This window comes from Dama dama, chromosome 19 (assembly GCF_033118175.1).
Source record: "Dama dama isolate Ldn47 chromosome 19, ASM3311817v1, whole genome shotgun sequence".
Taxonomy (NCBI): domain Eukaryota; kingdom Metazoa; phylum Chordata; class Mammalia; order Artiodactyla; family Cervidae; genus Dama; species Dama dama.
In genome coordinates, this window is record NC_083699.1 from 55702044 (window position 1) to 55846222 (window position 144179).

The window sequence follows — 144179 nt, forward strand, 5'->3', positions numbered from 1 at the left end:
AATTTGTCATCCTTTACTTTGAAAAGTGTTGCTAACAAGAACCTGTCTCCATTCAGTCAGCTAAAGAGACTGATGCGTAACCTTCCCTTGCTTTCCCAAATAAAGATGTGCTTGGTTGTTTACAGTCCTGTCAATGTTTATTCAACTCTGCTTCTTAGATTCCATCTCCCCAAGCCTCTGCTTTAAAAGGCCTCCCTCTCCTAGATTCTTGTAAACAAGACTTGCCTGTCTGTCAGCAACCCACAGCTCTACCACTGTGTTTTAAGCTTGGCTTCAGTGGATCTTTGAAGACTGACTTCATCTTCCTGGCTTGTGTAGGTCCCACTCGACCTTATCATGTAGCTACTGCCCAAGATACACACTCTCATTCTTTACACATGCCCTGACTGGCAGGGCCTTGAGGCTGAGAGCATCAATTCTGAGCTGGTGCCACTGCCTTAGAGACCAAGTGTCAGCTTGGAGCAGTCCGAACATTGCTGCCAAGTGGAGAGTGAGCTCCTGATGTTTGGAAGGCAAAGTTGTACCTGGTAGTAGAGAGATGCCATTTTCTTTTGGCGAAAGTTCATTTATTGGTAACAACTTTTGATGGATTTTCTGCTGGGGAATTGGCTGGCTGCCTCCTCTCATGATAGGGTGAGATTCTGTTTATCCCTCTGGTAAATCTTTAATAATAATACCTTACTCTCCATCCAGCTTCCCAGAACCATGGCCTGAAAATATATTTATCTCCATAACATCTCATCTCCTCATCTTCAAATGAGTTTTCACCTTACTTTTTGCTCTATCAAGAGGGCTTGATTTACCTATAAGCTAATTTTTCTACCTCCAGCCTGACTATCAGAACACAAGTGCTATTTTTACCATTTCAGCGGTGAGTGGCACTGCCTCGCTAGCTAAGCAGGTGCTATGAGATTCTGTTGTCTCTATTTCAGTATTGCATCTGGTGTATTGTTAAGCAGATAGTGCAACTTTGGGAGGGTGCTATTTGATTATATATGACCAGTATACGGGGTAAAATGTTTAGGAGAAATCTAGAAGCCATGTGGCTGCTGTTCTCAAAGGGTGGGGTCTGGACCAGTTACAAAGATATCACCTGTAAACCTGTTGCAAATGCAAAATATCAACTTCTACCCAAGACCTAATAAAATCACACTCTTGAGGGAAACCCCAGTAGTTCTAATTACCTGGTTTAACAAACCTTCAAGGTGATTCTAGAGTTTGAGAACCATTGCCCTGTCAGATGAGACCCAACAAGACCATCATTAGCTCATGGTGGTGATGTTCAGTGAAGCCTGCCCTAGATTTTCATATACCTAATAGAAAATGTGAAAGAGGGTCAGGGTGGATCAGTCTTCTGTTTTTACTGCATAGTCCAGATGTTGGGAGCTTTCTAATTAATAGGAATAAGATAATTTCCTCCATCACAGAAATGTGAGATAAAAGTAACACTAGTTGCTGTAACAAATAGCTGCCTCATCTCCCCACAATATAGTAGAGATTGAATACAATAGGAGTATGGGTCATATAGTACAAGGGAGTTCTAGGTCAATAGGAAGCCTCTGATCCTTACAGCCACTCAGAATCCAGACTACTGATTAGTCTGGGTTATGGTTAAAAACCCTAACACACGACTTAGAAGTTTGCCCTAGGAATTAAATCTGTCCATTAAAAAAAGTAAGAATGGATAAGTAAGGGATTATTTTATAGTGGATGCTGGAAGTGCTGTGCATCCCTTCTGATCACATTGCATTGAGTAGAACTAAATCTCCTGGTTACACTTCAGTTCAACGGACACTGGGAAATGTTGTCTGCCTGTTTTCCAGGAAGAGGAGGAAACACATTTTGGTAAATAGCAGTCCCTGCCACAACTATGTTTTCCAATACCTCCTTTTATCTTCCCATTCAAAGGAGAACTTCAAGTTATAATATTACTTAAGTGTAAGAAAAACAGTTCTCATTCTGTTATCCTTATAATTTTGCAGGTGACTCATTGGCTATGACATTCTCTTGCAGAAACACAGTAATGCTCATCTAAGCAGAGCATGTGCCCCTGAGTTTGTGGTCAACTCTCTCTAAACTCTTGTAATTTGGACTCCTGATACCTCGTCTGTGATAGCAGAACATTGAATTGAATTGATACATAATCATAATTTGAAACTCACTTGTAGGTATCAGGGGCAAAATACTCAAATCTCAAAATTTTTAAACTAAAAAGTTGGAATATGAGTTAAGAGACTTTGGGAGCTTTATGTTTATCAATATGGTACCTGCTTTAACTGATCAGAAATTCTTTTATTTATTTATTTAATTTTTCTTTTTTCCATTTATTTTTATTAGTTGGAGGCTAATTACTTTACAATATTGTAGTGGTTTTTGCCATACATTGACATGAATTAGCCATGGATTTGCATATGTTCCCCATCCCAATCCCCCCTCCCACCTCCCTCCCCATCCTATCCCTCTTGGTCTTTCCAGTACACCAGCCCTGAGCACTTGTCTCATGCATCCAACCGGGGCTGGTGATCTGTTTCACCCTTGATAGTATGCTTGTTTCAATGCTATTCTCTCAGAACATCCCACCCTCACCTTCTCCCAGAGTCCAAAAGTCTGTTCTGTGCATCTGTGTCTCTTTTTCTGTTTTGCATATAGGGTTATCATTACCATCTTTTTAAATTCCATATATATGCATTAGTATACTGTATTGGTCTTTATCTTTCTGGCTTACTTCACTCTGTATAATGGGCTCCAGTTTCATCCATCTCACTAGAACTGATTCAAATGAATTCTTTTTAATGGCTGAGTAATATTCCATGGTGTATATGTACCATATCTTTCTTATCCATTCGTCTGCTGATGGGCATCTAGGTTGCTTCTGTGTCCTGGCTATTATAAACAGTGCTGAGATGAACATTGGGGTGCATGTGTCTCTTTCAGATCTAGTTTCCTTGGTGTGTATGCCCAGGAGTGGGATTGCTGGGTCATATGGCAGTTCTATTTCCAGTTTTTTAAGGAATCTCCACACTGTTCTCCATAGCGGCTGTACTAGTTTGCATTCCCACCAACAGTGTAAGAGGGTTCCCTTTTCTCCACACCCTCTCCAGCATTTATTGCTTGTAGACTTTTGGATAGCAGCCATCCTGGCTGGTGTGTAATGGTACCTTGTTGTGGTTTTGATTTGCATTTCTCTGATAATGAGTGATGTTGAGAATCTTTTCATGTGTTTGTTAGCCATCTCTATGTCTTCTTTGGAGAAATGTCTGTTTAGATCTTTGGCCCATTCTTTGATTGGGTCATTTTTTTTTTCTGGAATTGAGCTGCAGGTGTTGCTTGTATATTTTTGAGATTAATCCTTTGTCTGTTGCTTTGTTTGCTTTTATTTTCTCCCATTCTGAAGGCTGTCTTTTCACCCTGCTTATAGTTTCCTTTGTTGTACAAAAGCTTGTAAGTTTCATTAGGTCCCATTTGTTTATTTTTGCTTTTATTTCCAATATTCTGGGAGGTTGGTCATAGAGGATCCTGCTGTGATTTATGTCAGAGAGTGTTTTGCCTATGTTCTCTTCTAGGAGTTTTATGGTTTCTGGTCTTACATTTAGATCTTTAACCATTTTGAGTTTATTTTTGTTGCCCAGCCAAAAGACGAAGACTGGTTGAATGGATACAGAAATTATTTTCTATGTAAGGTGGAGTTGTTTTATTCAGTTGCTCAGCCATGTCCTACTCTTTGTGACCCCATGGATTGCAGCACACCAGGCTTCCCTGTCCCTGACCATCTCCTGGAGCTTGCCCAATTTCATGTCCATTAAATCAGTGATACCATCCAACCATCTCATTCTCTGCTGCCCTCTACTCCTTCTGCCTTCAATCTTTCTCCGCATCAGGGTCTTTTCTAATGAGTTGGCTCTTTGCATCAGGTGGCCAGGGTTTTGGAGCTTCAACTTCAGCATCCTTCCTTCCAATGAGTATTTATGGTTGATTTCCTTTAAGATTGACTGGTTTGACTCCTTACTGTCCAAGGGACTCTCAAGTGTCTTCTCCAGCACCACAGTTCGAAAAGCATCAATTTTTCAGTGCTGTGCCTTCTTTATGGTACAGTTCTCACAACTGCATGACTACTAAAAAGACCATAGCCTTGACTAAATAGACCTTTGTCAGCAAAATGATGTCTTTGCTTTTGAACACTCTGTCTAGTTTTGTCATAGCTTTGCTGCCAAGAAGCAATCATCTTCTAATTTCGTGGCTGCAGTCACCATCTGCAATTATTTTAGAGACCAAGAAGAGGAAATCCGTCACTGCTTCCACCTTTCCCCATTCTATTTGCATGAAGTGATGGGACCAGATGCCATGATCTTAGTTTTAAGCCAGCTTTTGCATTCTCTTTCTTTGCCCTCATCAAGAGGTTCTTTAGTTCCTCTTTGCTTTCTTCCATTAGAGTGGTATCATCCACTTATCTGAGGTTGTTGATATTTTTCCTGGAATCTTGATTTTAGATGGAGTTAGGCTAGATGCTTCTGATTGTCTCTTCCAGTGCTGAGATGTTAATGAGAGCAACTGCATTTTCTGTGCCTGAAATTATTTGTCAACAAACAATCAGTGAGTGGCAAGAAATTGCAATCAGTGCAATGTCAAAACTGAACCAAACCTCTGTCCTCAAGGAACTTATTGTCTATTGGTAAAGGAGATAAACATATTTTCAGATAATTATTAAAACATATAATGCTTAAATTGATCTATTCATTTAGAAACATTGATTTAGTAAAATTTATAAAAATCAGAATATTGAAGAAGTTGGTGTCCTTTAATGGGAATCTCGGAACTTTTTGTTCTTGTCCATATTTCAAATATCTTTTTCTTACTAAAAGTATTTCACTCACATATGTCACTAGTGTGTGTGAGAGAGTAGGCCAATGTTCTTTTTCTTAAAACACTAGCATATTAAATAATTCTTAAGTTCTACAATTCCATTATAAAAAAAAATCAACGCTAAGCTAACTTAAATGAAGCTCAGGCATTCCATTTGGGTTAATTTTAACTGGCTACATGAGAAAAGAAAATTTGGAAGGCACCCAAATAGGATTTATAGAGATTCATATTGTGTCAGATTTTTCTGCTTTATGTGGATGTTGATATGTTATCAAAAGAAATTTATAACTGCAATAGAAGACTGAATGAATATTGATTATTTTTTAGTTACCAAAACTAGTTGACATATAAAGCTTTGTAAATCCTTTCAGATGAGGGTGGGTATAAATTAAAAACTAATTAAAGCAGAGGCTTATAAAGACACCATCTCCAGTTCAATGGATTATACACTTTCATTGTGTATTGGGAAGATATTCCTTAGTATCCCCACCCAAAACTCCTGCCAAATGAACAAACACATCTGAAAAAAAAAAAAAAAATTATTTCAATTGCTAAAAGCCAGTTTATATGTAGTCTTTTTCAAAGGTAATTACAATTGTTTTAGCAAAGTTAAGACCTAAAAAATTAACTCCAAAGTGCCGGGTGGAGATGAGAAGACTGATCAGTCTATTATCTTTAACCTCCATACTTATTGTTAACAAGCTTTTTATCTTTTAAGGCAGTAAACATCTGGAATCTGAGCACTGACACCTATTAGTTACAGTGGTTTCCTTTTACCTTCCTAAGCAATCTGGTAGATAAACCTCCAGGAATCCCACAAAATTGGGCCCTTAATTGACCAAATGAATGGCTATCACCCTTTTTCAGTCTAAATTGAAAAGTGTGCTCCTGTGAAATTGACAGTGTGCAGTGGAAAATATATTCTAGCTGTTGATCCACTGGTACCCATCAGTGTGACCTTAGATTCTCTCCCCAGTTCACTCCCTGAAAAGCTACCACAGTGACTTTTCTAAAACTCACATCCATTTTACCTTCTCTTAAAGAATTCTGAACTAGATGGGAGGATAAAGTCAACACTCTCAGGTTTGATATGCAGTGGCCCTTTTCTTCTAACCTCTTTTCTCCTTAACCTGTACTCATTTCTTAAACTCTAGCTGTAATAAGGCTCCCATGCCAAAGAGACGTCCCCCTCATCTTTTCAGTCTTGAAATCCTTACTTATAGCCTCATCTGGTTTTGGTGGCAGTTTTATTTAGTCTTTAAGATGTAACGGTACAACTGGCCTTGACATAGCCTGCAAGGCTAACAAATAGCTTCATGCATTAATTCAGCAGACATTTGCTGAGCTGTTGCAGTCCAGGAGATGTTGTAAGCTTGGGGTATTTGGTACTGAAAGAGGCTCCTGCTTCCTTTGTGAGGCTTACCACAAAAGGTACAGACATAGATGGTAAACAGGTAAGCAAATGAGTAATGCAATTTCAGGTAGAAATAGATACAATGGAGAAGATCAAATAGGGTGATGAGTGTTGCCATAGGATTCTGAGTGTGGTTCTGTTAGACTCTGTATTGAGCTTTTCTGGAATTCAGTAGTCACTTGCTATTCATCTTACCCTCCACATCCTCCGTGGCCCAGTTCCAACACGGTGTCCAGCACATTGGCCAAGCTGAATGTATCTGGATGGACTGAATTTTTAATATCTCAGTTATTTAGGCTACAGTTTCTTCATCTTAAAAATGAAGGGATTAAATAAATGAGTACTTAAGGCCTGCCACCTTTGGGATTTAAGAAGTAGGTAATCTATACTGTCTGATGTTTTATTCCTTTACAAGAGTCAAACAAACCAGTTATTTTAACAATTATTGAAGAGTCACAACTAAAGATCACATCTTAAAAATACCTTTTGAGATGACATCTTGTTTGAAAAAAGTAGCAGCAGTTGGTATTTTCTGGAAATTTACTGAGTTACTTCCACAGATTTACTGCAGGAGCTTATAGTCTTTTGAAATTTACTTGTTAAGCGTTTTTGAATGCTCCATAACTCTCTTTCTTCAAATACTAAATGAACTAGAAATTACAATTCATATTCAATGGCAGTATTGGAACTTTAACATATTTAAATTAAAATGATTTATATTCACTTTAAATACCAAATTTAATTAAAATGAAATAACTGGGTAATGTTACTTTTATAAAAATGCATTAAATCATACTTTCATTAAAGTATTTTATACATTTTGAATATAAAGTGAAAACAGAAGGAAAGAGATAATAAAATGACAGCATAAATTAATTAACTGAAAACAGGAAAATAATACAGAAAATCTTTGGAGAAAATCAACATAATGGACAAATGTCTGGAAATTTTAATTAAAAATAGAAAACAAAATATTAACATGAATGATAAAGGGCTACAACTTTATGAATGAAGAGATGAAGAGATTTAAGAGGAGGAGAGGAGATGATGAAGAGGAGATTTAAAATAAAATTGCTTTGTAAAGCCTGTCTAGATGCATTTCTAATCCTAATAAATTGGATGAGTTATTAGGAAATTGTAATTATCAAATTTCACTGAGAGAGTGAATCGATAAATATTGAAAAATGAGAATTAAAATGCCAAAAATTCCCTCTTTAAAGATTCTTCCTCTATGTAGCTTATTTGGAAATGCTAAGGTAATTTCTCATTATTAATTTCTTAAAAGCTCAGAGAAATAAAATTCTTGATAAAATAAATACCTCTCCTTGTTATTATGAAGCTACATAATTATGATAACTGTAATGATTGTAAAACTACAAAATAGCAAAACAATGAAAAATTCTACAGTGCTACAAAAATTCTAAATAAAATAATAAATGTGTCAATATATAAGTAGAATATATAATTTGAAGAATTTATTCTAGGAATGCATAATTTAATATGGAAAAGCTTCTTAAATCTTACTGTTGGTTAAAAGGTAAAACTGTTTATCTCATCAGATCTCTAAATGTTGTTTGATGTCATTTAAAACATACTGTTGTTCAACTCTACATTTTCTTGCAAATTAAAATCAATAATGTCACTCTTGAAAATGAAAACCTAGAAACATTTTTATTAAATAAGAAATCAGATGAAGATGTTTGCTATGATAGATCTTGTTCAGTGTATTCCAGGAAATTTTAGCTAATAAGATAAGAGGGGGCTTCTTATAAGAATCTGCCTGCAGTGCAGGAGATGCAGGTTTGATCCCTGGGTCAGGAAGATCCCCCTGGAGAAGGGCATGGTAAACCACTCCAGTATTCTTGCCTGGAGAATCTCATGGATGGAGGAGCCTGGCAGACAACAGTTCATAGGGTCACAAAGAGTCAGATACTACTGAAGCAACTTAGCACACACACATGCAAGATATGGAGGCTAGGGCTGCTGGAAAGTAAGAGACAAAAAGATCTTTGCACCTTGGCTTATGTCCCTGGATATGTTCCAGTGTCTCCTGGTTTATAGTCTATGGGAACTTGAATAGAGTTTGTATCCTGCTGTTGCTTGAAAATTTTATAAATGTTAATTATGTTGAATTGGTTCATAGTGCTACTTAGGTCTAGTCTATCCTTCTACTTTTCTGTCTATTCATTCAATTAATTTGTTAGAGTTTGATATTGAAACTCCAACTAAAAATTTTAATTATCTACTTAAATAATTGTAATGTATTGTGAAACTATATGTAACTTTGTTCTGTTTTTTTCCAAGTCTCTTATAAATGTGTTATCATAATTACATAATTAAAAAAAAAATTTGTTTATGTAAAGAATACTATCTACTTGGCAAACCTTAGAGAGTGAACTACTACAAAAACATTTAAAATTAACAGTTGTTTTAGATATTTGGCTGCTGCTGCTGCTAAGTCACTTCAGTAGTGTCTGACTCTGTGTGACCCCACCAGGCTCCCGCATCCCTGGGATTCTCCAGGCAAGAACACTGGAGTGGGTTGCCATTTCCTTCTCCAAGATATTTGGCTACTTATATAAATTAAATACTTAAAAATCAATGTTTTTCCACATGGCAAAAAACCCCCATGTAATACGTATAAAGAAGAATAAAATATATTTTTGACAATGGCAGCAAATGGTAATGAAGATTTGCATTATTTACATGAATTACCAACTGTAGTGTAAGACCTACATATCTTTGTTTTTATAACTGAAGACACATCATTGTTTCATAAGTATTACAAATGTGTAAGTTCTTTCCAACTTATTTTTCAAATCTTACTCCATTTCTACCACATTTACAGATAATTTCTCAAACTTTCCACAGTTATTCTAAATTTTAATTATATAGATGTTTGAGGATAAAGGTGATAGCTAACACTCACATGACATTTAACCTGTCAAGGCACAGGTGGTCATCTGGGTTTAACATGTGTTAACTCATTTACTTCTCACACAAGCCCTATGAGATACTTTCTTTAATTCATATTTGCAATTGAGGCAACTGAACATTCTATTTCATCAAAATTGTTTAACTGGCTGTACAGATCTATGGGAAAAGGAAATATAATTCAAACTGACTTAAGTCATTTAAGACTTGTTAGGTCACCATTTGAAAAAAAAAGGAAATTAGTTCCCCATTTTATAGCAAATGAATTTCAAATTACATAAACATTAAAAGATAATGGGAAAAAATAGTGGCTTTTGTGACATGGAAAGACTTCCAAAGACATAAAAACAGGGGGAAAAAGTTTAAAGTAAAAAAAATAAATAAAAAAGAAAGTTATGATAAAATATTCAATCATTCAGAGTTTTATAAAGAAATAAAGTATTAAGATATTACACATGCATATATTCAAACCTTATAATGAAAAAAGAAAAAGATAAATAGACTTGGAAAATGTGAAATGCAGACAGACAATAGTGCTTTAACATTATTTTGCTATTAAAATAAATGGGGGAGGAGCTAAGATGGCGGAGGAATAGGACGGGGAGACCACTTTCTCCCCTACAAATTCATCGAAAGAACATTTTAACACCGAGCAAACTGTACAAAACAACTTCTGATCGCTAGCAGAGGACATCAGGTGCCCAGAAAAGCAGCCCATTATCTTTGAAAGGAGGTAGGACAAAATATAAAATAAAAAGAGAGACAAAAGAGCTAGGGACGGAGATCCGTCCCGGGAAGGGAGTTGTAATAGAGGAAGTTTCCAAACACCAGGAAACCCTCTCACTGGCGGGTCTGAGGGAAGTTTTCGAATCTCGGAGGGCAACCTAACTGGGAGGAAAAATAAATAAAACCCAGAGATTACATGCCTAAAAGCAACTCCCAGCAGAATAGTACCCCAGACGCTCGCATCCGCCACCAGCAAATGGGGGCTGAACGGAGAGGAGAGGGTGGCATTGCTTAGGGTAAGGACCGGGCCTGAGTGCCCTGAGGACAATTGGAGGGAGCTTTCGTGAGATAGCAACTTAAACTGTGGGATAGCGAGAGAGAGAAAATTAACAGGCTAAAAGTGTGCTAACGCTAACTGAACACACTGCCGGCCTGTTCAAAAGCGCGCTAATGCTAACCAAACACACTGCCGGCCCTTTCGCAGCTGAAGGCAGGAGGCAGTGGGGAGGGGAAAGGGGCAAACTCGGCCCCAGAGATGGCATCCCCTACCAAACTGCAAACAGGCTCCCAGTTTCTAACCAAAGACTTCCTGAGATTCTGGATGGTTGACATCTGCAGGAGGGTCACGGCTAGAGACCAGCTCCCCAGAACAGATACAAGGCGCACGGACAGGCGTGTGTGGAAACGGAGGCTGGGACTGCAGAGGGGATAAGGCGCACTGCACCTGGGGAGAGTGTGCTCTTCAAGCTTCTGGCTGCCTGAGCTGCTCGGGCCAGGGAAGGCACAAAACGCAGGCCCAACCGAGTCTGCGCTTTTGTGGAGTACCTGAAAATTGGGACCGCATGCAATGCAGGGCTCGCTCCCTATAGAGCAGCCTGGAGCCTGAGCAGTGTAGACAGGGAAAGCACACGTGCAGCGAGCGGGGTCAAACCCAGTGTGGCCGGAACACTGCGAGTGCTCCCCGCACACGCCAGTGATATTTGTCTGCAGCGCCCCTCCCTCCCCGCAGCATGACTGAACAAGCGAACCTAAACAAGAGACCACCTCCGGCCTCTTGTGTCAGGGCAGAAATTAGACACTGAAGAGGCCAGCAAACAGAAGCCAAATAAACAAAGGGAACCGCTTCAGAAGTGACCTGTGCAACAGATTAAAATCCCTGTAGTTAACACCGACTACACTGGAAGGGGCCTATAGATATTGAGAAGTGTAAGCTGGAACAAGGAGCTATCTGAAACTGAACTGAACCCAAACTGCCCAGAACAGCTCCAGAGAAATTCCTAGATATATTTTTACTATTTTTTTGTAATTAAAAAAAATTTTTTTTCTTTTCTTTTTTAAAATTTTTTTTCTCTTATTTTCTTTTAAAATTCCCTATTACTCCTCTATTACTCCTTAATTTTCAATTTCATATATTTTTACTATTTAATTTTTTTTCCTTTTTTTCTTTTTCTTTTAAAGTCCTCTATTACTCCATTACTCCTTAATTTTCATTTTCATTCTCATATATTTTTACTATTTTTTTTAATTAAAATTTGTTTTTCTTTTTTTTCCCTTTTATTTTCTTTTAAAGTACTCCTCTATTACTCCTTAATTTTCATTTTCATTTCACTAGAACCTTGCAAAAAAAAAAAAAAAAGACCCTATTTTTAAAGCAAACTTCATATATATTTCTTAAATTTTTGTGTTTTTCTTTTTAATATTGTGTTTTTAAGAGTCTAACCTCTACTCTAGATTTTTAATCTTTGTTTTTCAGTATTTGATATCAATTTTGGGCATTTAAGAATCCATTATTCAGTACCCATTTTTACTCAGGAGTGTGATGATTACTCTTTTCCTCTTTTGACTCGCCATTTTCTCCCCCAGATCACCTCTAATTCCTCCCTACCCCTTCTCTTCTTAATCCAGTTCTGTGAATCTCTGTGGGTGTTCTGGGCTATGGAGAACACTTAGGGAACAGAGTATTGCTCTGTTCTCTCTCCTCTTGAATCCCCCTTTTTCTCCTCCTGCTCATCTCTATCTCCTTCCTCCATCTCTTCTTGAATCTGTCTCTCTCCTCTTGAATTCCCCTTTTTCTCCTCCTGCTCATCTCTATCTCCTTCCTCCATCTCTTCTTCTTCATGTAACTCTGTGAACCTGTCTGGGTGTCCCTCACTGTGGAGAATCTTTTCACCATTAACCTAGAAGTTTTATTATCAGTGCTGTATAGTTGGAGAAGCCTTGAGGCTACTGGAAGAATAAGGCTGAAAGCCAGAGGCAATAGACTTAAGCCCAAAACCTGAGAACACCAGAGAACTCCTGAATACAGGGAACATCAAGTAATAAGAGATAATCCAAAAGCCTGCATACCTACACTGAAACCAACCACCACCCACGAGCTAAAAAGTTCCAGAACAAGACATACCACACAAATTCTCCAGCAATGCAGGAACATAGCCTTGAGCATCAACATACATGATGCCCAAAGTCACACCAAACACATAGACCCATCTCAAAACTCACTACTGGACACTCCATAGCATTCCAGAGAGAAGAAATCCAGTTCCATGCACCAGAACACCGACGCAAGCTTCTCTAACCAGGAAACCTTGACAAGCCAATCGTCCAACCCCACCCACTGGGAGAAACCTCCACAATAAAAAGGAACCACAGACCACCAGAACACAGAAAGGCTACTCCAAACACAGCAATCTAAACAAGATGAAAAGGCAGAGAAATACCCAGCAGGTAAAGGAACATGAAAAATGCCCACCAAGCCAAACAAAAGAGGAGGAGATAGGGAATCTACCTGAAAAAGAATTTAGAATAGTGATAATAAAAATGATCCAAAACCTTGAAAACAAAAATGGAGTTACAGATAAATAGCCTGGAGACAAGGACTGAGAAGATGCAAGAAATGTTTAACAAGGACCTAGAAGAAATAAAAAAGTCAATTAAAAATGAATAATGCAATAAATGAAATCAAAAACACTCTGGAGGGAACCAACAGTAGAATAACAGAGGCAGAAGATAGGATAAGTGTGGTAGAAGATAAAATGGTGGAAATAAATGAAGCAGAGAGGGAAAAAAGAAAAAAGAAGGAAAAGAAATGAAGACACTCTCAGGGACCTCTGGGACAATGTGAAACACCCCAACATTCGAATCATAGGAGTCCCAGAAGAAGAAGACAAAAAGAAAGGCCATGAGAAAATACTCGAGGAGATAATAGCTGAAAAGTTCCCTAAAATGGGGAAGGAAATAGTTACACAGGTCCGAGAAACCCAGAGAGTTCCAAACAGTATAGCCCAAGGCAAAACACCCCAAGACACATATTAATCAAATTAACAAAGATCAAACACAAAGAACAAATATTAAAAGCAGCAAGGGAGAAACAACAAATAATACACAAAGGGATTCCCATAAGGATAACAGCTGCTCTATCAATAGAAACTCTTCAGGCCAGAAGGGAATGACAAGACATACTTAAAGTAATGAAAGAGAATAACCTACAACCCAGATTACTGTACCCAGCAAGGATCTCATTCAGATATGAAGGAGAATTCAAAAGCTTTACAGACAAGCAAAAGCTGAGAGAATTCAGCACCACCAAATCAGCTCTTCAACAAATGCTAAAGGATCTTCTCTAGACAGGAAACACAGAATGGTTGTATAAACGCTAACCCAAAACAACAAAGTAAATGGCAATGGGACCATACCTATCAATAATTACCTTAAATGTAAAGGGGTTGAATGCTCCAACCAAAAGACAAAGACTGGCTGAATGGATACAAAAACAAGACCCCTATATATGCTGTTTACAAAAGACCCACCTCAAAACAAGGGACACATACAGACTGAAAGTGAAGGGCTGGAAAAAAATATTTCACGCAAGTGGAGACCAAAAGAAAGCAGGAGTTGCAGTACTCATATCAGATAAAATAGACTTTGAAATAAAGGCTGTGAAAAGAGACAAAGAAGGACACTACATAATAATCAAAGGATCAATCCAAGAAGAAGATATAACAATTATAAATATATATGCACCCAACAGAGGAGCACCGCAATATGTGAGGCAAATGCTAACGAGTATGAAAGGGGAAATTAACAATAACACAATAATAGTGGGAGACTTTTAATACCCCACTCACACCTATGGATAGATCAACTAAACAGAAAATTAACAAGGAAACACAAACCTTAAATGACACAATGGACCAGCTAGACCTAATTGATATCTATAGGACATTTCACCCCAAAACAATCAATTTCACCTTTTTCTCAAGTGCACACGGACCTTCTCCAGAATAGATCATATCCTGGGCCATAAATCTAGCCTTGGTAAATTAAAAAAAATTGAAATCACTCCAGTAATCTTTTCTGACCACAGTGCAGTAAGGCTAGATCTCAATTGCAGGAAAAAAAAGTATTAAAAATTCAAACATATGGAGGCTAAGTAACACGCTTCTGAATAACCAACAAATCATAGAAGAAATCATAAAGAAAATATGCATAAAACAAATGAAAATGAAAACACAACAACCCAAAGCCTATGGGACACTGTAAAAGCAGTGCTAAGGTGAAGGTTCATAGCATTACAGGCTTACCTCAAGAAACAAGAAAAAAGTCAAATAAATAACCTAGCTCTACACCTAAAGCAACTAGAGAAGGAAGAAATGAAGAACCCCCAGGGTTAGTAGAAGGAAAGAAATCTTAAAAATTAGGGCAGAAATAAATGCAAAAGAAACAAAAGAGACCATAGCAAAAAATCAACAAAGCTAAAAGCTGGTGTTTTGAAAAGATAAACAAAATTGACAAACCATTGGCAAGACTCATTAAGAAACAAAGGGAGAAGAACCAAATCAATGAAATTAGAAATGAAAATGGAGAGATCACAACAGACAACACTGAAATACAAAGGATCATAAGAGACTACTGCCAGCAGCTCTATGCCAATAAAATGGACAACTTAGAAGAAATGGACAAATTCCTAGAAAAGTATAACTTTCCAAAACTCAACCAGGAAGAAATAGAAGATCTCAACGGAGCCATCACAAGCACAGAAATCGAAACTGTAATGAGAAATCTTCCAGCAAACAAAAGCCCAGGACCAGATGGCTTCACAGCTGAATTCTACCAAAAATTTAGAGAAGAGCTAACACCTATTTTACTCAAACTCTTCCAGAAAACTGCAGAAGAAGGTAAACTTCCAAACTTTTTTTATGAGGCCACGATAACCCCAATTCCAAAACCAGACAAAGATGCCACAAAAAAAGAAAACTACAGGCCGATATCACTGATGAACATAGATGCAAAAATCCTTAACAAAATTCTAGCAAACAGAATCCAACAACAGATTAAAAAGATCATACATCATGACCAAGTGGGCTTTATCCCAGGAATGCAAGGATTCTTTAATATCTGCAAATCAATCAATGTAATACACCACATTAACAAATTGAAAGATAAAAACCATATGATTATCTCAATAGATGCAGAAAAAGCCTTTGAAAATTCAACATTCATTTATGATAAAAACTCTCTAGAAAGCAGGAATAGAAGGAACATACCTCAACATAATAAAAGCTACATATGACAAACCCACAGCAAGCATTACCCTCAATGGGAAAAATTGAAAGCATTTCCCCTGAAATCAGGAACAAGACAAGGGTGCCCACTCTCACCACTACTATTTAACATAGTTTTGGAAGTTTTGGCCACAGCAATCAGAGCAGAAAAAGAAATAAAAGGAATCCAGATAGGAAAAAAAGAAGTGAAACTCTCGCTGTTTGCAGATGACATGATCCTCTACATAGAAAACTCTAAAGACTCTTCCAGAAAATTACTAGAGCTAATCAATGAATATAGTAAAGTTGCAGGATATAAAATTAACACACAGAAATCCCTTGCATTCCTATACACTAACAATGAGAAAACAGAGAAATTAAGGAAACAATACCATTCACCATTGGAACAAAAAGAATTAAATACTTAGGAGTATATCTACCTAAAGAAACAAAAGACCTATACATAGAAAACTATAAAACACTGATGAAGGAAATCACAGAGGACACAAATAGATGGAGAAATATACCATGTTCAGGGGTTGGAAGAATCAATATTGTGAAAATGAGTATAGTACTCAAAGCAATCTATAGATTCAATGCAATCCTTCTCAAGTTGGTATTTTTCACAGAACTAGAACAAATAATTTCACAATTTGTATGGAAATACAAAAAACCTGGAATAGCCAAAGCAATCTTGAGAAAGAAGAATGGAACTGGAGGAATCAACCTGCCTGACTTCAGGCTCTACTACAAAGGCACAGTCATCAAGACAGTATGGTACTGGCACAAAGACAGAAATATAGATCAATGGAACAGAATAGAAAGCCCAGAGATAAATCCATGAACCTACGGACACCTTATCTTCGACAAAGGAGGCAAGAATATACAATGGAAAAAAGACAACCTCTTTAACAAGTGGTGCTGGGAAAACTGGTCAACCACTTGTAAAAGAATGATGCTAGAGCACTTTCTAACACCATACACAAAAATAAACTCAAAATGGTTAAAGATCATAAATGTAAGACCAGAAACCATAAAACTCCTAGAAGAGAACATAGGCAAAACACTCTCTGACATAAATCACAGCAGGATCCTCTATGACCAACCTCCCAGAATATTGGAAATAAAAGCAAAAATAAACAAATGGGACCTAATGAAACTTACAAGCTTTTGTACAACAAAGGAAACTATAAGCAGGGTGAAAAGACAGCCTTCAGAATGGGAGAAAATAATAGCAAACAAAGCAACAGACAAAGGATTAATCTCAAAAATATACAAGCAACACCTGCAGCTCAATTCCAGAAAAAAAAATGACCCAATCAAAGAATGGGCCAAAGATCTAAACAGACATTTCTCCAAAGAAGACATAGAGATGGCTAACAAACACATGAAAAGATTCTCAACATCACTCATTATCAGAGAAATGCAAATCAAAACCACAACAAGGTACCATTACACACCAGCCAGGATGACTGCTATCCAAAAGTCTACAAGCAATAAATGCTGGAGAGGGTGTGGAGAAAAGGGAACCCTCTTACACTGTTGGTGGGAATGCAAACTCGTACAGCCACTATGGAGAACAGTGTGGAGATTCCTTAAAAAACTGGAACTAGAACAGCTATATGACCCAGCAATCCCACTCCTGGGCATACACACCAAGGAAACTAGATCTGAAAGAGACACGTGCACCCCAATGTTCATCTCAGCACTGTTTATAATAGCCAGGACGCAGAAGCAACCTAGATGCCCGTCAGCAGACGAATGGATAAGAAAGTTGTGGTACATATACACCATGGAATATTACTCAGCCATTAAAAAGAATTCATTTGAATCAGTTCTAATGAGATAGATGAAACTGGAGCCCATTACACAGAGTGAAGTAAGCCAGCAAGATCAAGACCAATACCGCATACTAATGCATATATATGGAATTTAAAAAGATGGTAATGATAACCCTATATGCAAAACAGAAAAAGAGACACAGATGCACAGAACAGACTTTTAGGCTCTGTGGGAGAAGGTGAGGGTGAGATGTTCTGAGAGACCAGCATTGAAACAAGTATACTATCAAGGGTGAAACAGATCACCAGCCCAGGTTGGATGCATGAGACAAGTGCTTAGGGCTGGTACACTGGGAAGACCCTGAGGGATGGGATGGAGAGGGAGGCGGGAGGGGAGATCAGGAAGGGGAACACATGTAAATCCATGGCTGAATCATTTCAATGTATGGCAAAACCCACTAAAATATTATCAAGTAATTAGCCCCCAACTAATAAAAATAAATGGAAAAAAAATAAAATAAATGAATTTACCACACAGATAAGAATTAAAGAGCGCTAGGAGCATAGTTGTTCAAGCATGGATTTTGTAGCCGTCTGCCACTAGTTTATTCACTGAGTAAATTTAGGTAAATTCTTCAAATTTTCTGTTTCATTGTCTTTGTAACATGGACAATATATAATGGAAGCCATCTGTCCACTCCACTTCCTAGTGCTGCCCCATCCCAATCCAGGCACAGCCTCTAATTATGCATGATTCTAATCCTTTCTTTAATTTGAGGTGTAGGCAAAGGATTGTACTAATAATTCAGAGACCCGACTGTAAATCCTGCCCTCTGTTTACTGAGTACTTGAGAAGATTGTCTCAACCACTGAATTAGATTAGATTGCATCTGATCAGATTAGATTGGATCCGTGATTTTCAAACACATTTCTGAAAATCTGAGGAGTTTATTGGTGGTGACTTGATGACTTTTGTAAAAGAGGTGGGCTGGGGGCAAGAAGGAAGCCTGAAAAAGGAGTTCTAGACTTCAACATTTGTTTTGTCTGCCAGTGATGAATGCCCACAAGACTTAGTGTTATCAAGAGGAAGCAAGACATGACTGGAGGAGAGTGCATTTCAAGGTCCATCTCCTTTGATAAACTGTTCTTCAGGTGTGATTGTTCACCAGATTACTTACATGCTAAGCTCTTCTCCTCTATTTTATAAGAAGACCCTACTAACACCTTAACCTGCAGCACCTTCCTCCAGGTGGCTTTGTGGATGAATGGCTGTAAATTATTAGGTAAAGAAGAAGAGAAGATAAATGTATGTTTGTCCTTCCTTCATTTTTATTTCACACCATGCTTTCTGCCTTTGTTAGACAAAAAACACACAAGCAAAAAGTCTACCAGAATGCAGTTTCTAAGGGAGTTAATATTTGTTCCTTTCCTCCTCCCCTAAGAACCATGTTACCCTGCTTCATCATTGCTTTGCATATTTCCCCTCTTATTGCTAATCTCTGCTTCCTCTTACCACACATAAACACCATGGAGCAACTGCCTCTATGTTTCCCTCTGTTCATTGTTCAAATGATGAGCTGAAGTTCAGGAATAAGAGCTTTTAGAATTTCTGTGCTGGGAATTTGTTAATACTGGTGTCAGTTCTCTGAGAAATGATACTGATAACTATGGTCTGGATTCAGCCTGTGTTCTACTTACTATCAAGTTAGAGTAGCATCATTATGAGGTAAATTGTAAACTGTTGCTAAACTGTGTATATATGTAAATAAATGATCTGTAGTACCAGGCTAGATCCCTAAGAAGTGTACATAATTTCTATATTGGGCTTTCTAATATAATGCTAAGTGTCCTTTGACTAAAGCTGAATTCAGGATTGTTTTCAATATGTGCCCATCATACAGTTTCTCTTTTGCTAGATTTCCTTCAGACCCAAGTGGCTCTAGCCTGTCAGTCAGTCCAGATGCTTGTGCAGGCTGAGCTGAGGCCCATGATCTCCTGCATATCTTAATAGAGTGTTTGCTCCTGGAACAGAATGATTGGCATATAGCAATTCCTGAATGACTGCAACTAGGACCTCTGAACACTTTTACCATCTGTTGAACAGGGATAGTATTTCAGGACAGCAGAATGTATTTAATAACATCTTCAAGGTTCTTTCCTGATTTCCCAGGATGATCACTGAAAATATTGAATAAAATTGGTCCCTAGATAGGGCTCCATCAATTCCACAACAACAAACCATATTATCCTTAGAAATGGACATCCTGTAGAAGAAGTCTGTGTGATTTATTTAAGAATTGATGAAAGGTTTTAATATGAAGATGACGGTCATCAGATATTTTTATTACTTGTTTCTGCCATTAAGTAACCAAAGTATAGTTTGTTGTCTGAGGGTTAGCTGATGACTTTTTTTTTACAGTGTCTTGTTAAAAATATATTAGCCACAACTGGATCTGTGTCAGTGGTAGTAAAGAGCTTGGGGATTTAATTTTCTCTGCTTTCCTTTTGAAAACATTAAATATTGAAAGAGAAACATGTTGGAATACTAATATTAGTAGGTGCTACATCTTCTTGAGGGAGCATCCCAGCAAGACAAAGTAATTTCACCCATCTTTTTGATTCTGATCTCAACAGTGACTTGTTTGAGACACCAAACAAGATTTGTTACTTTAAAGCCATCTTTCATCATTATCCAGACCCCATAAGGGTAATCCTTGTGGGAAGAGTCTTTAAGCATTATTAATGTCTCTTCTAAGTATCCGATCAATCTGAAGACTGGAAAAATGTGTCCATCTACAGAAAATTTGTGGATATGTGTATGTGCATGCATGCATGCTCAGTCGCTCAGTTGTGTCCGACTCCTTGCTACTCTGTTGACTGTGCCCCATCAAGCTCCTCTGTTCATGGGATTTTCCAGGCAAGAATACTGGAGTGGCTTGCCATTTCCTTCTCCAGAGGACCTTCCACATCTGGGGGTTGAACCCATGTCTGCAAGTCTCCCTCATTAGCAGGCAGATTCTTTACCGTTGAGCTACCTGGGAAGCCCACATGATCAGAGAGATGGTACTTTGGTGGATTTCTGTATACATTTATAATGGGTTTTAACATACTCATTTCTAGAAATGAGTTATATAGGTGTTTTCACAACATTCAGAAAATCTTAAGCAGCTGCTTTTCAATTCTATTTAGCCTTAAGGACATGCTTGCATTGCAGGCAACTCAGACATAATTGCAGAGAAGGCACTGGCAACCCACTCCAGTACTCTTGCCTGGAAAATCCCGTGGACGGGGGAGCCTGGTATGGTACAGTTCATGGGGTTGCTAAGAGTCGGACATAACTGAGTGACTTCACTTTCACTTTTCACTTTCATGCATTGGAGAAGGAAATGGCAACCCACTCCAGTGTTCTTGCCTGGAGAATCCCAGAGACGGGGGAGCCTGTTGGGCTGCCGTCTGTCGGGTCGCACAGAGTCGGACACAACTGAAGCGACTTAGCAGCAGCAACAGAAGACATAATTGCCTGAAGTCCCTGTCATCATCAAATGAAGAGCAAGGTGGGGAAATGTGAGTTAACAGAGCCTCTCCAAGAATGTTGTCAGGTGTATTGAAAGAGTTTAGATGTGGGAATCCACTTGCAATATTTAGAATGACTTGATGTTTCTATGAGTGCATATTCATGATTATATGACTGACTAAATCTAACATGAAAATACGTGACTGCAGAGACTGACATCCATTTTGCTACTGTTAGCAAAATAAGTTTCTAATATGAAGCCTCAAATGGAGTGGCCGAGTGAAGCTACATTTTCTAGACCATTTTATTTGGACCTCTTTTCTGGTGATGATCCTCCCCCAGTAATGTGACTATTAGGACACTTTCTATAATAGTGCACATTCACAGTGTGAGAGACCAAGAGCCCTATATGTTCATGGTATAGAAGGTACGAAGCATCTGGACTCATACTCATGTTGTTAGCAACGTTTTGCTTGTGACAAAGTAAAAGCTACTTCAGGAGGCAAAGCGGATAGAGGCCTCAGTTTCTACTGGATTCTTCCCAAAGAAATGCTCTGGGTCAGTGGTTTTAGAAGACCAGTGTGGGTTGGTGTGGGTTGAAGGTCTTGTTAACATGAAGCCTAAATGTTCTTCTCTCTTGGCCTTTATTCATTACCAACCTATGGACCACATAGTCTGCATCTTAATCCTAAAGTCTACATTCTCAATTCCATGTCACCAGATAGAATATCTGCAATCCAAATACAGATTTCAACCTAAGACACAGTCTAGGAATATTGCAGACTAGGACATAAAAATGGTTTCAAGGTTCTGTATCGAGAATAGATGCTTTTGAGCCTGGAGGTTTTCTAAGCAGCAGTGGACTGCCCCTGTCATGTTGTTCGCAGGTCCACATACTCATCTTTACATTCACCTGAAGAGGCATTGCAGAACTTTTAAAGTGTAGTATAGTTTTTTTCTCCAGAATCTACAGGTGCTATTTTATTCATGTGACTGGCTCCCACACTAAGGAACTTTGGAGTTTATACTTCACATTTCACAAATGTTAAACACAATGCAACACAATTTCTGAAAATGAAGAGATATATTTTATGGATGTCCTACTGAAACAGAATTTTATTTAGTTTCTATTTTTGAATATTTTCAGAAACACATTCCTGACCCAGATTCCAGTCAAGTTGAAGATTTTTCCAAGATATATACCATATACAATTCAAAATTATTGTTTTAAAGTCCACCAAGCTTCATCCATCTCATTAGGACTGGTTCAAATGAATTCTTTTTAATGGCTGAGTAATATTCCATGGTGTATATGTACCACAGCTTCCTTATCCATTCATCTGCTGATGGGCATCTAGGTTGCTTCCATGTCCTGGCTATTATAAACAGTGCTGCGATGAACATTGGGGTGCACGTGTCTCTTTCAGATCTGGTTTCCTCAGTGTGTATGCCCAGAAGTGGGATTGCTGGGTCATATGGCAGTTCTATGTCCAGTTTTTTAAGAAATCTCCACACTGTTTTCCATAGCGGCTGTACTAGTTTGCATTCCCACCAACAGTGTAAGAGGGTTCCCTTTTCTCCACACCCTCTCCAGCATTTATTGCTTGTAGACTTTTGGATAGCAGCCATCCTGGCTGGCGTGTAATGGTACCTCATTGTGGTTTTGATTTGCATTTCTCTAATAATGAGTGATGTTGAGCATCTTTTCATGTGTTTGTTAGCCATCTGTATGTCTTCTTTGGAGAACTGTCTGTTTAGTTCTTTGGCCCATTTTTTGATTGGGTCATTTATTTTTCTGGAATTGAGCTGCAGGAGTTGCTTGTATATTTTTGAGATTAATCCTTTGTCTGTTTCTTCATTTGCTATTATTTTCTCCCAATCTGAGGGCTGTCTTTTCACCTTACTTATAGTTTCCTTTGTAGTGCAAAAGCTTTTAAGTTTCATTAGGTCCCATTTGTTTAGTTTTGCTTTTATTTCCAATATTCTGGGAGGTGGGTCATAGAGGATCTTGCTTTGATTTATGTCGGAGAGTGTTTTGCCTATGTTCTCCTCTAGGAGTTTTATAGTTTCTGGTCTTACATTTAGATCTTTAATCCATTTTGAGTTTATTTTTGTGTATGGTGTTAGAAAGTGTTCTAGTTTCATTCTTTTACAAGTGGTTGACCAGTTTTCCCAGCACCACTTGTCCCTATATGCAGAACAGAAAAAGAGACACAGAAATACAGAACAGACTTTTGAACTTTGTGGGAGAATGTGAGGGTGGGATATTTCAAAAGAACAGCATGTATACTATCTATGGTGAAACAGATCACCAGCCCAGGTGGGATGCACGAGACAAGTGCTCCGGCCTGGTGCACTGGGAAGACCCAGAGGAATCGGGTGGAGAGGGAGGTGGGAGGGGGGATCGGGATTGGGAATACATGTAAATCCATGGTTGATTCATATCAATGTATGACAAAACCCACTGGAAAAAAAAAAATAATAATAATAAAAAAAAATTAAAAAAAAAAAAAATAAAGTCCACCAAGACGCTTCTTTAATCTAGAAAGTGGCATAGCAATTCCTTGTCTCATAGGATTAATTTTTGAAGTAAAGATTTACAGCCTTTCCAAAGAAATAGGTCAAAGTTCTAATTCTTGTTTTCCTGACACATTAGGTGGAAAGGAATGGGATAAATTGACTCATGAAAGGAAGATAATGGTGGAAAAGGGGATATATACAATAGGTTCCTCCTAACTCAGTTAACCTGTGTCAAGAATATCATGGCTAGTCAGAGCTTTTCCTAAAGACCCTATTCAACCTGGAATCAGATAAGGTTATGTTTCCTTCTGATTCTGTTACAAATAAAATAGAAGTAGTAAAAAAGGGGAAAATGCTATTGGCTAAGAGCCTGTGAGTGGTCTCTCCTTCATTATTCTGAATTACTCCATGGTTAGAAAAGAGATTCACAGAAGGTCTTCAGTTGACTACATTTTCCTCATGTCTGTACCTCAAGTGAGTGAGAGATTACAAAAGGGGAAGATGATTGGCCTCAAGAACTAGATGGTTTCCTTTCCTGTAAACACTTCTCGTAAAGAAGCCCTGTGGTGTTTGGCGTCACCTCCTGTATATTTGTAGATCATGAGACAAATCTTTCTCAGTGAATTTTCTCCACTGCATTGTGAGAATAGGAATTAGCCTCGTGTTCTCTCTCTTAACACCAAAGTGTCCCCACAATGGTAGCTATGAAAACAACACTGCTTAATATTTTCTTTGATTGAGTGATCCAGGGGGAGCCTGGATGCATATTGCTTGACTTTGTTATTTTCACCCCCTTAGGCAGAGAGACATTTGCTTCAGCATTTAGGCAAAACCATGTGGAATGTGGAGTACAGAGTGGAAATCCCAGTTTATCAATTCAGATGGCATTCACTTAGAGAAAATATTAGAATACTTTAATCTATCTCAGGGCATTTAGGCAAGGTACATACACCCTATTGATGCTTTATATTTCTTCCTTCTCAGGAGAAATTTGAGGTCCGTTAAATAGATCCTGAACAGAGATCTGAACCACCTTTAAAGGCACATGTACTTTGTGAGGTGGAGGAATTATACATGGAAGAATGAGGGACATGGGGAACTGCTTATTCGTTTGTATGTTTCCTGATTCTTCAACTTGGTTTAATTTATTTCTTCTCTTGTACATATTGATTGCATGTAGTTGTACATTCTCTGCTTACAGTGTATTCCCTAGACAACTCTTAGACATCTTCTGGGTCTTTCTTTTTGGTTAGAGAAGCTTTCCCAAATCCTAAACCATTCAGATTATGCCCTTCATTGCTATTCTTTCAATTCATGGTCACCTTTTCCTTTGAACACTTAGAACTGTTAGTGATTTTACATTTATCTTTGTGCTCATTGATGTGATACTTTTTCTTTAAACCAGACTGTCTGCATGTGAAGACAAGGACTACACCCTCCACCACCATTATCTCTAGGGTGTACCATAGGTTCACCTACTTTTTTATAATATTCAGTATTATTTATAACACATAATTAATGCTGTTTATAAAAATATGTAATATATTTCTAACAACTAAATGTAATATACCTTTATTATCCTGAATTGAATTTAGTATATAATATAACCTACCCCCACACACAATTTTTTAAAAAGTCAATAATTCACTGTAATAGAAAGAACATGTAATTAACTGCAGTAAAACACCATGTATTTCAATAGGTAAATGCTCAAGCATGATTTCATGAGATGTGATAAAGTATATACATTAAATATATATACATATGCCTGGCACCACTTGGCCATGGCACATTCAATAGGACACACCATGTTGTTTTGTTGACTCAAATGCCATGGCATAGCCTCTGATGTTGGGATTTTCCAAAATAATGACCACATGTTGGTAAATTCCCAATCGAATTATATAAATATTTATTTGATAACATATTTACACTTAGAATTCAGTATTTGTTAAAATTGTGTAAATCATTCTTTGTACAATATATACAGGGCTTTCCTGGTAGCTCAGCTGGTAAAGAATCCATGTGTAATGCAGGAGACCCCAGTTCAATTCAAAGATCCCCTGGAGAAGGGATAGGCTACCCACTCCAGTATTCTTCAGGTTCTCTGATGGCTCAGATGGTAAAGAATATACCTGCAATGTGGGAGACCCGGGTTTGATCCCTGGGTTGGGAAGATCCCCTGGAGGACGGCATGGCAACCCACTCCAGTATTCTGGAGAATCCCCATGGATAGGAGCCTGATGGACTACAGTCCAAGGGGTCACAAAGAGTTGGACACAACTGAGCACAATATATACAATATGGAGGTAGGTTCTCATCTCAGTTATAAACCAGTTTCTTAGCCACGTAAATGTGTAGTAGGATATTTATTTGAAAGTCATGCAGGATTAGGACAAAGGAAGGTCCGAGGGCCGGAGTGAGAACCTCAGGTAAAACAAACAATGCTCCTGCCTAAGCCCAATTTACCTAGGACAGGTCCAGGGGGAACAAAAACCATATAAAAAGAGGAGCCAAAGCCCTCTTCTCTCTCTCTCTCTCCCACACGATAGGGTGCTTTTCTCTTCCCATCTTTGGATCGAAGTGCCCTCACACCTCGAAGATGGATTTTCCTGCTATCATCCAAATAAATAGAGCTGTAACACTGAAAAAAAAAAAAAAAAAAAAAGGACAGTCCTTTGAGACCATCCTAAATGTTGCTGTATGTCTAGTGTTTCTGGGTATTTATCCAGTAAATACTAGGAGTCCCTCTAGTTTCTTTGACAACCAAAAAATACCCTGGCTAAATTCTAAAGTTTCCCATGATACCTACAAAGCAGTGGTACTGTTTAAAAAACTCTGGTAATGCCTATTATAGATGCTCCAGATGTGTTGAAGAAATGGATTTTATGTATATATATGTGTGTGTGTGTGTGGGTGTATATATATAGAGAGAGGATATATATATATATATATTTCTGACTCTATACCTAGAATTGTGCCTTGATTATGGAAAACACATATTTATTTAAATGAACAAAAAGATGAATAATCTTTTCACATGTAGAGGATAATTGCTCTTTGCTGTTCCCTCCCATAGAACTACACTTTCTGCCTACTTCAGTACACTCTTTTTTTCCCCCAGTTATTTTTATTAGTTGGAGGCTAATTACTTTACAATATTGTAGTGGTTTTTGGCATACATTGACATGAATCAGCCATGGATTTACATGTGTTCCCCATCCTGAACCCCCCTCTCATCTCCCTCCCCATCCCATCCCTCTGGCTGTGGTACATATACACAATGGAATATTACTCAGCCATTAAAAAGAATTCATTTGGATCAGTTCTAATGAGGTGGATGAAACTGGAGCCCATTATACAGAGTGAAGTAAGCCAGAAAGAAAAATACCAATACAGTATACTAATGCATATATATGGAATTTAGAAAGATGGTAATGATAACGCTATACACAAGACAGAAAAAGAGACACAGATGTATAGAACAGACTTTTGGACTCTATGGGAGAAGGTGACGGTGGGATGATCTGAGAGAACAGCATCAAAACATGTATATTATCAGGTGTGCTTCAGTACATTCTATAGGACCTTTTAATTTTTATTTCCATTGGCTTCCATCAGGGGCACTAGTGAAGAGAAATGTTACCAAATTTTTGTTTGACCCACCATTGTTGTCTCTCATATGCTGATGATCACTACTTTCATTAAGAAGCTAGAGGATACATTTAATGAAGAAGTCAGTCTGTGAGGTCTTAGACCTTCCTCATATGTTTTGATCCTGTCTTTGAACACTTTTTCACATTTGACCATTACTCTCTTCAAATAATGATTTTCATGTCTGTGAATCCTGACCCACAGAAGAAAAACTTTACCAGGAAAAGATTGTGAATGATAGTAATAAGACAGGGGCCATAAGAAAAGATTTTTTTGATTATTTTTCTGTATCTTTACTGATGGCATGTTATAATTTATTATGATGACAGTATGTCAGTGTTTGAAAGTAAAATTTAGAATGGAATTCAAGTGTTTTTTGCTTGTGCCAAAGCACTAGCTAGCAGTGAGTAATCCTGTACTTCGTAATGACTTTAGGAACTGTGTTTTCTCAAACCAGAGAGTTAACCTATTTTTTGCAAATTATCTTTCTCTTGTGAGGTTAAATTAGTGCTTGTAAACAGTGCTGAGGATGAGCTATTTCAATAGATGTTTCAGAAATGCAGAGTTTTATTGTTACAGTTTGTGCTTATGTAGATACATCTTTACTTTCAGCGCTGGGCCCTGATTGTTCAGGGATGGCTAAACCTCAGACTGAAAGTTTAGATAATGAGACAAGGTATTTTCACAGTTCTTGCATCTCAATCTCAAAATATTCAGCCACAATGCAAATACAAATAGTGTAGCAGATATATGCACACTGTCACCTGATTTGCAGGAGGAGCCGTTAGGCAGATGGCAGAGCCAGAATTGCTTGTTCTATTCTCTCTCTGGCTACCTGGTGAGCAGAGTCCCAGTTCTGTAACGTCTTACACATACAAAATGAAGATGACAAGTGAATCCACTTAAATCGGAGTGATTTTATAATTTAGGATGGTTTATATCTGTGAAAATAGTGAAACCTTTCTTCTCTAATCCTTTTATGGCACCTGCTCCCTTTATCACTCATCATTTATCATGGCACTTAGTCATATCTCTTTTGTGTTGTTACCTGCTTTATGGGCATATATCTTGTCTTTCTAATTAAATTACAAACTCCCATGAGATAATGATTATCTTTTCTTAAAAAACAAAAAGGAAATTCTTCTTGCCATTCAGCTAGTTTTTTGGCCCGTAGTAGAGAATCCACTGGTAATTATTATGTAACATAAAATAATAAAATAAAAATCTTATGTTGAACAGCAGCACAGCTGCTTCCCTACACTAGGGTTTATTTAACAATTCACATTTGAGTAAAATCTTCATATATTTTGTCTTCTTTTACCATACCTTACTCTCAGAGGAAACACAGATTTCAAGGAATAATTAAAATCACAGCACATCACTTCAGATAATGCTAAGGTTTCCGTTTTGGTGTTCTTTATTCATTTTAGAGGTTGATGTATTTCAGGAGAAACATGTTGTTTTGGGAAATTGTTTTTTTACTACCCTCCTCTTTTTTGAACACTGGACTTTAGGACACCAAAGTTATATGTTTTCTTCTTTATCAAAGTGTAACTACTTGCAGTGAGAAGAATCTCAAAATATGTAATATAGTGCGATGTTCTGTATCCCTAAATTGTTGTATGTGCATATATGTGTATGAATGTATATGTAAATACCTGTGTATGTATGCTAACATTTTCCTCTAAATAATAGTAAGTTCAATAGAGTGTACAAATCTAGGGCTGGAAAAGAAAATCTCAACATCAGTCTCTCTCCTTTAATCCAAGTGGATGTAAGCCATCTATCTTAGCTTAATTACCTATCTGACTGCATGGACAGACTGAGTGGACAGCAGAATATGTTTCACATTACTCTGCTTTTATAGGTATCACTATCGGTTATAGTTATATGGCTACCACACTCTATACTAGACATCAGCAACTTCTGAAGTGTATCTCATACAACATTCTTTGTGTGGGAGGTTAATAGGTATTACTTGGAGAACAGCTTTCATGGTCAAAGACATTTGGAAAAATACTGGACTTTGGACTCAGATAAATGTTAGTTTCCTCAGAGGTGAGGCTTCTTAGAGCTTATAATATAATAATGTATTGATATTATTTAAATTTCCAATGGAGCTATGCATTCTATAGTATTTCCCAATCTTTTAAACACTGGAAAATTTCCCATAGCATCCTGAAGGACTGAGGTTTCTTAGAACAAACTTTAAGAAATATTTTAATAGGCTAATTGAAACTGCGAAAGTGAGTCGCTGTTGTGTCTGACTCTTTTTGACCCAATGGAACACAGCCTGCCAGGTTCCTCTGTCCATGGGATTTCCCATGCAAGAATACTGGAGTGGGTAGCTATTCCCTTCTTTGGGTCTACTGCCTTGCATGTGGATTCTTTAACATCTGAGTCATCAGGGAAGCCCTTGTTTATCTTTCTAATTATATTTTGCTAAATCTAATCAAGTATGTTCTACAAACATTTTATTTTTACTTTTTTTGTTGTATAAGTTTTTATTGATACATATTTCACATATTTCACAATTCACCCATGTAACATGTGCAATTCAGTGGGTTATGGTCAAACATGGTTCTTAATTGCAAGGCAAACAGAAAATACATACTTTTATTTTAGATGAACCAGCAGAACTGCCAACCTTGAATAACTATAGAATTTGCCCTTTTGCTATGAACATGATCATTCACTTTCACCTTCTTTAAAAAAGTCCATGTTATTATCCTTTAAAAAAATCTTAGTTAAGTCATTCTTATGGAGTTCTAAAAAACAGTTAACCATTTCTTCTTTTCCCCCTTATTAATATTTCCTGCATTGGTAAGTGTGATAGAGTGAACTCAACGTAATGCTCTAGGCCAGGATCTTGCAGAATCACATAGTCCTTCATGATGAGCATTATTTTTTAGCTACTTGGGATGCACCACTGTAAGGTTTAAGGGCTGAGTTGAATCATTGTTGTCCCTACACTACATCCTGAAATATGTATCTCAGATTAAAAAGTCCTATATCAGCTTATTTTCTTGTTATTTTCCTTTTTCCATAAACCAGTGAAGAATGAGAAATTGTATTATCTCCTGAGAGGCAGATCAAGGCTGCTTTTTATACAAAAATTGTCAGTTTTGAATGAAAGAAGAGAATCAACGTGTGTTCATTACCTTCTATGTGATCATCATATGAAATCTAGAGAACAAACATGTATGACTTTTATGAATATGTTTAAATTATCTGTGAGGAAACCAAGCTTCCCTCCCTACCCCAGGAGGTAGAAAATGGCAGAAATGAAATGTTAATTCAGGTATGTCAGATCCCAAAGTTCAGTCTTTTTTCTTTTAACCATATTGCTTTCAAACCAAAGGCTACCATCTTCTTAAAAGATAATCCACCACCTTCATTCACCTCTTTTCTTAAAATGAAGGCTTATCAGAATTCAACTTTAAAATTTTTATTTACCATATCTACATCTTTAATGTAATATATGCATGGTTAGCCTTGTCTACATCTTCAAGTACCAAAACAATTCAGTAACTAAAACAAAGAGAAACTGTATACATTTTAAATATATTTTAAATCAAATATTAAGAGGCCTGTGCTGAAGAACATTCAGGCTAGTACCTCTGTAGTTCTCACAGCCTTTCCCTCATGTTACTTGTCTTTGGGTTTATAGAAATGGCTATGGTATTTTCATGCAATACATTTATGTTCAAAGAGGATGCAGGCAATGGTGGAGAAAGGGTAGAGTGAGGGATGTCAGTGCAAATGAAATCTATCTTTTCTATCAGCAAAAGTAAAAACCTTTTTGGAGTCCACAGTAGATACCTGTTCCCTTCTCTGTGCCTGGAAGTGTGTCAGATGGCCACACCAGAAAGCTAGAAAGTGAGACTTCACCCCTGCAAGCACTTAGCTGCCCTGAGCATAATCAAGGTGTTGATAGAAGGAAGAGAGAATAGATATTGGGCAGGTTGCTAATAGTGTCTGCTGCAGTCTGCCACATACTGCCTTATCAGTTTCAATCCACATTTTTGCTTCACTTTTATTAAGCTTATTGATTGGTTGTGATGAATCAGCCTTCACTATTTCAAGGTTTGTGGAGATGGTTTTATTTCTAAATATAATAGGAAGGTGGGACTGCTTTTTTTCTTTAATACTAGTTTTAAATATAATTCTAAATACAGATAGCATTTAAATTGTATTATGTTTTATTTTCTAAGAATGTGAAATATCCTGGGTATATGCTCAGGATGTGTCAACACTTTCTTACAAAGAAAACTGTGGGAAATAGCATTTTTTAAATTAGTAGAGCACTTTGTTCTGGGTGAAATCTGAGGAGATCTTAGAGGCTGGAGATAGAGCTTGAGAGGTTTAGAAGACAATCTGAAAATATCTTAAAATTTAATGTACACATACTCTTTGATTCAACAGTTGTACTTCTCCAAGTTTATTCTTAAATATCTAGTTACATGAAATTGCAAATAATACAAAGAACCTTTTATAATAGTGAAAAACTGAAAACCCCCGAAGTAATTGTCCATTAACATTTTACATATTTTTGTACTGTTTCCATTTTTACAGTGAATGTGACTTATGTTAACAATAAAACAAAACAACAAAATGAAGATAAAAGCATTGTAAAATAGTTTAGGAGTTTAGTTTGTTTATTTTAACTTAAAACTATCCCGTTTTTGTTGTAGCTAGGAGTAGAGGGGTGCAATTGATGGCCAATATTTTACTAAGCCCATCCAGGTCTCAAATGATATATTCCTTTTGGAGAATATACATAGTTTGACAAACAGTATTATTTTAGGAGAGGAAAAGTGTCTTTTCAGTAAGCTTGTGGCAAGCACTAAAGCTACTGGCAGAAGAAAACTCATGGCCTTAAGAGTCAGATGGACCTGGATTTTAACTCCAGACCCATGATTACTAGAGGCATGACCTTGGGGAACACCCTTAACCTCCCTGATATTCACGTTCCTTTCAATTTTGAGCATGAAGAGAAAGAGCTATAATGAGAACACAGACTAGGGATATCATGACAGAATAGCACAGACTCTGTAGCTTACACAGAAAATTATTTTCCTGCAGCTCTGGAAATCCAAGGTCAAGATGTTGGCAGGGCTGGTTTCCTCTGAGGCAACTCTCTTTGGCTTGCCAGTGAGCACCTTCACTCTATGTCCTCACGGGGCCTTTTCTATGTGTACTGGCACCCCTGCTGTTTCTTCTTAAAAGAACACTAGTTATTGGATTGGGGCCCCACCGCATGACCTGATTTAGCCTTTAAAGGCTCTATCTCCAAATATAGTCACACTGGCGGCTAGGGCTTCCAACATATAAATTTTGGAGAGACACACAATTTAGTCCATAACAATGGGGACGTTGGAGGATGTATTTGTTACATGAAAGAAACTGAGTTCACCCTTTTCCCCCCTTCTAGTTTCCGTCTTCAAAAATTAAAAAGAGGGATTTTATCACTATCTTAGAATAATGCTAGAATAGCTTTAAACTGATTAATTTTATAGGTGCACTGGTCATTTTCTGTGTATGTATGTGTGTCTATGTGTGAGTGTATATGTATATCCTCACAACTTGGGCAAGAGAGACAAGGCAGACATTATTTTCCTTACTCTACAGCTTCAGAAGCAGAATGTAAGCAAGCTTAGGTGACTCCTGGTGGCTCAGTGGTAAAGAATCTGCCTGCCAGTGCAGGAGACACAGGAGACACAGGTTCAGTCCCTAGGTTGGGAAGATCCCCTTGAGAAGGAAATGGCAACCCATTCCAGCATTCTTGCCTGGGAAAGCCCATGGACAGAGGGACCTGGAAGGCTACGGTCCATGGGGTCACAAAGAGTTGAACATGATTTAGTGATAAATAACAACTAAGAATACACTCGTAGTGCATAAAAGAGTATAGAGGAAAGCTCAAATCTTGGGATCCTGATTCCAGAGCTTTCTCTCTGGACCAGTAGATTTAAAACTAAAAACTTATTTTTTTTTAACTGATTTTCATGTTTGCCCACAAACTGATATCTTCACATATGAAATAGACAAAAATGGAAATGCTTTTATTGGAAATTGAGTCTGGAGGGTACAGAGTCCTATATGTTCAGTTTCCTTATTGTTACTCAAGTTCTTTGTCCCCTAGGAGTTTTATGGAAGGGACACATTTCTGATACAAGCATACCTTGTTTTATTGTGCTCTGCTTTGTTGTTCTTCATCGTTACTTCATATTTTTTACAAATTGAAGGTTTGTGGTAACCTTAGATCCAGCAAGTTTATTGGCTCCATATTTTCAGCCGCAGTTGCTTACTTCATGTCTCTGTTATATTTTGGTAATTCTCACAATATTGCAAACATTTTTCATTATTAATATATTTGTTATGGTGATCTTTGATCAGTGATATTTGATGTTACTATTCTAATTGTTTTGGGGTGCCACAAACTGTACTCATATAAAGTGATAAATTACATTGATAAATGTTGTGTGTGTTCTAACTGCTCCACCGACCAGTGGTTTCTCCATTTCTTTCCTCAGTCCTCCCTATTCTCTGAGATGTGAGAATATTGAAATTAGGCCAATTAATAATCCTACAATGACCTCTGAGTGTTCAACTGAAAGGAAGAGTTGCACATCTCTGACTTTAAATCAAAAGATAGAAAAGATTAAGCTTAGTAAGAAAGGCATGTCAAAAGCCAAGATAAGCCAAAAGCAGGGCCTCTTGTAGCAAATAATGAGCCAGGTTCTTTATGCAAAAGAAAATTTCTTGAAGGAAATTAAAAGTGCTACTCCAGTGAACATGCAAATGGTAAGAAAGGAAAAAAAAAATAGCCTTATTACTGATGTGGGGAAGATTTTAGTGGTATGGATAGGAGATTAAGCCAGCCATAGTATTCCTGTAAGAAAAAACCTAATCCACAGCAAGGCCCTAACTCTCTTCAGTTGAAGGCTGAGAAAGGTGAGGAAGCTACAGAAGGGAAGTTTGAATCTAGCAGAGCTTGGTTCACAAGGCTGAAGAAAAGATGTCATTTGCATATTGTAAAAGTGCCAGGTGAAGCAGTAGGACAAGCTCTTACAAGTTACCCTGAAGATCTAGCTAAGATAATTAAGATGCTGAGAGTATTTTCAATGTAGTTAAGATTTACATTGAATTTACAGATTTTCAATGTCGGTAATTTTCATCTCAATTTTCAGAAGAAGATGCCATCTAAGACTTCCATAGCTAAAGAGGAGAAGTCAGTGCCTGTCTTCATAGGGCATGCTGACTCTTTTGTTAGGGATTTAATAAAGCTAGTGACTTTAAGTTGAAGCCAGTGCTCACTTACCATTCAAAAATCCTAGGACCCTTAAGAATTATGCTGAATCTACTCTGCCGGTGTTCCATAAATGGAACAACAAAGCCTGGATGACAGCACATCTGTGTACACCGTTGTTTGCTGAGTATTTTCAGCCTACTGTTGAGACCTGCTGCTCAGGTAAAAGATTCCTTTCAAAATATTACTGCTCATTAACAACTAGCCTGGTCATCCAACAGCTAGCTTTGATGGAGATGTACAACAAGATTCACGTTATTTTCATGCTTGCTAATAAAACATCCATTTTATATCCCATGGATCAAGACATAATTTTGACTTTCAGATCTTATTTAAGAAATATATGTCCTAGGGCTCTAGCTGCTGTACTGATTCTTGTGATAGATCTTTGCAAAGTAAATTGAAAACTTTCTGGAAAGGAATCACCATTCTAAAAACCGTTGAGAACATTTGTAATTTATGGAAAGTCAAAATAACAGCATTAACAAGAATTTGGAAGAAGTTGATTCCAGTACTCATGGGTCATTTTGAAGGGTTCAAGACTTCAGTGAGGGAAATAACTGCAGATGTGGGGGAAATAGCAAGAGAACTAGAGCTGGAAGGAGGAGCCTAAGGATGTGACTTAATTGCTGCCATCTCAGGTTACAGCTTTAATGGATAAGCAAAGGAAGTGGTTTCTTGATGTAATCTATTCCTGGTAAAGATGCTGTGAAGATTGTTGAAGTGACAATGAAGAATTTTAAATATTATGTAAACTTAGTTGATAAAGCAGCAGCAGATTTTGAGAGGATTGACTCCAATTTTGAAAGAAGTTCTAAAATGCTATCAAAAGGCATTTCATGCTACAGAGAAATACCCATGAATGGAAGAGTCAATCGATGTGGCAGGCTTCTTTGTTATGTTATTTTAAGAAATTGCCACAGCCATGCCAACCTGCAGTAAGGACCACTTTAATCAGTCAATATCCATCAACATAGAGGCAAGATTCTCCACCAGCAAAAATGCTATGATTTGCTGAAGCCTTAGATAATTGTTAGCTTTTTTTTTTAGCAATAAAGAATTTTTAAATAAAAGTGTGTACATCACTTTTTAGACATAATGCTATTGCATACTTCACAGACTATAGCATAAACCTAGCTTTTACATGCACTGGGAAACCAAAAACTCATGTGACTTGCTTTATTGGGCTGTTTGCTTGATTGCTGTGGTTTGGAACCCTAAATCTACCATATTTCTGAGGTATGCTGTAGTTTTATAGCCCCAAATTTTAAGTTGCTTTAGTACCTAGAAGAAACATATATGTATATCCATACATAGTGATTATACAAAGCTTATTTTATCAAGGGGAAAGAAAAAACATAGTGTAGAAATAAATAAGAGCTCATCTGGATGGAAAAGTAAAAAACAGTTTGGTTTCTTGGGGATTGGCCCTGGAACCTGTCTTATTTAACATTTTCATAAATGATTTGGAAAAGGGAACGCATGGTGAATTATCCAAGTTTGCAGATGACACTAAGCTCTTCCAGGTAGTGAAATGCCAAGCAGATGGAGATAAACTGCAGGGAGAACTTGCCAGCCTGCATGAGTGGGCAGAAAAGTGGTAGATGATATTCAATGTGGGCAATGAAAGGTAATTCACTTAGGAAAAAATAATAAAGGCCATACTTATAGAAAAATAAATTGAGTTATCTGTTCATCTTATAAAAGATAGACTTTTTTTAATAGACCATTCTTTGAGATAGCATTTGTATATTCACAAAGAAGTGGATTGAAAATGGACACAAAGGGCCATTAATCTTGAATTAAATGATATTTTATAATGTTAGATATTTAGTCTATTTGTCAAACAATGCTAATTGAGTACCCAGTACATGTCAGGCTCTCTTTTGGGCATTCAAATCTGTTTGGTCATTGCATCTAGAAAGGAAAACAGATAAAAATCTATAAAATATTGAGAGAAGGCCAATGAGGATAGACTACAAATTAGGTAGCAAATATTAAAACTAAAAAGAAACCCAAATATGTTGATCAAAATTTTTGAATGTTCCGATGTTCTTATCTCATTTGATATCACAATTGCAAGATGATGCAACAATTCTTTTTCTTTCTAGTAGGTTTACAGGTGAGGACTCAGAGTAAGATAATTTGAATGCCTTTCTTGAGTTCTTAAAATAGAAGGTGAAGATTGAATTATGGGCCTTCTGATTTCAAGTTCCATTACATTTTTCCATAGCACCACAGAGCTGCTTTAATCTTTAAGAAGTGAACTGAAGGAATTTGTTATATCCAAAGGCAAAAGGATTGGAAATATAAATAGATTCTGAATGGATGGTAGATTGTTATGTAAATCATGGATGAAGCTAATGTTAATAAAGATGCAGATAACACTGCATTATCTCTTTTGATGTCTAACCAGTATATGAGTATGTAGCTTTGTGGAATCATGAATATCTTCTGGACTGTCACCAACCACATGTAGGTCAAATAGCATTTTAGGACTCCATTATAATGGCTGAAGCAAGGAGACCAACATACAGATCAGAGTACCCAATACAGATATGGAACATCTGCCTCTTTCCTAGGCCAGCATTCTGTGTGTATGTTGCATAGTTGAAATATTGAAGCTATGCATTTTGAATGTTAGTTAGTGAAGGATCTGCAGATCAGAGAAGACTGAAAATAGAAAACCTTGGCAAATAAGATACAATGGGTAGTTATGAAGAAATTGGAGTTCAAAGAGGAACTTGAAGGGGTGACCCAAGTAATAACCCAATGAGACAAAAGCTGATGAGACTAAAAGGAGTAAAAAGAAGGAGAAAGAGTGGAATCGAGAAAGCAAATGAATAAAAATTAAAACATAACTGAGTCAATTATAGTCATATTTTTTTTCCTGCTGTGCTATTTTGGGCACTCATATCCTTAAGCTTGTTAAACTATTATCCTAGAATAATTTAATTATTACTATAATAAAATAAATTTGTACTCAGGAGTTCTTTTTTTTTTTTTTTTTGGAGAGTAAACAGATAATTAGAAGAAACGTGCATGTGTTCTTCCTACTGTCCAGCCTCTCCCACCATTTGAGCTTGCTTCTGTTATGTTGGAGTTTCCCTGGTGGCTCAGTCTGCCTACCAGTGCAGGAGACGTGGGTTTGATCCTTGAGTCGGGAAGATCCCCTGGAGAAGGGAATGGCTACCCACTCTAGTATTCTTGCCTGGAGAATCCCATGGACAGAGGAGACTGGCAGGCTACAGTCCCTGGGGTCACAAAGACTGGACAGGACTGAGCAACTAACACTTTCATTTTTTTGATCTTCCATTCCCATTCCTGCCTGTGGCCTATGCTCTGGCACATTCTTGCACATGGAATACACTCCTGCATTAAGTCTAGTTCCTCAGAGCCTACCCACCCCTCAAACTGACCATTTGTTCATTTATCTATTTCATATTGATACATATTTAGTAAAAATGTGATATATTAATGGAATTATGCTTATGTTTTCTGCATCTATAGTATATATAGTTAACACAGTTCTACAGTGAATTGTTTGTGCATTGGTTTGCCACAGTAAGGGTTGGTTGAATGTATTGTAAATTACTGGAGGGAAGGGACCATGCTTTTGAACTTTCTCTCCTGACTTGTCTATAGCACTGAAATGTAGTGAAACATTTTGCTTAGTTTGATTGCTTTAAGTTGAAGTTGTCCTTTGAAAGAGAAAATCTATTTTGAAGTAGAGAATAGCTATGCATTTTGTTTCTCTGAAGAATCATCTTTTACTTTCAAATGAGATTTCCCAAGTTCAAAGGACAATCAAAAAATTAGTCTTCAAACTGCTTGATGATGGTGTTGCCAGTTCTACAAGGTTTGTACCTAATATACTACCACTCAAACCATTTTTCCACTTAAAATTATCTTTCCATTTTAGCTGTTTGCCTAACTTTGTTATGGAAAGCTTCCTTTTTAAGTATTCAGTTTGCCATCCAGTTCATCTCTCATGTTCAGAACTACTTTTGGTCGTTTATGAATAAGCTTGGACCTTTTCCTAGAAAAATCCGATTGTGGCAAGTGGGTGTCATGAAAGCTTGTGTTGGTCATTTAAAAATGTGTAGCCAAGAAACTCATAACTGTCTTTACTCTTTTACCCAGAATCATGGTACAATTACAGACAATAAAACAAAACAACAGTGAGAATAACACCAGCAAGCTATGGAGCATTTAGGAAGGCTTGTGAAAAACAAGAAATAGGAAAAGTACAATAGGTAAGATCTGAGATATGGCTGTCAAGAACAAAGCAAGATCAAACCTTATTAGGCCAGACTATGTAGCAGTAGCCATTGGCTAAAGTGTCAGTACTCTATAGCAAAAACCTTGAAGTGTGGCAGAAGAATTTAAACCACGTTCTCAGGAGCCTGTGTTAAATAGGATCACACCCCAGCTGTATAACGCCGAGATGACCATGCTTCTCCTGTAAATGGCTCTGCCTCCTCCACAGTGCCTGATGTGTAGAGTCACTAAACAGAATATTGATTAAACTAGATTAACATTTACTTATGAAAGTATAATTCACATACATTATTATGTTAGTTTCACATGTACAACACAGTGACTCAACTCTTAGACACATTGCGAAAGATCACTATAAGTCTAGTTACCTTGTGTCACCATAGAATATTAACATATTGACTGTATTACACAGGCTGTACATTCCTTCCCTATGACTTATTTATTTTCTAAACGGAAGTTTGTATCTTTTGATCCACTTTCCCATTTGCCTCCCCTGCACCCGTCCCCCTCCCCTTTGACAACCATGAATCTGTTCTCTGTATCTGAGTCTGGGATTTGCTTTTTTGTTTTGTTTTTTAGATTCCACGTTTAAGTGAAATAATGTGGTATTTGTCTGACTTATTTCATTTGGCATAATACTCTAGGTATCCATGACGTCACAAATGGCAAGGTTTCATTCTTTTTTATGGCTGAGTAATACTCTGTTGTACATATATACATCTTTTTCATAAGCAATGCTGCATTGAACATAGGGTTGCATATACCTCTTTGAATCAGTGTTTTCATTTTCTTTGGAAAAATATTTGGAAGGGGAATTGCTTGATCATATGGTAGTTCTGTTTTTTATTTTTAAAGAAACTTCCATATGGTTTTTCATAGTGGCTGCACCAATTTACATTCCCACCAACAGTGCCTGAGGGTTCCCTTTTCTCTACATTCTTGCAAACATTTGTTATTGGTTTTTGTTTTGACAATAGCCACTCTGACAGGTGTGAGGTAATACCTCATTGTAGTTTTGATTTCCAGTTCCCTAATGAGGAGGGCTATTGAGCATCCTTTCATGCCTATTGTCTATATGTATGTCATCTTTAGGACAAAATGTCTATTCAGATCCACTGCTCATTTTTTTGTTAGAGTTTTATGAGTTCTTGTATATTTTGCATTCAGTTCAGCCATGCCCAATTCTTTGTGACCCCATGGACTGCAATATGCCAGGCTTCCCTGTCCATTACAAACTGCTAGAGCCTGCTCAAACTCATGTCCATCGAGTCTGTGATGCCATCCAACCTTCTTATCCTCTGTCATCCCCTTCTCTTCCTGCCTTCAATCTTTCCCAGAATCAGGGTCTTTTCCAATCAGTCAGTTCTTTGCATTAGGTGACCAAGGTATTGGAGTTTCAGTTTCAGCATCAGTCCTTCCAATCGATATTCAGGACTGATTTTCTTTAGGATGGATTGGTTCGATCTCTTTGCAGTCCAAGGGACTCTCAAGAGTCTTCTCCAACACCACAGTTCAAAAGCATCAATTCTTCAGTGCTCAACTTTCTTGATGGTCCAACTGTCACATCCATACATGACTACTGGAAAAACCAAAACTTTGACTAGATGGACCTTTGTTGGCAAAGTAATGTCTCTGCTTTTTAATGTGCTGTCTAGGTTTGTCATAGCTTTTGAAGAAAAGGAGCAAGTGTCTTTTAATTTCATAGCTGCAGTCACCATCTGCAGTGATTTTGGAGCCCTGTCTGTCTGTCACTGTTTCCATTGTTCTCCCACCTATTTGCCATGAAGTGATGTGACTGAATGCCAAGATCTTAGTTTTCGGGAATGTTGAGTATTATGCCAACTTTTTACTCTCCTCTTTCACTTTCATCTGGAGGCTTCTTTATTTCTTCTTTGTTTTCTGCCATAACCCCGTTTGAATATGTGATTTGCGGATAGCTTCTGCCATTCAGTAGGTTGCCTTTTCATTTTTTTCATAGCTTCCTTCAGTTTTCAGAAGCCTTTTCATTCAATGTAGCCCTATTTGTTTATTTTTGTTTTCGTTGGACTTGTTTTTGAAGTCAGATTCACAAAAACATCTCTAAAGCCAATATCAGGGAATTTATCACCTGTATTTTCTTCTAGGAGTTTTATGATTTCAGATCTTATATCTAAGTGTTTGATCCATTGTGCGTTAACTTTTGCTTTGGTCTATTTGTATATAAATAAAGTGTATGTATATGTTTTTGTTTATTTGATGTATTTGTATTTACAAATTGTAAGTACAGTTTATATATTGCATTTATGATTTTGCGTGTAGCTACCTAGCAAATTGTGTGATGCCATTACATATGCTAATACCCCCAACTCCGTATTTTGTAAACTCTCCTATCCCCATTATATATTCTTATCTCCTTTGTCATAAATTAACCGACCACATATGTGTAAACAATATTAACCTTCACTGATTAGTTTAACCACATAACTGGCTATTATCTTAGAAAACAGAGGGAGGTCTGGGCAAAAAAATGCCAGGAAGAGAAAGTTACCTTTGTTAACCTGGTTAGCCAGGATAGCTGCAAAACAGTGGTGAGGGTGTTGGGTCAGGACAATAGGGCAGTGAATAAAGAGTGGCCATGGAAAGGAGTTGGAGGTGGTCCTGGAAACAATTTTGGACTATTTAGTAATTTTGCATAGGGCCGTACTGAGTCACTATTTCTTTGGTAGACTAGTTCATTAATTTTGTTTCAAAAATGTTACAACTTTCTGCTTTCACTTTGCCCTCACATTTCACTTTTAAAAGTCTACTTATTCCCCCTAGTTTGTCCCATTACACTATGTTCAATAACTCTACCAGGGGACTCCTTATTTATAAACGTCCGGTTGTTCTGACGGTTTTCTTAACAGCCTTTCATCAATAGCTATTCTAGCAGTGTCTTCATTCCTTCTTGTCTGTCCACTGCTCTGTGGTTTACTGCAGAAAAATGAACTTAGTGTTTTAGCCATTGTTCAGTAGTCATTGATTTTTAAGCCTGCCCATTTATTTAGAGTTTATTTTCTCTTACTATTTTCTGATTCAAAATTTTACATATAGTTAGTTTTCTTATTTTTAATCCCTTTGGCTAGTACTAAAGCTTCTATTTTTTGTGGTCATTATCTGCTTTCAGCTGTGAGAAACTGATTCATATTCTTCTACAATGAACTATTGTTTCTCATTAAATGCTAAGTAATAATACATAATGATGGTTGCAAAAAAATAGAAAATAGTTTCCTGCCCTTGTAGTGATCACAGTCTAAAAGAGGAAAGAGAAGACAGATTCACATACTAAAATATGCTCATCATCAATTAGTATTTTCTGGATAGCAGTCATTAAGTATTCATGGATCTGGCAAGGAGAGGTTGGCAGTTATCTTAAAGGAGTGGTTTTAGGGGGTAGAGACAGGGAGGTTTACTTGGAAGTACTTTCATAGAACAAGTGAGCCTTGATGAAAGCTGTGGTGGGAGCAGATTAAGACGGGATTAGACTGATAATCTTTGCATATCTGAAAGGATCTAAACACCTGAATCTTAAAGTTATCATCTAAGTACTAAGTACTCTTACTAAGAAAGTGAGAGAAAAGGAATTGGGAGATGTGAGCTTGGATTCAGGACAAATCTTTCTTTGGTTATGCAAAGAAATCTTCTGGAAATGTTTAAATTATAAATTAATATGTAACTTATTAGATTTAGATCACCTTTTTGTTGTTGTTGTTCACTGCATCTGTTCTTGAGAACTGAAAATAACAGGGGGCTGGATATTTTTCTTCTCTAGAACTTTCATCATGTTGACATGGTCTCATATTGCGGTATAGGAAAACCTTACTAAAATGGAGATGGCAGACCCTGGGTGGTCTTTAATGTCGATACCATACATTACTACATGAAGTCTAAATATTTCTACCTAAGTTTTCAGACATTTCTGTAAAACGGCTCCGCCATGTCTATCAACTATTTTTTTTAAAGTTTCCTTTCAAAAAATTCTAATTTCAGCTACCAACATCTGTACATATGTTCATTCCCACAATTCTTCTTTTCCTTTCCATCTTTTGGAGCCCTCTGCATCCTGTAGGCCTGAGTTCAAACCTTTATTCTTCAATAGGCCTTTACTCAATATTCTGTTCCTTTAAAATCACTTGTAAGAGTTACTGTCATATAGTTTTATATTTAGTTATCATGTGATTATTTTGGTTTTGAATCATCAATTAAAATATGAACTATTTAAAGGCAAGTACCATGGTTCTTACAAATGTCATAGTGACAAATAGAGGGCTAAAATGTAATAGATTTCTAATAAAAGTTTGTGGGTTGAACAATTGAATAATAACAGTTCCTATATTTTGTGGAGGTAAAAGGAATCAGAGAAGAGGCACACATCTATCATTGCCTTATGGATTCTGTAGATACAGATTTTACTTACTAGCTGAATATTAAACCAAAGCCATAGTATTGCCATGGAATCTGGACAATCAACTGGATCTTAGTGAACATAAAATGCTACTCACTTCTAAAGTCCTTTCCCTACAGTGAGCTTCTGTTCACCCTCCTGAAAGCTTATAGCATAGCTTTTTATTGATTTCTGTCTGCAACAAACCAATACTGTCTCCTTGATATTAAATAATAGGAATGACAGCAACAGATAATAAAGTGATCCATTCATTTTACTGTCAGAATACTCTGAAGGGTGGTCAGTCATTTATCTGATGGCTTACTGGTAGGATGACCATATAGCTTGTCATTCAAGCCAAGACGCTTCTGAGAGCAAAAGGGAACTTTATCAATAATCACACTGGGACCATACGTATAAACCAATCCTGTCAAAAGCAAACTAAGACATATGATCATCCTATGTATTAGAATCCTAGAATTTGCTTGTGGAATAATAAAGAAGGTAATTAGGATGGAGTAGCGCCCATTCTGGCTGCCTAGTTCCTCTTCCCTCCCATTTTATAATCCATTTCTTAGGGTGCCTGTGGTTGTCAGCAGGAATTCCAGATCCTAGGAATTCTGCACAGTGGAATGGCATCACAGACATGTATTCCATTTTCCCCCACTTATTAAAAATAATATTTTCCATTTATGATGTAGAATACCACTTTCCTCTTTTACTTTATAAACTATACATATTTTTATTAAAATTTTGAAAGAGGGAAATTTTGCTCTTCTTAACTCAAAAACTTTGATTTTGTATGTGCCTGATGTTGATGCCTGTGATATGTTACTCTCAGGGGTTACTTAGGCCAGTAGTCCAGTGGCAGTTTTTACAGAACTGTAAGTATCCCCCAGATTATTATAATTATGGTTATTGCCATAAATGTGTTTATACTGGAAGCATTTTTCTGAATTAAACAGATTTAACATACTGAGTTTTTGAAGAAGTAATATTTAGAAGCTTGTATTGAACCAAGAGGTGACTTGTCATATGGAGGATGTGATTTTTGTGAACAGTTAGGTTTAACACCTGATAATAACCAAAGTTTAGGTCTATCCCTTTAATATTATTAGAATTACAGCAAACCCAAGGGTTTTCTGTATTAATACTTGTGTCACTATCCCTGCCTATAATTAGAATAATAGAAAAGCTGAAGGAGCTATGAATTTACAAACAAAAAGCATTTTTGAATTATCTGCTGATTTTAGAATTAGCAAATTTTCTCAATTGAGGTAAAATTATATTTTGTGAGTATTTTACAATAAGTATTTAAGGGGCTATGTGAGAAGTCCTCTAACTTTGTGTCTTGTCTTTATTAGGTATGAAAGGGCATCATGGAGTCATGACTTAAATGAGAAACAGTGTCTTGGGAGTGAGGCAGAGTATTCTGAAGTCAAGTTCCGTGTCAAGTGAATGTGGCCTTTTAGAAACTACGTTGTACCTTTATTCCCAGTGGTCTGTCACGTAGTAGGCACTATTGTACTTAGTGCACAGGGGGAACTCAACTGGACTTCTTTCCTGTTTTTCCTTTTTCCCTTTGTTCTCATAAGAAGGGATCTAAGTTCCCCAGCCTGTGTACTGCATCACTTCCCATCCCACTTCTCTGAGGGGCCTTGCTAGTCCCCTCTTATCTCTACCCTTTCTCCCCTACACCACTCCACCACCCCAGCTCTTTGATATTCTTTAAAATAAAGCATAATAATGAATTAAATAGTTTGCATGAATGTCCATATCATTTTCAAAACCTCATCATTGTCATCACCTAGTTTGCTTAATTAAGTAATTTGTTGACATAAACAGGATCTTTGGCCCAGAGAAGCTGTAACAGATGGCATCTAAAACCAAAAATAATTGTTAACCTGTCCCATGGAATGTGTGAAGCAGCATGTTTAGAAATAAGCATGGCTGTAAGATGACTGTTTATAAATGTCTAAGAAAGACATTCTTCAGACACATATAGAGTAAGGAGATGGAAGGAATGAAGAGTGAGGAAAAAAAACAATCAGACCTTCCCTCATTGTATGAGTGAAGAGCTGTGCCATCTCAAGGTATAAAATGTATTTAGTTCAAAATAATATGGTACTATAGTATAATATTGTGAACACAGAATATGTATTTCAATATGGTGATATTAAATATGATAATGTGTATATGTATAACATTGTTTTATGACATGTAATCTTGTGCAATAAAAATCTTATTAAATAAGTATGCACAAATATAGGTATTGTAAGTACAGCCTTTACAGAACCAAATGTGAATTGAGTTTTGGTTACCTCAGATAGTGCTTTGGGGAAGGAAATGGCAATCCATTCCAGTATTCTTGCCTGGAAAATCCCACAGCCAGAGGAGCCTGATGGGCTATAGTCCATAGGGTCGCAAAGAGTCAGACATAACTGAAACAACTTAGCAAGATAGTGCTTATTTCTCTTAGGGTGGTTTTCTAGATGTTTCACTATTTATTTTGTTTCTTATTTGGGTATATAAAATTATTTCTTTGATCCTCTTCTAACAGAGTGTGTAAAAGATAACCAAATTTTCCTAATCTTGAGCTAATATTTGTATAAACAGGAATAAAGCTAAGAAAAATATCCACTCTAGATCAAACTCTGTGTGGCAAAAAACAACTGTGTTATTACGATTTATTTTACTTTTGACTTCGTCATTTTGTACCAGTGTTAAACTGTTACAGTGCCTTAAGTGTTAAATATACACAGTTTGTGAGGTCTCCCCCATTTCCCAAACCCATTCTCCAGGAAAGAGGCTGCTAAGCATTTCTTTAGAGATAGCATACTGATATTGATGTGTGGTTCTGGTACCTTCCAAGCATAAAACATCATGGCCATTCATGGAGGCACCCAGATCATCATTATTTGACATACTTTTTCTGGGCTGCCTCACCTCAGAGATCCTAGTCTTATGGTGCAAAGTCAAATGTTTATTTTTAAAAACACGCTCCGTTTACTTAAATGAAGACAATTTAAACATTAAATACATACTGATATATTGATCCACTGCATGCTTTCAGACACACTCTCAGATCAAGCCTTCACAATATAGAATAAGAATTAATGTTACTACAGATTTTTATTGACTGCCTTCCATAGAGTAGAGACTTCTCCTGCTATTCACTCCTCATACAACACAGCAAAACAGGCATGATTTTTCCCTGTGTTCTTTCTGTTGAAGAAATTTGGTTCGGGTTAGTTATGTGACTTGCTCAACATTACCCAATCCATAAATGGTAGCGTCAGGATCTAATTTTCAGTCTCTTACTTCACAGCCTTCTCTCTCAAGTATTTCAATTAACATTGCATCATTTAGTTGAATTTTGTTTTAAGTGTGGTTTGTGAGACTTTGAATTTTGTTTTGCCAGAACATGCCTCCTATTACTGGTGGTGAAGTGAGAGTTCACCTGAGTAACCTGAGTATGAGACTTGCTCTTGGGATATGATACCCAGATTATCAAGGCCAGAGTACACAGCAGTGAAATCTGGACACAAATGTAGGTTACTATGAGCTTCCCAGGTGGTGCTGGTGGTAAAGAACCACCTGCAAATGCAGGAGATGCAAAAGACGCAGGTTCGATCCCTGGGTGGGGAAGATCCCCTGGAGGAGGGCATGGCAACCCACTGTACTGTTCTTGCCTGGAGAAGCCCATCGATGGAAGAGCCTGGCAGGTTACAGTCCATGGGATTGCCAAGAGTCAGACACAACTGCAGAGATTTAGCACGCACACATGTAGGTTACTACAAACAGCCTACAGTCAAAGTCTGTGTCTCCTGCTCTTTGATACTTCCGTTCAACACCGTGAACTCAAGGTTCTCATAGCCCCTAGATTTGACTTTCTTGACCCTCTTCTTGACTTTTGAGCTTCAGGAATTACCTGATTTTGATGTTGTTCAAGGGGGTTAGCAGATAGCGAAGGTACTTGTATTTCTGTTACAAATGTGAAAAATGAAGTCAACATACTTTCTCTTGCCATTTTTCCTGTGTTCAGGCAGAGGGCATAATCCTAGTATGGCTTGCTGATATTACTTGATTTGTTAAGCATCTATAATACTTAAGCCTTTCCTGAAAAATCTCAGTTGATCTTCCCAATTCATCTACAGTGATATCCTCATATTTGTAAATGATTATTGATTATTTATACATGATTAATTATCTGTATGTGATTATTGATTATGTGCATTACAATGTACATGTGCACTGATTATTTTTATAATGAATATTATTTGCTAGGCATTTTTCTAAGTGCCTTGGATAAAGCAGTGAACAGAGACAGAGTCTCAAGGTTAATCAATTACAGTGATTATAAGTGCAATGAAGGAAACAGGATAAGAGGGTAGAATTCCTTAACCTGATGTGAAAAATGCTTTCAAATTTCAAAGTATATAAAGTGATGCTGAATATAGATCAGGTGACCATTAATAGTCTACTTATTTGACAAAACCACTTCTGCCTGAAAATGAGACATTCCTTAGGTCCCAGGAAGCTCAATTTGAACATAACTATGCAATTCTATAGACTGTTCTAGGGTCATGCAATCTTTCTGCTCAAAGACAGAGAATCTTTTTCAGTCAGCCTTCTGGCCCAAGTTAGAGTCAAGATTCCAGAATGTTCAGGGTGAAGAGTCTGTCTAGTTTAAGCGAAATGCAAGGGAAGGTTTCTCTTTTTCTCCAGAACTTTGGGAATATTTTTTAATTTGGGAGATCCAGAATAGCAACACCTTCTCAAAATTAAGGAAAAACGTATCTGATTTCTGTATTTTGGTAGACTCTCTCAAGGTGAATCTAGGAATAAGAGTAGATTTGGATATCTGCTTGAGCATTGAAGAGTATTTAAAAGAGGCAGAACTTTGAAAATATAGGTCATGCCCAGTAGCCTGGGAAACCACTAAAATAAAATGGTGGTCTTTCTACTTAGCTTTAGGATTATTTCTTTACCTTATCTAGATGATTCACACTGAGTCAAAGTTATGCTCCCCGCCCCCCCACTAACTATGCCTTCTTTGCCTTGTCAGTGAGATAGAGAGATCCCTGAATGAGCATTTTTAGAATTGCATATATCAACTCTGATTAAGAAGATGTTTTGATTTGTATTAGTATTACTGTTTATTATTTGTCAAGTTCCTTAACACTGTCTTCATTTGTAGATTTTCTTGGAAGAAGATTCACAGTTCACATTAGCCTATCTTTTCCCAGGCAACAGTTATTTTTTTAGTTTACATTTAACTTTTTTTACATGCTAGGTTTTCAGAATATTGTAATTAAAGTTTGTATGGGATTATTGGGGTCAGATATAGTTTGTATTCTTTCTCTAAGGAAGCCAGTAAAAGTGCATTGAAATCTGAACATCTTTGCTGACTGCATATATAGTTTCTTTCTGCTGGTGCTTTGTTGGATATTGTGCTGAAGTATGGGCTTCCCAGGTGGTGCTAGTGGTAAGAATCCACCTGCCAATGCAGGAGACGTAAGAGTTGCAGATTTGATCCCTGGATTGGGAAGACCCCCTGAAGGAGGAAATGGCAACCTACTCCAGTACACTTGCTAGGAGAATCCCATGGACAGAGGAGCCTGGCAGGCTACAGTCCATAGGGTCATGAAGGGTCAGACACAGCTGAGTATCTGAGCACCTGTCACTTTGACCTATGCTGAAGTACATGCCTAAAGAAGAAAATAAAATATAAGCTAGAGTTTTCTAGCATTCCACTTTTATACAAGCAGAATGAGGCTGTATTCAGAAAGGGAGCCCTCCTGGCCATGCAGTTGGACACTGTTAAGGTCCCATTCATGTTTCCTTTCTTCCCAGTTGACCAGCCATGGTATTAGATCCCTGCTCTCTGGTCTAATCAGCATGGCAGCAGAAAAGTGTGCCCTTGTGATGGTGCCCTTGTGTCATAAATTCTTTAAATTTTCCATTCTTACTGGTAACTTTTTAAAACCAGATTCCTCTGAAAACTTTGGTAAATTCCCAAATTGCCTTATATGATCCCAAGTCCCAGTGTAAAGGATCTTTTAATCTTACAATATTTCATGCACTGCTTACCCACCCTTAGAAATGGAGATAGGAAATGGCAAGAAGGGAAGAAGCGAGAGATGTTGAGGGAATCATAAAGAGAAGACAGGAAGTGAAAGCATCACACATTATCTCCCTCCATGAGGCTCTCATACTTTCTCCTGATTTCTCGAGACCCTCATTCCCTGATTTTCTGCCAACGTATGTCTCGAGAGCAGAGAATGCTGGAGAAACAAACTACTTGACTCCCGAATCAAGCCTTCTGGGTGGGAGCCACATAGTACAGGGTAATTATAGAAAAACTGTAGAAAAAAGGATCATTTCCATTCTTCAATTGCTTTTTCTGTCTGAGAACATCAGTTAGTCTTATATCATCTCCAACATTGATTTAAAAGAGAAGCCTGATTACCTAGAAGACTTACAGACCTTGAACCAACCTCCTGTGTGGTCAGAAAAAGAATATGCCTCTGGGGATGATGAACAGGATATAAAGAAAGTTCCTTTCCTCCCAATTGTCCCCGCTACTCTCTTCAACATGGTATTTGTGTTCTCATTTACTGATTGACTGATTCATAGTAAACAGATGCTTGCTGTGTGCTATCATACTAGATTCTATGGTTGACTGGTGAAAAAAACAGACCTCTTTACTTATACCCCTTGTCCTCAGCTCCACAATTCTTGGAGCCTATAGTCTGATCAGAGAGGAGAGAAAATACACAGGACAAAAAGTAAGTTACATAGTACATTAGAAGTTAACAGTATTGAAGAAAGTTAGGGAGGAAATGCTGGGGTGGGAGTGAGAGGGGAAGGCAACACTTTCAAAGGGGAGGTGACATTTAGGTAGAATCTGGAAGGAGGTGTGGGAGCACCATGTACATGTGTGAGGGAAAATTGGGCCAGGGAAAAGAAACACTGTAAAATGCTGAGGCCAGAGCATGCCTGGAGTACTCAAGGAGAAGGAGGCCAGGATGGAGGGCACAGAGAAAGCAGGTAGGTGAAGAGGAGAGAGAAACGTAGATGAATTGTGTAGATTCTTACATAACATTATCAGGACCTAATTTCTTTCTCATGAGATATAGAGCCACTGAAAGGCTTTAATCAGAAAAGTGGCTTGTTCCTAGAGGGGTGATTTTGGCTGCAGTGATCAGAGTACCCTGGGGGTGAGAATGAGCATAACAAAGAGAGAGGCAGTAACCCCTTGTGGTGGAGGCAGTTGGGAAGCTATTCCAGTAATACAGGTGATACATGATGGTTACTTGGACCAAAGCAGTAGCTGTGAAAGTGATGATAAATGGCTAGATTCTGGATACATGCTGAAGGTAGAGCTGGCAGTATTTCATGATAGGTTGGGTGTAAGGTATAAAGTCAAGAAAGAAGTCGATTGGCTGCAAAGATGTGGGCATAATATAGTTAGATAAAATAGTGAAAATAAGTCCAAAGATTTTGGTCTGAGCAACTCAAAGAATGGAGTTGCTATCAACTAACTTAGGGCAAACCTACAGTTAAAAGTGTTATTGGATAGAGGAGAGGAAGGAGGGAGAAAGATCAGAAAATGCTGCCCTAGTGACATATTTTGAGTAAACTTATCAGGCTCATATTTTCTCACTTGCATTTCATAAGTAAAGTGAGGAAATTAAAAAAAAATCATATGAGGAAGGATGGTGGTAGTTGTGGTGTAGTTGTTGTGTCGGACTCTTGCAACTCATAAACTTGTAGCATGCCAGGCTCCTCTGTCAAAGGGATTTCCTAGGCAGGAATACGGGAGTAGGATGCCATTCCCTTCTCCTAGGAGAAGTGGTTCAGTTCAGTTCAGTTCAGTCCAGTTGCTCAGTCATGTCTGACTCTTTGCGACCCCATGAATCGTAGCACGCCAGGCCTCCCTGTCCATCACCAACTCCCGGAGTTTACTCAAACTCATGCCTATCGAGTCAGTGATGCCATCCAGCCATCTCATCCTCTGTCGTCCCATTCTCCTCCTGCCCCCAACCCCTCCCAGCATCAGGGTCTTTTCCAATGAGTCAACTCTTCACATGAGGTGGACAAAGTATTGGAGTTTCCGCTTCAGCATCAGTTCTTCCAATGAACACCTAGGACTGATCTCCTTTAGAATGGACTGGTTGGATCTCCTTGCAGTCCAAGGGACTCTCAAGAGTCTTCTAAAACAACATAGTTCAAAAGCATCAATTTTTCGGCACTCAGCTTTCCTCACAGTCCAACTCTCACATCCATACATGACCACTGGTGAAACCATAGCCTTGACCAGACAGATTTTTGTTGGCAAAGTAATGTCTCTGTTTTTTTTTTTTTTTTTTTCCAATTTATATTTATTAGTTGGAGGCTAATTACTTCACAACATTGCAGTGGGTTTTGTCATACATTGACATGAATCAGCCATGGAGTTACATGTATTCCCCATCCCGATCCCTGCTCCCACCTCCCTCTTCACCTGATTCCTCTGGGTCTTCCCAGTGCACCAGGCCCGAACACTTGTCTCATTCATCCCACCTGGGCTGGTGATCTGTTTCACTATAGATAATATACATGCTGTTCTCTCGAAACATCCCACCCTCGCCTTCTCCCACAGAGTCCAAAAGTCTGTTCTGTACATCTGTGTCTCTTTTTCTGTTTTGCATATAGGGTTATCACTACCATCTTTCTAAATTCCATATATATGTGTTAGTATGCTGTAATGTTCTTTATCTTTCTGGCTTACTTCACTCTGTATAATGGGCTCCAATTTCATCCATCTCATTAGAACTGATTCAAATGAATTCTTTTTAATGGCTGAGTAATATTCCATTGTATATATGTACCACAGCTTCCTTATACATTCGTCTGCTGAAGGGCATCTAGGTTGCTTCTGTGTCCTGGCTATTATAAACAGTGCTGAGATGTACATTGGGGTGCACATGTCTCTTTCAGATCTAGTATCCTCAGTGTGTATGCCCAGAAGTGGTATTGCTGGGTCATATAGCTGTTCTAGTTCCAGTTTTTTAAGGAATCTCCACACTGTTTTCCATAGCGGCTGTACTAGTTTGCATTCCCACCAACAGTGTAAGAGGGTTCCCTTTTCTCCACACCCTCTCCAGCATTTATTGCTTGTAGACTTTTGGATAGCAGCCATCCTGACTGGCATGTAATGGTACCTCATTGCGGTTTTGATTTGCATTTCTCTGATAATGAGTGATGTTGAGCATCTTTTCATGTGTTTGTTAGCCATCTGTATGTCTTCTTTGGAGAAACGTCTGTTCAGATCTTTGGCCCATTTTTTGATTGGGTCATCTATTTTTCTGGAATTGAGCTTCAGGAGTTGCTTGTATATTTTTGAGATTAATCCTTTGTCTGTTGCTTCGTTTGCTGTTATTTTCTCCCATTCTGAAGGCTGTCTTTTCACCTTGCTTATAGTTTCCTTTGTTGTGCAAAAGCTTTTAAGTTTCATTATTTCCCATTTGTTTATTTTTCCTTTTATTTCCAATATTCTGGGAGGTGGGTCATAGAGGATCCTGCTGTGATTCATATCAGAGAGTGTTTTGCCTATGTTCTCCTCTAGGAGTTTTATAGTTTCTGGTCTTACATTTAGATCTTTAATCCATTTTGAGTTTATTTTTGTGTATGGTGTTAGAAAGTGTTCTAGTTTCATTCTTTTACAAGTGGTTGACCAGTTTTCCCAGCACCACTTGTTAAAGAGGTTATCTTTTCTCCATTGTATATCCTTGCCTCCTTTGTCAAAGATAAGGTGTCCATAGGTTCGTGGATTTATCTCTGGGCTTTCTATTCTGTTCCATTGATCTATATTTCTGTCTTTGTGCCAGTACCATACTGTCTTAATGACTGTGGCTTTGTAGTAGATTCTGAAGTCAGGCAGGTTGATTCTTCCAGTTCCATTCTTCTTTCTCAAGATTGCTTTGGCTATTCCAGGTTTTTTGTATTTCCATACAAATTGTGAAATTATTTGTTCTAGTTCTGTGAAAAATACTGTTGGTAGCTTGATAGGGTTTGCATTGAATCTATAGATTGCTTTGGGTAGTATAGCCATTTTGACAATATTGATTCTTCCAATCCATGAGCACGGTATGTTTCTCCATCTGTTTGTGTCCTCTTTGATTTCTTTCATCAGTGTTTTATAGTTTTCTATGTATAGGTCTTTTGTTTCTTTAGGTAGATATACTCCTAAGTATTTCATTCTTTTTGTTCCAATGGTGAATGGTATTGTTTCCTTAATTTCTCTTTCTGTTTTCTCATTGTTAGTGTATAGGAATGCAAGGGATTTCTGTGTGTTAATTTTATATCCTGCAACTTTACTATATTCGTTGATTAGCTCTAGTAATTTTCTGGTAGAGTCTTTAGGGTTTTCTATGTAGAGGATCATGTCATCTGCAAACAGTGAGAGTTTCACTTCTTTTCCTATCTGGATTCCTTTTACTTCTTTTTCTGCTCTGATGACTGTGGCCAAAACATCCAAAACTATGTTGGATAGTAGTGGTGAGAGTGGGCACCCTTGTCTTGTTCCTGATTTCAGGGGAAATGCTTTCAATTTTTCACCATTGAGGGTGATGCTTGCTGTGGGTTTGTCATATATAGCTTTTATTATGTTGAGGTATGTTCCTTCTATTCCTGCTTTCTGGAGAGTTTTAATCATAAATGGGTGTTGAATTTTGTCAAAGGCTTTCTCTGCATCTGTTGAGATAATCATATGGTTTTTTATCTTTCAATTTGTTAATGTGTATTACATTGATTGATTTGTGGATATTAAAGAATCCTTGCATTCCTGGGATAAAGCCCACTTGGTCATGGTGTATGATCTTTTTAATATGTTGTTGGATTCTGTTTGCTAAAATTTTGTTAAGGATTTTTGCATCTATGTTTATCAGTGATATTGACCTGTAGTTTTCTTTTTTTGTGGCATCTTTGTCTGGTTTTGGAATTAGGGTGATGGTGGCCTCATAGAATGAGTTTGGAAGTTTACCTTCTTCTGCAGTATTCTGGAAGAGTTTGAGTAAAATAGGTGTTAGCTCTTCTCTAAATTTTTGGTAGAATTCGGCTGTGAAGCCATCTGGTCCTGGGCTTTTGTTTGCTCGAAGATTTCTGATTACAATTTCGATTTCCGTGCTTGCGATGGCTCTGTTAAGATCTTCTATTTCTTCCTGGTTGAGTTTTGGAAAGTTATACTTTTCTAGGAATTTGTCCTTTTCTTCTAAGTTGTCCATTTTATTGGCATAGAGCTGCTGGTAGTAGTCTCTTATGATCCTTTGTATTTCAGTGTTGTCTGTTGTGATCTCTCCATTTTCATTTCTAGTTTTGTTGATTTGGTCCTTCTCTGTTTGTTTCTTAATGAGTATTGCTAATGGTTTGTCAATTTCATTTATTTTTTCAAAAAACAAGCTTTTAGCTTTATTGATTTTTGCTATGGTCCCTTTAGTTTCTTTAGCATTTATTTCTCCCCTAATTTTTAAGATTTCTTTCCTTCTGCTAACCCTGGGGTTTTTCATTTCTTCCTTCTCTAATTAATTTAGGTGTAGGACTAGGTTATTTATTTGACTTTTTTCTTGATTCTTGAGGTAAGCCTGTAATGCTATGAACCTTCCCCTTAGCACTGCTTTTACAGTGTCCCATAGGTTTTGAGTTCTTGTGTTTTCATTTTCATTCATTTCTATGCATATTTTGATTTCTTTTTTGATTTCTTCTATGATTTGTTGGTTATTCAGAAGCGTGTTATTTAGCCTCCATATGTTTGAAGTTTTAACAATTTTTTCCCTGTAATTGAGATCTAATCTTACTGCACTGTGGTCAGAAAAGATGACTGGAATGATTTCAATTTTTTTGAATTTTCCAAGACCAGATTTATGGCCCAAGATGTGATCTATTCTAGGGAAGGTTCCATGTGCACTTGAGAAAAAGGTGAAGTTGATTGTTTTGGGGTGAAATGTCCTATAGGTATCAATTAGGTCTAGCTGGTCCATTGTGTCATTTAAGGTTTGTGTTTCCTTGTTAATTTTCTGTTTAGTTGATCTATCCATAGTTGTGAGTGGGGTATTAAAGTCTCCCACTATTATTGTGTTACTATTAATTTCCTCTTTCATACTTGTTAGTATTTGCTGTACATATTGTGGTGCTCCTATGTTGGGTGCATATATATTTATAATTGTTATATCTTCTTCTTGGATTGATCCTTTGATCATTATGTAGTGTCCTTCTTTGTCTCTTTTCATAGCCTTTATTTCAAAGTCTATTTTATCTGATATGAGTATTGCGACTCCTGCTTTCTTTTGGTCTCCGTTTGCATGAAATATTTTTTTCCAGCCCTTCACTTTCAGTCTGTATGTGTCTCTTGTTTTGAGGTAGGTCTTTTGTAGACAGCATATATAGGGGTCTTGTTTTTGTATCCATTCAGCCAGTCTTTGTCTTTTGGTTGTGGCATTCAACCCATTTACATTTAAGGTAATTATTGATAGGTGTGGTCCTGTTGCCATTTACTTTATTGTTTTGGGTTCACGTTTATACAGCCTTTCTGCATTTCCTGTCTAGAGAAGATCCTTTAACATTTGTTGAAGAGCTGGTTTGGTGGTGCTGAATTCTCTCAGCTTTTGCTTGTCTGTAAAGCTTTTGAATTCTCCTTCATATCTGAATGAGATCCTTGCTGGGTACAGTAATCTGGGTTGTAAGTTATTCTCTCATTACTTTAAGTATGTCCTGCCATTCCCTTCTGGCCTGGAGGGTTTCTATTGATAGATCAGCTGTTATCCTTATGGGAATCTCTTTGTGTGTTATTTGTTGTTTCTCCCTTGCTGCTTTTAATATTTGTTCTTTGTGTTTGATCTTTGTTAATTCAATTAATATGTGTCTTGGGTTTATCCTGTTTGGGACTCTCTGGGTTTCTTGAACTTGGATGGCTATTTCCTTCCCCATTTTAGGGAACTTTTCAGCTATTATCTCCTCGAGTATTTTCTCATGGCCTTTCTTTTTGTCTTCTTCTTCTGGGACTCCTATGATTCGAATGTTGGGACGTTTCACATTGTCCCAGAGGTCCCTGAGGTTGTCCTCATTTCTTTTCCTTCTTTTTTCTTTTTCCCCTCTCTGCTTCATTTATTTCCAACATTTTATCTTCTACCTCACTTATCCTATCTTCTGTCTCCATTATTCTACTCTTGGTTCCCTCCAGAGTTTTTTTGATCTCATTTATTGCATTATTCATTTTTAATTGACTCTTTTTTATTTCTTCTAGGTCTTTATTAAACATTTCTTGCATCTTCTCAATCTTTGTCTCCAGGCTTTTTATCTGTAACTCCATTTTGTTTTCAAGATTTTGGATCATTTTTATTATCATTATTCTAAATTCTTTTTTAGGTAGATTCCCTATCTTCTCCTCTTTTGTTTGGCTTGGTGGGCATTTTTCATGTTCCTTTACCTGTAGGGTATTTCTCTGCCTTTTCATCTTGTTTAGATTTCTGTGTCTGGAGTGGGCTTTCTGTATTCTCGAGGTCTGTGGTTCGTTTTTATTGTGGAGGTTTTACCCAGTGGGTGGGGTTAGATGATTGGCTTGTCAACGTTTCCTGGTTAGGGAATCTTGCATCAGTGTTCTGGTGCATGGAACTGGATTTCTTCTCTCTGGAGTGCAATGGAGTGCCCAGTATTGAGTTTTTAGATGGGTCTATGTGTTAGGTGTGACCTCAGGCAGCCTATATGTTGACGTTCAGGGCTATGTTCCTGTGTTGCTGGAGAATTTGCGTGGTATGTCTTGCTCTAAAACTTATTGGCTCTTGGGTGGTGGTTGGTTTCAGTGTAGGTATGGAGGCTTTTGGATGGTCTCTTATTACTTAATGTTCCATGTAGTCAGGAGTTTTCTGGTGTCTCAGGTTTTGGGCTTAAGTCTCCTGCCTCTGGATTTCAGTTTTATTCTTCCAGTAGTCTCAAGACTTCTCCAACTATACAGCACTGATAATAAAACTTCTAGGTTAATGGTGAAAACATTCTCCCCCGTGAGGGACACCCAGAGAGGTTCACAGAATTACATGAAGAAAAGGAGAGGGAGGAGGGAGATAGAGATGAGCAGGAGGAGGAAAAGGGGGACTCAAGAGGAGAGAGACAGATCTACGCAGTTCTCCGTTCCCAAAGTGTTCTCCATAGCCCAGACACCCACAAAGATTCACAGAATTGGATTGGGAAGAGAAGGGGAAAGGAGGAAATAGAGGTGTTCTGAGGTAGAAAACAGAGAGTCAAGATTGGGAGAGAATAATCAACACACTCCTGAATAAAAATGGGAACTGAATATTGGATTCTTAAATGTCCACAATTTATATCATATACTGAAAAACAAAGATTAAAAATCTAGAGTAGAGGTTAGACTCTTAAAAATATAATATTAAAAACAAAAACCAAAACACACAAAAAATTTTAGAAATATATATGAAGTTCGGTTTAAAAATAGGGCTTCTCTCTCTCTTTTTTTTTTGCAAGTTTATAGTGTAATGAAAATGTAAATTAAGGAGTAGTAGAGGAGTAGTAGAGGACTTTAAAAGGAAATAAGAGAAAAAGAAAAATAGAAAAAAGAAGAGAAAAAAAACAAGAAAAACATTTTTTCCTAATTAAAAAAATCGTAAAAATCTATGAAAATGAAAGTTAAGGAGTAATGGGGGAATAGTAGGGAATTTTACAAGAAAATAAAAGAGAAAAAAGAAAAAAGAAAAAAATTTTTTTGTTTTTTTCAAATTAAAAAAAAAAGTAAAAATATATCTAGGAATTTCTCTGGAGCTGTTGCGGTCAGTGTGGGTTTGGCTCAGTTTCAGATAGCTCCTCGTTCCAGCTTACACTTCTCGATATCTACAGGCTCCTTTCGGTGTAGTCGGTGTTTTCTACAGGGATTTTAATCTGTTGCACTGGTCCCTTCTGAAGTGGTTCCCTTTGTTTATTTGGCTTCTGTTTGCCGGGCTCTTCAGTGCCTAATTTTGCCCTGACCCAGGCGGGCGGAGGTGGTCTGTTGTTCAGGTCGCTAGTTCCATCGTGCTGCGGGGAGGGACTGGCGCTGCTTTCCCCATCTACGCTGCTCAGGCTCCCGGCTGCTCTATATGGAGCATGCCCTGCGCTGCGCGCGGTTCCAGCCCTCGGGTGTTCCACAAAAGCGCGGACTTGGCTGCGCCTGTGTTTTGTGCTTTCCCAGTCTGAGCGGCTCAGGCAGCCAGGAGTTTGACGGGCGCACTCTCCCTGGGTGCAGCGCGCCTTCTCCCCTCCGCGGTCCCAGTCTCAGTTTCCGCCTGCGCCAGTCTGGTGCGTGCACCTTCTGCCCTCCGCGTCCCCAGCCCCAGTCCCCGCCCGCGCCGGTCAGGTGCCTGCCCCCTGTGTCTCATCGCGACCCTCCCGGCGGATGTTGACCATCCAGAATCTCAGGAGGTCTTTGATTAGAAACTGGAGGACTGCTTGCAGTGTGGTAGGGGATGCGGTCCTTGGGGCCAAGCCTGCCCCTTTCCCCTCCCCCATGCCTCCTGCCTCCGATGGGGCTGGGCTGGTCCGCAGCCTGCGAGCTCTTCACTGGACTTGCTGAGACCCTTTGTTCTGCGAACGGCCGGCAGTGTGTTTGGGCCGGTTAATTTTCTCTCTCTCTCTTGCTATCCCACAGTTTAAGTTGGTAACTCACAAAAGCTCCCTCTGATTGTCCTCAGGGCACTCAGGCCCAGTCCTTACCCTAAGCAATGCCACCCGCTCCTCTCCATTCCGCCCCCACTTGCTGGTGGCAGATGCGGGCATCTGGGGTACTTTTCTGCTGGGAGTTGCTTTTAGGCATGTAATCTGTGGGTTTTATTTATTCTTCCCCTCCCAGTCAGGTTGCCCTCCGAGATTCAAAAACTTCCCCCAAACCCGCCAGTGCGAGGGTTTCCTGGTGTTTGGAAACTTCCTCTATTAAGACGCCCTTCCTGGGATGGATCTCCGTCCTTAGCTCTTTTGTCTCTCTTTTTATCTTTTATATTTTGTCCTACCTCCTTTCAAAGACAATGGGCTGCTTTTCTGGGCGCCTGATGACGTCAGCTAGTGATCAGAAGTTGTTTTGTGAAGTTTGCTCTGCGTTCAATTGTTCTTTCGATGAATTTGTAGGGGAGAAAGTGGTCTCCCTGTCCTATTCCTCTGCCATCTTGGCTCCTCATCCAATGTCTCTGCTTTTTAATATGCTATCTAGGTTGGTCATTGCTTTCCTTCCAAGGAGTAAGCATCTTTTAATTTCATGGCTGCAGTCACCATCTGCAGTGATTTTTGGAGCCCCAAAAAATAAAGTCTGACACTGTTTCCACTGTTTCTCCATCTATTTCCCATGAAGTGATGGGACCAGATGCCATGATCTTAGTTTTCTGAATGTTGAGCTTTAAGCCAACTTTGTCACTCTCTTCTTTCACTTTCATCAAGAGGCTTTTTAGTTCCTCTTCACTTTCTGCATAAGGGTGGTGTCATCTGTATATCTGAGATTATTGATATTTCTCCTGGCAATCTTGATTCCAGCTTGTGCTTCTTCCAGCCCAGTGTTTATCATGATGTACTCTGCATGTAAGTTAAATAAGCAGGGTGACATGGTAGGGGAGGGTAATTTAGGAGCATAGCTCTAGAGCCTGTAAGTATATTTGTCAGTGTAATAGGAGGTTTGACATAGTGGATAGCCCATGGGTCCTGTGGGCATGAAAAGCTGGGCATCCTGCTGACCTTGGACAACTCACTCTTTCTTTCTGGATTTCACTTCAGTTGCTCTGACTACAGAATGAAGGCTCTCAATGTCTGTGAGGCATTCCTCTGGCATTTTCATGCCAGGAGACCCTATAGAGGAGAGTGCAGTAGAAGCTGAGAAATAAACTATTTCTTTGCCTTCATTCATGTACTACCACTCTAGGACTTCACTAGGGAAAATGAGGTAGGGCCATTGTCTAGCTTACTAAATCAAGGCAGACAATCAGACTGGGTAATCTGATTTTTTAAAAATTTCCTTTGGCATCTGTATTATCAAGTTTGGCCATGTGTCTTGATTAAATTAAAATGATGGTTTATAGATCTCTTTTTGTGTGTCTAGTACACACACTAGCATTGCTTTTCAGAGAATATCCATGCTTGAAAATGCACCACTCTGCACAGACTGGGAGCCTCTGTACATTTTGAAAAATATATTTAATGATGTGATATAATTGCTTTCTGATGCCCAGTGGGATGTGATGAAATATTTTTGTGCTGAAAGTCAGAGGGTTCATCCCAAATATGGCAGCACTACTGTCCAGTGGTCCAACATATAGAATGCTATGCTATCAGCTGTACTGTTATAATAGAGGAGATAGGTTCACAGTAGGTCAGATGAAACTTCTGGCCTCCAGCCACAGTGTGCTTTGGGTCTGTGACTGTGCCGCATATTTGTGCCTGCTGTGAATTTGTTGGCAAGTCCCAAATGTATCTTTAGGGTTGGGGTCTTTCCTTTAAAGCTACTTGAGTCCTATGAGCTTGTGGGGGCAGATATGAAGTCGTTGTGAATTCTGCAGTGCTATTAAACTCCACATTTCTCTCTTGCTCTGGTGCTGACATTCTAAGCACACAGCAGTTATGCAAGGATCGATTTTTACCATGAATGGGGTGGGGGTTTGAGCAAGCACCTTGGTCAACAACCAGCTCTAGAGGAGATGTGAAACCCATTATTGATCCAGGGCTGAGAAATCAGTGACTGTTGTATTATATAATTATTGATGGAGCCAGAAAATGCCACAGGCAAAGCACAGCTTACTATTTGTTATGCTGAATTGTCTTTCGTCTGTGTCAGGCCACCGTGTTCTGCTCTCGTGTTCCCACACCATGTTTATTTATACCGCATGCAGTTAGCTTTCATATTTCTCTTGTGATTCCATCTTGAGGAAAAAAAATGAATACTGATTTTTGTTCAGGGGCTGGAAAAAAATTCCATTTTTCCAGATACTTTAAGGAGCCGACGCTAAGTGCCAAAGTCTGGGCAGAGGGAAGATGGGCCTCCAAGAAAGATGATCTGATGAGTGAAGGGAAGTGGGTACCACTGGTCCACATTGCTTTTTCTCACCACATTCACCAAGTGAGAAGGATGCAGATGGTTTGTGTGCCCTAGTGGTGGGGAATATTGACGATGCAGCTACTGTCTGTAAGGTCACGTAGTAGGTTGGGAAGGGTTAGAGGGGTATGAGTACAGTAATGTTACATGATTGTAACTTAGAATACAAGTAACTAGCTCCTGTGTAGTACTCCATGATGCTTTGTTCAGTTCTAGCCACTGCTAGCCCCCCTAACTTTCTCATTTTCCTTCTTTTGGGTGCTCTTTTCTTTGTGCTTATCAGCAAACTCACAGCACCTAGATAAAAGACCAGCTTCTTTTATGATGAATGTGTGTCTTAGATTCCACAGCCATATATCAAGTTCCTGAACACAGAACAAATCCTTCCATAGACAGGAGGCCCTATGAAGAAATCTCTACCACGGTCTAGCTGTTTCAATTGATATATCTCTAGGCTACAGAGATGGGGAGGCCATGGACAGTGAAAAGCTACCAGCACTTGTAGTTGTTACAGTTCACATTCATCAACTGGCTTCTGTTCACAAGTGGTTAGGAAAATTATTAAATTGCATTTAAGGTCTTTAATGTTTTATTTAACTGTTAGCTGCCACTGAAATTAGGGAGTCTTAGTATGTCAAAAGTATCTTTTAAAGAATTAAAGCAGAGATAACTTTGAGATGAAAGTTAATTATTGAATAATCAAACAGCCTATGCTTAAAAAGAAAGGAAGTCTACATTAAATATAGGAGGAATATGTTATTTCCTTTTGGATAATGATGCTGGAGTTACAATAGAAACATACCTTTATGGGTATGAATACTAAAAATCTTCACTCATGAAATGCTTATGGAGAAATTCAATTATTTATTTGTAATAGTTTATTTGAAATTTATTAAAAATGAAACTTTGTAAATGGAGATCCCTCAATGCTAAGTTCAATGTTTTAATGTTCAGGTTTTAAAGTGAATTTTTGGGAGGATGAAAACAAATTACAGCTGCTGCTCATTTTGCTTATGTATGGGAAGCACATCACCACTGCTTAGTTCCTGAAAAAAAAAAAAGTCTTCTTCATTAAAATGTGAACTCGGCATACATCTATGAATACTTCTGGGTTTTATGGGAAACTCTTTCATTTCATAAACCATAGAAATATCTTCAGCTTTTATTATGGACATTTAACTATTTGCATGAATGCTGTCTTATTTATACCCAAGTGTTAATCTTTAATTCCTTGATTTTGTTTTCTGTTGTACTGTCCTGAATGAGCTATCATGGTATGGTTGCTTTTAAAACTTTCAAGATTAATTTTTCCTAGAGATAAATTTTTTTCCCTTTTATTCTGATAGCAGAATTGAGTACATAATAAAATGTTAACAAATCACTAAGGCTGCTATTTAAATGAAACAAAAATACATACCTATTTTTCTCCTTAAAGATTGCCTGTAAGAAGGTAGGCAGAGATAAAGGAAGAGGCAAATCAAGTTGACTAATAACAAATTCAAGAGATTGACTAAAGAAAGCTTCTCTTAGTATGTTGGACACAAGTGTTTAGAACCGAGGATTAAGGCAAAATATTCCATTGTATATACTCACCTTCAACACTCAAACTCATACCCTTAGGCACAAGTTACTTCATTTATAAGCCATTTCTCCCCTCTGATTATAATCTCAGCCAACAAGATATTGAATATATGAAAGCTGACTTTAGTCAAACATTTTTTTGATTAGTTTTTTTTCCTTTTCTGAGCATTCCTTCAACTCATTGTTGTAAGAGTGTGTATAAATGTGTGTTAATTTGAGTATCATGCAGGGTTTAGCTACACCAAAAGATGAATTTACTAAAAATGATTAAACCTTTCATAGTTGACTCATTATTAAAAAGCAGCCTAACTCTATTACAAGAAAGACATTTTGGCCCTTTTGCATTTGTCAAATGCAAAAGGAAAAAATAATCAACATCTTGCAAAAACAATTGGTCAAAGTTATTAATGAGGCAATTCTTTCTACATAAGGCATCATAGAAAAACTAATGAGAGAAAATGTGACAATAAATTGCAGGCTACTTTAGATTGTGTGACATTCTGATTAATGAAGAGTCAACTTTAGTGGGCGAGATCGACTTCCTGTGCATTACAAATACAAATGTCATATTTTATGCATTGTATACCACCATTCTCTTGTATCTTGAACCAAGGACAGAGTTTTATGGATTCTGAGGCCTTCATAATTTGGGGATCTATTCAGAAATTGCCTTTGAAAAATTTACAAAAACTGAACTTTTTGCTAGACCTTTTCCAGGATCTTAGAAGGGAGCTGATCTAGTTAAGAGCCCTAAAATGCAAGTCTCATTGGCTTAGTTATGAATCTCATTCCATCTTCATTCCTTTACTTAAATAATCAAAAATTAATTTTTAATAGATAGACTGCTGCTAAGTCATGTCTGACTCTCTGTTACCCCATGGACTGGCCTGCCAGGCTTCTCTTTTGCCATTTCCTACTTCAGAGAATCTTCCTGACCCAGGCATCAAACCTGTGTCTCCTTAATCTTCTGCATTGGCAGCTGGATTCTTTACCACTGATGTATGATATCATATATATTACCACTGATACCTAATATATGATATTAATATCATCTATTGTTAATCTGCCAATTAATTAATTGAATTATATATTCATTATATTAAGAGTTCTAGCTGATGTCTCAAGTAGGCATGTTTTAATAGCTTAACACAATTAAAATTTATTCCAATAATGACATGGACTCTATACTCAGAGATAGTAGTCTAATAGTTGAGATATTATGTTTAAAAACATCTCTAATGCAGGGTAGACAAATTAGTATTTTCAGGAGAGAGTTAGTATGTTTGAAGGAGAATGATTGAAAAATGCAATTTTTAATATTTAAGGAAATAAATTTGTGTATTTTGCATCCTTGGAAGTTTCTTAATGCATTTAAGGCTTTATACTCTAGGGATTAAGGATGTACAATCCCAACTTAAAGCTTTCTTCTAATGTGAACAGGCAGAATAGACACCCAACAATGGGTGATCTTTCCCCCGCCCTTTTTTTTTATTTACTGCTGCTCTATGTACTTTAAACACAGAAGGAGAGAGTGAGGCTGGTGAGAGGGAAAGGAGACAAACCTCTTCATCTTTTCCTTCACAGGTTTTCTGTAATTACCAACATCTCCCCTGCATTCTTCCTGTGGGATTATAGAGGCATTTATGATGAGCCACAGCAAATTATACTATGTTATAAAGGAATATCCTAGAATGAAGTATTCAAATATGCTTTGTAGAGGAAACATGCAAATTTTTAAGCTAGGATTTTTTTTTATCCCATTTGTTTAGCCAAAGAAAGCATACCGTTTGACAAATAAAAGAACACATGTAAAATCACACTTTGTTAAAGGTCCAGACTTAGCATGTCTGGCTCTGTCTGTGGTCTTAAATGTGCTTTTGGGATATAAATCTCAGAGTGGACCTGATTGCTATAGGTGCTGTATCACAAACATGAGATCTGATCAATGTGGAAGCCCTGGCAACAGCTCATCAATGGAGATGACATCTCTGCAATTTGGGGCATTCTTTCTAGCTATGGCCAGACTCCACCAAAGGGTTGGGAGATAGTGATATATGCCCTGTGGTTTATTCTGGGCAAGGGGGAAGTTGATGACTATCAGGAACTAAGTAGGGTCTATAGACTCAGCTGAATGGACTGGGGAAAGCTCTAAACTGAGTAGGAAGCTGAGTCAGTTATCTAGCCTTAGTCACTGGGCCAAAGCATATGGCAGGCATGGGGTATTGGGGTCAGTGCCTGGGAATATAGATAGCTTTTTGGATGTCTTTTTGGATAGCATTTTGTAGGCAGACAATTACTGAATGATGAGGCTGAGGTCCTCCATAACCCTCTACCCCAGTTAGTGTTACAGGCCAGGAACTAGAGTAGACACTGAGAGACAGAAGAAACCATCAATGGGAAGTGATGTTGATTTGAAGGAACAGTATAGGTTTTGGATTCAGAATGGCTTGGACTCGAGTGCCTATTGAATGATTTAATGGCTGTGTGACAATTGCCAGATTTCTTAACTTGCCCAGCCATTAGTTTCCTTCTCTGTAAAATGGAATTACTGATTCCAGTCTTGATAAAGAAAGTTGAGGATACAAAAAACCTCGAATAGCCAAAGTAATCTTGAGAAAGAAGAATGGAACTGGAGGAATCAACCTGCCTGACTTCAGGCTATACTACAAAGCTACAGTCATCAAGACAGTATGGAACTGGCACAAAGACAGAAATATAGATCAATGGAACAGAATAGAAAGCCCAGAGATAAATCCATGAACCTACGGACACCTTATCTGCGACAAAGGAAGCAAGGATATACAATGGAAAAAGACAAGCTCTTTAACAAGTGGTGCTGGGAAAACTGGTCAACCACTTGTAAAAGAATGAAACTAGAACACTTTCTAACACCATACACAAACATAAACTCAAAATGGATTAAAGATCTAAATGTAAGACCAGAAACTATAAAACTCCTAGAGGAGAACATAGGCAAAACACTCTCCGACATGAATCACAGCAGGATCCTCTATGACCCACCTCCCAGAATATTGGAAATAAAAGCAAAAATAAACAAATGGGACCTAATGAAACTTAAAAGCTTTTGTGCAACAAAGGAAACAATAAGCAAGGTGAAAAGACAGCCCTCAGAATGGGAGAAAATAATAGCAAACGAAGCAACAGACAAAGGATTAATCTCAAAAATATACAAGCCACTCCCGAAGCTCAATTCCAGAAAAATAAATGACTCAATCAAAAAATGGGCCAAAGAACTAAACAGACATTTCTCCAAAGAAGACATACAGATGGCTAACAAACACATGAAAAGATGCTCAACATCACTCATTATCAGAGAAATGCAAATCAAAACTACAGTGAGGTACCACCACATGCCAGTCAGAATGGCTGCTGTCCAAAAGTCTATAAGCAATAAATGCTGGAGAGGGTGTGGAGAAAAGGGAACCCTCTTACACTGTTGGTGGGAATGCAAACTAGTACAGCCACTATGGAGAACAGTGCAGAGATTCCTTAAAAAACTGGAACTAGAACAGCTATATGACCCAGCAATACCACTTCTGGGCATACACACTGAGGAAACCAGATCTGAAAGAGACATGTGCACCCCAGTGTTCATTGCAGCACTGTTTATAATAGTCAGGACATGGAAGCAACCTAGATGCCCATCAACAGACAAATGGATAAGGAAGCTGTGGTACATATACACCATGGAATATTACTCAGCCATTAAAAAGAATTCATTTGAATCAGTTCTAATGAGATGGATGAAACTGGAGCCCATTATACAGAGTGAAGTAAGCCAGAAAGACAAAGACCAACACAGTATACTAACGCATATATATGGAATTTAAAAAGATGGTAACGATAACCCTAAATGCGAAACAGAAAAAGAGACACAGATGTACAGAACAGGCTTTTGGACTCTGTGGGAGAAGGCGAGGGTGGGATGTTTTGAGAGAACAGCATTGAAACATGTATATTATCAAGGGTGAAACAGATCACCAGCCCAGGTTGGATGCATGAGACAAGGGCTCGAGGCTTGTGCACTGGGAAGACCCAGAGGGATCGGGTAGAGAGGGAGGTGGGAGGGGGGATCGGGATGGGGAATACATGTAAATCCATGGCTGATTCATGTCAATGTATGAGAAAAACCACTACAATATTGTAAAGTAATTAGCCTCCAACTAATAAAAATAAATGGAAAAAAAAAAATATATATATAAAAGAAAATAGCCATTTCTGGGGAGAAGCCACTATGCTCAAAAGTAAGCTAATATGTCCAAGAACACACAGCTTTGTAACAACCTAGGACAGCATGACAAATTTATGTGATTAATAATAATAATTGGAATAAATAAATAATAAATATAGTAGAACAACAAAAAAAGAAAATCGAGGATTAAGTGAGCTAATATATTTGCATCTGGTTACTCGTGATAACTCAAAAGACAATGGATTTTTAATACAGCTGCATATGGTTCTAAGATATTTGAATAGTCCTATAAGAGAGGCATTTTGGGCTCCATTTAGTTGATTAGAATGAAGGTTCAGAGGCTTTAGGTAACTAATTTCATATCATAAGTAAATGACAGAACCAGGATTCTAAATCCAGTGATTGACCCCAAATGCCACTTTTATTCCACTTCTTCATGTTAGCTCCATAAGTACCAGCAATGCACATGTTCTAAGACTGTGTGCAGTTCCTACTAGTTTGTTTAAAAATTCTACAATTGATGATTTAGTGGAGATCTGACTCTTGTATATCCTTGCCAGCTGCTTCAGTTTTCCAGGGGAAGTATTTTCTAGGGTCTTAGTAGGGCAGGGAGCAGAAAGATTGTTGAGGAAGCATGTTCTAATATAACTCTGAATGAAGAGCCAGGCAAGCCCTTGGATGACAGAAATGTAGTATTTGGATAAATCTGCAATGGAGGCCTCTAGGTGTGGCTATGAGAAACCTCCATGTTAATTATGAGGTTTTGTGAGAAGGTAGATTGGATAGTGAGGAGTATATATGAGTTTCCTTCCTTCTCATCACTTGAGTTTTAAGGCATTTAGGTAATTTCAGAATCTGAGGCAATTCTTTGCCTACGAATTTGGGTACTGATTTTCAGTTTCAATATAAATTGTGCTCTTCAAGAGGGAGGTTCAAAAGGGAGGGGATATATGTATACCTGTAGCTGATTGGTGTTGAGGTTTGACAGAAAACAGCAAAGTTCTGTAAAACAATTATCCTTTAATAAAAAAAATTAAAAAAGATGAAAGTTACATGAGTGCCACTTTTGTCTTAGATGCGTGTTTTTTTTTTTTTTTCTTTTACTATATAGAGACATTCAACAACTGTTCCTTTTCCTCCTTATTTAGTATCTATCTCTTAACTTAACATCCTTTCTTAGCTGAGGAAGGACTTCTTCCTGACCCTGAAACTGGGGAACTGGTCAATTCTGAACTGAATTTTAACTGCCTGCATCAACCCTACCAACAGTGAAGTCTTCAGACAATGCCACTATGAGCTGTCACTTAGGTATTGAAGTTATAGTTAAGGACCAGTGTATCTAATGGCCAGACTGTAAGAAAACAATGAAGTATCATTGCATGAGATGTGTTACTCAGCATGGACTTAGGCAGAAGATGAATGAAAAACCACCCTATAAAATTGGCATAATACATTAAAATATGGATTTGGTTTAGCAGTGATGCCAAGGTATGCTTTTTTGTCAAAACAGTGTCAATGGCATAGAGCAGAGATAAGCAAATTTATGTAAAGGGCCAGATTAGTCAAGTATCTTGGGCTTGTGGACCATACTGTCTCTGTTGCAATTACCCAGCTCTGCTTTTGTAGCAAGAAAGTTGCCATAGGCAATAGCAATATGTAAATGAAGGAGCATGGCTGTTCTAATCAAACTTTATTTACAAAAACAGGTGGTGGTCTATATTTGGCCCATCATCCTTAGTTTGCTCATCCCTGGTTTAAAGTCACAGGTAAAACCGGAAACAATTCCAGTCAACCTTCTCATTCTAGAGATAAGGGAACTAAAGTCCAGGGAGAAGGTGAATTGTCTCATATAACCTAGCTGTTTCCTGCCAAATGGAGAAGTAAAACCCAGTTTCATGATTCCAGGCCAGTAGCATTTGCACTGCACCACATCGTGTCTTGCTTTTTGATTCATCTTTCCGCGGGCTTAACTTCTCAGCCTCTAATCATGACACACAGTCATTTGGGTTCCTGATGTTGGCACAAAAAGTTCTAAACCTATTTATTTTTAAAAATAGGGGGAAACATCTTATTTTTGAAATGTATTTTTTTTTCTTGTTGAAACTGCACAGACAAATAAATCCTCTATACTTGAATGGTAGAATTTTTATTTTAAAACATGTCATCTTGCAGAGAAGTTTATATCATAATTGATTGAAAGCCCCTTTCCTCAAATGCTTTCCATCTATGGCCAAATATCCTAAGTGTGATGTTTATCTTCAGTTTAAAACAATGACCTATGTACTTTTCAGAATGAAGTCAAGAATGACTTAGATTTATTGAGACTTTTGTAGTCTTTGATCCTACCACCTGGACCTAATTATATTTGATTCATTTGGAGGAATAATAGTCTTGATGAAACAAAGGATCTGGACAGAGGCAGTGTGATTGGCTTCTTCAGAGAAATTCTATAATGTGTGTACATTGAGTTCCTTTGGCATTTTCACTCAACTTACCAATAAAAGAGATTTGGGGTAACTTTCAGATCTGTTCATTGATGGGAAATGCACCCATTCACAATTGTTCTTTATAGTTAGCTTAGTGGTGTGTGTGTTCCTATTAATCTCACAAACACAATGAAGTGCTTCTCAGGTTATGGGTGCACAACACAAGGTAGAGTGCATTTTTGGCCATTGTCCAGTTTATTTGGTCAATGTAGACAGTCAATCTAGGTAATTGAAGACCTAAATTGGATTTCCTGGCCATAATTATCCCTGTTAGTCCATACACATCCATCAGATTTATCAGATAATTGCCATGGTGCTTCATTTTGTGCTGTCCTGACTCAGGTTGACTTAAAAAGAAAGAGGACTGGCCTGCAAATGAGGAGCCATAGGTTGAGTTTTGATTTTTGTCCATTTGTGAGACCTTTGGGCAAAGTGTTTAACCTCTCTGGACCTTTTTACCTTTCTGGATCTGGACTTGTAAGGACCTATAAGTGTCATATCTGAGACTCCTTTCAACTTTAATGAGCTAGGACTGGTAGGTCTACATGTTGTAACTACTTGTGTTTTATTTTTACTAAAAAATGATATTTAATATTTAAGTGTACATTTAAAAGTGATTATTATATTTTTATATTATGTGTTTCCTACTATTTGTATTTAAATTTAGTTAGGGAATCACAGAGCCCATCCATCACTTCCAGAATGAATGATCTGATTCTGTGTTCTTAGCCGAACCTCCAATGCTTTGGCCACCTGATGCAAAAAGCCAACTCATTGGAAAAGACCCTGATGCTGGGAAAGATTAAGGGCAAGAGGAGAAACGGGCAACTGGGGGTGAGATGGTTGGATGGCATCACTGACTGAATGGACATGAGTTTGAGCAAACTCGGAATACAGTGAAGGACAGGGAATCCTAGTGTGCTGCAGTCCATGGGGTCATAGAGAGTCAGACATGACTTAGCAACTGAGAAGCAACAAGTGACTAAAAAACTAAATGTTCCTTGTTTTAGTTATTAATATAGTCAGATGAGGTTGACCATTTGATGCCTGACCCTTTGCTTATAATTTGTCTATATTGTTTTGACTGGGGGCTGAGAAGGGTCAGCCCTGATGACCTGGCCTCCTCCATTGGTGTCTAGGATCTGCAGAGTAAGAAAAGACAGATCATGCCATTAAGATTTCTCACTTTTGAAGCTCATAACCTGGTATAAAGCAAACCAATGTGGCTTTCCCTCCAGGCAAATTTGTGAGCTGACGTCTTGTATTTGCTTCTTGGATAGGGAGAAGAAAGGTGATGATCTGATCAAAATGAAGTACTTCAAGATAAACACTGTATTCTTCAAGTCAAGGGTTTAAAGTAGCCAAGCACTGCATACCATATAGTGTGGTGGCGGTGGTTTAGTCGCTAAGTCGTGTCTGACTGTTTGTGACCTCATGGACTGTAGCCCACCAGGCTCCTCTGTCCATGGGAAAGAATACTGGAGTATGGCTGCCATTTCCTTCTCTAGACCATATGGTGTGGTGAATCATAGTTTCATCTATGAATTAAAGTATGTATTCATTAATTTTCCAGGCTTCACTGATGGCTCAGTGGTAAAGAATCTGCCTGCCAATACAGGAAATGCAGGTTTGATCCCTGGGTTGGGAAGATCCCATGGATATGGAAATGGCAACCCATTCCAGTACTCTTGCCTGAGAAATCCCATGGACAGAGGAGCCTGGCAAACTACAATCCGTGAGGTTGCAAAGAGTCGAACACGACTTAGCGATGGAATATACACACACGTCTTATAAATGACCTAACAGAATCATGAGAACGGAGCTTGTGATGGGAGGTAAAGGAAATGGTGCAGTTTCCTCCCTCACTAGTTGGTCCTTGACATTCCTGGCTTTTGTTTCCCTTGGCTGTTGACCTGACCCACTCTGACTACATTGTTACTGTTTGCCTAATTCTCTTTCTTCTTTCCCCCCAATCTGACTACCTTGTCTCTGTTTCATCTCTTTACCAGTTATCAGCCTCTGAATGAGTCCTTTCATCCTTCGTTTTCCACCTTCACTTTCTCTTCTTCTCCAGCACTATGAAATTCAGAATGCAGTTATCTACAACTTAGAAATCATTCATTCCAGGAGTAGGTAGGACTTTTTTTGTCCCAGTGGTTATGGGATTGCATGTGTGCATGCAAAGTGACTTCTGTCGTGTCCGACTCTTTGCAACCCTATGGATTGTGGCCCACCAGGCTCCTCTGTCCATGGGGATTGTCCAGGCAAAAATACTGGAGTGGGTTTCCATGCCTTTCTCCAGGGATTCTTCCCCACCTAGGGATTGAGTCCACATCTCTTATGTCTCCTGAATTGGCAGGTGGGTTTTTTACCACTAATGTCACCTGGGAAACCTGGTTATGGGCTTGGCCTGGATGACTCAGTGGGTAAAGGGTCTGCCTGCAATGCTGGAGACTCAGGAGAAGTGGGTTTGATTCCTGGGTCAGGAAGATTCCCGTGGAGAAGGAAATGTCAACCCACTCCAGTATTCTTGCCTGAAAAATCCCATGGATAGAGAAGGCTGGTCGCGCGCACGCACACCCACACACATACACACACACACACACACACACACACACACACACACACGGGAAATTAGAAGAGAAAGAGGGGGAGGGAAGACAGAAGCATCAGGAGGTCTCTACATTAGTTTTCAGCTTCTCAGAAGAATTTAAACCCCCAAGAGAAATGAGAGTATTTTTCTGCCCCTGCAGTTCTTCACCTCAACTACACAGAAGACTTCTAAAAACAGAGATTTCCATATTCTGCTCTCAAGACATACTCCCAAATAGTTAATCTGATATTGCACAATTTTGACATTATATTTTATTCTTTGATATAAAACCTGATATATACATAAAAATTAATATGCTGGCTGTGGCTTAGGTACATAAAAACATTAAAGCACCTGTCTTATATTCTTGCTATTTAAAACATTTTGGTATTATTGTAGTCATAATTAAACCACTGACTCTAAATCAGATGATATTCTAATTATTAATATCAATAAGTTTCAAAACACTGTAGTAGAGAAAGTAACTATGATATTTTAATCAACAGGTGTGATCAAGGACTAGAATATTAGAGGTAGCTTAATTTTCTAGTGGATTGTAAGTTAAATTAATTCCTATATGGAAATAGCCTGGAGTAAATATGCTTCTGATTAGAATTAAGGGAAATAATTTTCTCTGCAATGCTCCTCATTAAAGGTACATTGCTGGACTCCACCCATAATGTTCTGGATTAAATAAGTATGAGATAGTTCAAGAATTTTCTATCTAGTTCCCAAATAATACTTTTGTTTTGAGGAGCACACTTAGAGAACCACTGTTCTCAGCTATATTTTAATATAACAATATATTTATTGAGTTGTTTACCATTCTTAATAGTACTTTATTTATAAGATGATATTCCTTTTCTACTCATCGCTATTAAGGTAATATGCACTCTCAGACAGCTGAGATTTAATTTGGGTAATAAGTGACCTGGCCTATCAATGATAAGGTCTATTATTTCCCAAGTTTGACCAGTCCTGATCAAATCTGACCATGGTGATGAATGAAGTTTCCAGAAGGCAGCCTACACACAGATCATCTGTCTTCTGTGGCCCACATTGCTCAACTTTCTGCCTCTTAAACTTGATTTGTATCTTTTTCACTACTCCTGTTGCCTGGGTACCAGTTAACCAGGAATCTTAGGTGCTTAGATAGTGCCTTTATTCTCAGGTTGAAAGACCATGGAACACAAATAAGCTAGTTAGGAATAACTTTTGTGGACTGCATTAGGTTGGACATATATACAACACCTAAAATTGCTTAGAGAAATATGACACTAACCCTGCTTTCCAAAAACAGTAGAAAGCATAAGCAATTCAATGAATATACTACATAGTCACTCTTCCTTGGACAGGTTTTTGCAAATTCATTTACATTAAGAATAAATATTTATTTTCATGTTGTTCTGGCAATATAATGAAGTCACTGCTGATGCAATGCAGTAAGAATAGATGCTTTAGTTACTCAGGGTCATGGGTATTCTGGATCCTTTGGAACAGGTGAAAATTTTAAAAGATTTCTTTCACCTTAGGGGATGCTTGGAGTGAAAGTTCAGACTTCTGGGGTGACCTGGAGATGCTTCCTGGATTCATAGACATCTGTGCATGTCATTACATAGCCACCTGTCATGCTGGAAAACTTCTGAAAAGTCCACACTGTCTGGATAATTTTCTGGTAAAACTCAACCTAGATACTGAGGCTAAGACTATAATTTTGTAAATGATTTCTCCTTACCTGATGCTATTCCATTCTTAACAAATCTTTTAGGACTGGATAATGAGCTATGAGAGTTACTGGCAATAACTTTGCCCATAGGAAGAAAGAATAGCGTATTATAAACAGGCTTATTTAAAACAGAAATTAAATTGATCAGTCTAATCAAATGAGAAATTCAGAAAGTTGTTACTCAGACTTGTATTTTTTTTATATACTAGAATAGACAAGAGCTTTCCTATTTTTCAGCTTCTGAACCATTGTCTCTTACCTTAGAATAAATTAATCCAAAGGAAAAACAACTTACTATACCTACCAAAGGTAGCATTGTGATTCAGAACTGTATCATCACTTTTGTAGTCTCTTATGAATCCATTTACTTAAGTGACTTCCATCAGTTCACTGGTGTAATTTTTTTTAAAACCTCATCAGCAAGCATATGTTTTTTGAATGGTTCATATCTTGGCCTTAAAATGTGTTATACTTTTCAGTTCTGGAAGAGAAATTGCTTTACATTTTTATCAAACCAAATCCTTGGTTGCAGTTAAGGATTGACCTAGTTATTGAAAATGATGGCAAGAGAATGAGCTGGTGATGCAAACCATTACTGTCTTCTAACATCTCTCTGGCAGTAAATTGCAGTGTAAATTTCAAGCTATGTCTTCCATCTTCCAATTTTGGTTGCTTTATAGTTTGTCACATAGATGCTTTATTGTTGTCTGCAGGGGGCTTACACAGCCAAATGGGACAGAGAAAAATCATGAATACACAAGTCAAAAATCAAAAGAATGGTGTTAAAGAGCCACTATGTTATAAATAATACATGTGTATTTAAACCAGCAACTGTATACATGTGAATATTTGCTGTATGGATTTATGACTTTTTTGATAGACTTTTTTATATTTGTTTTTGGTATAAGTTTATCAATTTCCTTCCTCTTGAAAGCTTATTGGGTACATTTTGTTTATTTTCTGGGACTCTTACACCTTTTCATTATTTTGGGGGTCCATTTTCCAGATTGTTGCCCTTCCTGCAGTCTTCCAGGACTTTACCCAAGTCCTTCAGCTTGCAGATAAATAAACATGTTATCCATAGCTCAAATCCACAACAGACAACTATTTAGTAGTTATTAATATGTACTAAACCACTTTGCACAAAATTGATGGTGGGTATTAATATTTATTATTTACACATGCAAAAAGATATACATATTTATTTCTCTTTAATCCTATCACTGTTTTATAAATATTGTACTTAATCCATCAATAATACAACATGCTTCCATTAATCCCAAGAAATAATTAGAAAACATTTATGATAATGATAATATTACTTTGTACAAATATTACACAAACCCCTTAAACCCTTAGGGAAAATCACAGCTGCTAAGAATGTCAGATACCCTGACTGCTCTGAAATAGATAGTAGGCTGCTGATTTGATATTTAATGGAAAATTAAGCTAATTAAATAGTATTAAAAATAGACATTAACACCTTGACCTTATATCTTAGCCAAGTTAGATCATCTTTAACATTGAATCCTACCTTATAAATTGTACATGTTGTACTTATTCCTGTAATACATTCTAGTTTCATATCCTTTTATAAAGTGTTCCATGACATTTAGCTGTTGACAATAGTTTTCAGTGATGGGTCAAGGTTTTCAATGAGCCTTTGCCACTTGCCTTTATTGTTGGTCCATGAATGTTGTCATACTAGGCTACTTGTTCTGATGTGTAATAGAAAAGTCATGACCCTGCTTCATGTCATACTTTTCTTCGAATGTTTCCAAGAAGCCATTCAGTGACTGTGCAACTCCATGGTTAACATAATGCTGGAATTTAAAGGTATTTGATTTATTCTCTATATTGTAACTTACATAATATGGTACTTCTTGTATAGCTACAAGCAGTGGTATGTTTAGAACTACCAACAGAATCCCAGATTTTGTATTTTGAGTGTCCTTTTTATGCTATAGCATTGACACTGACAAATTGGGGAAGTTACTTTTTTGATTGTCAGTTTTAACATTGGAAATACAATACTACCCCATAGAGTAGTTGGAAAGTTTAACTTCGGTAACCTATATGGAAGCATTTAGTGTTCTCATGGGAACATGCCAGTCCCTCTGTAGGTATGTCTTATTCTGTCCTTTTCATCTAGACTTCCTTCCTTTTATCTGGTGGAAATCTTTCTCTCTCTTTGCTTATATCTCTTATCAGTCACCATGGTTCTGCTTATGTTTTTGTTTTTCATCTCTCTCTACCTTCTGAGGCAAGGGACTGGGGCTTGTTACCTTGTTCTATACTATGGCTAGCACAGTACTTTCCAGAAAAGCATACATGATAAACTATTGTTTCAATTAAATTGAATTCTTGAATCAAGCCAAATTAGTATTTCAGAATTCAGTTTCTGGAGAAGACATTCTCTTCTCTCACATAGTACTCAGTTACTCATTGTAATCTTACCATGTGTGTGTTGAGAGCGACAGACAGACAGACAGACAGAGACAGACGCAAGGGAGGTTGAGGGAGAAGCAGCATAAAGTAAAGGCCTACCACTTGACGTGGTGGTAGGAATTAGGGATTAAGGATTTCTTTCTACCTGAGAAAGAACATTTTTTTTTTCCTTCTGAGACAATCAAGAGCTATCATTGTGAGAAAGGGGGAAGCAAAATCTAGCAACCGAGATGAACCCACAGACAGAGGTACAGCAGGTCCGGGTGGAAGAATAGAGAAGCATGTGCGGGTATCGAGCGTCTCAGGGAGGCACTTGTGGTTTGGGACTTGGGGAAGACGTCCATGACGAGGGCACAAGGCAGGCTGCACTAAGCTGGGTGCTGCCAGGGAGCCGTGGGGCACTGAGCCTGCAGCCACTGCGCCCTGTTCTTCTGGCTTCACTTTATTACTTTACAACCAAGTAGCTTCAGACCAAGTAGCTTCATGTTTGCAGAGGGTTTAACAATCATGTTTTATTAATGAATCCTTACGGCTTTGCTCTGGGCTACATCTGTGTTATTAGCCTTATTTCATAGACCAGGAGGCTGAGGCACGGAAGCATTCAGCATCCAAATACAGGCAGAAAGTGAAAGGCCGTAGGCAGACAAAGCAACAGGAGTCTCTGTACTTTGCCACCTTAAAAAAAATGAAGCTGACTTACGCTGTTCTGCTTCTCAAAATACCTTTCACTTTTTTTTTTTTTTTTTTGTCAACTTGACTTCCTCTTCAGAGCCAGCATGATAAGAATAAGGTAATCCCATTTTTATTAAAGTGAAAGGAAAAAAGAAGAAGAAACATGCTACAAAACTGTCATGAAAATCCCATTAATCATCCAGGTAATCAAATTGTGGGGCACGGAGATCAGTGTTAGCAACTGATGTCCGAAACTAGCCACTTAGGCCTGTCAGGGGTGACAGCTCCTCCATCTTTCCTGTTGCCCAGGGAACACGCGGGCAGTTCTGTCCAAAGGAGAGGATGTGGAGAGGGAGGGAGGAGTCAGCGACAGCCCTGCATGGGTGCTCTGGAGGAGAGGAGTTTAAACTGTAGGGAAGAGTGGCAAGATTATAAGAAGTTAAAAGGAAGTCTATCTGAAATTCCCAGCTTATGTTTTGAATAGCCTCAGACATGCCTATTCGAATTTCAGTCACTAAACTTAGCCCACCGGAAATGCCCTTTATATCTTCACTACTTGATCTATCATTCACACTTCTGAAAGGCCAGCTCAGTATTATAAAACCTTGCAGCTACCTCACTGTCCCGTGAATGAATGGCCACTGCGCTGTTACACTGTTTCCATCCACATGCATGGGTGTGTGTGAGCTGAGAGCTTTGTTAAATTGGTATTGCCTCACTCTTGATGTTTGTAAATACTTCTATTTTGTCTTCCTTCTTTCAGGTAAAAGGTGTCATGCATATATTGATGTTCTCATTCACATCTGGCCTCAGTAGGAGGGCTTGTATCATTTCAAGGCTAGCTATGAAAATTAGAAAAGAAATCCTAATGCCTTTTCATCTCAAAGCTTTGATTTATGGGTGTGAGAAAAAAGAAGCCTCCACACCCCATCCGTTTTTGAGTTTGTGAGGAAGGCTTTTAGACTTAGGGCTAGTGATCAGCATGTAGATGAAAAAGGAGAGTGAGTTTGAACCTATAAAGGGGATATTCTGCAGTATTCAACCCATTCATTTCTTTCACAAAAGACAGAATTTTGGATGAATAAAAATTACAGATCAAAGTCAGAGTGTGAAGAAAGTGTGCTCTCATGACGTGTTTCTGGAGTCTGTGTCTCTCTCTCTCTGGCGTACACACAGCAGACATCCTGGCCTCTGCCAGAGCCTCTCAGGAGTTGTGTTTGTCACACCTTTAGAAGAAAGAACTGCCAGGATGACCAAGGGTACTCAGTCTGCTTCATCAGCCTGCTGATTCTGGGGCCTTTGGCATCCATGCAAATCAGTGCAGGGTAATGGGAGCCTCACAGGAGAATTCAAATAGAAACCAGGAGCTGAGCTGCTGCTTCCTGACCGGTCACCTCAGCTGCCTCCCGTGTCCCGTCAGGGGCTGGCCGGCGTTCCAGACTCAGACTCCTGCAGTATTTTAAATAAGACCTTATTTTGTCTTCTCTGAGTCAGGGGTTCTGATTGCCAGATATCTGAGCTAATTAAATAAAAGGAGCAGAGACAGATCTTGCTTCCCCATACCCTCCCCCCGCCCCCACTTTAGTGAGTTATTGGCAGGATTGCCACTGTTTTAGGTCAGAGTTTATGGAATCAAGTCAGCAAGCACTCTGACTGACTGGCAGTTCCAATCACCAGCGTGGCAGTCAGAAAGCACAGAGTGAACTCAAAGGAGCTTCCCATACTCAGGTGACATTGCCTCTCACAGCCTCCATGTGGTGGCCGCTGGCTTCTGGTTTCACAAAGTCTTATGAAGGGCTTCTTTACATTTTAAAGATGGATGGAGATGGTGACCTGTTCATTGCTCTGTCCTCTGCCTAACGTAGGGCTTGTCACAGAGTAAATACTTAAAAAATGTTTTTTGTTTTTTTAATCAGAGGATAATTGCTTTACAATTTTATGTTTCTGCTATACAACAACATGAATGAACCATAGTTATATATATTTATATATATGGGTGTGTATATATACACATATCCCCTCTTTCTTGAGTCTCCCCCCATCCCACCCCTGTCGGTTGTTGCAAAGCACCTGGCTGGGCTCCCTGTGTTACACAGCAGCTTCACACTAGCTATCTGTTTTACACATGATAGTGTATGTTGTCAGTGTTACTTTCTCAATTATCCTGCCCTCTCCTTCCCCCACTGTGTCACAAGTCCATTCTCTACATCTGCATCTCTTTCCTTCCCTGCAGATGAGTTCATCAGTAGTATTTTTCTAGATTCCATATGTATGTGTTAATATATGATGTCTGTTTTTCTCTTTCTGACTTACTTCACTCTGTATGGAAGGCTCTAGGTTCATCCACCTCACAAGAACAAAGATACTTGAATTGAGCTGATTTATTTTAATACTGGATCCCCAGAAAAAGTAAATTGCATCAGGCACACCTGACTTAACACAAGGAAAATAAAGGTGGGGATGGACACCTGAAATTTACTTTCCATCTTGATCTCACTGCTGCCTATAACATATGATGTTGCTGGACTGGTTCCCCTTTGGTACTTGCTTTTGCTATGTTCGGCAATTGGTAATATTCCAGGCCATCTGTCTGCCTAGGCCAGTTATGTGTAGTGCATCAGAGATTTTCTTCTGCATAGAGGTCATAGTCACAGAAGGAGTAAGGTCAGCTATTGGAGGACGAGCTCGGAGTGTGGAATACTTCTCAGAATATAGGTATTGAGAATGGGAAACTGGACAAAGGGATAGAAAGTAAATGAAATAGAGATGAAGACACATAACTACATATATGCCATGCCACGCTAAGTCATTTCTGTTGTGTCTGACTCTTTGCGACCCCATGGCCTATAGCCTGCCAGGCTTCTCTGTCAGTGGGATTCTCCAGACAAGAATACTGGAATGGGTTGCCATTCCCTTCTCCAGGGGATCTTCCCAACCCAGGGATTGAACCTGGTCTCCTGCATTGCAGGCATATTTTTGCCGTCTGAATCACCAGGGTAGCCATATATATATATGTGTGTGTGTGTGTGTGTAAATATGTGTGTGTATGTATATATACATGTATATGTACATATATATTTTTTGTTCACTCTCTATATGTATATACACACACACATATGTAGATCCACAGTATTTCTGTTCACAGAAATGGGCAGATAACAGATGGGTTCTTTTCAGGTTCTATGTTTATTTAAATATTTGGCATTTTATTTTAATGAAAAGTTTCTTTGCATCTATACTTCTGATTTTTAGCCAGAATTATATAGCCTAATATGATTATAGGCTGCTTTCATAAGGAAACTATTTTTTTTATGGTTTTAAGAATATTTCCATTAACCTGTCACCATTTTGTTGTATCCCTAATTTCTTTATTTGGAGGTCCCTTTTGTCGCTAAAAGGCTTCCCTGATAGCTCAGTTAGTAAGGAATCTGCCTGCAATGCAGGAGACCTCAGTTCGATTCCTGGATCAGGAAAATCCCCTGGAGAAGGGAGAGGCTACCCACTCCAGTATTCTGGCCTGGAGAATTCCATGGACTATATAGTCCATGGGGTCACAAAGAGTCAGAAACAACTGAGCGACTTTCACTTTGTCAGTAAACAAAGCTTTCGATTTTATTTATTAACACTAAGGTGTGAGTGACCTGAAATGATATTCCTCTTAGGCATCATTTCATCTCATAAGATGAAACACAACAGTGATTAAACCAAAGATCCAGGTTGCTAGTGGCGGATTTCAAAGAGGCAACTATTGATCAATGGGGAGTTAGTTTTATGGCCTGGGTCCTTTCATGACATTAACTCTTACTGCTTAAACTTAGTTGACTAATGTATGAATAAAGTTCAGCCCATATGACATAAAACATAACAAGCACAGAATTGTCCTAAAATTAAAAGGATGTGATTTTAAGAAACTATGAAAAATCAGCTCAGTATGTTTTCAGGTCAAATGAATGTTTTTCCTAACTTGGGTACTTCCCCTATGCTTCAGCCTTCTCACATCAGTGATTACTGTCTACTTTCTGGGTAGAGTGACAGCATAAATTAAAATTGCTGAACTCTACTAACTCAAATAAGTCATACCAGACCTGGTATAACTATACTGAAACTGTGTTATGCCATCTACTTTTTCTCTAGTGCCAGCAAAGTGGTATATTCTGCATTAATAGGTTTTCCAAGTAATTGAAGTTTAATTTTTAAATAACTATTTTTTAACAATCCTTAATGTAAAATTTTATAAATTACTCTGTGTATCCCCTCCTTTCCTAGAGCACAATGATTCCTATTCATCATGGTAATGATTAATGACCCAGATCATTGGTATAAATAGGAGGCTGTACTCAGATACTGTACTAAAGCCTTCAGGTTTTACTAGGTTATTGAAGCCTAGTTGTCTCTGTTCTGAATGCTTCCTAAGTCATTGCATTCTTTTGGTAGTTTTCTGCCTCTTTCCTTAGTGTTCCTAGTACTGCTTACTATTTTTATTTTAGATAAAAGATATACATTTTGATACATGGGATTTATAATCCTTTTTGTATTGCGGTACAACAGTAGATTTTTTTTTTTTTTAATTAGGGTATAGTTGGGGACAGGAGGAGAAGGGGACGACAGAGGATGAGATGGCTGGATGGCATCATCGACTCCATGGGCATGAGTTTGAGTAAACTCCGGGAGTTTGTGATGGACAAGGAGGCCTGGCATGCTGCAATTCATGGGGTCACAAAGAGTCGGACACGACTGAGCGACTGAACTGAACTGAACTGATAGTTGCTTTACAATGTTATACAACAATCAGCTGTATCTATACATGTATCCCCTCTCTCTAGCACCTCCCTCCCACCTACCCCCACCCCACCTCACTAGTCATTAAAGAGCTCCAAAATGAACTTGCTGTGCTCTATGGCAGATTCCCACTAGCTACTTTACACATCAATCCCAGCCACACAGTTGATCTCACCCTCTTCCCACCTCCCATGCCCACACATCCATTCTCAATGTCTGTGTCTCTGTTCCTTTTTTGCCAATAGGTTCATCTGTACATTTTTCTAGATTCCACATATATGCGTTAATATATAATATTTGCTTTATTCTTTCTGACTTCACTCTGTATAGCAGACTCTAAATCTATCTACTTTTCTACAAATGAACCCAATTTGTACCTTTTTATAGCTGATTTATAACCTATTTTGGACATTCATAGACCTGTTTTCTGGCTGAATTTTCTGTTCTTCACATACTATTGATTTGTTGTTTTTCCGTCACTAACTTGTGTCCAACTCTCTGTGACCACATGGACTGCAGCACGCCAGGCTTCCCTGTCCATCACCAACTCCTGGAGCTTGCTCAAACTCATGTCCATTGAGTCGGTGATGCCATCTGACCATCTCATCTTCTGTCGTCCCCTTCTCCTCTTGCCCTTAATCTTTCCCAGCATCAGGGTCTTTTCAAATGAGTCAGCTCTTCACATCACATGGCCAAAGTATTAGAGCTTCATTATCAGTCTTTCCAATGAGTATTCAGGGTTAATTTCCTTTAGGATTGACTGGTTTGATCTCCTTGCAGTCCAAGGGACTCTCAAGAGTCTTCTGCGGCACCACAATTCAAAAGCATCAATTCTTTGGCATTCGGCCTTCTTTATGGTCCAACTGTCACATCTGTACATGACTACTGGAAAAACCATAGGTTTGACAGTATGGACCTTTGTAGGCAAAGCGATGTATCTACTTTTTGATATGTGGTCTAGGTTTGTCATAACTTTCCTTTCAAGGAGCAAGTGTCTTTTAATTTCATGGCTGCAGTCATCATCTGCAATGATTTTAGAAGCCAGGAAAATAAAGTATCTCATTGTTTCCATTGTTTCTCTATCTATTTGCCATGAAATAATGGGATCAGATGACATGATCTTAGTTTCTTGAATGCTGAGTTTTAAGCCAGCTTTTCCACTCTCCTCTTTCACCTTCTTGGAGAAACTGTTTAGTTCCTCTTCACTTTCTGTCATAAGGGTGGTGTCATCTGCATATCTGAGGTTATTGATATTTCTCCTGGCAATCTTGATTGCAGCTTGAGCTTTATCCAGTCTGGCATTTCACATGATGTACTCTGCATAGAAATTAAATAAGTAAGGTGACAATATACAACCTTGCCATACTCCTTTCCCAGTTTGGAACCAGTCTGTTATTCCATGTCCAGTTCTAACTGTTGCTTTTTGTCCTGCATACAGTTTTGAGCAGGCCATGCCTAAATTTTGTTTCTCCTGAAGTGGACTCAAAGCAAGATGTGAGTGTCGGTAGTTTATTTGGGAAATAATCTCCAGAGAAATGAGTAATGGAATGTAGAAGCAGGATCAAGAATGCAGGAAAGCCATCAAGGGTGTTTTATATATTCCTAGGGATCAGCTTCACTGGGAAATATTGGGACACTGTGAAAAATGAATATCCGAGCTTTCTGACCTATATATAACATGTATAACTACTAAGGACCTACTGTAAAGCACAGGGGACTCTCTTCAATACTCTGTAATGACCTATATGGGAAAAGACTATAAAAAGGATTAGATACATGTATATGTATAGCATTCACTTTGCTGTTCAGCAGAAACTAATACATTTTAAATCAACTACACTCCAATAAATTCTTTTTTTTAAAAAAAAAAGGCAAGGAAGCTGAGGATTTGTCCTCCTACTTCCATCTGTCATTAGTTGAGAGCTGTTCCTGGGGACATTAATTTCCCAGTACTTCTATCCTGCCCTGTAAATGCCAAGAGAAAGCCCTCCAGTGGAGAGTCACATGGGCTTGCCATAGGACATAGTGAACATTTTCTGAAATGAAATTTCCCAAGTAAATTTGGGCATTTCACCAATAGCATCTCCTATCAGCAGGTTACCATGAAGGAACCTTTGACTATAGGAGGGGCCACTCTATTTAATATCTTTTTTTTAAATTCTAGCACACTCTGTTACTAGACACTATTTTAAATTGTTGGACCCTTCTCTGATTCTGACATAGGCTAGAGCTAGCTATATGTAGCACTTTATTAATCGTGTTGCAGTTTATTTTCTTCTCCTATCTTAATGCTTTCTTTTCTGATTTTATTGGTAGATATATTGGACTAATAGCATGGTGAATCCAATTTTTTTATTTAAAGTGCTCAACCTAGGTTAGCCAGTTCAACATGGTGCCCTATTTGTGGATGTTCTTCTTTACCCTCTGACAGGTGGATTGTGCATGCCCTGTAATATTCTCATGGCAAGGACTGGGATGTCATTTTTTTGCAGAGTTTCTGCTTGAGAAGCAATGTGTGGCTTTTTGGGGGGGCTGTACTGGGTTCCATTATGATTGCACGTGGTAACTTTCCACTAAGTCTGTTCGCCCTCTACCCTCCAAGTACATATTACGTGTCTTATGCAGACAAATTCTCTTTTCTCATACACAGGCAGCAGATGTGATTAGAGGGAAATCTAATTTATCTGGAGTACTCCAGAAATGGAAGGAAATTACTTCACAGCAATATTTGCAAATGCATTCATCACAGCCACCCAGACATTCCAACACTAAAAGATGATGGCTTTGTGATCTCTCTGTGGTCTGTTTGGAACTGCTTTCTAATGGCCTATATAAATTTACACCTTTTTATGCTTCTACATGGTGTTTAAAATTTAAGACAAATATGTTGGACAAGGGGAGGTTAGGGTGGTGTGGACAGATTTTTATTCTTTGAGTCTCTAATTGTCTTTCTAAGTGTAGCAGAGACCCCTGGATTATCTGTTAGGTTTGTATAAACAGACTGTTGGTAAGATATTTTAGAAATGCCTTATTGTTTCTTCTCTTGCTTGGATATGATTTTAGATCTCACATCCTTCTGATTTATTTATTTGCACATTGATTCAGAATTTAAGACATAATTGATTGCCTACTGTATTAGGCATGAGGTATCTGTGTTCTCTAGGTATTCAGTCACCACACACTCATTTTATTTTCTACATGCGTGCCCTCATATAGTTAAGCAGGAAAATACAAAGGGGGAAATGACAAGATGACAGAAAGTCTTAGGAAGTTTTGTAGGTCCTTTTATTGGTGGGTAGAGGAGAAAGTAGGAGGTTAATTCTGTATTTTAAATGCAGCATAGGATCATGGAACCAGAACTAGAACAATATTGTTTGAAAGGAGCAGCTGCCCTAGGTGCAGGTGCTCTGGGTCAGCAGCATGAAAATGACACTGAGCTGTTGGTTTTAGGCACAGATGTACCTTTCCCTCTGAGACATCAGGCAAACCCCTCTGAATCTCAGTTTCCTCTTCTGCAAAAGGAAGTATTTAGATTAGTTTTACCCAAGTCTGTACTAACATGAGGCCACCTGGTTCTTAGATGCAAGCATATTTATATTTTTCTTTCCTTCAATTCATGGTCTCTTTTTTTCTTCCCCATCTCATTTCCTCTTCAGCTATGATGAACCACACAGTTTATTAACATGTTATAAATGTATCTAATTAATAGGATGTATATATAAACATAACATACCAAAAGAAGAAACATGTCTCTGTTGCAGGAATAATATACACAGCAAAACAACAAAAGCCAAATCAGAGTTCAAAGAAGAACATATAACCATTATAAATATTAAGGAGCAGGAATAATAGTCACTGATAGAGATCTATTTATATACATCAGAATATATCCTGACAGTATGTATTTTATTTTTCTTTTTGCCTTTCATACAGAAGTTTCCCAGAATGTTGTGGAAATTGGAAATAAATGAATGCCCATAAAAATAATATCTCCAGGCAATTGCAATATCTGATATACAGGCTGTGAATTTTAACCACAGTTGGCTTCTTCTGGAAATGCTTCTAACAAAACCCAGAGGCAGTTAAATTTGATATATGCAATGGTTTGGGAACCAAGTGGGTAGATAGATGCTCTCTACTTATATTTAATTAATACATAATAGATTTAGTTGTAGTCAATTTTATTTTGGTTAAGATGGAACGAATCCAATTTTGCCATGTTTTAGCAGTTTGGAAAGTGAGCTTCAGGGAAGGAGTCAGAGAAGCAAAAGAAGAGAATACTAAATGGACATGGAAGAATTTTTGTGAGGTTAGGTTTCCTAGTATGAGATAGTATCAATCTTTCCTAGCTCTTCAAACTTACTTATTTTTTTTAAAGCATGTTTAAGTGCCCCAAAGTATGGATGTCTGTTTGTTGAAAACAAATACTGGGATGTGACTCTAAGAAACAACCAGGTAAACAGATAAAAAAGAGTCCATAAAAATAATATTTTTTACAGAAGGATTATCTTATACTGTGCTTTCACAGTACAGGATGTTGAATCCTGCCAAACTAATAGAACATGCAGACACGAGGAAACCTGTTAAATATTTATTTACTAAAAACATAATTTTTCAAAGGGCAGTCAGGGAAGACAAAGCTCTACGTTAAATATGAGCTCCCTGTCCAAAAGAGAATATACTTCGGCTCCGTTTAGCAGGGCTCCCCCGGGCTGCAGATGAGGAGCCGGCACCTCACTCACATGCAGTTATTAACACTCCCAATAAATCCTCAGGATCCCAGTCCAGTTGATATATGTCATGGCAGAAACAGCTTAGTACACGGAGCGACAAGAAATGCTGTTCTTGTCAGTGGCAGAGATACTGCCGTCCACATTCAATCAGGGGCGGATGGAGACACTGAGAGTGCCGAGTTCATAATGCCGGGACTTCACGTCTGCCACCATTTCAACTCGGTCTTAGACACGTGTTCCCCACCAAGGCTTTGACCGAGGACACGGCATCCGAGATCAGGGTTGCCAAGTGGTCCCATGCCAGACTGGGCATCTGGAAACTGTTTTGCTTTTTTATGTAAACTTTCAGCACACTTCCATGACCTTGAACAAGCCAGGTCAACTTTCTTTTCTGCAGTTTTATCATTTGGAAGACAAAGAACAGTATTTACTCTGTTCTAGGGGAGTGCTAGGAAAATTATACCACCACATTCCTCCCCAGTCACTGGAGACTGTAAGTTCATTTGTTAAAGGAAAGATCATCACCTTCAATATTGCTGTTCTTGCACCAGGCTTATTTTTAACCTAAACATAGAATCACTGAGCTTTTGAGAGAGGACTTTGGCCAAGACTCTACAGGACCTGTTCTCCACTGGCTGTGAGTGATACCTTGGTGAGAAGAAAGAAAATTGTAAGGGTTAGTGATCGTGGAAAGGGGGTGAGGTGATCATCTGCAGCCACCAGTAGTAGTGACTGTCTTCTACTTCATCTCCAGCAACAAGGAGTGGTGCATTCAATTAATTAGGAGGCAGTTCATTTTCTTTCTCTCATCTCTTTCTGTGTCTAGCCAAGGTGAAAGCCACAACTCAGCTGGTAAGAACTCTCTCCAGAATAGAGCACAGTGGCTGAAGAGGATGAGGGGAAACTGTGGGAAGGCAGAGCACAGTGCAGTTCAGTTAGCTTTCCCTGGCCAGAGAGATGGAAAATGCGACTGGAAGATTATCAACCACGTGCTGAGTGCTGAGCAGAACATATGATTTGCAATCAGAATCAGCCCTATCAGACAACATGCTGTTCTCAAATGTCCAAGGCAGGGTTTTAGTTATTTTATTGGAGCTAAATCTGGAAATGTCAGGGAAAAAGACAGCCTCCCTCTATGAGAACTGTGGGACTTCCCACTTGAGACTGTAGAAAACAGTGTGAGAATGACCTTTCCACACTAGCCTGGCCCTGGCCCTTCTGGTCTTTCTGGGGCTATGAACAGGCACAGACTTTTGCAGATAGAAAAATTAAAAAAAAAAAATAAGGAAGTGGAGATTAGGATGAGTGTTTTCAAAAGCCAGTGACAGTGTATATGTCACCTCTGATGAGAGACCTGATGCACAGGGATGAGGCAGAAAAAGGGGAAGACATGAGAGGCCCTAGACTTGAAGGTATGGGCAGGGGAGCTGCAGTGTGGATGTTGATGTGGGATATGTTTAGGCAGCTTATGTAAGCAGATGCCGAGCTCACCCGAGACTGCACTCCAGTCGTTTTTACAGCTCCGTTAGGGAGGATGCCTTTTTCTATTCCTTATAACTATCCTTTTTATTTTTATTTCAATTTTTTGCCAGTCAGGTATGAAAGCCCAAGGTGCTTTGGAACTAACTTAAGTGCTTTTGATTTATTGTCTGAAGCCAAGTTTTCAGGATCCAGAGGCGTTTGCTCTCTCCCAGCCATTTACTGTTTGGAATAGTAAGCTTGCTGTTTGGTGGAAGGTTTTTTGTTTTGTTTTTTTCCTAGTTCCAGATGAACGGCTTTGACCTCTTCTCTGCATTGCCGGAGAATTGGAATATATAACCCAAAATGAAATGGGAAAAAAAAAAAGCACAGGGTCTTTGGAATAAAAGCTGATGAGAGGGAAAGTATAGCCTGACCTTTTGCAGAGGGAAATCTGTACAAGGACGGGACATGACAACAAGCTTGGAGGTGACCTGAAAGCACCTGGTACAAAGGGATGAGATAGTCTGTGGACAAGGACAGGATAGTGAAGCAGGCCAGTTTCAAGTCATTCGAGAGCCCATTCATTCGAGCTGACACTGTTATTTTTTTTTTTATTTTATTTATATTTATTTATATTTTATATTTATTTTTATTTATATTTATATTTATATTTATATTTATTTATATTATATTTATATTTATTTATATTTTATTTTTTGAAGATATTATTTTAGACCCTTGAAATGTGATTTTGCTGTTTTAAAACTACTGAGGTATATTGCTGCATGCATTGTAGGAGGTTAGTTGACTGATGATGTGGCTCCCTTATAGAATACCACCTTTGTGAGGACCCTTGTGGATAAGTTCTCTTAGTCCTCAGGAATGTGGAAAAAGTGGTTTGTTTTTATTTTATGGGCACTGTGAACCTTAAACCAGCCACATAATCCCATTGGCTTGGGCTTCTTAAGAGCTCAGAGCCAGATGAACTGTGCAGTTCAAACAAAGTTACAGAAATACATGCCTACCACCCTTAGTTTTCTTTCACTACTCTTTTTTTTTTTTATATGTGACATATTTATGTGTATTTATCTATGTATGGTCTTGAAACCTGATTGAAAATTTTATAATGATGTGAAGTGAAAGTTGCTCAACAGTGTCCAACTCTTTGCAACCCCATGGACTCTATAGTCCATGGACTTCTCCAGGCCAGAATACTAGAGTGGGTAGCCATTCCCTTCTCCAGGGGATCTTCCCAACCCAGGGATCGAACCCAGGTGTCCCACATTGCAAGTGGATTCTTTACCAACTGAGCCACCAGAGAAGACCAAGAATACTGGAGAGGGTAGCCTATCCCTTCTCCAGTGGATCTTTCTGACCCAGGAATAAACTGGTGTCTCCTGCATTGCAGGCGGATTCTTTACCAGCTGAGCTACCAGGGTGAAGCCTGATTGAAAATTTTAGAGTGAGGCATATATAAATAAAGTTATATTATGAAGTATCAGAGATGTTTATCTAGAATAAGAAGGATACTTGTGAAAAGTTAGATCCAAGCACTGATCTGCATATGTATTGATAGTATCACTTTCCACATAGTAAATGTTTGGGACACTCTGTTACATTAACAGATGACCTTTCTTGAGCTCACTCTGTGCAAGGTGCATCACATGAAGCACTTTACATGGCTAAGTACTTTATTTGTATAAGTCCATTGTTGCTCTCTTACAGCTCTACATGTTAGATATTTAGAGGTAAAACTGATTTGGGGAATTGGTGTTTCATCCAAGGTAAAAAAAGAGAAAAATGTATTAAGTGGTGGAACCAAGTTTCTGGTCAAGACAAGTGTGACTCAAGAGCATATTCTCTTAACTTTGGGGATAGTAGGTCTGAATTCAAATCACTGTTCCATCATTTACTACTGATATGACCCTAAGCAAGTACCTAAATTATTCTTACCTTCTGTTCTTCCAGTCCCTAAAATGGAATAAACATAGTACTTAAAATGCTTAGAATAGTGTTTGTCATTTAGTGCTCAGGAAATCAATAAAAGATTAGCTATTATCATATTTAAAGAATTTGTCTATAGTATACATAATTAAAATTCTTCTCCCACTGGTAGAGACATTTCTTCAATATTCAATTAATCACATCTTACAACTCCCTGCACATGTGCCCCAGTGGTGACTGTTCCCAGGAGAGCCTGTGTTGGAATGCATATGTCGACATTTCAGATGTCAGATACTGCAAGGTCAGTGTGTCCCAGGAGGAGGCCAGCTGCCAAGAGACCTTGCAGGGTAGCATTTCAGGGTGAATTCATCACAGCTGGAGCCCAGACCTCAGCAATGCAGGTCCTCACATTTGGTCTGGTTAATGCCCAGAGCTGATTATTTAGAGGGGATGACTTGTACCCACTCACAGAAGACTGAAGCATATTAATGGAAAGCCACTGTATTAATTTACAATGAAAAATATTATGGTTAAGTGGACCAGACATTTGCATCAGTCTGACCAGTGAATTCCTGCCCTGTAGGCAAGCTACATGGGGAGCCACATTAACAGAAGGTTACTTGGTGAGCAGGATGCCTGTTTCAAGTGTTTAGTCTCATCAGGCTCGAATGGTAGCACGCATCCATCTCCATCTACCTGCCAGAAAGAACAGACATTCCAAGCAGCTTGACAATGTCAGATGTCCCTTCCCTGAACGGGACCACAGAATGTGCCTCTGAGACATTCATGTGTCTGTGGTTCCATAGCTGACTTACCTCTGTTTCCGATTGTCCTTTTCTTTCTTTAGATGTGTTCATTGTCATGGGAAGGTTTCTATGATTCAGAAATCATTTTGACTCTTAATGGTAACCTTTGCTTATGTAACACTTTAATTTTTAGAGGGTGTCTTCATTGCTGGTTATTCCAAATTTTCACATCAGGTACCTTGTACACAGTGCATATTCTGGCCAGTGTCACCACAGCCACTTCTGCATCAAGCAATCTGTGCTTTTCTCGTCATCCAGGTAAATTTCTACTGCCTGCCTGAACCTCTTATCCTTTAGTGAAACCCACTCATAGCCTGTGCATTAGCTGTTGTAAGTGCCAGTGTTACTAAAATGAAGCCCCCAAAGTTTACTAGCCTCCTTAAATATATTTAAAACAAAAATGGATTGTAATTGATATGTAGTCTAAGAACTTGATATTTTAATAACAATGTAGAAACCTTTATGCAAGTATTCAAATTAATTCTGGTAACTCATGAATCATTCCAATGTTAATAAGATCCTACCACCATTTTTGACCCTCCTCCTGCTTTCTGCTACTTCTAGAATAGAACCAGATATCCTAGAATGACCCGGAGGAACCTCCAAGACCTTGGCCCTGGCCAACTTTCTGAATTGTCCTCCTCCTCATCTCCCTCTCACATAGTTCTCCAGTTTCCTTGATAGTTTTAGAATAAGCCAAGGATACAGTCCCATCAGGCTTTCCAGGTGGTTCAGTGGTAAAGAGTCCACCTGCCAGTGCAGGAGACATGGGTTTGATCCCTGGGTCAGGAAGATCCCCTGGAGAAGGAAATGGCAATCCACTCCAGTATTCCTGCCTGGGAAGTCTCATGGACAGAGGAGCCTGGTGGGCTACAGTCCATGGGATCACAAAAGAGCCAGACATGATTTAGTGACTAAACAGCAACACAGCCACACCAGATCATTTGCCCTTGCTTCTCCTCTGCCTGGAGTGATGTGTTCTACTACATATTTGCATCTGGTTTCTTCTTTTTATTCACTTCTCAAGATGAACTCCTCAGAGGAGTCTTCTAACTATCTTATCTAGGATAACATCCTCTTATATTTCACCCCCTTATCCTGCTTCACCATTTTTCTTTGCAGTCATCACTTCCTCATATATTATTTGCTTTATTTGTCTTTCTGAAAAAGGTATATTGTGTGAGGGAGAGACTTCATCTTGTTTACTGTCGTACAGTTAAAACCTAAATTAATAGCTGCCCTTTGATAAGTGTTTAGATAATATTTTGTCAATAAACTAGTTAACTAGCTTATATTTTGGTGATCATTAGATTTATTTATTCGCCATATTGTGCAAACCATCCAAGCTTGCCTGGAATGAGATATAGGTACTGATTTATCATGGTCTTATCAAACAAAGCCAGAATACTGATCAGACTTGACCAGAAGCTCACCCAAGGGTGGGCATCCAAATCTTTCTCACTATCCAGAATCTTCCATGAGGTCTTATTTAATTCCACTTATTCCAGTTTTTTGCTAATTGTCTATCTTTATACTTCCTTTCTTACATTATCCTTCAGTTACATTATACCATCCTTCAGTTGTTTGTCAATTGTCTGCATTTGTTCCTCGAGTAGTAAGGTGGTGAGGAGGTACTGCAAATAGTCAACAAGCAGTTATTATCTTTCTGTCTTTCCATTCTCCAGTAGGTAAAGCCCTCCTCTCCCCTTTAGTTTGTCCTGCTACCATCTCTCGAGAAAACATTACATTTGCCATCATCTAGCTTTGGGAGGATTTGCAATATCCCAATAATTATCATCATGTAGATGGGTGGGGCCATAAGGTCAGAGTGTCTTTTTAAACTGATTCTTATTTTTGTACTATTTTCTACTTCACCCCCCCCCCCCATTTTTCTCTCAGGAATATTAAGGTGAAAATAGTTAACTACATGGCCAGAAACTTCCATTTTTCATTATCCTTTTCCACCCAGGGCAAGTTAGGGATTTTGAACTGTTAACATATATAAGATATATTTGTTAGTATGTTAGGAGAATCTAGTTCAATGAGGTTCTTATTGGGAGAATTAATTCTGAGTCCCTCTAGGGAATTTGTTGGCCTGTTAAAACTCGAACAGATCAGTTCACAGATTCTTAACTCAAGACAGAGTAATCTTCAGGTCTGTCTGTACTGAGTGGCATGACATTTTGCTAGACAGCAGGCACTAAAAGACACACACATACTTTAGATTCACGCATCCCTGGAATGCACAAGGAATGCCACTGGGATGTTTTTGAGCAAGTTCACAGATGCTGCCTAGGGTAGTACACAGCATTATATGCAAAAAGGAGATGTTCAAAAGCCTTAAAGTGCCATGAACTGGGAATAAAATGTGAACTCTGTTTTCAAAGAATCATGTTTATAGAGGTACTGGGACCAAAGAGGCAGAAAAGGACTTCTGTGTTTATTCTGTAATTCTGTAGTTCTATATACTTAAAAATGTGCCTATTGGACTTTGTGTATGTGTGTTTGTGTGTGTATATTTGTATGTGTTTGTACTTCTTAGTATTTATCACTGAAAAGCCAGAAAAGAGCCTGTAGCTTTGTTAATATATAATGGGTCAGCAAGCTACTTGACTGCTCTTTGTTTTGTAACTGTAGCTCCTATCTGTTCAGTCTTTACTGTTACTGTCTGGCCTCTTTACTTGGGTTGCAGGCTGTACTTACAGGAAAAGACACATTCTCTCTGGGATTGATTTAAACCAGCCCATTCTGTATGTTGCTGCTACAGCTCCCAACATTTCATGGAGGCATGACATTATTGAAGTGGTGTTTTAATATGTCACTGTTCTGCTTCTTTCCCCTGACCCTGTCTATACTCAATCTGCCATACAGTTGCCATCCATCCTCTGGGCTTGTCCGGATGAATGGAGTTGTGCTGTAGCAGGAATCACTTCTGTGCTGGTAGACTTTCTATGACTTCATTGCTGATGATTTTGTCTTACCTTTCTTTGTGATATCTGGGATGATCTAAGTTGACCTTTCAGATGGTAGAGGTGACTACATATATGGTATGATTTGAGATATGATGGAAAAGCTTTTTGATCCCTAAATAATTTATACCCAAATATCAGTGTGCCTGAGATTCTGACTTTAGAGGCATTCGTTTTCATGTCAGACCTCAGAAAGAGCTGAACATTAATTTGCTAATACATTAGAGTGAATGATACTGCTGGCATCCATGGAAAGGTCTGCACCTCAGTTCTGGGATCTAAGGAGGACATTTAATTATCTGGAGCCATTTTCTTCTTGTAGATGTTATGTAGCACAAATTTCCTCATTGTGCTACAATTAATAATCAAATAATCCCTTGAAGATGGCAGCAACACTTTCATAAGAGTCACCATTTTTTTTTTTTTCCATTTAAGCAAGTGAGTTCATATGAAGGACAGAATAATAGCTGTCAGGAGACAATAACATGTGAATTTTGCACGTATTGAAGAGGTTATGACTGCTGTTCCAAGTTCTGTCTGTTGATGTTTTCAGATAGGTACAGAGGGATAGGAGGGTTTAAGGGTTTGTATGTGTCCTCAATGGGGCTTCTCTGGTGACTCAGTGGTAAAGAATCTGACTGCCAATGCAAGAGTCATGGGTTCAATCCTGGGCAGGGAATATTCCCTAGAGTAGGAAATGCTTATCCACTCCAGTATTCTTTCCTGGGAAATCCCATGGACAGAGGAGCCTGGTGGGCTGCAGTCCGTGGCATTGCAAAGAGTTGGGTGCGACTTAACAACAATGCGTCCTTAATTATGTTGAATCCTGTGGAAATTACAGAAGTTAGAACATGGTCCTGTTGTCATCATCATCAAAAGGTAAAGTGTTGACAGTGTCTTGGCCAGAGTTCACTATATGTCCCCATGTAATCAAAATAAAAACAAACCTTTGTTGAACAGTCACTATCTGCCAACTGGTTTGTTTCATATATGATTTCATGATATTCCCAATAGCCTTACAAGATCAATACTGTTATTATCCAATTGTTACTCTGTTAAGTGAAATTAAGTAATTTGCCAAAAGTTTTGCACTTAATGATTGACAGATCAGAGACTTGAATTCAAGTCTAATTCCAAAACATGTTTCCAAAGATCACACGGAATTGCATCGTTTGGCCTATTTGGACTGAGTTGTTGCTGTTCAGTCGCTAAGTCATGTCTGACTCTTTGCAGTGCCACGGACTGCAGCACGCCGGGCTCCTGTCCCCGCCGTCGCCTAGAGTTTGCTGACTCACGTCCGTTGAGTCTGTGACACTTTCCAACTGTCTCATCCTCTGCTGCCCCCTTTTCCCTGTACCTCAGTCTCCCCAGCATCAGGGTCTTTTCTGATGAGCTGGCTCTTTGCATCAGGTGGCCAAAGTGTGGGAGTTTCAGCATCACTACTTCCAAAAAATATTCAGGATTAGTTTCTCTTAGGATTGACTGGTTTTATCTCCTTGTAGTCCAAGAGACTCTCAAGAGTTTTCTGCAGCACCACATTAAAAAAAAATTATTTATTAACTTTAATTGGATGATAATTACTTTACAATATTGTGATGTCTTTTACCATACATCAGAATGAATCAGGGGTACTGTTCCAGCACCATGATTTGAAAACATCAATTCTTTGGCACTCAGCCTTCTGTATGGTTCAGTTCTCACGTCTGTACATGACTATGGAAAAAACCAAAGCTTTGGCTATACAGACCTTTGTCAGCAAAGTGATGTCTCTGCTTTTTAATATGCTGTCTAGGTTTGTCGTAACTTTTCTTCTAAGGAGAAAGCATCTTTGAATTTCATGGCTGCAGTCATTGTTGGGGTGGCCTGAGACTGTGGACTGAGAGCCAAAGTCACATTGGTCATTAAAAAACAAGCAAATAATATTTACACCCCTCCCCCCCCGCCCCCCACCGTACACAGCTAGGTATAGCCAAATGATGTAAAGCAAAACAAACAAACAAAAAAACACCAACAAACTATAGATGTACCTAAAGGCATTTTATAGACAAAGTATTGTCTTGTTGGTACCTTCCTTTTAAAATATTCTCTATGAAATGGAATTAACACGTGCTCATTGCAGGCAAATTGGAACTATAGAACTATATGATAAGGAAAATGAAAGCCTTAATCAAAGTTAGCTCAGTTGGTAAAGAATCTGCCTGCAATGCAGGAGACCTGGGTTTGATTCCTGGGTCAGGAACACCCCCTGGAGAAGGAAATGACAACCCATTTCAGTGTTATTGCCCAGAGAATCCCATGGGCAGGCTACAATCCATGGGGTTGCAAAAGTGAGACATGACTTAGTGACTAAACCACCACGACCATCAAGCAAAGTTAATCACTTGTAGCGTGTCAGTACGTGACTTTCTGGTATTTAAAGGCTATTTTACCTGGCTGACTTTCCTGGTGGCTCAGACGGTAAAGCATCTGCCTACAATGTGGGAGACCCGGGCTCGAACTCTGGGTTGGGAAGCTCTTCTGGAGAAGGGAATGGCAACCCACTCTGGTACTCTTGCCTGGAAAATCCCATGGATGGAGGAGCCTGGTAGGCTACAGTTCATGGGGTCCCAAAGAGTTGGATATGACTGAGCAACTAAACTTTCTTTACCTGGCTGAAATCATACTGAAATATAATTTTGTTTTCTAACTTTCTTCCTTGTTAACACAATAACAAAAGCATTTCCCATCTTTTTAAGTCCCTTTACATATAGCATTTTGATGGCTACAAGTACAGTCATTTTCTTAATACCTTTTTTATTGTTAATGTTGGTAAAGAGACATTAGATATATTGTGTTCAGCTACCACTTAACGCTGGTTGTGTGTGTGTGTGTGTGGTGGAAGTTGTTGGTAGATGATTTGGGCTGAAGGCAAATGTGCGTTGTCTCCCCCATGTCAATTTATATAAGATTTAAATCTTTGAATAATTCTCTGACTCATGGCAGGCTCAGGCAGGGGGATGGGAGTAGAATTGAGAAGTAGAGATTGAGGGCAAAAAAAGAGAGGAAAGTGGGGAAGGGAAGAGGGGCACTAGAGAGAAAGGGTGAGATAGAAGAGAGGAAGGAAAGAAGGGGTTGAGTTGGATGAACTAATCTGACAATTACGTGGTTATGCCCAGCCAAGATGGACAGGTTGGAATGAACCTTTCAGAATACCACGTGTTAACTAGCCATCTCTTTGCCTTCTCATAAGCTCAACGCAACTTTTTTGGACCAGCATGTGCATTCATGTGACATATTCTATCTCCTGATATGGGCAGTTGCAGCGCTTTAGAAGTCAGCCTTGTTTCCAGGAATCTGTATTACAATAAGAAACTTTGAAATTAGATTCCCTGCTGCCCTTTTACCTCCTTAACTGCTTGGCATTACCACAGTTGCCTTTGTGATGGAGGCCCTGAATCCTTGGCCTCAAACCAGCCATGGTCCCCTGGGACTGTACACAGCAGTACTCTGAAATTCCTACTTACTAGCTCCTTCAACAAGACTGATGCTGAAAAGGCTTTGCTTCTGCTTTCAGCATTCATCACATTCCTTATAAATGAAACATGAATGTAATTCATATTTCTTCTAGGGAGAGAGGTTTTAGAGGCTTCATTTATTCATTCATTCAACAAATATTTATCAGATCCCTTCTGCACTTAAAATACCATGGCAGGCACTGTGAGGGATACAGAGGAACATAAGGACAGTTCCTACCCTTAGGAGTCAAGTCTACCAAGTTCTCTTAATTTCACCTCTTCAATATCTCCTACATCCATCCACTTCTATCCATCCTAACTACAATAGCCTCAATTCAAGCAATCATTATCTTCTTCCCAGATTACCATATTTTAAGAATTTGGTCAGATTATTTCTGTGCTTTAAAACATTCATTGTCAGGCCAAATCTATCAGTCTTTACCATGACCTATAGGGCCCTAGGGGATCTGGACCCTGTTAATCCTCAGATAATATCTCTTGATTTCCAAACACTTTAGCCATCTTAAATTCCTTGTAGTACTTTAAGTGTGTAATGATCTATTTACTGTAATGATTTTGTGCATGCTGTTTCTTCAGCTTCCAAAATTCTTACCTTACTTTCCACATCTCACCTCCTATATATCTACCAGTGGATGTTCATTGTTTAGTTCTTAAACTAGGTATGGCTTCCACCAAGACAACTTGTTTGTCTACTCATGTACCTGTCCATCTCTAAACCAAGTTGTGTTCCCCTTCTCTGTACCCCATGACGCTTTTTTGTACTACCTTCTTCAAACCTCATTATTGTTTATTTGCACTTGGCCCTGGAGAAGGAAATGGCAATCCACTCCAGTATTCTTCCCTGGAGAATCCTATGGGCGGAGGAGCCTGGAGGGCTACAGTCCACAGGGTTGCAAAGAGTCAGACACGACTGAGTGAGTTCACTTCACTTCACTTCACTACTAGGCTAATAATTCCATGAGTTGGGTACCATTATTTTATATTGTGTTCCCAAAATTTCAAATAGCACCTGATACATTGTATTTTTAAGTAGGACTATCTTAAATTGACTTACTGTATTAAGAAAACTTATCCTTTGGGAGCTCTTAAAGACACCAACAATGCTTCATACACCACACATTCATATGTTACATATAGAGCAAGAATACATATGCTTGAGTGGTAGCTTCATAGGCAGTGTTATCATAAGAGATAAAACTTATAACTGTTAAGAAATTAGACCCTCAGAGCTTGGATTTCTTTCCTTTTCCATGTATGATCAAGAAGGGATGAGGTACAGTGGAGACCATGTGATTGCGGGGTCTGAAACCTTAAAAGCTCCATTTGAATTAGAGGTGAAGAAAGTGAGAGAGGGGCAGGAGTGAAGGTAAAGGAAAGTGTGAATGGATAGGTATAAGACTCGAGAGAGGAAGGTAGAAAGATTTGGACAGTTTATGTAGATGAGAGAGAACAGCATATGGTCATCAAATCTCATATTCTCAGAACATGTTCCCGGCTTGCCAGATGCCATGAAAGTTGGCAGAGTTGGTAGGATGCCTTTAGGCACCAAACAGCTCCTTACCTTCTCCTAATATAGGAAGAAGTGAAAATATGTACAAAAATAAAATAGTATCTATAAAGCTGTAAAGTCATGTATAAAAAATATCAGCAGAAATACTAGCAGCAGCCATTGCTGCAGCCAGAGTGAGAGCACCTTAAAAGCAGTTTATAATTTCTGCAACCTGAGTATTTTATTTAATTCATCAATGAAAGTATGTAAAAGTCCCCACCACTGAGAGAACTAAGGAGGGACAGGAAAGCAACCTTCCTGGCCCCCAGGGACCTAATAACATGAAAAGTGAATTCAACCCATGGTCAGTAAATCTCCCTGGGTAAAAGGATGAGCACCAAATGAATTTCTTGCTTGACAGAAGCACACAACAGAAATTGTTAATATGTGTGTGGCCATTTCTGAGTAACCCTCACCTTCTTTGACATGCCACTATTAGATGCTGGTGATCCATGTTGCCACCGCACTACATAAAGCCTGGCCCATACTGGTTTTTAATTAAATTCCCCTAAAGGATGGTCAAATCGACCTGTCTTCGTTGGAAGAGTAGCTGTGAATCAGTGTCCTGAGAATACATACTTTCCCCATGGCCTTCCTCTATCCCCAGAGGCTGTCACGTTGCCTCACTGATCTATGTCTCTCTCTCCCTGGCTCTTAAGCAGAAGCATGACGAAGACAGAGAACGAAAACCCAGTGTAGTTTCCATAGCAACATTCTTAGAAAGAAAGAAATGAAAGAGGGAAAAAAGTGAAACTCTACTATGATTTGAGTTCCGAGCCTCAGTGAATGAGCTGTCTGTTGTAAACAGTCAGTGCTAGATGGTTATTTATATAAGAACAATAGAGTGGGCTCCCCAGGTATCTCTAGTGATAACCCACAGAAGACAATAAGAGACAGAGGTCCCATCCCTGGGTCAGGACAATCCCCTGGAGGAGGATGGCAACTCACTCCAGTATTCTTGCCTGGAGAATCCCACTGGACAGAGAAGCCTGGCAGGTATAGTCCATAGTGCTCGTGGAGTCGAGCATGACTGAAGTGGCTTAGCACACAATAGAGATATATCAGAATTCCTTCAGTTCCAGATTTTCCCAGTAGAGGGTGGAAACCTGAATAGCATAAGACCTAAATGAAGGGAGGTACAGTCATACATATACCTCTTGATCTGATATTGGACACTGTATTAAAGAGTACAGCATATTAATATTTATCCTGGTATCCTGGTATTTTCACTAACTTTGAGGTAGATAGCATATAAAATATTTGTTATCTCGCTTCAAAGAGCATATTAAAACCTAAAGGACAAACAAATATTGAATGAATTTTCTGAAGGAAAGCCATGTACTACACATGAATAAAATGCAAACTGAAAGCCAGTACTTTGAGTACATATGGATTGCACTGAAGAACTCAGTGCTGAGTAGTGTTAATGAAAGAACCTTCAATGAAAATGGCATGTGGGTTTATAAAAATGGAGAAGTGTGAATTGATAGTAACCCAACAGAAATTTTTCCTGTGTGGGAAAAAGCAGAATGAAAACTCTTAAGCTTCCAGATGAAATAGGTAAAGGTATACCTGGGGTGGTACATTTCACTTGTTTGTCTATGAAAGATAAAAGTGTTTGGTAGGATAGGCAGGATAGGTATGTTATTGAAAAACAGAAATTTGTATTTAATCTTAAAAGTAGCAGGTAGTTCTGAGATGTACTTGAGTCGCTCAGGGATCTTAAGTGCTAAGTGCTTGAGAAACATGACATGTAGCACCATATAGAATACATTCCTTGGCTATAGGATAAACCATACCAGAGACAGAAAAACCCAAAGTGAATTTTAAATGCATACACTTTTTGCGTGGAAGGTGAGTCTAGTTATTCTAATAATGGCAAGATAAGAATAAATTGAATGTCTACTCTTTTGCACTTAGAGAAGACCCTTTAACATTTAATTTTGGCTTAATTTTGATGAACATTTTTAGTTTTTGTTTGTTTGTTTGTTTTTAACTAGGAAATTCTATATCATTCCTTCAATTCTAGATGATCTTAGTGGGCAGAGTAGCCTAGGTTGTAGGTTTTTTCCTTTCAGCACTGTAAATGTCTCATGCCCCTCCCTTCTGGCCTGCAAAGTTCCTGGTGAAAAATCAGCTGTTACTTTTATGAAGGTTCCTCTGAAAATGACTGTTTTTCTCTTGCTGCTTTTAGCATTTTCTGTCTTTAAGTTTTGCCATTTTAATTCCAGTATGTCTTGGAGTGGGTCTGTGTTCATCTTGTTGGGGACCCTCTGTGGTTCCTGTATTTGGAGATCTGTTGCATTTTTCAAGTTTGGAAAGTTTTCATCCACAATTTCACCAAATGCATTTTCAATGCTTTTTTCTCTGTCTTCTCCTCCTGGGACCTCTATGATGTGAATGTTAGTATATTTGATGTTGCTCCAAAGGTCTTTGAACTGTTCTCATTGTTTTATTTTTTTGCTTTTATTGGGTAATTTCCATTATTCTTTCTTCTGGATCACTTATGCATTCTTTGTATCACCTAGTCTGCTGTTAATTCCTTCTAGTGTGGTTTTCATTTTAGTTATTTTTTTATTCTCCAGTTTGAACTGTTTTTTTTCTTATATTTTCTAGATCCTTATTAAGATTCTCACTGTGTTCATCCATTATTTTTCCTAATTCAGTTAGCATTCTTATTACTAATGCTTTGAACTCTTTATCTGGTAAATTATTTGTTAGCTGCTTTTTCAGGGGTTTTCTCTTATTTTTTGAATTGAAACAGATTCCTCTGTCTTCTCATTTTGCTTAAGTATCTCCAAAATTAGGTAAAATGGTTACCCATCAGGGTCTTGAAGGGATGTTCTTGTGTAGGAGAATTCTTACACAATCTGCATGTACTGAGTGCCTTTGGTGGAGAGCTGGATTTGACGTAAGCATGAGTGATATCTTTCCGCTGGGTGTGCTTGAATGTCTATTCTAAGATGGGCTTCACGTGATAACACTTGCAACCATTGCTAAGAGCTCACAATATAGCCAGTATTGTACTCAATAAATTTCATGCACTATCACATTTACAGTTTTCAAAAATAACCCAAAGAGGTTTATTAAAATGCCCATTTTAATGAAAATGGGGGAAGTTAAATATTCACAGCTGATGCGACTGACATTTGAACCAGACTTCAAAGCTCATGTCCCTTCCATTGGAGCCTACTGTGTGTGAGTCATGTGTTGTAAGAGCTGAATGAGATGGAGAGCGATTGCCATGGCTTGATGTTAAGTGGGTTAGGGTGAAGAAGAAAGCTCCAAAGACAGGGCAACAGCAACATCGTCAGGAGTAATGGAGATATTTGGAGGACAGGACTTCAGCATGTCATTTTCAGTTTGGAGAGAAACTGTCCCTGTAGTTTTCACTGATTGCATTTTAATTGATAGCAGCAGGGGTAGCTCTGTGTACCTTTTGATAAGCTTTCTATAGTCTGGAAAATTTCAGATATTGCAGGGGATGGAGCACCCGAGTTAATGCACTTTCTAGTCATGCTAATGTGTGCGTGCACTAGGAGGCAGAAGAAGGTCAGCCTGAAAAGAGAACCACCAGTAGCTGAAGTTAGAATTGTTCTTTCTACCAGCCTTCAGCAATATGTCCTTTTTGACTTTCTCTGGCCCTCCTCTTGCAAAGTTAAAACTTTTGGTCTAAGTTTTAATAGAACTTGAGCAAGTGTTCAATCCTAAAATCTTAATATACATGTCTAAAATTCGTCCAAGTCTCCCTCCACAAAGGCATGTGAAGAAAGAAAGCATTTCATGTTTCATTGCATATTTTCCTCAATTCTTTCCCCGAATGATAACCCCGGGGTCTAATATTAATAGTACATCTTATGCTTCTTTACCTAACTTGCATGGTGAATACTTTATAGTACAAAATATACTTTCCACTGATGGGCAAGGAAAGATGAAAAGGATAATGGCAGTTTCATGTCAACAACAGGGGAATGTGGGTTTGGGTTTAGCTTAATCTTGAACAGTGATAAGGGGGATTAATACTAAGATGCAACAACACCAAGATGCAACAATGCTGACGTTAGCAGCTTGTCTGCCCCTTGAGACAAGGCAGAAGTTTATAAGCATAGAGTTTAGAATGTGGATTCTTCAGGCAGAGACTAAATTCAAGTCCTGGCTTTATTATTTCCTGGTTCTGGGACTTGAGTAGTTACTTAATATACTTCAGCCTGTTTCCTCACCTGAAAAAATGGAAATAGTAGTAGCACCAATTTATTTGGTAATTATAATTAGAAATATTACATATGAAGTGTATAAACAGAGCCTGGATCTTTATGTGATTGAAGACAGCTGTTCCTAAGAGTAAAGATGGCTAGACAGGCAGTGAAGTTAATGCAGCCAAAGAGAAAGAGGACTCTGCATGGCAGAGCCACAGTGATGACTTCAAAATGAGATAGGAGATGAGGCTGAAGAGCCTGGAAAATGGGTTTCTACACAGGACCACACAGCATGCACATGTATGTGTCATGCTAACCCTGGGAAACATAGAGCCTAGTAGGCAGAGAATCACCTGTATACACCCATGTGTGTGGATTTGAGTGTGTGTGAGGTGGTACATACTCACATGCATGCACATTCTTCCACTCAACACTAAAGTGTAGAAATAAGTTTCTTCTCATTCTTCCTTGCTCAGTCTCATTGAATACAAGTAAAAACCAAAATATCACAGTTGGGCATAGAAGACTTCTAATGTCTTCACGTAAACATACAAAGAATAAATTTCCCTCATCAGAAACAAAACTGACAAGAGCAGCTATTTTTAGAAAAACACCTCATTTAGTTGTAAGGAATAATTGTCATCTTGACATATATCCATTTCATCATTTGCATGTCAGTTACTCTGGTAGTTTTACAGAATACATCTTTGATAAACAATTTCTCTAATTACTTTGGTTGTTCCTGTGGAAACCACAACCCAGGTTAGACTTGTTTAAATACTACAGTGTCTACATGGAATGAAATTGCCCTTTGTCTAGCAATAGAGATCTGGAAGGTCTACTATTTTAAGATAATCAGTGGGCTACCCTAGACTCTTCAGTTATCTCAAAACCCAGTTGTCAGTGACTGCAGACAGTCCAGATACCTAAGATTTTGTCCAAGTTACAATCTGTAATCATTTCTGTCTTATGTACTCTTATCCCTACATTTTTAAACTTGTAGTTACAGTGTCCCTATGGTATGGCAAACTTTAGATTTTCAAGCTAGTAATTTCCTATATTGTTTCAATCCATCCTTCATGTGGGCTATAGTATTGATACCCTATACAGTGTGTTCCCTTCAATAGCTTCTAAATAATTACTTAAATTCTAGTATTGCTTTCTTTCTTGACAATAGTTCTTAAGTGTTAAATCAATCACAGATTAATTGAAACTTCCTCACTATTTTTCCTTTTCTCTCCATAAATTAGCTTTAGTTTCATTTTCTTTCATGGACCTTTCCCCCCTTCTCTTCAGGCATCCTCAGAGAGCAACTAAAATTCTTTGGCTCTGTAGTTTTGAAGTGTGCAATTTGGAAGGAATATGGGTCTGGAGGGAATTAAATTAACTAGAAGCACTCTGATTTTTGATTAAATTGCTTTCTTCAAAGATATTAGAGAACATTCCAGGTATTCATTTTAAAATTTTTCTTCAAAAATGGGAAAAACCCATTACAGTTCAGACAATTTTAGTTCCTCTTTTGCTTTACTTCTAAGGTTTGTACTCAAAATACCTTTATCACGTCTTTAGTACAAAGTCCCAGACATTAAGAAAATACATTTATTGAATTTAATTTGATGAAAATGAGAGACAGGAAATGGAGAGTGAGGCTCAACCAGAAAATAAAGAGAAAGTAGAAAGCCAGAGCAGTAAGGCATGGAGGAGCTGTGGTGGTAGTGATTTAGTGGCTCAGTGGTGTCCGACTCTGGCGACCCCATGAACTATAGCCTGCTAACTCCTCTGTCCATGGAATTTCCCAGGCAAGAATACTGAAGTGGGCTGCCATTTCCTTTACCAGGGGATCTTCCCGACCAAGGAATTGAACCCACATAACCTGCATTGCAGGCAGATTCTTTACCGATGGAGGTATGGAGGGGCTGTATCGTAAAGCAAAGTGTGAAAATTTCCAATGATGGAGAATTTAAACAGTGGTCAAATACTATAAGAATAATGTGCAGAAAGAACAAAGGACATAACCCTGTAGAAGAGGTTCTGAGAGCATGATTCTAAGACAACGGGGTTGTGCAGTGTGGGTAGGAACAGCTATAGGGAGCCATCATGGATGTCGGTGAGGCCACCAGGCAGCATATTTCTCCCTTTCTGAATGGGTGAGAAGTAATTGTGTGACCGTGAGGAATCAGTGAGGACAGCCCTACTGAATTAGTCAACATGACTCAGGCCTTGGCTCGACAACTGTATCTATTCCTGGAATTATTTTACTGGAGGCTGTGCCTCAGAAAACACCTCAAGAGACATGGTAAAGCAAAATCAGCCCAAGAAAGGCCATTGAACATCTGCACGTTTTAAAAGCTTATCATGTGGATGACTAGGTTTTCAGTTATTCTCATCGCTTAGGTCTGCTTATTTCACATAGGCACTCAGAGAATGTATAGTGCACTTGGGGAACTATTAATAAAAGAGTGGTTGCAATTCAGGAAATGCCATGGTGAACTCCTTATTGCCAAATTTAGACTTAAATTGAAGAAAGTAGGGAAAACCACTAGATCATTCAGGTATGACCTAAATCAAATCCCTTATGATTATATAATGGAAGTGAGAAATAGATTTAAGGGACTAGATCTGATAGAGTGCCTGATGAACTATGGATGGAGGTTCATGACACTGTACAGGAGACAGGGGTCAAGACCATCTCCAAGAAAAAGAAATGCAAAAAAGCAAAATGGCAGTCTGAGGAAGCCTTACAAATAGCTGTGAAAAGAAGAGAAGTGAAAAGCAAAGGAGAAAAGGAAAGATATACCCATCTGAATTCAGAGTTTGAAGGAATAGCAAGGAGAGATAAGAAAACCTTCCTCAGTGATCAGTGCAAAGAAATAGAGGAAAATGATAGAATGGGAAAGACTAGAGATCTCTTTAAGAAAATTAGAGATACCAAGGAAACATTTTATGCAAAGATGGGGACAATAAAGGACAGAAATGGTATGGACCTAACAGAAGCAGAAGATATTAAGAAGAGATGGCAAGAATACACAGAAGAACTGTACAAAAAAGATCTTCACAACCCAGATAATCACGATGATGTGATCACTCACCTAGAGCTAGACATCCTGGAATGCGAAGTCAAGTGGGCCTTAGGAAGCATCACTAGGAACAAAGCTAGTGGAGATGATGGAATTCCAGTTGAGCTATTGCAAATCCCAAAAGATGATGCTGTGAAAGTGATGCACGCAATATGCCAGCAAATTTGGAAAGCTCATCAGTGGCCACAGGACTGGAAAAGATCAGTTTTCATTTCAATCCCAAAGAAAGACAATGCCAAAGAATGCTCAAACTATCGCACAATTGCACTCATCTCACATGCTAGTAAAGTAATGCTCAAAATTCTCCAAGCCAGGCTTCAACAACACCTGAACCATAAACTTCCAGATGTTCAAGCTGGTTTTAGAAAAGGCAGAGGAACCAGAGATCAAATTGTCAACATCTGTGGGATCATCAAAAAAGCATGAGAGTTCTAGAAAAAAAAATTATTTCTGCTTTATTATCTATGCCAAAGCCTTTGACTGTGTGGATCACAATAAACTGGAAAATTCTGAAAGAGATGGGCATACCAGACCACCTGATCTGCCTCTTGAGAAATCTGTATGCAGGTCAAGGAGCAACAGTTAGAACTGGACATGGAACAGCAGACTGGTTCTGAATCAGGAAAGGAGTACGTCAAGGCTGTATATTGTCACCCTGCTTATTTAGCTTATATGCAGAGTACATAATGAGAAATGCTGGGCTGGATGAAGCATAAGCTGGAATCAAATTTGCCTGGAGAAATATTAATAACCTCAGATATGCAGATGACACCACGCTTATGCAAAAAGCGAAGAAAAACTAAAGAGCCTCTTGATGAAAGTGAAAGAGGAGAGTGAAAAAGTTGGCTCAAAGCTCAAGATTCAGAAAACAAGGATCATGGCATCCAGTCCCATCACTTCAAGTCAAATAGATGGGGAAACAGTGGGAACATAGACAAACTTTATTTTTGGGGGCTCCAAAATCACTGGAGATGGTGATTGCAGCCATGAAATTAAAAAACATCCTTGGAAAGTTATGACCAACCTAGACAGCATATTAAAAAGCAGAGACATTACTTTGTCAACAAAGGTCCATCTAGTCAAGGCTATGGTTTTTCCAGTAGTCATGTGTGGATGTGAGAGTTGGACTAGAAAGAAAGCTGAGTGCTGAAGAATTGATGCTTTTGAACTGTGATGTTGGAGAAGACTCCTGAGAGTCCCTTGGACTGCAAGGAGATCGAACCAGTCCATCCTAAAGGAAATCAGTCCTGAATACTCATTGGAAGGGCTGATGTTGAAGCTGAAACTCCAATACTCTGGCCACCTGATGCAAAGAACTGACTCGTTGGAAAGGACCCTGATGCTGGGGAAGATTGAGGATCAGAGGAAAAAGGGATGACAGAGGATGAGATGGTTGGATGGCATCACCGACTCAATGGAAATGAGTTTGAGTAAACTCTGGGAGTTGGTGATGGACAGGGAGGCCTGGAGTGCTGCAGTCCATGGGCTCGCAGAGTCTGACACGACTGAGTGACTAAACTGAACTGTTAACTAAGATTGATCTTCCTGGAAGGAAACCCATCTAACCATTCTTCTCTGATATACTTTAATGGATTCCAGTTGCCTTAGTATTACACCTAAGTTTCTTAAGATGACTTGAAAAGTTCTTCATTTGGGGTCTAACTTTCTGGTGGGCTAATTATTTTCACTATTTCTTCACACCTTTTTCTTCCCATCATTACTGAATAACTTGCATTTTCTTAACAAACATAATGTGTTCTACTGTACTTGGAGGCTGTCAGGCATGCTGTTCCATCTGCTGTGTAGTTCCATTCCTACTATGGTTTTTGGCCTTTCCTGTTTTTAGTTCAAGATCTGTCTCCAATATTAGAACATAAAGGAAAAGCTTGCCATATCTGACCGAAAAGCTCTTCCCTAGTCTTGTTGCTTACCACACCATAGCATGAATGCCTCCTTTCCATCTCTCCCATTAGACAGAAATGGCTTTTAGGGAGATGTCATGTAATCCAATCAGTTTTGCTTTCCATTGCCTGCAAAGTGTCTGATATATAAATTTATTCATATTGGCTGAGTGGAAGGCACAGTGAATTGGGGGTAATTTTATTAGAAGACCGAAGAGATAAATAACAGTATTCAATAGAATGGGGACATAGAGATTGTTCAAGAGAAGTTCCACATCCGATTAATTTGGTGATGTTTAAAGTGACTAAAGCAGACAATTTAGATGCTATGAATGAACTTTATTTAACTGTTCATGAAGGAGATTGTTTCCATTTGGTGAACTGCAAAATGGAATGGAAGGTAGAAAACTTTTATAGGATAAAAAACAAGACAGAGAAAAGTAGAAAGTATCTGATTGTCTGGGACAACATAGTCAGCCTTGTTTAGGGTGAGAAAGAACAAGGAATTAAGTATAGAGCCCAGAGATAGCTTGACTTTTAGAATTGGATGATCAAACATACTGAGTTTCTAGTAAGAAAAATAGCATTTACAGTGACATGAAAATTAATCAAGTTTTGGTCTGTTGATGTGTCACCCCAGGCAGGGGCAGCTCCATCTTGGGACTAGAAATTTATTTCTACATGGAGAGGACCTGGACCTGTACTTGATGAAATAAAAAACTCAGAACTTTTTAAAAAGATGAGTTACCCACAACAGTTTATCATGCCTCTGTTTTATGACACCTGAATCTTCTTATGAAGTTAAAATTTTATCTTCGACTTCTTATATGTTGTGATGCTTCCATAAGTGTGTGTATGTGTGATTTTTCTTAAAGTAAGTGAAACTTGCATGCTTTTTTTTTAATCCCCCAAAGGTCCTGACAAAGTACCAGGCACACAGTTGGCATTTACAGATTTATGTTTAAGGAAGTATTTTTTGAATGAAATACTCTTGGAAGATAGGTTTTGCAAGACTGTTAAAATTAAAAACCAAATGATGTCAAATCTATAACCCATTATTTTTACAGATTGGCCATAATATTTCCTTTACATATAAAAAACTGACATTATAAAGGATGAGGCTATACCCCCTATTTTCTTTATTCTGTCAGTAGAATTAAGTGTTCTTCAACAAAATCCCATAGCTGTAGAATAGAACGTATCCTGTTGTGGCTATCATTACCAGTGAATTTAAATAGTTTTATCCATTTGAATATTTAATATCAGGCAGATAAAGTTAACTCTTTAAATGTTTAATTTTCAATCCAAGACTGTGATAGTATTTGTTTAATGTGGAGATAGGATTTAAGTATCATAGAAGCTACGACAAGATTTTCTTGGAAATCTACACATAATTTAATAGAACAGTGATTTGCAAAATGTAGTTCTTGAACCAGAAGCATGGGTGTTATGTAGGAACTCCTTAGAGATACCAGTTCTCAGCCTCTCTAGTCAAGTCAGGTCTCTTTCTACCAGGTCAGAAAGTCTTGGATAGGCCCAGGCAATCTGTATTTTAAAAAGCCATCCAGATAATTCTGATGTAAAATAAATTTTGAAATTTATTGGAATAAACTTTTCACAGCACCAAGTAGTAAGATCAGAGGTGGCTGTGGCACTTGAGGACCTCAGGATCTTCTAACCTTGAACTTTCCCTTGGAACTGCCAGTATATTTCCATGCTGCCTCTCCAGTGCCAAACTTTGATTTAGTCTACATTTTCCTGACAGTAGAAAACACCAAGAACTGTTTATCATGTATGGCAAGAGGCCAAAAAATACCTGACCTTGTTGATTTAGCAATCATTAGAATAACTAAGAATAGAAAACTTGTACAGTAAGTTTTTCATCAAGTTCAAGATGACCGAAAATACATTTACTCTTCTTACATGCTATATGACTGCATGAAAGTCGCTCAGTTGTGTCCGACTCTTTGTGACCCCATGGACTGTATAATCCATGGAATTCTCCAGGCCAGAATACTGGAGTGGGTAGCCTTTCCCTTCTCCAGGGGATCTTCCCAACCCAGGGATCGAACCCAGGTCTTGCGCATTGCAGGCGGATTCTTTACCAGCTGAGCCACAAGGGAAGCCCATGTGACTGCATATGCAATGAGAAAACCCCTGGATGTTTGGCAAATTTACATGTTTGGGCACAATATCAACCAGATAGTGAGAAAAAGTCTTCAGTACCTTTGAGGCAATGGATATCTGTCTCTTTTTAAATGTAAGTGTCAATTCAATTGTGTTCTTTTACATTCTGTCGTCCTGATAGTGTTGTTTTTGTTTTCCCGTTTTCCTGTCCTCATCTCTCTTCTGATAGTTTCCTATATAGTAAGGGGAGAAGGAAATGGCAACCCACTCCAGTATTCATACCTAGATATTACTTTGGACAGAGGAGCCTGGTGGGCTGCTGGTCATATAGTCACACAGAGTCAGACACAACTGAAGCAACTTAGCGTGCGTGCATGCACTGGAGAAGGAAATGGCAACCCACTCCAGTATTCTTGCCTGGAGAATCCCAGGGACAGAGGAGTCTGGTGGGCTGCCATCTATGGGATCACACATAGTCAGACACGACTGAAGCGACTTAGCAGCAACAGCAGCAAGGGGAGTTTAGCAGATTATTAAAGGCTGTTTTAGGAAATCATATCAATATGATATGTCCATTTGCATCTTTCCAATGCTCAACAAGTTGATTGCTCATACTTTGCCTGACTTCAGTATTAGTTCTGCAGTCCTGTATCATTGCTTGTTGTTACGTTTGTTACTAATGTTCATGTAACGTTACTTGCTGACTACCGTATTTGTGTTGGTCAGTGACAAAAGTTATTTAAGAAACATCACATTATTTGTGGTTGGTTTTGTTTTGGTGGATAATTTCCTTTTTATTTAAACATCTCTGGAAGGAATATGGCTTTTTTGAATAAAATCAAATGGAAAGTAATTTCAACTCTTCATATCAAAGAGCTGAAGCAAAAGAAAAAATTTTATACATATGCATATTCTTATACATATCACATGTGACAGAGAGAAATGAAAAGTTATAGCTTCATTTTCTTATATCTCTAGGAAGCTATAAAAGTGCATATGTGACTCAGATCATCTCATAAAGAAAAAATAATATGTAACATATAAAATACAGAGATGTTTAATAGGATTATAAAATCTGGACTGTCTACTTATTTTCTAGTAGCAAATTTATTCATTATTGTCACTATTAATAATAGTAATATCATTATGAATCTGTGAATATATTAAAAATCCCATTATTTGCATTATCCACAAAAGATAATTTTCCCTCTGGGATTTAATTGTGGCTTTTGAAGGAGAGAATTGAAATCATTATGAAGTGCTGCCAGATTGATACCTTTCTGCTCCTGGGTGTACTACTCATTAATATTTATGTAAGGATTTTACTTTCTATGTGCGAGGAGTGGGTTAAATACAAGACACTGTGATGTGTTGAAAATGTGAAAAGGTGATATGCAGCCCAGTGTTCTCACACTTGGATCTGTAGCCAGTTTGGGAGGAGGACGCAGCTCTCCTTTGAGTAAGAAAACATGATACCTCCATTTTTGTTTTGTTATTGCTCACGAATGCAATGGAGGACTAATGGAGGCTGTCTTTTCATGCATCTCAGGAGGTCTCTGGTTTACTAACTGAAGAGTAAGCTGAGGCTCAGGATAGTAGTGTCAGAACAGCCAGTTTAACCTCGCTCCATCATTTGTGACAATGTTTACTTACCAGTGTAGGGCATATCTTGCTTTTGTTTTGGGCAAGTGTGGCATTCTCTTCTGTTTGGTTTCTCTCAGCTGAGCACAAGCTGTTGTGGGTAAAGCAAGACAATCCCTCCTGAAGTGAGCCACATAAACCTTTTGGTCTCTTTGGATGGTGCACACATCCATAGACATTGTAAAAATTTCAGAATATAAAGAAGTTAAGTCACTTTTTTAGCAGTTGTGAACTACTTATTAACAGATATGGGTGAATTAAGGAGGCACAGACATTCATTTCTCCAGAGAACACAAATTTCCAATCATGATGTTTGTGTGTGTGAGTGTATGTTAGTAGAGAATTTCCCATTTTGTTATTTAAGAGATCCCATGTACTAATCAGATGAAAAATCCACCAGGACTAGACAAGAACAAGAGATGATAAGAAAGAGAATTCAAGATAGAGCTGTCTTTTATATGAGTCATAAACTTAGGTCCTGACGTAGAAGCTTGGGTACTTTTCTGAGTCAGTTCTGAACCACTGCCCCGTTCCAGTAATAACGTGGGGATCAAATAAAACATCCTCCAAGGAGGCATTTAGTGGTGAGCTAAGGCTGAGAGCCTTCAAGGACATTTATCTCCATAGTAGCAACGTTTGGCTCTTTGTGGTTTCCACAAATCTCTGTAAAAGGCATTGATCGCCACTGTCAGTATGATTAGAGGAAGCACTGATGCATAGCATGTTTATGATTAAAAATTAAAAAAAAAATCATGCACTTAACACATCTTGAGAAAGATTTCACTTTCTTAGGAAAAGATAAATTTTACTTTTTAAAGAGGTGCTTTCTATTTTTGATGTTTTTCTTACATCACTTTGGCAGTTATCTGAGAATTATCCCAGTCTGAGGGCCAGGCAAGTGGCCCTTGGTCTGTGATCTTAACCAGTTCACTTGACTTCTCTGGCCCTCATCATCCATGTCTTTAAAATAAGATTGTTGTTTCTTTAATATGTTCTCCACCTCCAAAATTTGTGCAGTTCAATGATATATCCATTGTTCCACATAGCGCTTCCAATATGCATTTCACAGTTTGCTCTGAAAAGTCAAGTGTTCCTGGAATGATTATCAGACATTTTGCCCACACCCAACATTTGTTGACTACCTAGTATGTAATTGAAAATGTTAATCACGCATGAGGAAAGAAATGTAGAAAACAAATTGTATAGCATGTCATCTTTGACCTCTGGGAATTTTGCAAGGGAAAAATGTTAAATTCCATAAGGAAGTTACAAAGTGTATTATCATATTCAACAGGGATTCTCAGCATCCCACTTTTGACATTTGAGACAGAGGGATGGTTCTCTGTTGTGAGAGATTTCCTGTGCGTTGTAGATGTTTGGCATCATCCATTGTACAGTTAGGCACCAGTAGCCTTTCTCCAATTTCGATAGCAAAAAATGTCTCCAAAGATTTCAGAATGTTCCCTGAGGATCAAAGTTGCCCTGTTTGGTAATCATTGCACTAGAGGAAGGCAATAATATCTGTGGAATTTTCAGAGAAGGCTCATTTGAGAGGATTTATTTGACCTGGGTCTTAAAATATGAGGACTAATGAAGGTTACAAATACATGTTGTATTCATATCGATACTCTTGCTGTTGCAGAACATGAAATGTTTTGACGTGATGGTGAGAAGGGAGTTATAAATAAGGATAGTGGTTGAGCATCATCTTTGGAGTAGGATAAAACTGGATTCAAGCCCTGAATCCAAAACTTTACTAGTCATGCTGCCTTGGTCAGGTAATCTAATAGTTTCTATCTGTGATAATGATAAATGTAATATATAAAGTTTGATAATGATAAATATAAGATATAAAGTTCTTAAAATTATATATGTGTGTGTGTGTGTGTGGTATACACATACACACATGCAAAATGTCACAGTAGATTAATCTCATATGCTAGTTTGATATGACATCCTATGGGACATGTATATGTCCTTAGCACTGTGTCTGTCATAATAAGCAAGTGGTAGAATTATCATGGTGAGTCATACATATCAACTACAGGGTGTTAACACCCTAAACTCAGCCCATGAGTTGTGAGTTTTGTTGCAAGTATCTTGTCACTCATGGAGCTTCATTGGTAGCTCAATAGTACACAATCTGCCTGCCAATGCAGGAGGCATGGCTTTGATCCCCAGGTCAGGAAGATCCTCTGGAGAAGGAAATGGCAACTTACCTCAACCCATGAACAGAGGAGCCTCGTGAGCTACCGTCCATAGGGTCGCAGAAGAATCGGGCATGACTTGGTGACTAAACAACAACAAATCATGTTATTCATAGTGAAACACTAGCATGTGAGTGGCTTAATTTTATATTCATTAGATTCAGCAATATTTTTAATATTTTAACTCTAACTCATTGATACACTTTCTTGAGTATTAGAGAAAAAGTGGAGTTAAAGCCAACATGTGATAATTGAGTTTAACGCTGCATGTGTTGATGGAGGGGTATAAGGAGCAAATGTTAATGTGCACCAGGACTGGGAACTACTGCTTAGGCAATTTCTCAGGCTGGAATTAATAGGCTGCCCTTGCCTAGCTGACCAAGTCTAAGTTTTCTATTACATAATGACCTTGAGACATGGAAGTCAGCCTTCATCAATGAGGTCCTCATAATGCTGGAGAGAGAGAATGCTTGGAATATTCAAGTGTTTGGCTCTGGGCTTTTGCTTGGGCATCAGTCTGAGGAAGGGAGTAGGACATGAAATTGAAATCTTGGATTGTTGTTTTTGTTCAGTAGCACAGTCATGTCGGATTCTTTGCAACCCATGGACTGCAACATGTGAAACTTCCCTGTCCTTCATTATCTCCCTGAGTTTGCTCAAACTCATGTCCATTGAGTCAGTAATGCCATCCAACCATCTTGTCCTCTGTTGTTCCCTTCTCCTCCGGCCTTCATCTTTCCCAGCATTAGAGTCTTTTCCAATGAGTTGGTTCTTCACATCACATGGCAAAAGTATTGGAACATCAGCATCAGCCCTTCCATTGAATATTCAGGGTTGATTTCATTTAAGTTTGACTGGTTTGATCTCCTTGCATTCCAAAGGACTCTCAAGAGTCTTCTCCAATACTACATTTCGAAAGCATCAGTTCTTTGGCACTCAGCCTTCTTTATAGTCCAACTCTCATATCCATACTGGAAAAACCATAGCTTTGACTATATGGACCTTTGTTGACAAAGTGATGTATCTGCTTTTTAATATGCTGTCTAGGTTTATCGTAGCCTTTCTTCCAAGCAGTAAGCATCTTTTAATATTGTGGCTGCAGTCACCATCCACCATGATTTTGGAGCCCAAGAAAATAAAATCTGTCACTGTTTTCATTGTTTCCCCATCTATTTGCCATGAAGTGATGGGACCAGATGCCATGATCTTAGTTTTTCGAACTAGCCTTTTCACTCTCCTCTTGCACCTCATCAAGAGGTTCTTTAGTTTCTCTTCACTTTCTGTCATAAGGAAGGGTGGTGTCATCTGCATATCTGAGGTTATTGATATTTCTTAATATTTTTCAATAAACTATAGTTACCTATTCAAGTTATTTTGTTAACATTGCCTTGACTCAGGTAATTATAGTTACTAAAATCAAATTTCCAGTTTTGAAACTTCTGCAATTTCAGTGTATTTGGTCTTGGAATAAATGGTCATAGTAGAGCTAAAGTAAAGCACATTCATATATTGCTTAAAACTAATAGCAGTCAGTTCCCCAAGGTGAGCATCTCTTCCAAGCATTGCATGTTTTATTTTGATGCAGGAAGATTTTACTCTATGACCTGTTAAGTTTGAGCCTTTTTCAATGATCACTCCTTTATAAGACTGCTGCTTCAAGTAGAGTGTTGTACTGGTTCCAAACCCTGAAAAACACATGTGACTATTACTAATAAGTGGCAGCTAGAGCCATGGCTACTTAACCATCCTTGGGAGAGGCTTGCCTGAGGAGAAAGGTGATAAATGTCACAATAAGAGATTAATTGCATATGTTCTGTGTGACATGACATCCCATGGGACTTAAGAATATGTTTGTGGTTTTATAAAGCATACTGTAAATACCAGGCTCAGCTTTGGCTGTGACCCTGCCAAACACAGGGCTGGTGTCATTTGTCATATTCAGACATTGCCTTTTAAAAACATTCTTGTTCACACTGCAACCAAGGTGTGATGTGTTTGATGGCTCTGAGGAAATTTTTGTTTTTATAATAGGTGATAGGGAAACAGAAAGACAGCAGAAGGGGGATGAGGGAGCGGGCCATGGCAGGGAGGAAAAACATGTCACTCAAGGGAGTGGGGGAATGGTGGTCTTGCTGTTTGATTAATGAAAGTTACTAGACAGATGTTCTTGTATCTTCCAAGGCTCTCATTGGTTGATCTATGCTTAATGGAAAATCTGTGAAAGAAGAGAATCCTTTTGAGAGAAGACAACCTCAGAACCTGCCAGGGAGGGGTTAGTCATTGCCAGTGTTTAACTAATGTATTTTGAAATTTTCATTGGCAGGGAAAATAGTGAATTGTAGGGACTGGGAATTTATTATATATATTAAGAAGAGTAACTTACCATTTCACTATTGTCCAGTTATTAGCATATTAGACAGTTTCACAACTTTCTATCATTTGACTTCAGATTGGATTTAAGAATCAGTATTTGGATCAAATATGTATCTTATGTCTATTTTCTGAGTGATCTGTTTTTTTCTAATCATCAACACTCCTTGCTGTGCAGCCTAAATGATTGGTTTGTCTTACTGAATTTCCAGCTCTGGTTAGAGCTTTGAATATCTCAGACTGAATAGAATCAGCAGATATTCTTACTTATAGCAGACAGATGTTCAAAACATAAAACCTCACCCAAAAGGGGATTGGGTGTATTTCCATCCTTCTGGAAATACCAGCAGTGGCTGTAGTCCATTAAATAATTAATGTTATTTTGGTTAATACTCCTACCTGAGGCCCTGGAGCTTAGTTTCATTAATGCCTTTGCCTATTTCTCTTTCTGTGCTTAACACAATGTGCAGCTTCTCAGTGGGTTTCCCAGGGGGCGCTAGTGGCAAATCTGCCAATGCAGAAGACGTAAGAGACACGGGTTCAATTCCTGAAAAGATCCCCTGGCGAGGGAATGGCAACCCACTCCAGTATTCTTGCCTAAAGAGTTGGACATGACTGAAGTGATGTAGAATGGACATACACACGCAACTTCTCATGGCTGATAGTTTAAATCCCTAGGGTAATAGGGAAGGTGTGATGAGATAATGAAAGTACTTCAAGGGGAGTTGAGGTTTACTCTCCCATTGCTTGAGTTATTGTGATTATGTGTATTCTGAGCTGAAGCAGAGTGTGAGGTTCCTACGAATAGAGTTGAATTATGTTATCATTATAAGAGGCTGACCCCTCAGCTCTAGAAGGTGATAATTGATGTGGATGGGCCTTGCAGTATTCTCTCTGCCTCTCTCTCTCCTCTGCTCTGTTTAACTTGCCTTTGTCCCGACTTTTGTATTTCTTCCTGTACTTCATTTCTAGCCTCAGTTTCTTCTTGGCTATGTTTTGTTTTCAAATTTACTTTCAAGTTTTGAAGGTGAGAATTGTGCTATCCATAGGAAGGACAAATATGCTTCTACATGCCAGCCTTGCTATGAGTGAAATTGTGTACTTCTCTGTGATTGTCTTTATCTTCATTAAAAATTAGTCCTTCTTTGCATTAATTTACTCATTTATTTATTCTCAACAATTCTTTATTGCACATTTACTGAGTATTAGATATTGAACTAAGATGAGAAAGAACAGCCCTTAGGCACTTACAAATAATTGCAAGGAAATGTGATTAGTATTATGAAGGGAATATTTGCCAAATGCTAAGAAAATCAAGTAGGAGGAATTGCTAACAAGTGGATAGGGGAAATTTTAGAGTAAGTGCCACATAGCAGAGATGTTTGAGATACAATCTGATGGAATGGTAGGTGGGTAGACCCATTGTGGTCAGTGACATGTTCAGGAGCATAGTAACATACAGGAGCCTTTCAGTATGGCATTGAGTGAGGAAAATAATTTAATTTGATCTGACTTGAACAGAAGATCAAGATGAAGGGATTAGAGATAGGGTTAGATAGCCATGTTGGCTGGGACTCTCTATTAATTTTCCTTTTGAAGATTAACATTGGTAGAAATATGTCATTCGGATTCAAAAGAGAAATAAATTCAAGGAATGGAGACCTATAAAGAGGAATTTGCAATAATTCCAGCATAAATAAAAAATTACTTCTAGTCAAGGCTATGGTTTTTCCAGTAGTCATGTATGGATGTGAGAGTTGGACTAGAAAGAAAGCTGAGCACTGAAGAATTGATGCTTTAAACTGTGGTGTTGGAGAAGACTCTTGAGAGTCCCTTGGACTGCAAGGAGATCCAACGAGTCCATCCTAAAGGAGATCAGTCATGGGTGTTCATTGGAAGGACTGATGTTGAAGCTGAAACTCCAATACTTTGGCCACCTGATGTGAAAAGCTGACTCATTTGAAAAGACCCTGATGCTGGGAAAGATTGAGGGCAGGAGGATAAGGGGATGACAGAGGATGAGATGGCTGGATGGCATCACTGACTTAATGGACATGAGTTTGTATAAACTCTGGGAGTTGGTGATGGACAGGGAGGCCTGGCATGCTGCAATTCATGGGGTCGCAAAGAGTCGGACACGACTAACTGAGTGACTGAACTGACTGAGTGACTGAAATAGAAAATTATAATCTGTGGAAGAAATATATGTAGACAGTAATATAAGGGCAGGTGAACTTTAGTCTTGTGTTGGAAGGTTAGAAAATTTTATTTTGGATGTTGATATGTTGAGCTAAGATGTAAAGAGTTGTAAGTTTCATATAGATTAAGGAGGGGAAATGAAAATTTTCTTTAAAAAGGTAAGACAGGTGAAATCTAGTTATCCTTATACGTACATTAGGAGAAGGAGGAGAGTACAATTCGCCTGGTGTTGCTGGAATATAACATGCTGCTGCTGCTTCTACTAAGTTGCTTCAATAGTGTTGAGACGTAGGAAAAATGATGCTAAAAAGTAGAACCAGATCATGATGGATCTTAACATTCCATGATCAGAAGCTTGAGCTTTGCCTTGCAGATGGTGAGAAACTCTGAAAGATTTCAGTTAAGGAGTTGACAGGTAGATCTGCTTTTTAAAGAGCTTACTCTTTGATCTGTGTAGAGGATGGATTTGAGGTAGGCAAGATTTAGAAACAAAGACGTGAACATGCGCCTTTGAAAAGTTCTAGGCAAGAAAGTATAAACCAGTGTGGAATAACTTGGATAGAGTTTAGATATAGTCACCAACTCAAATCAAGTCTTTGACTATGTTTTTAAATAAGTGTTAATGTGTTGGTTTGGATTTTTTCAGAAGTGGACCATAAGATGAGGATGAAAGCAAAAACAGTGTAGTTTGGAGAGGGAGAAAATGCCTGCAGGGAAATGGGGAGATAAAACAGGGAAGGAAATTTGGCCAATAAAGGGCACATTTTCAAGCACATTACCACTATGAGTAACTGGTGCAGAATCCTACTGAGGGACTTTGGAAAGCAGCATAGAACATATGCTTTAACATTATCCCACCCCAGGGAGACTTTGGACCCAGGTGATCATGTAGAAGGCTCCTGAATTCCCCTCCTCCCATGGAGACTCTGACTATACAGCTGCAAATGGAGCATTTCCCTCCCTCTAAGAGAAATACAGATATTAATTGAGTTACCCCAATATATCAGGCAATGGAGAAACTGTCTGCATCAAGATAGATAGCAAAAGTTGAGATTCATTCTCACCATAAACCCCACCTTTGGCATAGCAACATTCATCAGGAGGAAGCCACCAGTTACTCCATGAGTAGTGAAGGGTTTGGGTCATATGTCTAGCACCCTAGCTTTTAAGACTACCATCTGAAAAATGAGCCCCCAAAGAATCTAGTTTTGAAAGTCAGTAAACCTTGCATTCACAAATCTAACAGTATTATAGCAAACAAAACAGGTTTTAAATGTTACAGAGGCACTCTTCATGCCTATACATCCAGACTCAGCCCAGAGGAAGTAGATAAAAACACTGTCTCCCAGCTTTTTCCTGGAAAGAGTCTGACTGCCTAACTTCCAGTTGCTGCCAGAGGGTCCAGCTTCTAATCAGCTTGCATCTAGATGCTGATTGTAGTCCTCCCAGTATCCTGAAAGAGTTGGTAGGACCTTTGCCCTTTTTCTCTCTTTGGCTCACTCCAACAGTAAGACCAAGTTGCCAGCTTCCCCTCGGAAGGAGCTTGTTATCATATCTAGCACCCCAGCGCTTATGGCTACAATCCAGGGCGTATGCTCCCATATCACCTAGCTTTGAGGGCTGATGGGGATTGGCACTCAATCCCCAGGACCACACTAAACAAAGTGGTTGTTCTATTTGGGCACTTAAGCTCTCTCAGTGGCTATTTGACTTAGCACAGAGTAAGTACGCAAAAACATCCAGCTCATGGTTTCTCCCTGATAGGGGCTAGATTGCATATCTAAAATCCTGATTTTTCCAGCTGCTGTCTTAAGGTTGGGCTTCCTATTAGCCAGTATTGGGAATCTGAAGGGACAGGTAATTAACAATCCTCATAAAGACTGGACAGGTGTATGAGTATTTTCCATTCTTTGGGACACTGATGGGTCTTGACACATCCCCAACAACTGGAAACCATTAATAACAAAGACAGTGGATTAGACAATCAAAGGTTTAAGAGGCAACCAGGACTTGGGCCAGGCTGATTGACAAGGTTCATCTCCTACATGTGATCAGTGGGAGAGGATTGGGAGAGGTGACTGTTTTATCTAATGCGTAGAAAACAATACATGGAATCAATGAAAATGAAGAGACAGGATAATATGCTCTAATGGAAGAGCAAGATACATCTCCAGAAACCAATCTTAATTAATAAGAAATAAGTGATTTGCCTACTGAGGGGTTCAAAACAATGGTCATAAGTTCATTGAGATCAGATTAATGAAAAAATAAAGTGAGAATTTCAAGAAAGTAATAAAAAATATTTTAAAAGTATCAAGCAGAAATTATAAAGCTGAAGAATAATATCTAAACTGAAGATTTCAGTAGAAGGATTCAATAGCACACTAGATCATGTGGAATAAAGGGTTAGTGAACTTGAAGATAGGGCAGTAGAACTCATTTTATTCAGAAGAGGGAGAAGGAAAAAAAGCAATGATAACTTAAGCAACTAATGGGGCATAATTAGATGGACCATATACACATTATAGAGGGCTTAGAAGAAGGAGAAAGAGAAACAGGCAGAAAGTATGATCAAGAATAATGGCTGAAAACTTCCCTAACTTGGCTCTCAGATCTAGGAAGTCCACAATGTACCAAAAAAAGATGAATCAAAAGACACCCATACCTAGACAGTTGAATTGTTAGAAGTTAAAGAGTCGATCTTAAAGCAACTAGAGAAAAGCAATTTGTTACATACAAAGGAACCTTTATAAGACTATCAGTAGATTTTCAGCAGACACCTTGCCAGGTCAGAAGGAAGCAGGGTAGATATAGTTCAAGTGCTGAAAGAAAAAAAAAAAAAAAACCTGCCAGGCAAGAATGTTCTACCCAGCAAAGTTGTCCATCAGAATTAAAGGAGAGATTTGCAGTAGCATATCAGGCTAGCATGCAATGAAAGCAAGGCCCTAAGAAGTAAAAGTAGGGTAATGTATACCTTGGCAAACTAGGTAAAAACTGGAAGCACTCTTGGATTTTGTCTTGGGTCAATGGATAGATGGTAATTCCATTAAATTAGAGAATATGAGAAGAAGAATGGGTTTAGGAAGAAAAAATGATTTAAGTTTTGGACATACTGTCTTTGAGGTCTCTATAGAATATTGGGTGATCATGGATTTCAGTCTCAAGGAAAAGATTTGGAATGAGAGATTTAGGTTTAGAAGTCATCAGCATCCTGGAAATGTTGAAATCATATGGACAGATGAAATCATTGATGGAGATTTTGCAGAGTGACAACACTGGGCCAAGAAGGGAACTCTAGAGATCATCAACAGCCTTCTTCATATTATAATCAGTATGATAGAAAAAGAGAGAGAATGGACAGTGGCACATGGAGAACAATGATAATGTAGAGTCAGACACTGAGAGTCCAGAGAATTTCAATAAATAATTTATCAGTTTAACTGCAACAAAAAATAGGAGAGAGGTTTAATTACGTACATATAATTGGCAATCATTTGGTCTTTAGTGATTCCAGTAAGAATCATTTGCAGTAGAATGGTAGGTGTATGTTTATGGTTGGTTTAGGAGCAAGCCTGTGTCTCTTCTGTGAATGAAATGGAGATCAGATGAAAACTAGATGGAGGTTTAATTTCAAGCAGTGTTTATGGCAGATTCATAGGCCAAAGGGGTAAGGAATCAGTTAAGAGTAACAAACCGAATGTGATGGGAAGAGTAACAAACCGAATGTGTGTGTAGTGGGGTAAGGTCCCAGAAAAGGCAGTGCTTAGTGGTTTAGGTGAAGGGAATGCTTACTCAGAAATAAGGACACCTCATTCTATAACACTGAAAGAAAGAGGATAGGGATGAGTATGGGTGGATTTAAATAGGTCGAAGGGGGCAAGTGGAAATGCATGGAAGAATGTATCTTACAGTCTTAGTGCTCTTGTTGATTCAGGAGACCAGTTGCTCTTCTGAGACTGCATAGGGAGCTAGTGAAGAATGATTAAAATTTGGAAGAGTTGTTGTGGAAATGGGGGAGGGAACTACCTGAGTTCAGATAAAAGTGTTGTTGAGATCCCACTGATTTTGCAGATTGAGGAGTTGCTGTGATGTGAGTACTTATTTTACCTAGTAGTGCCTCCTGAATGTAGAAAAAGAAAACATTGGATTGCAGAATTGATCTCTGTTTGAGGTTTTATAGAGCAGGTAACATCCACAAGACCTTATACAAGGGGTATAAAGAATGCTTAATTTTCCTTGCACTTATGCTGCATGTCCAATATGAGCTAGAGATTGGAGCACTCTTCACATTACAATCAATCCAGAACCCAGGATGATGGAGGATGCATATCATGATCTTAATAATCTCCATAGTCACTATAGTAGGATGAAAGAATTTTGACAAGCCCTGTACTGCTTATTGGGCTTCCCAGTGGTGCTAGTGTAAATAATCTGCCTGCTAGTGCAGGAGACATAAAGACACTTGAGTTCGATCCTTGGGTTGGGCAGATCCCCTGACGAGGGCATGGCAACTCACTCCAGTATTCTTGCCTGGAGAATCCCATGGACAGAGGAGCTTGACGAGATAAAGTCCATAGGGTCACAAAGAGTCAGGCATGACTGAAACAACTTAGCATGCAAGTGCATACTGTTTCTAGCCAGAAGTAACACACTGTAGCCAGTTCACATTTTATTGAACAAGTCAAATTACTTGATCATTCCTAACTTCAAAGTGGGCAGGAAAACAATACTGTGTTATGCTTAAAAGGAGAGGTAAAATATTTGTGTACAGTTCCAATGACTGCTTTTACTTGGGCTTCTATGATAATGTACTTTTCCATTCAGGTTCTCTTACTGTCTTTCTGCTTCCTCTAGTTCTAGCCTGCTTTACCTACTAGGTATCTTCATATTCCAAGTTTGGTTCTCAGCCACTTGTTCTTTAGTTGTTTCCCTAAGTACTTGTCCTTTCTTCTCTTTTCTTCAGGTAATTTCCAGATTCCAGATACATATCTTGACATCACTACTTTCTCTAGTCCCAACTCTTAAATGTATCCAAAATATTTCCACTGTTTGTGTTGCTTTCACCTCAGTTGGAGAGAATTCAAAATAATAGTCATGAATTAATGTCCACTTGCATTTCTTTATTTCTGTTTTTTTCCCCCAGTAGAGTCTATCTCAAAAACTCAGGAAAAGCTTCTACACAGAACTGAGAAAGAATAATTACAAATCCTCAAATATTTTCTCCTAGATAGAATGAAAAATAATATCTATATAGGAGAACTAAAAGGAAAGGGACAACAGAATGAATGTTTGCAAATTTTTGAACATGAGGAAGTGGGAAAGAAAAGAAAAATAGCCCAAAGTTGAATAAAAATATAAAGAGGGATAGTGGTGAAACTGTGAATCACAGATAGAGCTTTAAGTGAGGTGGGATGGAGAAAATGAGAAAGGAAAAAGGTGAAGGACGCTGGATTTATGAGTCACTCACTATGAACAGAGCAAGTTCCTATCTTTAGGGGAGTAATGATGGATAACTGGTGCAGAACTGATACTGCTTATATGTTAATTCTCCTTAAAACTGTCAGGAGGAGCTCTTCTGGTTGTTGGGAATCATTTCAAAAGCCCCAAGGCCACTGTAGGAAGGAGAACGAGAAAGAAGCTTTATACAGTAGGAGTGAGGATTCTGGGTGGAGAATAACTTGGGGGAGGGGTGCTGTAAATAGAGTCTCATTAGCATAGTCAGGCTTGGTGCCTGATTAATTATGGAGCACTTGATAAATAATGCCCTGAAGTGATGGAAATCAGGAGAAAAAGTACAGATAATTGAATGGAATTGAAGAACTGGCAGTATTGAGAGCATCATTAACATATTTTTGCTGTCCCTGTTGTTCTTGGCGTCTGCCCTTGTCACAGTTGACTCTGGGCTTCGGCAGCTGCACATTTTGGTGGAAGAGAGGAAGCAGAGACAGGGAAGGATGGTGGAAAGTAGAAGCTGTCGTCCCTTATAGAAACCCACAGGTCCACTGGGGTTTGCAGCCAGTCTTGTCCTCTGGAGCAGCAGGTGCTTTTCTCTCTTTCCATCATGCAGAATTAACTTTTTCCTGGTTTCTTGTAGAAGTCAGGACAGCAGTTCTCAGCATGGATCATTTTTTATTGTTTTTGGAAAGCCAATGCACATCACAAATCTCCTCTGAAGATATCCCTGTTGGTGGTCATTTGCCTTCTACCCTGAATCAGATAAATCAAGCTCTGTTGTAGACAATGGAATGAAACATCATCCACACATGAGGTCTGAATAGGTATCACTTTGCTTGGCACTGTGCACAGGACTTTGAAACAGTTTTTTGTTTTTTGTTTTTTTTGTCAAACTTTTCTGTTCTCCCTATAGATGCCTGAGCTTATTAGGAAACTCTGCGGTTTTTTATGAATATACTGGCAATAAAATTACAAGAAAAACTGCAATCCAGGTACATTCAGGTTGAAAGTGAAAGTTGCTCAGTCGTGTCTAACTCTTTGCAACCCCATGGACTGTACAGTCCATGGAATTCTCTATGACAGGATACTGGAATGGGTAACCTTTCCCTTCTCCAGAGTATCTTCCCAACCCAGGGATCGAACCTAAGGTCTCCCGCATTGCAGGTGAGTTTTTTTTTTTTTTTTTTTAACCAGCTGAGGCACAAGGGAAGCCCTGGGGCAAATTTGATGAAACAAATTGAGAAGTCGTCATTTCTCACCTCTCCCTGAAGGAGGAGAGTGGATCTCTATCCAGGGAACATGTTGCACTTGTGCATGAAGATGGAGCTGCCTTCTGAGACCCTCATATGTTCCAGGTCACCGGGATATTGCCTGACATGCTCATTTCTTTCTATGCCCTGCAGCAGGGTGGTCTGGAGGTGGGAGGTTGAATAGAAAATGCTGGGGTCTTAGGAGGAGCAGCTGCCTTTGGCTGGCTTTTAGTGCTGATAATAAAATAGCTTGGGAAGTGTCACGTGAGACAGAACTATTCTATAGAAAATACTGCCCCTTGGGATACTGCCAAGCTTTATCTATCCCAAGTGTTTTTCTACTCAGTTAAATTTTTTCTCGCCTCTCTCTTTCATTTTTGTTAAAGAAATAGAAGAACCAGTCCAGACAGAATAAAAATTGACCTGAATGCTCATTAGAACGCATGCTTACTCAATCTCTTTTAAGATTTATTTTATTTACACAGAAAGTGCAATAAAACTTTCCTTCTACAATAGCCTCAGGATATGAATAAACCTAGTGGCTGGACTCTGGAGAGTGTTCCTAGGCAAATGGATAGAGGGAGGCACATGAGTAGCCATTAGTAGCAGTGTTTCTCTATAGAGGTCATTTCCTAAAAGCCTTAAGCTTCATCTGCTTTGCTTCAGCTCAAGAACTTTTGTTTTCCCATCTTAGTAGAAAGTCTATTCAAAGGTTACTTTTTAAAAAGCATGTTCATATTTCCCTTGGTGTTAGAAAATGTTGTCTCATGAAGTTTTCCCAGGTGAATCATACATTTCTTCTTTAGTATAACTAGACCAGTTTTAGAATTGCTTGTGTATTAAAACTAGTCAATAAAATCATGTCTAACATCTACATGGAACAGGGCAACATGTCTATCCCAAATCTAGTGTGACTGGATCTTGACAAGATGAGTGTGTAAAATCTCACAAGTACCCAATAACCTAGAAGACTGTAGACTAGCCATATAATTAATCTGGAACGTCCAGGAAGAGGTCTTACAATTCATCCTAAATTTTTTAACTACTAAGGCAACTTCCCTGTTACGTTTTTTATCTGAATCTGAAATTAAGGTTTATACAACAGCAATGACTATTCCTATTTTTATTGGGAGTTGTTTCTTATTTTGGTTTTTGTTGTTGCTGTTGTTGTATCTGTTCAGTTCTGGCATTTCATGGTTTATGTTCAGGCACAGCTCAACAAGAGTCTATGAAAATAAACTTCTAGCTTAGCCAAAATTTTTTGTTGTTGAACATCATGCTTACTCCACTGATCTGTTGTAGAGTCTCCATGGAAATTCTTGGGATGATGTAAAGTCATCTTTCAACCTCCTTGGACCAAACTGGTGAGGGGGCTGCATGAAAAGTATACTTCAAGAACTAAAAAAAAAAAAGTTCTTATTTTTTCTTATTTTTCATAGATTCACTTTTCAGAAATTAGAAATGACACTGAAATTAATAACAACACTGAAATTAATAACTTGGAATTGCAATAAGTTACATGCTGAAGACATGAGAATGAGAAGTTCTTATTTTAATTTTTCCCAAATTTTGTCAAGAATTGTAATGAAAAATGTCATTACAATTCTTGACAATGGCTTTTTGAGACTGTATTTTTCCCTTAGTAGCCTTTTCTTTGTTGAAATTGTTACTTATTTAAATAAGTGTTCTCTTAGGAACACAGCTATCTATCATGGTTTATCTAATCAGGATTGTTAGTATTAAGCCTATATCTCAGCATGCTCCTCTTACATCTTGATCTTAACTCATAGATTGACATACTTACTTGTAACTTGATGTGAGGGAGAGCACAATGAGACACTGCCATAACTGAAATGGAACGGATAGATACTGAAGGGAGTAAAATGATTTCTTCTCATTTTCCACTTATTGCCCCTCACAGTATCATTTTCATTTATAAATAATATCCTATTGTGTATATTAGCTCTGACTGTGCTTACTTGTATATTTTTAAATTCCTCTTTGACTTTAAATAACTTATTTAATAAAATTTCCTTTTAAATTCTTGTGTTTAAATCTCTCCTATTCCAGGGGAGAAAGCAGTTTAGTAGCATAGGAAATTTAATAAGCATACTTTGTAGCTTAAGAATGTAAATGAAATTGTTGCTAGAATTGACATCTCTAAGCCACAACTCGTGGCTCTGTTTTATTAAAGTACACATAAGAGAAGGGGGACAGATAATTAGACATTCAGCTGTTTTGTCAACATGCTGTAAAGTGTCCAGATATTTTGGAAACATCTGATGTTTGATAATTTTGTTTATTCCAATGACTATTTAGTGTTGTATAGCTGCTGAGATGTCCCCTTAATTTGAAGACCCTAATAATCTCTTAGAGCAGTGTATTTCATATTGCATACCAGAACCCATGTTTTATGTCATGGCCCACTACGGTCACACCTACATCCACACCCCCTGTAAATGTATAAGTGAAGGAACCACTTCATGGTGATGCCTAGCCGTAGTACACTTGATGCCTTTTTCTATTTTCCACTCCATTATTTTGAAAAATGAGCAGCTCTGCAATTAATTCCATTGCCTGTGGAATCAATGGGTTGTAATTCTTATTTCAATAGCTTCTGTTAGAGTGCACCTCCAAACTGGGGTGCCCACCTTATCAGATAGCGAGGGCATAGTTCAGTTCAGTCACTCAGTCGTGTTCAACTCATTGTGACTCCATGGATTGCAGCATCCAGGCTTCCCTGTCCATCACCAACTCCCGGAGCTTGCTCAAACCCATGCCCATCAAACCGGTGATGCCATCCAACCATTTCATCCTGTGTCATCCCCTTCTCCTCCTGCTTTAAAGTTTTACCAGCATCAGTTTTTTTCAATGAGTCAGTTCTTCGCATCAGGTGGCCAAAGTATTGGAGTTTCAGTTTCAGCACCAGTCCTTCCAATGAATATTCAGGACTGATTTCCTTTAGGATGAACTGGTTTGATCTCCTTGCAGTCCAAAGGACTCTCAAGAGTCTTCTCCAGTACCACAGTTCAAAAGCATAAATTCTTTAGCACTCAGCTTTCTTTATGGTCCAACTCTCACATCCATACATGACTACTGGAAAAACCATAGCTTTGATTAGACAGATCTTTGGTGGCAAAGTAATATGTCTCCTTTTTAATATGCTGTCTAGGTTGGCTATAGCTTTTCTTCCAAGGAGCAAATGTCCTTTAATTTCATGGTTGCAGTCATCATCTGCAGTGATTTTGGAGCCCAAGAACATAAAGTCTATCCCTATTTCCATAGTTTCCCCATCTGTTTGCCATGAAATGATGGGACCGGATGCCATGATCCTAGTTTTTTGAATGTTGAATTTTAAGCCAACTTTTTCACTCACCTCTTTGACTTTCATCAGGAGGCTCTTTAGTTCTTCACTATCTGAGGTTATTGATATTTCTCCCTGAAGTCTTGATTCCAGCTTGTGCTTCATCCAGTCCAACATTTCACATGATGTACTCTGCATATAAATTAAATAAGTAAGGTATGGGCATATATAGGTGTGGGCATATATACAGGTGTGGACAAGCAAGGTGTGGACAATATACAGGTGTGGGCATAAGGTAATTATATATATCGTTGCAATAACGTTCAGAAAACTAGTGCAGTTCAAGCTTTAATCTTTACAAGTACACTCCATGTGTTCACAGTGGACTTCTTGAGTAAGATAAGTATCTTTTTAACCCCTGTAGGGGTCCCACCAAGGAAAGCAAGGAAGATTGTAATTAGGAGACAGGGTCTCCCATGTTGGATTGCTTTCCAACAGTTTTAATTGCTAGTCTTAGTGAAGATTCCCTGGAGAAAAAAAATTATCTGTCAGTAGCAGCAGGCAAGATGCCAGTTCACTCAGAAGCTGTCAGCACCATGTAGCCAACATTTCCCAGTGCCATCCTTTATTTAATTAAGGTGGAGGAGCCTCAGTGTACCATGTTTGACTCTGCAGGTGGGGAATGGCTTGCCATGCCGTTGTCAGAAAGCTGTTTAATCTTGTCTTTTTTACACACTTAGCACTTACAAATCACCTGTTTGCACTTATCACATCACCTGATTCATGTCTTGGAGGCCTAAAGGTGAAAATTTCACAGGACATCTTGTTTACTTAGTAGCCTCCTGTTCAAAAGTATTTAGACTTCTCATTCAGCTTTTGACCATTCCTTTCAAAATATTATTTCTCTAGACCTAAAGCAAAGAGATTTAGAAACACTTAAATCTTTAATCAGTTATTCTTACCTGTCCCAGGGAAGCAACCATCTTTCCTACCTTTAATGGTATCTGTGGAAGAAGAATAAATCTTACATTTTCATAATATACACTGATTTTTTTCCAGGGAAATATTACAATGCTCTTAAATAATTTCTGCTTAAATTCGGATGTATTTTCTCATGTTCTCTCTTTATGATAATGGAAAACAACTGATCATCACCATTTTTATAAAAAAATTTAAAATTCCACATATTTTTATATTTAATTGGAGGACAAATAATCCCAATCTCACATTTTTCCTCAAATATTTCCAGTAAATATTATCCTCATATCTCTGTTTTCCTAAATTGTATTTTGTCTTTTATTGTGTAGGACAAATCTGGCCAGTATGCTAGTCTGGCTATGGCAGGACTGTGAGTGTCAGGCTTCTTAAACCTTAGCCCTCCAGTCATGCATCACAGCTTTTTCTGCATCAAATATTTATATTCAGTAATTGTCAGGTTTATAATTCTTTAATGAGTATGTTTGACCACATTGCTATTTGGCTAATAATTTTGACTTCTGCATTTGCATGTTTTGTCTTTCCATTATTTCTTTAGTTTATTTTCGTTTATAAACAGTGTTGTTGCTGTTTAGTCGCTAAGTCATGTCTGACTTTTTGTGACCCCATGGAGTGCAGCACACCTTGCTTCTCTGTCCTTCACTATCTCCCAGAGTCTGCTCAAACTCAAGTCCATTGAGTTTGTAATGCCATCCAATCATCTCATCCTCTGTCACCCCCTTCTCCTCCTGCCCTCAATCTTTCCCAGCATCAGGGTCTTTTCTAATGAGTGTGCCCTTCACATCAGGTAGCCAAAATTTTGGAGCTTCAGCTTCATATCATTTCTTCCAATGAATATTCAGGGTTGATTTTGTTTAGGATTGACTGGTTTGATCTCCTTGCTCTCCAAGGGCCTCTCAAAAGTCTTCTCCAGCACCACAATTCAAAAACATCAATTAATTGTTCAGCACTCAGCCTTCTCTATGGTCCAACTTTCACTTCCATACATGACTAACTGGGGAAAACCATAGCTTTGACTATATGGACGTTTGTCAGCAAAGTGATGTCTCTGCTTTTTAATATGCTGTCTAGGTTTTCATGGACTTCCATGGTGGCTCAGTGTTAAAGAATCTGCTGGCAGTGCAGGAGACATGTGTTCGATTCCTGGGTCAGGAAGAGCCCTTGGAGAAGGAAATGACAACCCACTCCAGTATTCTTGCCTGGAAAATCCCATGGACAGAGGAGCCTGGTGAGCTACAGTCCATGGGGTTGCAAAAGAGTCAAACATGACTGTAGCTTTCCTAACAAGAGCAAGCGTCTTTTAATTTCATGGCTGCAGTCAATGTCTACAGTGATTCTGGAGCCCAGGAAAATAAAATCTGTCACTGTTTCCACTTTTCCCCCTTCTATTTGCCATGAAGTGATAGAGCAGATTCCATAATGTTAGTTTTTTGAATGTTGAGTTTTAAGCTAGTTTTTTCACTCTCCTTTTACCCCTCATCAAGAGGCTCTTTGGTTCCTCTTTGCTTTGCCATTAGAATGATATCTACTGAATACTTGAGATTGTTGAATGGAATGCAAAAGTAGGAAGTCAGTAGATACTTATAGTAACAGACAAGTTTGGCCTTGGAGTACAAAATGAAGTGGCATGGAGGCTAACAGAGTTTTGTCAAGAGGACACACTGGTCATTAGCAAACACCCTCTTCCAACAACACAAGGACTCTACACGTGTATATCACCAGATGGTCAATACTAAAATCAGGTTGACTATATTCTTTGCAGCTGAAAATGGAAAATCTCTATAGAGTCAATAAAAAACAAGACCTGGAGTTGATTGTGGTTCAGATCATGAGCTCCTTATTGCAAAATTCAAGGTTAAATTAAAGAAAATAGGGAAAACCGCTAGGCCATTCAGGTATGACCTAAACGGTGTTACTCATTTTTATTCCTAGAACTTGATATTTATGTTTGGCTACTTCTCCAATTTCTCAAAGTAACATTGAGTTCCAGTCTATGGTTTTTTTTTTTTTTTTAATTTCTACTAACTTTCATGTAATTTAAAGAATTAATAATCAACTTTCTAATCCCTTTACCTGGAGAACCAGTGAAATTGTCTTATTTCCACTGAGATAACTGACTCATCCTGAACACTAATTATTAAGTGTAACCAAAACAATAGTATCAACTGATGAATCCTTGATACATTCTTAATGTCATCTGTGTCTATATAATACAGAAAACTGATGGTTCTCTGATCCTGATATTAATATTTCTCAGAGTATGGAATTCCCATGGCAGCTGCACATCTACCAAACTTCATTGAAATATGTTAAGATTTACAAAAAAAAGGGCCATATGGAAAATGCATAGACTGCCAGTTTGTTTTCAGATGGTCTACTGTAGTCAAAATTGAATTTAAGTTGTTTCTTGTTCCTTTTATAGAGTATCACATTTGGTCAGATTTAATTTATTTAAATGTTATAGTGAAATGATCTCACACACTCCAGTTATTAACTGTACATAGTAACTGAACTCTTGGATAGAAATGCTGGTTGGGAGGAATAATTGATTATGTTCCATGATTTTGTTGGAGTGCAGGTGATGGAGGCATCTGCTAATGAAAGAAGAAAATATTCTCCAGGTTTGAGAATGTTATTTCAGACTTACACCTGCTTTCAAGATGAAACGTATAAGATTCAAATGAAAAGATGACTAGGAAATCAAATATAATGTTTGGCTGTAGAGGACTAATAGAGATCATTAATGTGCCTGTGCTTGGGTTCACAGTGAGGAGAGAGGTATTGGGAGAAAACATTGCTTCCTGAATCCAAAATATTGGAGGAATAGTGACCTCGGTAATGACACAGTGTCAATAATTTCCATGTGTATGGTGGAGAATTTCACTAATTACGTGTCGACCATTTCTCCATGTTTCTCAATAATATTTTTGGCTATTTATAGTTTTATTGATTTATATTATGTTTCAACATACAGCCTGCACATAGGTGTTTTTTTTCCTTCTCTAAGAGTGATCTATTTTCAAATATATTATTAGCAGGAATGCACAGATTCACTGACATGAGTGAGATAAGGTAGTGAAATGAAAGTCACACAGTCGTATCTGATTCTGTGACCCCCTGGACTATACAGTCCGTGGAATTTTCCAGACTAGAATACTGGAGTGGGCCTTTCCCTTCTCCAGGGGACCTTCCTAACCCAGGGATCAAACCCAGGTCTCCTGCATTGCCGGCAGGTTCTTTACCAGCTTAGCCACAAGGGAAGTCCAAGATAATGTAGGGATTCATCTAAGTGAAAACAGATGGAGCCATATTTTGAGTTTTGTTCATTCTGTTCATCCAATTTGTCCTATCACTCACTAGATATATGTTGACTTCATACTCTTTATAGCTGGGAATGAAGAAGAATAAAAAAGTAGTGTAAATTACAGAGCCTGCTTTCCAGAAGTTCATAGATTATATAAGAATACAAGTGATAATCTTTTGAAACCATGCATAGTGATAAGAGGTGGTATGTACTTAAAGCCAAAATTAGAATTAAAGAGAGCCGTCTGGACTCCTGCGGGCTGGAAGAGATTAGATTACAAAGAAATACTCAGCATTACCCACCTCAAAATGTCAGCTTACCCTAAACCAGATTTTGGGACAATTCTCACTCCAGGGAGGAGAAATTTATGAAGCTTCAGTTTATTCAGCTAGGTGATTCAGAATCACATTACTCTGGCTGCCAGTTCAGCTTTGTCCTGTGCCCCAGTTCTAGGGCTTGGGCCCCTATGTTGTATGTGGCACAAAGCCATGGTCATATATCTTACTGCCAACTATTTGATGTTACATTCCTATGCTTTTTTGCCTTTAATATTCAAATAAAGGATGTATAATAGAATTGCCAAGCCAAAAAATGAACTGTAATATATATTACATCAGAATGTTTTTGCGTACTCTTCCTACAACACTTGGGATGTTATAGATCTACGAGAATAACTCAGGGTGTATTAGCAGATGGGGATGTTGCAGAGTCCAGGGCCTTCGTTTGTGGTATTGTTGACTTCTGAAATGTTCAATCATAGATATAATTCAGTCAACTAAGGCAGAATCATACCAATGGATTGGTAAAATAGTGAGGGTTATTAGACTAGAGGGTATGATGAGGATGAAATGTGCATTCCGTGGGAAGGGCAAAGAAGGAAGGATGGAACTGGACCTGGTAGGGAAAGACTATGATGTATTTTTCATTGTGTCTTCAGTTCTTAGCAAAGTATCTGGAACATAAATGATATAAAAGAAAATCTACTGTGTGACTGAGAGAGAGAGAATATCAGATTTGAGATTCTGGTTTCAAATGATGATAAAAGATAAGTAATGATACCACTGGTAGATTCCAGAGTTGAAGAAATATGATGCCAGAGCTTCTCTTGGACATTGAGGAACTGTGAGCCAGTGTATTGTCTGGAGGCAAATGATTACCAACAAGAGGAGAAAGGGAACCTCAAAGATGGTGAAAATAGAAAGTGGATTTGAAGCCCATTGGAGAGCACCGAATAAGGAGATCCCTCATCTCAGCCCTTGAGTAGGGGGTAGAGGTAGCGAGTCCACGGGAAGAACAAATGGCAGTCTTAGAAAAGATGGTCACGTGGTAATTTTGGTCAAGCCATACATATCAAGAATAAGAAATGGTCTTAATCAAAAGTGTAAAAGAATTTGTTCAACACAGAACAGAGATTCTCAACTGGCACATGTGAACAGCTTTGGAAGAGGAAGAGATGAGCATAATGAGCTGATGTGAACAGAGTTAAGAATACAGGGATAAAATGTGAAAATAATCATAGGAATTAAGGTAAATAGTGCAAAATGGACTGAAAACATGGGTATTAAAGTCTTAAGCATATTTATTTTTCTACAGTTTTGGGATATCCAAGTGGAACTATCCTGTGAGCAGATGAACATGTTTGACTGAAGCTATTTATGTCTTTTGTTTTAATTGGTTTCATTTCAGCATTTAATATTTGGCAAAAGGGAAAACCACTAGGCCATTCAGGCATGACCTAAATCAAATCCCTTATGATTGTGCACTGGAGGTGATGAATAGGTTCCAGGCATTAGATCTGGTAGGCAAAGTGCCTGAAGAACTATGGACAGAGGTTTGGTAACATTGTACAAGGAGGTAGTGACCAAAGCCATCAGAAAGAAAAAGAAATACAAGAAGGCTCTGTGGTTGTCTGAAGAGGCTTTACAAAGCTGAGGATAAACAAGAAGCGAAAAGCAAGGGAGAAAGGTAAAAATATATCCAACTGAATATAGAATTCCAGAGAAGAGCAAGGAAAGGTAAGAGGTAAGAAGGCTTTCTTCACTGAATAATGCAAAGAAATAGAGGAAAATGATAGAATGGGAAAGATTAGAGATCTCTTCAAGAAAATTAAAGATACCAAGGGAACATTTCATGCAAGGATGAGAATGGTAAAGGACAAAAAGTAAGAACCTAATGGAAGCAAAGGAGATTAAGAAGAGGTGGCAAGAATACACAGAACTGTAGAAGAAAAAGTCTTAATGACCCAGATAACCATGATGGTGTGGTTACTCAGCTAGAGCAAGACATGCTGGAGTGTGAAGTTAGGTGGTCCTTAGGAAGCATTACTATGAACAAAGCTAGTTGAGGTGATGAAATTTCAGCTGAGTTATTTAAAATCCTAAAACATGATGCTGTGAAAGTGCTATACTCAATATGCCAGCAAATTTGGATAACTCAGCAGTGGCCACAGGACTGGAAAAGTTCAGTTTTCATTCCAATCCCAAAGAAAGGCAATGCCAAAGAATGTTCAAACTACCTTACAGTTGAGCTCATTTCACATTCTAGGAAGGTTATACTTAAAAATACTTAAAGCTAGGCTTCAGCAGTACATGAACTGAGAGGTTCCAGATGTACAAGCTAGATTTAGGAAGGGCAGAGGAACCAGAAATCAAATTGCTGACATTTGTTGGATCATGGAGAAAGCAAGAGAATTCCAGAAAAACGTGTGCTTCATTGAATATGCTAAATCCTTTGACTGTGTGGATCACTACAAACTGTGGAAAATTCTTAAACAGATGAGAGTACCAGACTACCTTACCTGTCTCCTGAGAAATCTGTATGTGGGTCAAGAAGTAACAGAACCAGACATGGAACAATGGACTGGTTCAAAATTGGGCAAGGAGTACATCAAGGCTGTATATTGTCACCCTGCTTATTTAATGTCTATGCAGTGTACATCATGTGAAATGTTGGGCTGGATGAATCACAAGCTGGAATCAAGTTTGCTGGGAGAAATATCAACAATCTCAGATATGCAGATGATACCACTCTAATGGCAGAAAGGGAATAGGAACTAAAGAGCCTCTTGTTGAGGGGGAAGAGGAGAGTAATAGAGCTGGATTGAAACTCAACTTTCAAAAAACTAAGATCATGGCATCCAGTCCCATCACTTCATGGCAAAATGGGGAAATTTTTCATGGGGAAAATGTGGCAACAGTGACAGACTTTATTTTCTTCGGCTCCAGAATCACTGTGGACAGTGACTGTAGCCACAAAATTAAAAGACACTTGCTCCTTGGAAGAAAAGTTATGACAAACCTAGACAGCTTATTGAAAAACAGAGACATCATTTTGCCCATGAATGTCCATATACTCAAAGTTATGTTTTTTCCAGTAGTCATGTATGGATGTGAGAGTTGGATTGTAATGAAGGCTGAGCACCAAAGATTTGATGCTTTAAAATTGTTGTTTTGGAGAAGACTCTTGAGAGTCCCTTGGACAAAAAGAAGATCAAATCAGTCAATCCTAAAGGAAATCAACCTTGAATATTCTTTACAAGGATTGATGCTGAAGCTCTAATTATTTGGCCACCTGATGCAAAGGGTTGACTCATTGGAAAACACCCTGATGCTGGGAAAGATGGAGGGCAAAAAGAGAAGGAGGTAGCAGAGGATGAGGTACTTAGCATCACTGACTCATTGGACATAAATTTGAGCCAACTTCAGCCGATAGTGGAAGACAGAGGACCTCTAAAAGCTGCAGTCCATGGGTTTTCAAAGAGTTGGACACAACTTAGTGGCTAAAATACAACAACAACAAAAGAAAATGGGCACTATTACAAAGCATGGATAATCAATGCTGGCAAACAATTTAAGGTTGTTTAAGGTCATAAAGTTAGCATGTAGTGAGCCCTTAACTATCTGTCAGGCACATTTTGGAGAGCTTTCAAGACTCAATTCATATAATCTCCAAAAAGGCCCTGTAGGGTACCAGTATTGTCCCAAAGACATGGGGTATTACCCCACAAAAAGGTAAATAAATAAATAATCACTAGAAAACATAAAATTGTAAACATAAAAAGGTAAATGAATAAGCAGGAATTCAATATTTGAGCTGGGGTGGGATTCCAACTAAATTCTTCAAGCAGTACCCTCATTTACTTCCCACTATCAACATGGTTTTTAACATTAAGTCTCTTTGGCAATCATCAACCTTTCTCCATTATTGTGCTACCTTCCTCTTGGCAGAGACTTTTCCTTTTTCTGCATTTAGCAAAAACAGGTAGAATAGGTTAAACAATTGAGGGACTTAACTGACAGAATATTATGAGCCAATGTGCAAGCATTACAAAGAGATGAAGGATGACACATCATAATTCAATGGGACAATAAAATGTGATGGATTTCCTAACCACCCAATCTTTCACTGGCAACCTTGTCTTATTCTTTCTGATACAGAATGGTTATTCTGGCCTGCAAGATACTGAATGACCCTAGTGTTAGAAGTTACTGTAATATAATGTTGATTACTCACAGGTGAGATGAGCTAGGTTACAGATAATCCCTAAACTTTTTTTTTTTTAATTGCCTGAGTTGATTGTCAGTGCTATCTCAGGTTCACTGAATATCTACAAAATCCCGTTGAATATAGGCCCAAGACATGAGAGGTATATCCTGTGAGGATGGGAGATGTGTACTACATAAATTGTAAGATAGTTGAGAGCTATTGGGAACAGTGATTAGATAGATCATTTCTTCTCATGCCATGCCTAACAGACTCTCCATAAGTGTTTATTGAATTGAATTAAATTTAATTAGCATAGAGCCAATAAAATAGTTTATGTGATGTGTTTAAAATTACAGACTATTTCTAGCATAAATTTAAAATGCTGATTTAGATCTATATTTATTGACCTGGAATGATGTTCATAATGTAATGAGCTGTTGGGTAAAAGAAGAAAGGTTCCAATATATAATGTAGGCTAAGTTAGTAGAACTTTACATATAGATAGCTCTTTTTAAATGACAAGTCTTGAGGCCATATAGTGTAATTGTTGAGTGTGTGGTCTTTTTAAAAACAATATTTATTATACATGATTTACAGTGATGTATTAGTTTCAGTTGTATAGCAAAATGAATCAGTTATACATATATTCACTTTTTTAAGATGTGTTTCCCATATAGGTCATTACAGAGTATTAATTAGCATTCTCTGTGCTATACAGTAGGCTCTTATTGCTAGAAAACAAACTTATGGTTATGGGGGAAGGGGCATAAATTGAGAGATTGTGATTGAGTGTGTGGTCTTTGGAGTCAGCCTATCAAAATTGTAATTCTGGATTTCCCTCATATCAGTTATGCAAATTTGAGTAAATTACATAGTTTTCCTGTGCTTCAATTTTCTGATTTATAAAATGAGGAAACCATGAACGTTAAAAGAGAGATCATAGGTATAAATTTTTAAATATAATACCTGATTTATAGTAAGTATGCAAATAATGTAACTGTTACCCATATTATGACAGAAATGTGGAATAAGCTTTACCAAAATGTTAACAAGTTTTTTGTCACTTTTTATGTTATTAAGTAGGAATGGTTTTTAGGTTATTTTACAATTTTAATTTTAAGGAGTAAAATAACATAGACTCTGTATTGGAAAAGAACACATATGGCATTTGTCCCAATTTTCCAATACGTATCTTAGTTAATACATAACTAGACTATATGATTTCTGAAGGCAGACTCTATCTTCAAGTCTTTATGAGTGCCCCAAAGAGTGGGGCCCTACATAAATACTACTTTCATGTGGTGTGTGTGTTAGTCACTCAGCTGTGTCTGACTCTTTGTGACCCTGTGTATTGTAGTCCACCAAGCTCCTTTGTCCATGGGATTTTCCAGGTAAGAATACTGGAGTGGGTTGCCATTTTCTTCTCCAGGGGATCTTCCTGACTCAAGAATCAAACCTGGGTCTCCCATATTCCAGGCAGATTCTTTGCCACCTGAGCCACCAGGGAAGCCCTTAATGTGTTATGCTTAGAGAAATCAAGTGTCATTTCTCTCCTTGAGTATAGCCACTCCATCATGGGATACGTATACTTGAATTCTTAATACACTTCTTATTCTCCCTTTGCACCTGAGAGATCAGCCTCAGTAACATGGCCTCCTGGGGGCCAGGAGGATAACCATTCTTTGTTATCCTCCTGGATCTTTTTTCATAAGAGCTTACACACAGAATAATTTAACTTTCCCAGCATCTTTAGCCCTAACAGCTGTCTCAAACAGCATCCTGAGTCCTTACAAGCAAGTTAGGAAGACTAAAACACCAAGAGTACAGCATGTAGGGTGTCCGCGAGGGAATATCTGATGAAGTTCTTGGAAACCTCTCACCAGTTGCCTGTACACATGTATTTCATGCAGTAGTTCCCAGAATCATCCAGGGACCTGGGGTGGGGGGGTGGTGAGAGGAAAGGAAAAGAAAGTAAATCTGTACTTGAGAATGTATTCTAGGTTATTTTTTACACCTGGGGTTTTAACTTGGTATTAATAGTCTGTTGAACCACAAGTCGCCATATTTGCCTGGATTCCAATTATCTGTGGCCTTGGGCATACCCAATGCTCTTTTAGGTGTGAACTTTTAACCAAAAAGGTACTCTGTCCTTTGGTAAAGCTGTCTGGTGGAAGTGTTGAAAAGGGGGCACTAAAATATATGTGGAAAGAATAGCATTAAATTAGAGGCTGCATACCATACAACTGTCAAAGGCACCACATATAGGACTTAGAATGTTGTCGTTCAGTCTCCCAGTCCTTGTGAGCCCATGAACTGCAGCACGCCAGGCCTCTCTGTTGCTCACCATCTCCTAAAGTTTGCCCAAGTTCATGTCCATTGCATCGGTGATGCCATCCAACCATCTCATCCACTGACACCCTCTTCTCCTTAGAATATACATACAGTGTAAAAGATGTTACACACCACTTCCGTCTTGGCAGGCATTAAAGAAATTGGGTTTGCTTTTGCTTCCTCGTAAGTTTTATCCACTTGGCCCTTGTGAAGTAAACCCTGATTTTAGTCAGCACACATTATACAAAGCCACCCACATAGAGTAAGAGATGAAGAGCAAACCATCTCACCTCAGGCAACTACTTTGTTCATGAAGACCATATGCGTTAACCTTTCCTGACCCTTCCTTCCCTTTGGTGACTCCCAGATTTCTTGGCTCTTGTCTACCTGGACATAAGGCAAGCCTAAGCTCCTTCCTTGCATTGACCTCTCTTGGCTTACCTGTTAAAAAAGGCACTACTGTACTGCTCTGCTGGGAAAGTAAGTTAAAAAAAAAAAAGCAATGTTGAGGAATGTATCAAAAGCCCAAGATGATGGTATTAAAATACATTGCCAACATTCTGGAAATCTCTTCCTGTCAGAGAGATGAGAAATGTTTTTTGGACTCTGGGACGTATTCCTTTGCAGTGTTTGAGATTCTCAAAAGAAGACATACACTTTATTGTGGCTTTCTTGGCATAGCCAACACAACATCATTACCCAATTATAAACACATATCTGCTTGTAGCATTAATCCTTGTGTAATTGAGTTGGCCTAAATGTTTGTTCAAGTTTTTCCAAACCTAAACAAACATTTAGGCCAACCCAATATAATCAAAGGCTTCCATTAGTGATTGATAACTGCTGAAATCCACCCAGCTGCATGCTGGATTCATACCTCAGTTTCCTCACCTATAAAATGAGGATTATAATTGCCCTTGCCTGTTAGTGAGAAGTAGATGAGTGAATCCTCCAGCAGGTTCATCTACTTCTGTTATTTTCCTTCCTCTTCCACCCAGCTTTTTGTGTTCCTCAGTCATTTCCTTCCCTCCCACCCCTAATAAACATATTTTCTAGCTTTCATTTTTTATAAAGCCTTAGGTCCCACCCTCATCAGCCCTTTACCAGTTGTTCAGAACTTAGTTGACCCCTTTTCCTTATTTCATATTATTCACTAATTATAAAAATATCTAAATCAGGAAAAAATATTTTCATGTAAGGGATAAATAGATTTCTTATTCTCATCAGCAGGTTTAGCATTCTTTGAACACTATTTTTCCTCTTCAGAAAAATATGTGCAGAGTGCAATCTCCAGTTCCTTTATAATAAACATGCATTTTAATGACAATTGTAAAAAATTTTGCCTTTAATATGAGTAACTATAACAAGTATTAACATAAAAATGTGTTTTCGCAAATGATCCTATAAGCATTTCCTCTGTTGATTAATTTGAAATCGTGAGTCTTCCCTGGTGTCTCAGATGGTAAATAGTCTGCCTGCAATATAGGAGACCCAGGTTTGATTGATTCCTAGGTTGGGACAATCCCCTGGAGAAGGGAATGGCAACCCACTCCAGTATTCTTGCCTGAAAAATTCCATGGACAGAGTAGCTAGTGGGCTACATTCTATGAGGTCACAGAAAGTCAGATAGGATTGAGTGAATATTACTTCATTATTAAAATTTATCATGGACAGTTTTAGTAGTAAGTTTGCATGAGACCTCTGTTGATAGAGATATCCTTAAAACATGACTGAACTCCTAGGGGTCAATGATTTAATATTGCTCTAGCTGGCAGTAATGTGTTTCTTGGTAGAACATGAATGATCAAGCATGAATATGTGGAACAATATTAAAGTGTAATTGTCTGTAAAGACTCAAGGCTACCCAGTTATTTCCATACTCACTATTTTCTCTTCTTAGCAATTCTCTACAGCATAAGAAAACTGAAATAAAATACTGTGCATATTTTATTCTTACCAGTCTACCTCCATGGTGTGAACCTAGGGGAATGAGCATGTAGGGATATCTTTTGTGATCATAGTAAATTAGCTGAAAATAGGTATTTACTCTACTTATTCTTATGTAGATTGATCTGAATGAAACATTTTTGTTGAATTAAGATGATGTCTATAATTGGTAAGTAGATGTTCCCTTATATTCTTTTTTTTTATTATTATTATTATTTTTTTTTTTTCCAGTGGGTTTTGTCATACATTGATATGAATCAGCCATGGATTTACATGTATTCCCAATCCCGATCCCCCCTCCCACCTCCCTCTCCACCCGATTCCTCTGGGTCTTCCCAGTGCACCAGGCCGGAGCACTTGTCTCGTGCATCCCACCTGGGCTGGTGATCTGTTTCACCATAGATAGTATACATGCTGTTCTTTTGAAATATCCCACCCTCACATTCTCCCACAAAGTTCAAAAGTCTGTTCTGTATTTCTGTGTCTCTTTTTCTGTTCTGCATATAGGGTTATCGTTATCACCTTTCTAAATTCCATATACATGTGTCAGTATGCTGTAATGTTCTTTATCTTTCTGGCTTACTTCACTCTGTATAATGGGCTCCAGCTTCATCCATCTCATTAGGACTGGTTCAAATGAATTCTTTTTAACGGCTGAGTAATATTCCATGGTGTATATGTACCACAGCTTCCTTATCCATTCATCTGCTGATGGGCATCTAGGTTGCTTCCATGTCCTGGCTATTATAAACAGTGCTGCGATGAACATTGGGGTGCACGTGTCTCTTTCAGATCTGGTTTCCTCAGTGTGTATGCCCAGAAGTGGGATTGCTGGGTCATATGGCAGTTCTATTTCCAGTTTTTTAAGAAATCTCCACACTGTTTTCCATAGCGGCTGTACTAGTTTGCATTCCCACCAACAGTGTAAGAGGGTTCCCTTTTCTCCACACCCTCTCCAGCATTTATTGCTTGTAGACTTTTGGATAGCAGCCATCCTGACTGGTGTGTAATGGTACCTCATTGTGGTTTTGATTTGCATTTCTCTAATAATGAGTGATGTTTATATCTATTGGATTGCTAAGTGTCTCTTTTGAAATGAAATGAACTTGTTAACATTCATTTGTTTATTCAGGTGATAATTGAGTGCTCAATGTATGACAAGACCTCTCCTATACCTTGAAGCTACAAAGATGAGAATGACATAGTCTACGTTTTAATGCAGTGAAAGGCAGACATATAAGCTAACAAATGTTTAAAAGAGTTTTAAGTACACTGATGTATACAGAACACAGTAGTTTTAAGGAAGGAGTTGTCAATTATATATACAGCAGTATTGTTTAAAGGAGTGATTCTTCAATTTAGTTGTCAAAGTCATGATTGCCTGAACAACCAGAGGAAAGGAAAAGCAAGTCATTTTAGCAGGGGGTGGGGGGGTGGGGGACAACTTCTAAAAACATGAAATAGTATGGAACTTGAAATAAGGTTTGAAATTAGGTTTTGTAGGACATGGCAAGAGATAAGGTTGCAAGCAAGTGGGATTATACCATATGGAGCACCATTTAAGGGCCTGATTTTGGAGAGTATTATCTAGTGGTTGTATTTGAAAATGAAGAGTGAATTAGAGACGTTATAGAAATAATTGCTCTCTTGATGTAACCTAGGAGAGACTGTAGAAGACGGGATCAGAGCTTTTGATAGAGGGGTAAATTCAAGAGATTTATAGCAGAGATTACAGAAAATCTGGAACTCAGCTGGAGATGAGGAATAATGGGTGGGGGAGGGAATGAATTGGTGGCATCATAGGCTGTGGTTTGAATAATGTAATGGACGCTGTTGTCAACAATTGAAAAAAAAGGAATACATAAGGGGGGAATGATGAGTTCTCTTTGTTGCATAACAAATTATCTTCAGTTTTAGCATCTTAAAATAACAAGCTTATATTGTCTCACCTTTTCTTTGAGTCAGGAATTTGGAAGCAGCTTAGATGAGTGGTTATAACTCAGGATCTTTCATGATTGCTTCAAGATGTTGGATAGAGTTGCAGTCTCATCTGAAGGCTTGACTGAGGCTAGAGCATCTGTTTCTAAGATGATTCACCCTCATGGCTTTTGGCAGGTGGCTGGCATGAGACAGGCTTCTCTACAGGGCTCCTTAAGTATCCTCTCAACATGGCAGTTGGTTCTTCTCAGAGCAAATGATCCAAGGGACATCAGGGAAGAAGACACATCTTTCATGATTCAGCCTACAAGGCACATGTGCCATTTTGGCACAATCCTAGTGGTTACACGGGTTAGCACAATTTGATATGGGAGAGAATATCAAGACAGTGTGACTAGTAGGAGGACTACACAGGTGTGGATCATAGGACTATCTTGGAGGCTGGCTACCAGAAGCCATATAGAGTTTAAGTGTCAGGAAGTAGTAAGCTCTGTAAGTAGTAAGCAAGCAGGTATATGGGTCAGAAATACAGGAGAGAGTTCAGTCTAGTAAAAATAATGTTTACAGGGATGACAGGGCAAAAACATAACATTCTGCAGTGTCTACATTCAAACATTTGTCACAGGCAATCATTGTATTAAGTTTTAGAAGGAGGGGTCAGGGAATGAGGAGCATAGCCAGAAAAGAATTGCCCTGAAATTAAATGCAGTTGAGTTTCACATGGTGGAAATAAAGATTAGATAGCAAGACTACATCACATTTGGTAATTATGACATCGTTCATGACCTTTACCAGTGAATTAGAGAACTAGAAAACTAATGAGGGAATATGAAAAGAAAGTGAAGTGGAATCAGTAAGTGGCAATTATATTTTCAAAGTCTTGGCTAAGAAAGGAGGAGAAAAGGGAGCTATGGCAGAAAGAGGAACTGCAAAGAGATCATGTATGTG